Below are 144,179 nucleotides of genomic sequence, written 5' to 3' on the forward strand. Positions count from 1 at the left end.
AAACCAAAAATGCCTACGCAGCAGAGTGGCCTTAGCCTTAGCTCCTGCATTATATCGCAATCAATCGGGTTGGGACAAGGATTCACCAGTACATGTTATTCCTTTGCGTTCTACGGCACAGTCCCAACCGCAATAGTCAATTAAAAGGATGCTAAAGCATCTGTTGGTGACATTCTGACTCAGTTTAATATCAGGGTTTGATTGAACCCTGTGTTTCGTCAATGAATAATCCTCTTTTTCTGATATTGAAATCGGATTGTTCATATCGTATAGTTTTAGACTACAGAAGATTGAACAATCATGTTCGTACCTTTGCGGTGCAGAACACACAAAGCTCTACACTAGTAAATAACATTGGGGCACATGCATCAAAATTGTAAATTGCAAATACCTAATTGCAAATTCCTGAAAATCACAATTAGGTAATTGCAATTTACAATGCATGAAACTCAAAGAGTTTCAGATTGCCATTCCTAGGGGGTCACAAATTACTCTACTTCATTAATATTAATGAGGTAGATCGCAATTTACAACCCCTAGGAATCGCAAACACCATTGAGATGGTGGCCTGCTGAGGTCAGCAGACCACCATGCCCGTGATTGCTTATATAAATAAAGCAATCTTTTTTGTTGTAAAGCAGCTTATTTTAAAGAAAAACAAGATGCTTTACAAAAACTAAAATGAAAAGTTTTCTTTTTAATTTTTAAAACGAGGCTCTTAAAAATGCTTTTACAACCATTCACAAAGGGGAAGGGGTCCCTTGAAGACCCCTTCCCATTTGCAAATGGGTTACCACCTACTTGATGCAGGTGGTAATATGCAAATGTTTTGCAACCACATTCACGGTCATAAAACATTCATGCATACCATCAGGATTCGGTATTTGGAAGGGACGCCCTAAACATACCCCTTCAAAAAACCAAATCGCAAACCCAGTTTGCTATTCGGTAAATGTTTACTGAATCGCAAATTGGTGCTTGCTGCATCTGAAAAGTATTGCTTGTTTTTGCAAATGGGCGATACTGCGAATCGGCCTGATTGTGAAGACAAAAATGCTTGATGCATGTGCCCCATTGTTCACAAGAAATATAAAACTATATTGGATATTTCCAATGGATTTTTCAGTCACACCTTGGCTCCTGAAAGCTGTGACTTGACTGCATAACAATGGCATATAAAAATAGCCCAGGAGTGTTTGTGGCATGCATAGTATCGATCTTACATGATATTGATCCAGATGCCTTCTCGTACGTCGATGACATCTACTTAATGGATGATAAGTTAAATCCGCATCTTATGCAGGTGGATTGCATTATCACATGTTTTGCAATGTTAGGTTACAAATACAATTTTGCAAAGTCACATATTAGCTTTTTGGCGTCCTTTTTCTTGGTTATAAGCTCAATAATTAAGGTAGGTGGTTAGCCCCCCTCTTTTTGGACAAATGTGCTCAGTTGCAACCTCGATCAACCCTAAAAAAATTATAATATCTGCTGAATTTCTTGAATTTCGGCAGGACCTACATTCTTGTTTATGCCCAGCATATCAAACCGCTATACACGTTGATACAGCCCTCTTTTTCTTCTTCCAGTTGTGCTTAGGTCTTTGCAGTCTGATCTGATCGCTACTCAATTTTTGGTAACCAGAGACAACACCACTAATTGTGCCAGGAGAGTTAAAATTCACTTACATGACTTTCAATGAGGGGGACAAAGTTCCCATTCCTTTTAAATTGCATTTGTATACTCCTGCTGAGATGCAATTTTTTCAAACAAAACATTTTGACAGCAGTACAGATACCGATTCTGAAGGAATGCTCTCTGGCGCAGGGGAAATGCATTTTCATGGTTTTGCTGGTGCCAGCCTTAAAGACTGTCACAGAGGTGAGTGTACCCAATTCTAAAGCTCAGTACGTTCAAGAGATGGTCGTGGTAGTTCCTTACTACTATAAGTTAAACACATAGAGACAAACAATTCACCCGACACAATTCTGATTCTATTCAAAATAAAAATAAAATGTAATCTCCATGAGTGACACATTCATTACATGCAATTATGACTCAAAGCATTAATGTTTTTGCATGTATCAGCTTAAATATATTCGTAGTGCATGTAGTATTTACAGTGCTCACAGTGTGATAGGAAGAAAAAAGAAGGGTATTTGGGTAATGGGGTGAATTGGTGTGTGAGGGACAGGGTAAAGGTATAGTGACATAAGCACACTCACTAATATAGGTTTACCGTTCCCATATATACATAACTAATAGGCACATATTTATTGGCTTGTTTTGTTTCTATGGGATTGTTGGTATGTGGTAGATGGCCTATATTTCAACCCCTGTTAGAAGGTGGGATATTTGTTCCCCACTGTGGGGTCTTCATCAGGACAGGGTTGTGTAGAGAGCACTTGTGGTAGGAAAGACGGTCAATGAACGATCCTAGTGGGGCACTCAGTGGCTCCTTAAAACTCAGCTGAGAATCTTGCATCCGGGGTAGTGAATCTCCCGATGCAGGTTGGATTAAATCATGGACAGGGTCTCTCTCTTAGTCAGCAGTTAGTAATGTTTTGAGTCATAATTCCATTTAATGAATGTGTCACTCATGGAGATTACATTTTCTTTTTCTTTTGAATAGAATCAGAATTGTGTGTGGTGAATTGTTTGTCTCTATGTGCTTAACTTATAGTAGTAAGGAACTTCCACGACCATCTCTTGAACGTACTGTACTATTGACCCAGGCTGGGTAGTTTTATGTGTTCACCCTGTTAAAACTTAACACAATTCTAAGGCTCTGCATTCTTGTTGGATACAGTGGGCTAGTTCATTGATATCGGCTGATGTCAAGTTTGTCTCTGACCCTTGGCAAACACAAGAGTTTTTACAATATTAACAAGTTCATCCTCCTCCTTTATCACTACTCCCTTTTGATCAGTACAGATGTGTTATTTAAACTGATGGGTCTGCAGAACCAGCCCTTGGTTCTAAACATGCCTATTCCACAGTCTGCACAATTGCGGCAGACACGATAATGGATGGTTATTTTAAATCCTCTTTGGTTCACACACAGTTCCAATTGCACCATGGGGATTGCATGGTGAAATTGGCTGGTTAGCTTATTCTTGTTTAGCAACCTAAATGCTTTGATTATTTTTAGAAAGTATTTTAATTTTGCTGTTGAATTTACTGATCATTAAGTTCCTACTCTTGTAGTGTGCGATTCCTATACAATCCTTTAATGACAACCTGTTCTTTTGGCAACAAAATGATTTTCATGACTCAAAAGGTAGCGCAATAAAGCATAAAATGCTTTGGGTCAGAGTGGCCACTCTTAAGGAACGCTTGCCACCCACACATGTTATCCAAACATTAGCCATCAGCGTGTGGGAGCACACGCCGTTGGTAATTCATTGTCTGATGAGGCTGACAAATCCGCAGTAGCCACAAGCTCAGTAGCAGCTATTACTAGATCCATGACTAAAATAGATGATGACATTTTGACGGCTACTACCACAGCAAAGGAGGGGACACAGCTTCCCCAGGGATTACATTATTGCTACACCTCATACTTAACACCTGATTAGATTCCATTTGTAACTATTCCATCGGTTGGTGATTGTTTGATTCCTAACACGGACCGAAGACTTTCTTTGAATGTGGCCGCCCATGAAGGCATGGCTTCTGCACATGCCAGGGAGAGAGCACCAATTTTGCTTTTACAACAACTTTTTGGGTTGTGTGGCTTATACCAGCAGTTGCACAAAAATATACTTTCCTATGACATTTGTCAACAGATTAAACCTTCAACTGTCTCATGTCCACCACATACTCAACTTTTCATCTCACATACACCATTTGGTTGTATTTATCTTGATCACTGTGGTCCTTTCATATCAGAAAATATGTTCAAATATATTTGGTGGCAGTGCTGATGCTCTAACTGTTATAAAAGATTTGCTTGTCTTTGTAGGGACATTTGTCTGTGGCACCTTTCATTCTGGCCAAGGTCCAGCTTTTGCCTCTAAGGCTTACCAGTATGCGATGAGTCTAATGGGGTGCAGGTGCAAATCTCTTCTCCATCTCAGCCTGGGGCAATTCCGTTGTGGAGCGGATGAACTATGACTTAAAGCAATCTTTAACAGCAAGGGTATCAGATACAGGTCTGGCTGGTTGACTCATCTTTATGGAGTCCATTGTGCACTAAATAATCTCCCTATAAGATCTCTGGATGGGTGCACCCCTTCAAAATGCTCTTTGGCAATAAATACCTTGATGGTCCAGACGTTGTGTTGGCGGCTGCAACATTTGACATTGATAACCATTGTGCTATGCTACAGGATCTACATTGTGATGCTCTTGCAAAAATTAATTTGTCCTCACCTACGGATGCTGCAGTCCTGATTCTGATTTCTGGCCGGCTTCCTAAAATTGGTGATCTGATCTGAGAGAAGGGGGAATACAAGAAATAATTTGGTCTATTATACTGTGCACCAATCCTTGTTTAAAAGGCACTCGTACTGTGAGCTTACCTCCACTGCCTGGTCGCAAGGAGAATGGATTCATTTCCATTGAGCATGTCAAGATACACCATATGGCCGATACTAAATAGTATGCATACAACTTTTCACCATTGAGATGTTTCACATCAGATGAATTCAGTTTCCATGAATTCTCCTCAGCTAGTGGATTGGAGAAATGGATTCTTCAATTGATTCAATGCCTGCTTTGCCTTCCACATCCACAACTGTGGACAACGAGTATGCTTCCCTACCAGTTGAAGTTATAGTTGATGTTTCTGACAGAACAATTCATTCACCTTCCAATGAAGAGCAGCCCCTGTTGTTTCGGCTCGGTTCCAGTGGTTATTATATGGTCAGGGACAATTTTTCTTCAGATAAATCTTCGTTGTCTTTATCTGTAGCAGTGCTCTCTTATACGGATTTGTGTTTTCATCTCTTGGCTAAAACTGACTTACCTGGTGCTTCCATGGACATACGTCTGGATGGGGTTGTCGATTTTGTTCCTCTTCATGGGGATTGGCTTTGTGACTGTCTTTTACCTTTTCATTGATGGCCACTGTTTACATGAACAGTCTGCTGTAGACTTGGTTGACAGAGTTCTGGTCCCTCATACTTCATCTTGTATAATGAAAAGAGATCAAGTCCTCGTTAAAATGTCAGCTTACCCAATCGGTGCTGGGATCGTTTGTAAGTATGGGCGAAATTTGCGAATTCGAGTTCCGCTAATTCGCGCGAAAGCAAACTCGCAATTCGCAAAATCTGCGAATTCGTGCAAATTTGCGAATTTGTTTGTTTTTGTGTGTTCGCAAGGGTTTTTGCCAGTTCGCGAGGGTTTTTTACAAGTTCGGGAACGCAAACTTACTTGTGTGGTCGCAACGGTCGCAACCATGTTGTTTCTACGTCTCCAGCCTGTTGGCGACCCTGTGGTTCATTGCGGCCACCCTCCGGGTCACCAGTGCCACCCTCTGGTACAGCACTGCCACCCTCTGGTTCATCACTATTACCCTCTGGTTGACCACTTCCACCCTCTGGTTCATCACTGCCACCCTCTGGTTCACCACTGCCACCCTCTGGTTCATCACTGCCACCCTCTGGTTCATCAAAGCTCCCTCTGGTTCACCACTAACACCCTCTGGTTCACCCCTGCCACCCTCAGGTTCAGCACTCACCACTGCCACCCTCTGGTTCATCACAGCACTCTCTGGTTCACCCCTGCTGCCACCCTCTGGTTCAGCACTCACCACTGCCACCCTCTGGTTCATCACAGCACCCTCTGGTTCACCACTGTCACCCTCTGGTTCACCACTAACACCCTCTTGTTCACCACTGCCACCCTCTGGTTCACCACTGACACCCTCTTGTTCACCCCTGCCAACCTCTGGTTCAGCACTCACCACTGCCACCCTCTTGTTCATCACAGCACCCTCTGGTTCACCACTGTCACCCTCTGGTTCATCACTACCACCCTCTTGTTCACCACTGTAGATTATGGGGGGAAAGCACACCTGCCCAGCCTCAAATGAGATGAATTATTTTGGGGCTGGTTAATGTGTCACTGAATTTGAGCTTCAAGTCTGGCACCTGCTTCCTTAGCTGTAAGTGGTTCCTGTTGCAGTTATTATTTTTACAGGAGCATTGTGCCATACTTGTAACTATTCTCTGACCCTGCTTTGAGGGTCAGAGCAGGGTCAGAGAATAGTTGCAAGTAGGCAACTGAACTCTGGAGTTGCCCCTCAGGAAGCACTACAGGGAATGGTTACAAATTAGCTTGAACTTTTGCACCTGCTAAGCGCTTTCTGTTGTGCAAAATTCGTTTTTCTGCAATTTCGCAAGATTCGCGGGGCGCGAAATCGAACTCGCAATCCGCAAATTCGTGTGAATTTGTGGATTGTTTTTTTTTTGCGTTTTCGTGTGGTTTTTTGTGTCTTCGCAGGCTGCTTACAGCGCAACGACCGCGAAGTTACCCATGCGGTCGTACATGGGCGCGGCCATCTTGTGCGTGTTGCGTATTTCCGGTTCCGGGTGCTAGCTGCGTGCTCACGTTGTGTGCGTGGCGCGTTTATGGATTCGCGGGCGTTTTTGCATGCTCGCGTGGGAAATATCGCGCAAACTTACCCACGCGGTCCTCTATGGGCGCGGCCATCTTGTTTTTCATTCATTGCTATGGTTTTGGGCATGCTACCTATCTATCCATCTTACATCTTTGTAATCCTATGTTTTTCTGAACTTTTTTTTGCTTTTTTTTGCTTATTATCTATCTCTACAATTTCCTACATCTATATTTTGTGTTTTTTTTTACTTTTTGTTACTTTATTACCTACTTTATTTCTTTCGCTCTCGCTCATTTTTTTTCACACCTATTCTTCTTTCCTTCTTCTTGTGCCCAGGACCATGGCTAAGGGAGCCGACAAGGGCAAGGGGAAGGGCTCAGCACCCGGTACCCGGCTCCCTTGCGGGCATTTGAGGGGGGAGGAAGTCCAGGCCAGGGAGATATTCTCTGCGGTGGAGGTGCCCGCTTTCATTGGCTTTTGTTCAAGTCCACCTCCCTAAGACCGTGGCAGCAGGTGGGCGGATTGCTTCCGGTTACGGCCTCCGGGAGCGTCGCCAGCTGTGGGAGAAGGTATGCCGGTGCATGTGTAAGGAGTCTGGGGTCCGGCGCACCTACCAGCAAGCGACGCACCGGTGGACTGACATCCTGGACCGGGAGCATGACATGCTCGACCAGCTAGGATTGGAGATCCCTCGCCTTGGTAAGTAGCTATTTAATAACTACTTTTTTTCCTTCTGCTCTGTTATATTGCTAATCTATTTTTTTCCTGAAGAGTACGAATGCTGCTGATTCGATTACATTGCAGGTAAATTAATGTTTAACTAGCTTCTGTCATTGCAGGTGCTCGCCTGGTTATTGGCGTTGCTACTATGCTTACTTGTTTGCAACTTTTTAGTCATTTGAGAGCATTATTGCGTAATACTAGAGACAGTAGACTCAAGTCTAGTCCTTCTTTGTACTCCTGCTGCTGCCACTTTGAAGAGATAGTGGTGGATTGATACGTTGAGTATATTATTTATTACTTGTTATAGGACATTTGTTAGTGGTCTGCAATCATGATGACGGACTGTGTCTGTCACGCGACGTCTCGTGCTGCTGAGTGATGGCAGTCGTAGTAGAACCTTTTTGTTGTTGATGTAGTTAGTGAATTACATACCTTTCCTATTAGACGGTCTGCGAATCCTGCAATACTGTACTACTATTCTCCTAGCTCACTAGATCAGATGCAATTGTTGTTAATTTGTTTCCCCAACATAATTTTAGATTGTGTTCAAAGAAATCAAATATTTCCAAAAAAACAATCATCCGAGTTGTGTTTCTTTATTTCATGATCACCAGCAACTCCCAGGGGCATGGCGCCGGCGGCGACTGAGACTCCGGTGGCAGAAGGTGGACAGGATCAGTCCCTTGCAGGCTCTTCTGCTGGCCCCAGTAAGTTGTTCTATTGTTATATTAATACTTATACTTCCCTAACTTTTACAGCTCCTATTCATTACAAACTGTTTCCAATAATTCTATGTTTTAGAAAATTGTCTTTGATCTTCTTCTAATGTAGACTACTTTCTACATTCTTATCCTGCCTCTACCATCACTCTCTGTGCTACTACTATTTACGATTATGAGTCGGTCTGTGTAGGTAGCTAAGCTTGCCCATTCAGCAAACGGTGTGAAACAAAACTCTGATACAGCAATAGCTGTAGGCACTGAGTGCAGTCCTCTGGGTTGCCCTTGCTGTCTATTCCAGTCGTCTTAATGTAAGTGCTTTGACAATTGCCAACAACAAAATGTCATTGTTTACACCAAGTAAAAGGTAGCAGTTGCCTTTTTGATTTGAGAGGAGCACATCCCATACTGTTAGTGTTTCAGGGACTATTCTGTACACAAAGAAGTATGGACAAGATAAATAGGATATTGTTAGCGTAGTATTCTGAACGAGCAATGGTGATGGATGAAGAACAACATTCCCATGAATGAAATTAGTATGACTCAAACTTAATATTAGTTAACAGACACATGAAATTATTAGAATAACTGTGTGGGAGCCCCCACCTTCTTTAAAGTACTTAAAGTACTGCTGGTGTTGACTTACTAGTAGTTGGTGAATCGTCTGGCAGAAGGCAATGGAATCTTCTTTCTGTAATGAGAAAAATGATGCACCTTAAGCAAGCATTCATCAGTTGTAATAAGAAGAAGTGTAGCATTTAATGGAATAAGCATATAAAAGGTTAACACCCTCCCCAAAACGTTACTTTTTTTCAATACCAGTAATAAAAAATATGTTATGTAACATTTTCTTCCATTACGAGACAAAATAGGGTGTTGTGTTTGGCATCTGAAAATATGACATGTTTTTCCTAGACGTCACAACATCTGATGCGGCACAGATGACCACCAGTGCCGGGACCAGCAGTGCGGAGGGGTCCACTCTGGATGCAGCGGCACCAACAGGAGGAGCTGGGGGGCAAGTCTCAGCGGCTGCGGACGGTGGTAAGTTATTATACTCCTTACTTATTGAAATTTTTTTGAGTAGGCTCGCAAAGGAGTTTATGATGTACTGTATAGTAGTACACAGTACACTAGTATAAGTACACTGTACTATTAAGAACATTTACAAATTTAGAACTACTTTTTGGGCTATCACGGAGAAGACAGTCAACCTTAACTTGTAATAGCATTAGCGGCGGTACTTCTCTGGTAACCAATGGCCCCCTCTATTTCACTTCAACTTAGCTGGCAAATTTTTATTGTGAAGCCAAGTCATATCCGATGTAGTTTAGGGATGTGAAGAACGAAAAGTTAAAGAAGGGTGAAACGAAGGACGAGCGAGTCTTAATATTTATGACTGTAAAGAATGGTTTTGTTGAATGCAATTCAACATAAGAAGACGGCGGTTTCCAAAATATAATGAAAAGGGTGTTAGTTGGTTGTTGACAAAAAGACATTTTGGTACATTTGAGGCATTAAGAAGAATCATAGACGTACTTTGGAAGCCTGGATGTTATCTTCTTTATCCTCCTCATCGATAGCAGAGGTGTATGATGTAGTAGAGCAGACGCTGAATGGATGAAGTATGGCCAGTGGCAGTGCCACCCCTATAGAAAAGTAAGACATTCCTATCCCCACCTGCATGTACTGCTTAAAGTACTGCGAGTCTGCATCATCATGGCCTGTGTCTGTATTTCTTGGGTGAAAGCTGAGTGAGCTGCCATTATGACGGCTACCACAAGTTCACGTACCAGTAATTTCTTTTGCAAAACAAGAGAAAAAAAGTAAAAAAAGGCCTTTTTTTTGTACTCTCTGACTATGTATGTAGTAGTGAGTCCACCCATAGTGCTGCTAGTGGAATTCCTGAAACTCCCAGTAATGTCACAGGCTTACAAGGACGGCGGAAAGATACATGCCAAAATGTTATACTGTGTTTGCTACTTGCTGGTGTTACTGAGTGTCAACTTTTCATTGAATTATTTTGACTTTATGTTAAAGACTATTGGCTACAGTATTTTTCTTTCTTTCTTCATAGATGCTACTCCCAAAAAGCTCACCCGCAAGGAGATGGCTGTCCGGGCCAGGGCCCGTAAGCTGGAGGCTATTTGTGCCAAGTATCGGCGGTTGTGGGCTCGGGAGCGTGAGGAGACATCAACCTCTACATCCTCCTCCACTGCCCCCGGGTCCACCAGCCAGAAGCCTCGAGCCAAACAGAGCCATGGCCCGACAGCCTCCCGCCGCCGCCGCACAGCAGCAACAAAATCAGCGGCCCCCCAGATCCTTGATGGTTCGTGTGCGCCGGCTACGTAGAAGAGTGGACTACCTGGAGCGGTTGGGCGAAAAACATCAGCGCCAGCTCCGGGACCTCCGCAGAGAGCTGCGGGACGTGCAGCAACAGCTTGCCAAAGTACGCCACCGGAGGAAGTGACTGTCCCTTGCTCTTTTTTAAAAACTGTTGGGGGGGGTGGGAATTGGTTGTTTGGGAAAGGGGACTTTTGGACTTTTTGACATTGGTTGGGTTAGGGAGGGGGGGTGAGTTTGGGTAATTTATTTTATTGTTGTGCTGAAAACAACACAAATATATATTTCTTAATAATTATTTTTCTTACAAAAACACAGTATACGCATTCATATATTATTTTGTGTGGGGGTTGCCAGGGGTTACTGGATGTTTGTTTTCTTCAAACTTGCCAGCATGAATGAAACATCTAGTCCTGAAATGAACCAAAATGCAAGTAACCAAGTTAGTAAATTTAGTAGCCCTACTACTGTACTTTACTAGTAGTACTGTCAGTCTCTGCTCTCCTCCCAACTTAGTCCTCCTAGCCCATTATTATACTATCTCTCCAATATGCTTATCTTACCTGTGATTTGTGTTTGAGAATCGGGGTAGCCACAGGGCTGGCTGCATTGCAAATGGTGATTAAGGTTGGTTGTTGACTTGAATCCTCGACGGATGCAATATCATTGTTGTGCTGGTAGCAGTAGTGGTACACACTGGCAGTATCTCCATATGAAAAAAAGAGGAAATTAAACATTGAGTGGCCTGAGCGTAGCATTAGAAACAGTACAATAGACAGTACGGTACAGAACACTGCCCTAAAGTGTAGCCTAAGCAGTGCCAACGTAAGGTAAGCATTTAGCATTTGATTGTTCACGTCATGTAGGAGGAGGATGTTCTTATCAATCCACGATGGCACACATGAACTTCTGGTTGCTTTGACCTTATCCTCCCCAGCAAGTGTGTGGAATTTATTGTTGCTGTCAGTCACACCTCAATGAAATACCACACAGACTGGGGGAAGAGGGTTAGGGTTTGAAAATTGGATAGGAATGGGTGTTTTTGGGAAAGTTTGGTAGAGAGGAAAAAAACCACAGCATGGACAGTCAAACAACAAATTAAGAGAAATTAATCTTTGGATTTGAAGATATTGATAAATCTTTAAAGGGACATAAAGGAAGTGCACTACTGCATGCCAGAAGTTGTTTACTAAATGGATGGTTAGGTTACTAGGTTACTGAAAAGTAGTACTACTACTGACTGCAACTTACTAGTGACTACGAAGAAACAAGTTGACAGTACAGGGCTGCAGTCATTATGCAATTTCACTTGCCTCTTTGCCCTCAGAGAGAATAAACACTTAGAACATTAAATAAGTGTTAAACATAGCAAAGACGTATCAAATAGCTGGAGGGATGAATTTGAAGCAGAGAGTCACACTCGTAGAAGTAAGTTCAAGTTCACAAGAATATCATTTAAAAGATAAGGAGAATTTTGGATACTGTTACTGTTTTTTGTAGTTGTCCCGTTGAATTTGTGAAGTTGATGCATCCAGCCATTCCTCTTATTCGCGGTACTCCTTCATTCCATCGGATGCTCCGTCGATCAATGTTGGTGACCAGACACACTGACTGTCCACTGCCTGCCTGATGCGGATTTGCGGATCGCTAATTGTAAGCCTGAGTAGTACATCGATGGCACAGGGTAAAAGCCTGCCTGTAATTGATGATGGAAAAACACAACAGTAAGTGTTAAAGACACCTCGGAGAAAAAAATATATAAGGCACGCTGTGTAGTGCAAAAATCATACTGTCACTTTCAGAGATGACAATCCCCAAAATCTTAAACCCCCCCACATTTCCCTCCCAAAAACGTGCAGAATACTGCTGCAATCTCGCTGAGGCCTAATTTCAAATCGTGCCAAAACGCACTCAGAAAGTATGCCCAAAACCCCCCTTTCCCACCATGGATTATCTTCAAACCACTTGCAATCAAAATTAGACATTCCAACAAGTGTTCCAAGACTCCACCAAGTCGTAAAAATCTAGAACCCCCGCCCAAACACATGCAATACATACAATACTGCTAACCCTAACGAGCCCTAAGTTAAGAATAGTGGCAAACGCTTTCTTTAACTAGGCCAAATCCCCCCTTCCCACCATGGATTTTCTTCAAACCACTTGCAATCAAAATTAGACAGTCCAACAAGTGTTCCAAGACCCCACCCAGTCGTAAAAATCTAGAACCCCCGCCCAAACACATGCAATACAATACTGCTAACCCTAACGAGCCCTAAGTTAAGAATAGTGGCAAAGGCTTTCTTTAACTAGGCCGAATCCCCCCTTTCCCACCATGGATTTTCTTCAAACCACTTGCAACCAAAATTACACATTCCCACGAGTGCTCTAAGACCCCAGAACGCAGTTGCAAAAATCTAGAACACCCCCAAACACAAGCAATACTGCTGCTAACCCTAACGAGCCCTAAGTTAAAAAAGTGCCAAAACGCTTTTCACCATGGATTTTCTCCAACCACTTTTATCCGGTATTAGACCTTCCCAGCAATGCCCCAAGACCTGCCAACCCACCCGCAAAAAATCAGAACACCGCCAAACAGGCAAAAAGCAAAAATGGAAAATCTCATATGTATATTTTCGTCCAAACGCGCTGTGCAGCTAGGTCATAACTCCACTTTTCCACCATGGCTTTCCTGAAAAAATGCAATCAAAATTAGACTGTGCCCGCAGTGCTCCCAGACCCCAAAACCCACCCCTAAACACCATGAACCCCCCAAACAGCCCCTCAAATACAGGCAAGTGAGCAAAAACGTAAAAGAAATGTCACCATGGATTTTGCCCAAACCACTTGATTCCGATATTAGACCTTCCCAGCAATGCCTCAAGACCCGCCAACACACCCGCAAAAAAGTAGAAGACCCCCAAACAGGCAAAAAGCAAAAATACAAAAACGGGCACTTAGAAATATTTTGGCCTCATTCCAAAATCTCTCCGTGCGCGTTTTGCAGCTAGGCCCTAACACCCCTTTGCCACCATGGATTTTCTTCAAACCACTTACAGTCAAAACTATCCATACCCAGCGTTGCTCCAAGACCCCCCAAACTCACCCAAACACCAGGAACCCTCCCCAAGCAGGCCCCCGAAAACACAAAAGTGAGCAAAAACTCTGAAAAGTTAAAAACTTTTTCACCATGTATTTTATCCAAAACACTTTTATCCGGTATTAGACCTTCCTAGCAATGCCCCCAGACCCGTCAACCCAGACGGAAACAAGTTTAACACCCCCAAACAGCCAAAAAGCAAAACCGCAAAAAGTGAGACAGCATTATTTAGCCCTCAATCCCAAATCACTCCATGCGCGCTCTGCAGCTAGGCCCTAACTCCCCTTTGCCACCATGGATTTTCTTCAAGCCACTTGCAATCAAAACTACCCATACCCAGCATTGCTACAAGACCCCCTCAACCCCCCCAAACACCAGGAACACCCCCAAGCAGCACCCCAAAAACAGGCAAGTGAGCAAAAACAGAAAACCTTTTTCACCATGGATTTAGTCCAAACCACTTTTATCCGGTATTAGACCTTCCCAGCAATGCCCCGAGACCCGTCAACGCAGGCGAAAAAAAGTAGAAGACCCCCAAACAGGCAAAAAGCAAAACCGGAAAAACTCAAATATTTAGGCCTCATTCCAAAATCACTCCAAGCGCGCTCTGCAGCTAGGCCATAACTCCCCTTTTCCACCATGGATTTCCTGATAAACAAATACAATCAAAATTAGACTTTGCCAGCAGTGCTCCCAGACCCCAAACTCCACCCCCAAACACCAGGAACCCCCCCAAACAGCACCCCAAAAACAGGCAAGTGGGCAAAAACGGAAAAACGTTTTCACCATGGATTTAGTCCAACCCACTTTTATCCGGTATTCGACCTTCCCAGCAATGCCCCCAGACCCGTCAACCCAGGCAAAAAAAAGTAGAAGACCCCCAAACAGGCAAAAAGCAGAAATACAAAAACCGGCACTTAGAATTATTTTGGCCTCATTCCAAAATCACTCCATGCAAGCTCTGCAGCTAGGCCCTAACTCCCCTTTGCCACCATGGATTTTCTTCAAACCACTTGCAATCAAAACTACCCATACCCAGCGTTGCTACAAGACCCTCCAACCCCCCAAACACCAGGAACACCCACTAGCAGCACCCCAAAAACAGGCAAGTGAGCAAAAACGGAAAAACTTTTTCACCATGGATTTAGTCCAAACCACTTTTATGCGGTATTAGACCTTGCCAGCAATGCCCCCAGACCTGTCAACCCAGGCGAAAAAAAGTAGAAGACCCCCAAACAGGCAAAAAGGAAAACCGGAAAAACTCACACTTAGAAATATTTAGGCCTCATTCCAAAATCACTCCAAGAGCGCTCTGTAGCTAGGCCATAACTCCCCTTTTCCACCATGGATTTCCTGATAAACAAATGCAATCAAAATTAGACTGTGCCAGCAGTGCTCCCAGACCCCCCGGCCCTGCACCGCAAATCTAGAACACCCTCAAAGAAACCCCCAAAAACCTGCAATACTGGTATATTCAAAACATGGCAAATTGCGCTGTTCACAAAAAACAAACAGCAATTGGTTTCAACAGAGACAGACAGCCATTGCTGTCCACTACATGCCATCTTCTCATTATTCATTACCTGATCTACTTTTTGTTCGCATCTTCTTCGGAAAATGAGGGCCCACAGGGCAGCCTCTCCTGTAAATTTCAGAAGTAAGTCTGTCAACAATCAGCAAGCATGTAGTCAGTCAGTTATTTCAGTCCCACTTGAGGGGGCTCGTCTACGAAGACAAAGTTTATTTTTTCTCCATAATCCATCCATCTGCCTTGAGGGAAATGGATAGGGTGAGTCTGGAGGAGGAGGATAGAGGAGCATGATTGAGTTGTGAACTTGTGAACATCAGGAATGCAGACTGCGGCACCTTCAAATCAATAAGGAAAATACGATGAAGACAGTGATGCTGATGGACTTGTTGTGATTATTTGATTAGAGTTTTGTTGTGGTAAAAGTTGCAAAACAAGCGACCACTGCGCCCTCCACGGCCTGGTCGCCCCCACGCTCCCCGCTTGCTCTGCCTGCCTACCTCTACCTGCTGCCTGCCAGACGCCGATCCGGCGCCCCAGCCGCCGCAGGACCGCCCACCAAGCCCGCCGTTTTTTCCCGCTGTTCCTGCCGTGACCCCGCCCCCCGCTTGCCGATTGGCCCACGCGCTCCCCACCTCCCAGCGGACCCTCCCTCCCGGCTCCCTTCTTAAGGGGACCCAGACCACGATTCAGGAGCGACCACTGCGCCCTCCACGGCCTGGTCGCCCCCACGCTCCCCGCCTGCTCTGCCTGCCTACCTCTACCTGCTGCCTGCCAGACGCCGATCCGGCGCCCCAGCCGCTGCAGGGCCGCCCACCAAGCCCGCCGTTTTTTCCCGCCGTTCCTGCCGCGACCCCGCCCCCCGCTTGCCGATTGGCCCACGCGCTCCCCGCCTCCCAGCGGACCCTCCCTCCCGGCTCCCTTCTTAAGGGGACCCAGACCACGATTCAGGAGCGACCACTGCGCCCTCCACGGCCTGGTCGCCCCCACGCTCCCCGCCTGCTCTGCCTGCCTACCTCTACCTGCTGCCTGCCAGACGCCGATCCAGCGCCCTAGCCGCCGCAGTGCCGCCCACCAAGCCCGCCGTTTTTTCCCGCCGTTCCTGCCGCGACCCCACCCCCCCGCTTGCCGATTGGCCCACGCGCTCCCCGCCTCCCAGCGGACCCTCCCTCCTGGCTCCCTTCTTATGACGCCCCCAGAGCGACCGCGCAGAGGGAGCACCGATTGAGCGCCGAAGGTGCGCCAAAGGTAAGCCCATCTACGCCCGTCCACGCCTGGACCGCGCCCAGTGCCAGGACCCCTGGCCCCCACCGCCGGAAGCCGACCCGACGGACCTACGACGCCACCGAACTCAACGCACTCAACACTGGCCGAACCCCGGGCTGCTACCGAGCCACACCGAGACGCACCCAAGGACCCTTCAGCTGCCACTCCTGCAAGTTCACCTGCAACCGGACCCACGCCACACCAGCACCAACCAAGCCGAACTCCAGCAGCACCCACCTGAAGTGCATCCTGCTCAACACCCGCTCCGTCCACAGACACGCCGTCGAGCTCTGGAACCTGCTCGACACCACAGACCCAGACGTCGCCTTCCTCACGGAAACCTGGATGAACGCCTCCTCAGCGCCCGACATCGCCATCGCCATCCCAGAGGGCTACAAGATCACCCGGAGAGACCGCGCCAACCAGACAGGAGGAGGCATCGCCATCATCCACAGGAACACCATCCGCATCACGACCAACACCAACGACACCCTCGCACCCGCCGAACACCTGCACTTCCAGATCTACGTCAACCCCAAGACCACCCTCAGAGGCACCCTCATCTACAGACCCCCGGGACCACGCACACAATTCAGCTAGGACATCGCCAACTTCATCAGCCCACACGCCCTCCCCTCCGCCGACTACATCCTCCTCGGGGACCTCAACTTCCACCTGGAGAACAACAACGACCGCAACACCACCACCCTGCTGGACAACCTCGCCAACCTCGGACTCAAGCAACTGGTGACCACCCCCACCCACTACGCCGGACACACACTCGACCCGATCTTCTCTTCCAGCAAGGACATCGCCTTCAGCCACGCCACGGGACTCCACTGGACGGACCACAGCTGCGTCCACTTCAGTTTCAGAAGGACCACGCTCCACCATCACCAGCAACAGGCTCCCCGCAGAAGCTGGAACAAGATCACTGCAGACCAGCTCGCTACTTCCCTGAGCAAGAACCCTCCCACCAGCACAACAAACCCCAGCCAAGCAGCCACCAACCTCACGAAATGGATCAGCGACTGCGCAGACGACCTCGCCCCGCTGAAGACCCCGCCGAGCAGACCCGGCAGCAAGAAAGCCCCATGGTTTAACGACGAACTCAAGAGCTCCAAGAAGAACTGCAGAGCACTCGAGAAAACCTGGCGCAGAGACCCAACACCTGACAACATGACTGCCCTCAAGCTCGCCACCCGAAAACACCACCAGCTGATCCACACCACCAAGAAAACCGCATTCAAGGAACGACTGGACAACAACGCACACAAAAGCAAGGAACTCTTCAACATCGTGAAAGAGCTCTCCAACCCCAACGCCGGAAACAACAACATCACCCCTTCGCAAGACCTCTGCAACTCCCTCGCCTCCTACTTCCACAACAAGATCACGGACATACACAACAGCTTCAGCACTCAACCGACGCACGCCACGACCGAACCACCGCCCCCCACCACCACCCTCCGCGCCTGGACCCCGATCAGCACCGAAGACACCATCCACACGATGAACTCCATCCACTCCGGATCTCCGACAGACCCCTGCCCTCACCACGTCTTCATCAAGGCCGACACTGTCATCGCACCCCACCTGCGGGACATCATCAACACCTCCTTCGACATCGCCACCTTCCCGGAGAGCTGGAAGCATGCCGAACTCAGCGCTCTACTCAAGAAACCATCAGCAGACCCAACCGCCCTCAAGAACTACCGCCCCATCTTGCTGCTCCCGTTTCCGGCCAAAGTCATCGAGAAGACCGTCAACAAGCAACTGGCCGCCTTCCTCGAGACGAACGGTTCCTCGACCTCTCGCAGTCTGGCTTCCGGGCCAACAACAGCACCGAGACCGCCCTGATCGCAGCTACCGATGACATCCGAGCCCTGCTCGACAACGGAGAAACAGCGGCCCTCATCCTCCTGGACCTCTCCGCGGCCTTCGACACTGTCTGCCACCGTACACTAGTGCAGCGACTCAGCAACGTCGGAATCCAGGAGAAGACACTGGAGTGGATCACCTCCTTCCTCGCCGGAAGGACACAGTGAGTCCGCCTCCCCCCGTTCAGATCGGAGGCCACCAAAGTCATCTGCGGCGTTCCTCAAGGCTCCTCGCTCAGCCCAACACTCTTCAACGTCTACATGAGCCCCCTCGCAGCCATCGCACGCCAGCACAACCTGAACATCATCTCCTACGCCGACGACACCCAGCTGATCCTCTCCCTCACCAACGACCCCGCCACCGCCAGAGCCAACCTGCACGAAGGGATGACAGACGTAGCCAAATGGATGTCGAACAGCCGCCTGAAACTGAACTCGGACAAGACGGAAGTCCTCATCCTGGGATCCTCACCCTACGCCTGGGACGACTCCTGGTGGCCCCCCGCCCTGGGCAGCGCACCCAAACCAACAGACCACGCACGCAACCTGGGCTTCATCCTGGACTCCTCCCTCTCCATGACCAGACAAGTCAACGCCGTCTCCTCGTCGTGCTTCAACATCCTGCGCATGCTACGTAAGATATTCCGATGGATCCCCACCGAGACCAGGAAGACGGTCACCCAGGCCCTCGTCACCAGCCGTCTGGACTACGGCAACTCCCTCTATGCCGGAACCACCGCCAAACTCCAGAAGAGACTCCAGCGGATCCAGAACACCTCAGCACGACTCATCCTGGACATCCCCCGCCGCAGCCACATCTCCGGACACCTGAGAGACCTGCACTGGCTCCCGGTCAACAAGAGAATCACCTTCCGGCTCCTCACCCACGCACACAAAGCCCTACACAACCAAGGACCAGGATACCTCAACAGCCGCCTCAACTTCTACGCTCCCAAACGCCAGCTTCGATCGACCAGCCACGCCCTCTCCGCCGTCCCCCGCATCCGAAGAGCCACCACAGGAGGAAGGTCCTTCTCCTACCTGGCCGCCAAGACTTGGAACTCCCTTCCGACCCACCTCCGCCTGACCCAGGACCACCTCGCCTTCAGGAAGCAGCTCAAGACCTGGCTGTTCGAGCAGTAGTGGACCCCCTCCCCCCAGCGCCTTGAGACCCTTCAGGTGAGTAGTGCGCTATATAAATGCTCTGATTGATTGATTGAACAAAGAAAGACAAACAGGAATAAAAGTGAATAAGTACGGAAAAAAAGAAAGTAATTTTCAGGCCTCTGTGTCAGGGAAGTAGAGCTCGTCCTCAAAGTCTATGAATTGAGACGGGAGTAGGTCTGGTGACAGAGAAGAACTTCCTTTGGCGTCACCTAAGTCGGTGTCCTCTTCTTCCTGCGTGCATTCACCTATTTTGTAATCGGGTGGTATGAAGTGCTGATTCATCTTGATTATTGTTAACCTCTCCACATTTTTGGGCAAAAGGCGGGTCCTTTTTGAAGTAACAATGGCACCAGCAGCACTGAAAACACGTTCAGAAGACACGCTTGCGAGTGGGCAAGACATACAGAGCTTTTCCTATACCAATATACCAATGGGTTCTCATTATGACAGACCTCTGTTGGGTCATCCAGATAGGCCTGCTCCACCGAATCAAGGTTCTCCAGGGTTGATCCACTTTGTGTACCATCTGCGAGCTTTGCAGCAGTGGACAGAGCAAACCCTTGCTGAGTTAGCCAATCCCCCTCCGACAATATTTGTTTGCGGCCTGGTGCAGGTGAGGATGATGGTACAGTTGCTGGTGTCGTTAACGGCTGTGAGGGAAAGTGACTCCCTTCGGCCACGGATTGAGAAGTGGAACTTGACACCGGATGGCCTGCTGATTCAGTTATACTTGTGCTGCCTCCTTGAAGGTTCTGCCGCTCTTTTTCGAACCGAGTGGCTGACACAGCTAGCCAATGTTTGTACTTTGAAACATCTGCTTCATAAAAAGGAATGAATGCTTTGCTAGCCACTGCCTTTTTGTACCGTGGATCCAGAATAGTGGCACAAATGTAATGTTGTTCTGTATGTATGTTTGTAAGCCTTTCATTGCGAAGTAGGCGCCTTAATAACCTCTCCGCCAAATCATATGCTTCTCGCTTTTCACCGTCATCTCTGAACGTTGAAGACACGTCCTTCAGTTGGTGCTCTAGCATGCGCAACAATGGGATAGCTTTGCTCAAAGAACAGTCCTCCCTGCTGACTTCACGCGTGAAGAGCTCAAAAGGACGAAGCATGTCTGTCAGGCTTGCAATTAGTTTCCATTACTCCAACTCTAGCCTCATCTCTTTGTGAGTATAACCCAGTTTATAGACATACACATTTATTACCTCCCACTGCTCAGACAGACGCTCAAGCATGTAAAAGGTTGAGTTCCAACGTGTTGCCACCTCCTGGATTAGTCCTTTGACTGGCAGTTTACGTTCATGTTGAATGCTCCTCAGCTGCTTCCGGGCCTTAAAAGAATGGCTGAAATGTGTGCAGATTCTTTGGCAGATGGTCAGTAATTTGATGACTGGGTCTTCTTTTTTCAAAAAGCCGTGCACCACGATGTTAATACTGTGCGCCAAACATTCTCTGCACTCTGAAATAGCCACCTTGCTCCATGGCCTTAACTATATTACTGCCATTCTCCGTGGAAATATAACCAACTGTGCGATTTCTTGGATGCAGCCATTCATTGACCTTCCTGTTAAACTCCTCCAAAAGGTTAGGTGCAGTGTGAGTTGCCTCCATGGCAAACATGCCTACTGTTGCATGTTTGCAAGTAGCTTGAAAAACGTCCTCCATGTCAACACGTGCTTGTTTTAACTGTTGTTCAACCCCTGCAAAAGAGACCCAGTGTGCAGTGATGCACATGTAATCAAGGGCTTGGCAACTGGTCCACATGTATGTTGTCATGTGGATAGTGTGAACAGCACTCTTCAGAATAGCTGCGCCAATCACTATCTCCATCTTGATGTAGTGCTGGAACAGCAACCCTGGCAAAATAGGACCGGCTAGCTACCTTCCATTTAGGGCAGACTGTTGCCACCAATTCACAAAAACCTACCACTTCCACGAAAGAGAAAGGGAGAAGGTCCAGCGCTAGCATTTTAGCCAGCTTTGCGTTATACAGACGTACCGTTGGGTGGTTGCGTTCAAATGGCGCATCCGACCAAAACACGCTGCTAATGGTGGGCTGGACCGTTTTACGTGATGATAATGATGATGATGCAGACTTCAAACCAGTTAGGCTCACTGATTTAATTTTTTGCATTGGTGTCTGTCCCAGACTCTTAGTGTGCCTCATACATGTTGCAGGGGTAGAGGGTGCGGGCGCTACCACTGCAGTGCTGCTGCCAGGAATACTGGGTGTGCCAGAAAAAATGTTGGTCGGTTCTTGACTTCCCTCCTGCACAATCAGCCCCTCGTCAGCATCAGATGCAATGTCAATGGATACATTTGGATCAGTTCTACTTTGGACTTCCTCGATCTTACTTAGGTGCGAAAACCACTGGATAGGGTGGTGTTTTTTGAGATGACCTCTCTGGCCTCTGGTACCATAGTTGGTACCAAGCTTACCCTGATTAACTGATACTTTACAAATCGAACAAACGACCATGTTTTCCGCCTTTTTGCTAACAGTAAAGAAGTCCCAAACTGGGGACTGGAGATGTCTGCTGGTGGTGGAGGTGCTACTTTGAATTTCAATGCCAGATGAAGTGGAGGATGGGCGTGGCTGAATTTGTTTCTGTTGTTCACTTACAGCACCACTACTTCAGGTAATGGAGGTCGAGCTGGATGGAGGTCCCTGCTGGCCCTTCTGACGAGAAAATATGGAAGCTGTAGGTCGTTTTGGTGTTGTAGTTAACTGCCTTGGTGGTGGTACCAGTGCCACACCGCCCACATCCCGCTCAGCATCCATTTGGGATAGGGTGAAAATGTTTGTCTGCTGCATGCCCGCTGTGGCTGGTGTGACGTCTGTGATGACTGGGTCATCGTCAGACTGTTCATCAGCAGCAGAATACACCACTTCTTGTTCATCGTCATCAACCATAAGTCGAAGCCTTGCGGGAACCTTCCTTTTAGGCTTAGCTACCTTTGTCGGCTCATGGCGTGCCTCACTGTCAGACTGCATTGCTGGGTTCCAATCACGATGAAGGTCATCAGAATGAAGGGGGCTTGAAGAAGAACTTATAGTAGTAGAAGTAGCACCCCTCCTTGACCTTTTTCTTGCTGGGGATCTGGAAGACAATGGATCATCCTCAGGAGGAGTGGTTTCCTCGGATGATACCTCCACTTGAATATCAATTTCCTGATGTGCCCCTACTTCTGGAGGAACAAGCGTTGTAGGCAGTTGTGCTGCTCCATGAACCTCTAGTTGCACCTCTCCATGCACCTCTACTTGCGCCTCTCCTTGTGCATGTACTTGCGCCTCTCCTTGCCCATGTACTTGCGCCTCTCCTTGCCCATGTACTTGCGGCTCTCCTTGTGCATGAACTTGTGCCTCTCCTTGCCCATGTACTTGCGCCTCTCCTTGCCCATGTACTTGCGCCTCTCCTTGCCCATGTACTTGCGCCTCTCCTTGCCCATGTACTTGCGCTTGTACTAGTTGCACTTGTGGTTGTCGTTGCGGCTGTGGTTGTTGAACACTCGCCAGCTGAGTTACACCCAGCGTTGATTGGATGGTACTTTCTTGTGATGAGCCAACATCACTGGTCGATGGTGATTGAACAACCAAAGTGGCTGCCTTTGCGGCACTCATGGGCTTGGTCCTAACTTGGCGTGGTGGCACTGGGGTTATTTTTAATTGCCTATCTCACTTTTCCATTTTACAGCATGTATGAAACACTAGGTAGGTAGATATGAACCGCTTGGGAGCAGTTATATTCATGAATTGTGGTCATTGTCAGCATGCTAACAAGGACGTTTTCCTAACCGGGGAGAATTGTGATTCTACAGTAGGACAGTTCCTTTTCTGAAAGCAAGTAAATCTTCAAGGGGCTTGCAACATTTTTGCTTGTTTTTTTTGTTTGCTTCAGGCCAAGCTATTATTCTCACACTGACTCTGCTTTCTAACAGCAGTTATCTTATTCTAAATACCCAGAATTGCTGTGGCTTACGGGCAGGTATCCCGTATATAGTAACAGTTTCAAAAGTGTTACATGTTGCTGCAACGTTCCTATTTCACCCCCACATAGGATTGTAGATAGTTTGCTGTGGCCTTCCATTCCTTTTTTGAAAACAGATTTCAATAAGCTAAGCAGACTCTAAGCGCTACTGTTTCAACAAGAATTGGCACTTACATCAGCTCGTGAGACCATCAAATTGCAGGTGGCGAGAACATCAAGTGAGATTCAGTCACTGCTAAACACAAATCTCTCCCAACATTTTGCAGAATTAATTCACCAGATATTTAATGTGTCTGATACAGTGGGCCTGGCCCACCTTTTTAAGGTTGTGGGATCTGGCCTTGTCACCTTTGTTTTTTGGAGTAAACCCAGCTTTTATTCAGTCTATTTTTTCCAGGTTATTCTGAGGGTTTCCCCTCCTGCTCCTCTTGGTTTGTGGCATTCTGTTACTTCTACTGCTGCTCCATAATGGCTGCTCGACATGTGGTACTGCCAAGCTGGAACCAGTTGCTGCTGTACTGTGATTGGACGCAGCTGCTTTTTGGTTTACTTCACCTGCCTACAACCTGTGTTCTACTGCATCTGGTACCATTTTGAATGGGCCCTGGATATCTGCCTGTCCACTAGGTCACATGCTGCCCTGGATTGTGAACTGTTGATGGGTCAATTTATGTCCCATGACCAGGACTGTTCCGTGGGTTGGTATTTTGTGTACAATGCTGCTTTTGGACCATCAGCAGACTCAAGTATCTGTGCTCGTGCACAGCACCTCTTGGATCAAAGTTTCTTCAAAATCAACACAGGTTGCCCTGAAATGCTCCTGACTGCCTCTGGATATGAGGAGCATGTCTCCTCATTCAAAATGCTTAACCTGTTCAATATTGAAGGTGCTGATAGCTTGTTGGAGCGTATGGCATTCCACTTATCCTGCATACATTTTTGGCCCACAAGATATGTTGTGACTGAATATAGTATTGAGTACAAAATTATTTTTTCCCTCTTCATTTAGCTTTATTTTTCAGCCCACTGTGATTCTACTTTGGATTTGAATTGCTATTTGGCCTTTCACCAAGACGTTTTGTCTTTGCTTACCTCTGATTTCTGTTTTAGTCCAGGGCTACTGACCTGACCAAGGGAAGTGTGTCACAAGCCCCATGGAGACATTGTCATAATCTCTAAGTTAGCATGAGCATGCTGCAGACTGTCCACTGATTTGCACACGTTACTACAAATGCCTTGTTTGCCGTTTTCACATGAGAACCTACAGCTGTGTTCACACTCTGCAGGTTCCTGGGATTTAGTCTGAGCATTGTGAGGAAGGGTGATCAAGAAATGTCCTTGTTATTCTGTTTTGGTCAGGCCCTAGAAATACAGCTGTTGATATGTAGTTTGTTCTTATTGGAATACACAAATAGGTAGCGGGCGCCTGGAGCGGGACCTTTCCTGGGAGAAGAGCAAGACAGCTCCTATGATGTAGATCTACCATCTATAGACTGAGTTATGGGGTCTACAGATAACACTCAAAGATCTTCTAAGATATAATCATTCTGCTTATATACAAGGGGAGGGAGATTACGCAACACTGTCTTATTTTAATGAGAGCTTCTTTCACAATTTACAGACTACTTGCTATACTGACTGTATTTCTGTAATGCATGTTCTTGCCTCTTGTGGCATTTATACTGCATATTAGAGCACATTAGTTAAAATAAATATTTTAAACTTGTTCGTGTCTCTTTAAGATCTTATTGTGGACAAGTACAAGGGTGTGAGCAAAAGGGTGTGTCTTGCAATTGCTATTCCTGAGAGAGTCGGAAGTATTGTGTTCAGCGGTGTCTAATTACTTGTTTCTCTGTGAGTGAGTAGGGGAGCAAGTCGGACACTATTGCTGGTCAGTGCTGGGCTCAGGCCCTATACGCTAAGTTCCCATAATCCTACGCCTAGTTCTATGTTTGTGCAGAAGCCCTGCAACATGCCCATCTGGTCTCGCTGATGCCAAGCAGGGCAAGGTTGGATTTTTTTATCACAACTGCCACTCGGGCTTTCATGCCTGTCTGTACATGGTTCTCATGCTACATGCCTTAATGGTTATAGTCTTGGTCAAAAGCAGATGGATCGGCTTTGTAGCTCCAGAGATTTCTGGCTTTCACCACAGGGCTTCATAGCACTACATTTAGAAGATTCCTCTCTCCCCAAGTCTGAATGTATTTTGGTGTTTTGGTTGCCATTTCTGTAGCTAGGATTCTTTTTGAAGGTGGGGGAACTAGAGACATGCATAACCCTCCTCCTTTCACAGCTGGACCTAAGATCAGCCATGGCGAAGTTAAAAAAGATCTGCTGCAAAGACAATTAGCATGTGTACTTGTACGTTCCAAGGAGAAGGTCTATATATTTTCATGTCATCTTGGCAGGAATTGTGCACATTACTGTGGAACGTAAAAAAGAATGCTAATTGACGAAGTCCATTAAGAGAATTGTGGGAAGCAGAGAAGAAACTGCACTTTCCCAGAATCTCAACCAATCAAGGAGGTGCATTCTGTGTCAAACACAAGCACTGCATGTGAATGCAAGAAACACCACACTTCACTAGTCAAGTTATGAATTCACAACATTGTGCATGACTACTCAATAGATCTACGTTTTTTTTTTTTTGCAGAGTTTTACATTGCGTGAACTAGACCCGAACCGAATTAGGTATCAGAGCGCTTTACATATTTTTCCAGTTACGTTACATGAGGACACACTTTCATTTTTTAGGCACGGGGAGATTAAGTGATTTGCCCAGAATCACAGGAGGTTTAGACGTCGTTACCGAGACTTGAACCCGGATCCCCAGGTCCGAGGTCGAGCGCCCTAGCCGTTAGGCCAACTCCTTCCTTGAAAGGAAATCAAACCTTTGAAGAATTTCAGTTGCTACATCAACTCTTCACAGATTTAGACATGTGGAAAATAATAATCATGTCAGAGTGAATAAATGCACCCAGATGTATCACCTTTAAAAAGCCAGGGGTACTTCACAATGTTATTTAAAACAAAATTATCCAACTTTTTTGATACATTGAGTTGAAACCAGATTTTCCAAATATAGTTACAATGTTGCTCTCAAGCACACCATTTGCCTGAAAATCCAAGATGGAGGAAGATGTAATGTCATTGGCACACATGACACTGTTGAGTATAGGACCATTTATCTTGGTTAACAAATGGAGATGATGACAATGAAATATCACCAGTGAAAAGTGTGGTGTATTGCTGGTCACATGAGTTTGAGGAAAGAAAAAGAACTACATGACTCTAAAAACATCACAATGTGTTGTCAGCTAAATATCATTGGAATTTCAGCTGTTTCGGAGGGACAACCATCACTACGATCTATTAGTTACTTGGCGGAAGGGGCACCAGATTAAAGATTTACATTGTCTCTGCCAGGGGAAGCTCTGCTGGTGCAAAACGAGTACTTTCCCTAAAGTTAAAATGAGCTGGAGAAGAGGCAGAGAGATGTTCTACTCTTATGGCATCCACAAATATTACGTGGAGTTCTTCGGACCATAGGAAATTCTAGCCCCAGGCACGTCTCATTGTTTTTGAGTGTTGATGAATACCTAAATGTGATAACAGAGTACATAAGTGTATTCAAACATTTTCGTTTTCTCCACTGGAAAAACTCCACAATTAATTCTGGCAGTATCATTAACATATGTCCAGACCAAATGCACATGTATATCTTCTCTTTGCAGCAGTAACTCTGCCAGTACATTTGGATTGACAGACACCCAGAAAAAAATAGGTGAAAATTCACACACCAAACTATTCTGCTTATTAATCAACTTAATTGAACGTACATCTTTGTAAATCAAGCAAAATGCTAAATACAGTCATGAGAACTCCAAGAAGAGAGCACCAAATGGGCGATGAATGAAACCAAGGAGTACATTAGAACTCCATTGGACTTTAGGCAATTAACAGTATATTAGGATACTGTTAATAGTTTTAAGTAAAATAGAGAGACCCAAATGGGTGATAAATGAAACCCAGTATTACATTACAACTATATCGGACTTAAGGCCATTAACAGTATAATATGATTGTTAAAGGTACGTTTTCTATATATACTTGACTTTGAATATGTGAATGCAAATAGTAAGTTAAAACCAAAAATGGCCATGTTGAGTCAGGAAATACAATCAGATGTCAGATGCCTGTACTCTGAAGTGAAAAACAAAATATTCTTTGTTAAAACACTGACACGATTCATACATTAATATGTCATAAACAGTGCACAATTAACTATCATTCACCTCTGGGGTTTAGGAATAAAGAAAGTGGTATTTCCACATTCCTTTGAAAAGCACACTCTGCTTTAAAAGACCATGTTTTGCAGGAGGGTAACTGAGGATATTTGTTTGTTTTCTAAAGTTTAACATAATCCAAAAATATAAAAATGTCAACTGCTGCTACCAAAATACCTTTGACCTGCTTCACCAGCCTGAAGCCTCAGGTCTATAGCCACAATACCGTCTCTGTTCATCTTGTAAAGCTGCACACATCATTCTCACGATTTTGCTGTTGAAATGAGTGCCAGGGTACGATTTCAGAGAATTCAGAAAGCTTAACTCCTTCAAAAGTAACTTTCCTACTGTGAGACTTTTCATTCTTCCTTTTCGGGTATGCCTAAACCCTATACAAAAAGATACACAAAACAACCAGGACGTACCTCAGCTCATTGCGCACTGCAATCTCAATGAGTTTCAGCCACATCCTTGAAGGAACACTCTAATCTTCCGATGTGACTCAACGTTACTGCAGCTCTTTTCCCTACATTGATTTGCTAACATAAAGTGAATCTGTGACATACACTCTGGAGTGAACCAAGACTGCCTAAACAACCTGACCATAGCATCTCTCCCTACATGAGTAGGACCGTGGTAGTGCCTGGCCAACGCAGGTAAAAAACTAGTAGGGAACATAGGCCTTCCATATCCTGAAACCCAAATCTCATCCTCATCTGTCCTTCACACAAACTGCATCAGCCCAACTCTGCTGCTCAGCCTTTGACACCTATTCCAGCAGATTCTTGACTTCCTCCCAAGTATCAGCAGTTGTTAATAAAAGGTTCCAGTTGATCTCATCTGTCCCTTCATTGGTTCACTGCTAAAAGTGAAAGCATTGTGGGTACATTACTTTGCAACCTCATTGAGGTCTCTGTTCCAATAGCTAAATAGTCATCACCCTTACAATGAGCAGCACACTTGATGACTAAAACTTGAGTGGGCATCTACAAGGCTTCAATAAACTATAGAACCTGCTCTCGTTTCATATTGGTGACCCCAAATACGTCATAACCCCACTCTGGGTCCACAACTGCCCAAAATCATGAATGACACCGAAGCAATACTTAATGTCAGTGAAAATAGTTTACTCTCTGCTGGTCGGAAAGACAGGATGCTCTAGCAAGAGCACATACATTTAGAAAATTGTGCAGAAAAGGCTCCTTGGAGCCATGAATCTTCACCTACTCCTGAAACGGTACAGACTGAACAGGTAGCTCGTAAAATTCCTTCATGGTCTCACAAACATGAGTCATCCACCAATATTGCAAAATCAGATTCAGGCAGTGGCTCATCCAGTATGTGTGGTCTTGGCTTAGTGCACAGTTCAGTGACATCGAGACAGTCATGCTCCACTTCACTCTCATCACTGTGACTTTCAGGAAGGGGTAACAGGAAGGCAGGGTTCCAACCTGCTCATGCTGGGTCAGGTGGCTGTTTGTTAAGTGTTGAGTGAGAGTATGTGTCAAATATATCTCTCCAGAGTGAGGCACATACACTGTTAGATGATGACCAATAGCAATGCCTTCACATCTCTCTATGCTGACACAGGCAGCAGCCACAGATTCTAAAATATTGGGAAACGCTGCAGCTACTGGATCAAGGGTAGCAGAGAAATACTCAACAAGTCTACGAACAGTTTCCATGAGTCGTTGTAAGCACTGAGAAATCACAGCCCTCACTCTTGCTGCAGAAAGGTGAAAACACGTTGTTGTAATCAGGCATCCCTGGTGCCCGAGAATGACACAGACTTTCTCTCAACTCCTGGAAGGTAACCAAACAATTCTTATCCCAGGATACTACGTCTGACAGATCCTTGTGGTGCCAGCCTCTGTAAAGGCTTAGACACTAGAGAAAAGTTGGGTATCCACTGGCAACAGTAGCCAACCATTTCCAAGAATATTCTATCTTCTTTCTGTGGTGTTGGTGGCTTCATTTGCAGAATTGCAAAGATTCTTTCCTGTGAAACATACCTGTCTCCTTTCTCAATGCGATGTACTAGATACAGGACTTCTCTCAAGCATTACCTGAACTTATTGGGGGATACATTATGTTCATTCTCAGCCAAGTGGTTCAACAGGGTAAAAGTATCCACCTTGCATGCTTCCTGGGTATTTGACGCAACCAGGAGGTCGTTAATATTCTTTACCAGGACAGAGTTACAGGACATAAGCAAGGACTCCAGATCCTTTTTAAGGATCTCATTTAAAATGGATGGTCTCTCCGTATACCCGTGTGGGATTTGACACCATGCCAAAACACGATAGCCAAACTGAAACACGAAGAAAACTGACTGTGCTTGTGCAAGGGTATGGAGAAAGGGGCCTGGCAAAGATCAATGACAGTAAACTACTCAACCTCACTTTGATTCTGAAACAAAATCACAGCTGGATTTAGTACCATGGGGCAACAAGGAACCACAATATTGTTTATCTTTTGGAGGTACTGTACCATGCTGTATTTAGCGCTAGGCTTCTGTAAGCCCATAGTGAGCAAGTTACATGGACTCCCCATAATTTCCTTCAGAATGCCTTGTTAGATCATCCTCTTAATTACTGGAGAAATCCCCACAACCGTTTTAGTGGCCAGATTTTTTTGCTGGCACTTGGGTACTCAATATTTGGCTTCATACGTATATGGACAGATTCATACCTTTTAATTAGTCCAATGTCATTCCCTGTAAAATCCCACACATCCGACTTCACAGTATCTCTGAGATCCAGGTGTAGCTTTTCACTTGTCATCAGCAGTTCAATTGCTGGAATTTGATTAAACAATTTAAAGGAAATACTTTCATCAATGGTCTGAACTCCACACCTCATGTGGTGCAGTAAATAGTGCAATTCAGTTTGCACAACAAATTGCATCGCAACAATCTCTCAGGACTCGAATCACATACCACAAATTGGTGATTATCTGCAAAATTCAATATTTTTATAGGCACATCCTTCGTTACAAGACTGGTCATTTGTTTATTTGCAATGCCTACTACGTGGATTCTTTTTTCCGAGAGGGGTAGGTTTGGAACTTCCACTGTTCTGACAAAAGAACGGGTAGCACCAGTATCAAAAACAAGCATTTGCAATTCAAATTGGGCATGCCTTTGGGATCTTATACGCATTTAGCTATGCAGCACATTAGCCTGGGTGCTAAAACCTCTACTGTTCTTTAACATGGAGGGATAGTAAGCACCAAACTGCGTGACACACCAGGTATGGGAAGAGAGAAATATTGCATTTCTGGGGGAACTTGAATTGTCCAAAGCTCTGTTTTTAATAAGTCAGGGCCTTCGGTGGTCATATCACTGAAAATAAAAGATTTGAAAAAAAATCTTATTACCTACGGGTGCTTATGGAAGACAATTTCTATCGACTGGAATCTAGAGAATGCTAATATGATTCTGGTATTTTACTGACTTCTGCTGGTCGTTTTCTATCAAGAAAGTTAAATAGAGGCAGTTGCTAGAAAAATTAAACAAAGAAAGTCCCTCAGCAGAAAGCAATTCTGGTATTTTACTGACCTCTACTGGTTGTTTTCTATCAAGACAGTTAAAGAAGGAATGTGGAAAGATTTAGTTAACCAAAAGCCAGGACATTTAACAAAAATAGAAGTAGGACTATAGTTTAACATCTTCCAAAGGGCGCAGACTGACTTAATAGACAGCACTCACCAACATAGCAAGCACATACACCGAGGCACTAAAGAGAATACATTAATCCCAACTTTTACACAGAGCATCATAAAAGTTAATTAAATTGATTTCTGACTCAGCTGGTAAGTAATACTGCATTGGAACACATACAAGCTTGCCTCTGTTTGGGTTCAGTCGGCACTCTCTAAACCCAGGACATGTGTTAAATTTAGAGAAATCTATATGGACAGATGATCAAAAACTGGAACTACCTTGCCAAAACAGTGGGGCTTGGTCACCCTACATTTGGATTACTTAATTCTTGATAAAACTTCTCCGGTATAAATCCCTGGAATTGTCACTCCCAAAAGGCTGGTGCAATATCCTGAATGAAAATTGGCCAAAAAATGAGTACCTAGCATGGATATGGACTGTTGTATTCCCTATTCCTGTGAAAATGCACCATTTCTCTGTGGACACTTTAAAACATACTTGTAATAACACTGTGTTTCTGCATCCCATAATTATGGCTCTTATTAGAGTCAGAATACTGATGGGGTGTTTCAACATTACTCATAAAGGTAGGTCAATAAACTCAGTCAGAACACCAGAATATCTCTCTCTTGAATCCATGGAGCCTTCCAGGCACCTCTCTTTAGATCAGGACCAGTGGAATTATGGAGCAGGGGTTGACCAAATTATGTGGTAGGGTAAACTGAATAATGAGCAAAGAAAAGGCAAATTGTGCTGTGTAATTTGGCACATAGTGTGATAGTACTACTTCATTTTGTTGTTATTGTCACACTAACATGTCTAGGCATAGGTCTCGCCCCCTTAGTACCAGTTTAACACCAAAAGATACCAACAAACAACTGAAAGATAACGAGTCAACATTTGTGAAGGGCCTTCCACTGTGTGGCAACACATGTTTGCTGCATCTCTAGTACATTTTGATCCCCTTGCACTAGAAACTTTTTAGTTTGCTAAAAGCTGCAAATTATGTAGCAGATGATGGAATACGTGGCAAATGCGGAAAATCCATAACCAGGTGTAAAATGCTGCAACATCGCATAATTCCAGCGGGCCCGCTTTAGATGCACATGTGCTGACATCAAGGCTCTTTTTGGCAAGACTTAAAAAATGCACCTACATTGTGCCTTAGTACCCAGTGAGATGCTCCAGCCTTCTAGTGCACTGAAAGCTGGGAAGGGGCATTGCGGAGCAGAACTTGCTTCTCAAACAAGCCTTTATATTTAGCCCGGTTGACTGGCCACCTATGCTGAGGTGAACGAAGCGGGTGACAGCCTTTCGGTTGCAGAGAGAGAAACCTCACTCCCACTCCTTCCAAATTTAAAGTTTAACAAGTCCTTTGGGAAATGAGTCAAGGCGCATGATTGGGCCCAGTGTATTTTCTTCTCTCCTTGCGTGTACTTGATGCCTGTCTAAATGTTTGCAATTTATTTTCAGGATATTGCCAATTTACAGCTCTCTGGTCTGCGCATACAAGAGGGAAATGATATGTGTCTTGTTTATGTCCAGATATTCTGGATATATTAAGACAGCCACTTGCATCTGACATGAAGCCTCGGGCCGCCGAGCTGATTTTTAATTCTGATTTTGAGCCACAGATTTCAGAGCAGATATGAAAGCCATGAGACTTGTCGGTCACTCTTTGTCGTTAATCTGTGGAGGAAGTGTGTCCTGCCTGAGAATTGCGCCTGCTCTTTCTGCTCTCTGGTGGGATGGGTATGCTCTCCCCTCCGACCTCGTTGGCGGGAGTACACAGCCGGCAGCTTGACTGACTGCCTCTCCTTACGCTCAGGCGTGCATTGTGAGGGGCGTGCTCTGAAGCAGTGTGTGAAAAACACCACCTCCTTCACCGGAGCAGAGCTTGGGGCAGCGCATGTCTGCAGGCAGCGGTGTGCACCAGCCCTGTTCACAAGGCAGACTCCCTGGCCCTGCTCACTGGTAAGAGGTCTAAACATGAGAAACAACAAGTGTGTGTGTGTCTATGTGTGTGCAATTGTGGTGCAAGTTGAATCACTGCTGTCTGTGAATGTATCTTCGGCAAATAATGCTAGATGCAAACAAATAAATGCCTAGGTATGTAAAACAAGCAAAAAAACAACAAGTGGTCAAGATTGTCCCTGCAGCTTTGAAAGTGAAAGCGCGCTGAAAATAAACAAAGCACATTGTCCTGCCTGAAGTAGGACAAACTCAATAGAGAAAATAGTACTTAAAACTCTAAGAATAACCTGTATCGTGTAAGAACCAAAGTAAAGGGGCCAGTAGCCACAGGAGGTTACAAATGACGACATGGCCGTATTAAGGAGGGACTAATAAGCCTTATAATGCATCCAAAGACAGCATTTACAAAGGACAAACACACAAGCCGATGAAAAGTAAGGGTAGGGTAGTGGTCAGTACTTCTCCACGTACTCAACTACCACACTCAACCTAATAAAACGTGGTGGACGTTTTTTCTCATCATCTATAAATGGACCACTCTAAGACCTGGTCTAAGTTTAGACCAAAAGTCTAACTTTACTACTACTAAAGTTAGACTTTTGGTCTAAGTTTAGACCAAAAGTCTCACTTAGACCAAAAGTCTAATTTTACTTGTAGTAAAGTTAGACTTTAGGTCTAAACTTAGACTTTTGTTCTAAGTTTACATTTGTGAATCAGGCCAAACATCTTCTAGGTACTTCCCATAAAGGCAAACTTGTAGCACAGGCTCTCCCTTCTACAGGAGGAAGCAGTTCTCCCATAGATCGCTTGGGACCTTTCTTTTTCTCCCATTGACCTTCTCACTTATCTAGCGCACTCCAGATTCAAATGGTGTAAATCAGTAGTTAAATTAGCATTTTCATTCCTGGTATTCTCATGCACTCTATATCTCGGTCATTAAACCAGAGTTGGTGGCTTTTCTGTAAGGCCTTAGTCCAATCGATATCTACTTCATATTTCTAAGCTGTTGCACGCAATTTATCATAGACTTGCCTTGCTTATCTGGCAGTATCCTCACTCACAAACAGAAGTTCTCCTTTTTGATAAGTATCTAACTGGGCCAAATCTAGACTTCCACTTATCATTTCCTCCTATTTGAGATTTAATTTACCTACATTCACCAAGTTTACCCTCAATGATGATTTAGTCGTTACTTGACTTAATTTTGTGCTTCCACTTTCACTTGAGGTACCATTGAGAACCTGCAACAATTTGTTCATTCCAGGGGCTTTAGGTACTGTCCCTTCTCCGGAGGTCTACTGTGTGCATTTAGGGGTGGCTCTCCATTGAGCATCCCCATTTCTGGCAATGCTGGGAATGATATTAGAGGTCAAAACCCTGTCTGTTTATTGTTGAATCTGCACTTGCAATGCAAAGGGAACTTGTATCAGATTAATTTAGGGATACAGGATGGGAAGTTAAATAAGTATAATTAATAAATTATACATTTTTATTTATTTACTAGCTTACCCGTCACACGTTGCTGCGATCTCCGAAGGATGGAAATTCAAGGAAACTCGTTATGATAACATTCAATTTACATTGTGTCATTTTTATTGAAACTTATTCATTTTAATATGTAAAACATTTCAAAGTGTTGTTTTAATTTTATTTATTTATTCGAGTGCTTGTGGATACACAATTTTTTGTTTTTCCGTCCGGTGCGTACATCAGTATTCGAAAGATTATGAGGGCCCGATAATTAAAAAGAAATTATGCCAGAAACCTTTGCGGGAGTGTACTCAACAACTTCCCAAAGTTTCCTGGCAATCGGATGAATGCTGAATTAAATCTATTTATTTATTCGAGTGCTTGTGGATACACAATTTTTGTTTTTCCGTCTTGTGCCTACATCAGTATTCGAAAGATTATGAGGGCCATGGGGGGCCGATCTTTAAAAACATTTTATTCCAGAAACCTTCGCCGGAGTGTACTCAACAACTTCCCAAAGTTTCATGGAGATCGGATGAATGGTGTAGTAATGCATAAAGGATTGACAGACAGACACACTTTCATTTTTATATATATAGATTTATTTATAAAGTTTTATATAGTGCGAACAAGATCCTGAAGGATATCAGAGCACTTTAGAGTAGGCAGAAAGAAAGAACAAGGGGGTAGTATAAACATCACTTTGGAAACAGCAACAAAAATGGAAGATAATACAGTAAACGGGCGTATGCATGGCATGTGAAAAAAAACAAAAGAAAAAAAAATAGAGGGGATGATCCATTGTAGCTGGAGGTACCATGGTGATGAGAACAAAGTCAGATGAATTAGGTATGCCTCCTTCCCTTACTGTAAGAATTTGCTCATTAGGAATCTTTTGGCTTCCAATTTCAACGCCGTTGTCGAAGGGAGGCTGTATACTACAGTTGGCAGAGAGTTCCATATCGCTGGGGTAGAACTGGAGAAAGCTTGGTGACAAGTTCACTTTTTGTTAAGGATGAGAGGTTTCAAGAGGAATTTTGAGGTGCTTCTTGATGCCGTCTCCCAACAAGATAGTTCAAGTTTTTATGCCAGGTACGCAGGAGTATTGAGGTGAAGGGCTTTGTGTGCCAGGACTGCAATCTTTTGCTGAATTCGGGCTTCAAAGGGTAGCCAGTTGAGAGATTTAAGGACTTGGGATATGTGCTTGTTTCTTTTGGTACCTGTAACCAATCTAGCAGCGGTGTTCAGTGATGCCCTTAGTGGGGCCAAGGAGTATTTGGGTAGGCCACAGAAAGTAGCACTTTTAAAGTCTAACCTTGGCAAGACAAGCGCTTGGACCACCTGCTTAAAATAACTTAGAGGGAGGAAAGGTTTGATATTTCTGAGGGTTCTCAACAAGTGGTTTGCTCCTTTACATACATTGCTGATATGAGTCTTCATATTCAGGTGCTAGTCTAAGGTGACTCCGAGCGATTTGGATGAGTCAATGATGATCAGAGTGCAATTGAAAGCACTGAGGTGAGTCAGCCAGAGATCTAGCTTGGGGATGTGGTTCAGGGGCAGATGAGCATTAACTTTGTTTTGGAGGCTTGAGTAGGAGATGGTTCATTGTTAACCAATTTTGAGTAAACGTGAGTATCTAGTTAAGTAAGATGATGCTTTCCGGGGATGACATATTCAGATAGAGTTGTGTGTCATTGGCATACATGTGGAAGAGAATGTTCGTGGAGTTTAGTGCGTTAGCTAGAGGTTCCAAGAAAAGGTTGAAGAGGGTCGGTGAAAGGGTGGTTCCTTAGGTAGTCTCCATGTGTAGTGGAGAGGGCTCAGAGAGAGAATGATTTGTCTTGACTGTATTCGGTGCCAAAGAAAGGATGAAAACTATTGAAGCACCCGATCTGAGAAACCCATTCTGTTTTGTGGGATGGATAGGAGGATGTCATGATTAACCGTGTTGAAAGCTGGGGAAAGGTCAAGGAGGATCAGTAGGCAGGATTAATTTTTGTCTAGTATTTTCAAAATGTCACCCATAATGAGTGTGAGGGCAGATTCAGTGCTGTTCCCTTCCGAAAACCAGATTGATGCTGGTCAAGAAGTTGGTAAGTCTCTATGTGAGCACAGAGTTGGGATTGCACACATTTTTTAAGGAGTTTCGCTAGGGTGGGGATGTTGGACATAGGACGGAAATTATTGAGATCAGATTTGTCAGCATTGTTTTTTTTTAGAATGGGTGAGACCTGGGCTGCTTTTAGGCAGTCAGGGATTGAGCCTTGAGATAAGGAAGCATTTACAATCCAGGTCCAGCTGGGGATGAGAGCGCTCTTGATTTCCTTGAAGATGGCCGGAGGCAACGGGTCACTGAAGTGGTTAGACGGGTTAATAATCTGGAGAAGTTTTTCGATGTCTCTTTCACTAAATGGGGAAAGGGTGCCCCAAGACACATTGTTCTTGGCTATCATGAAGGTCGAATTGCACTTTTCAGAGATGTCATGGGGTGAGGCGGCAATAGAGGAGGGCAATAGAGCCTTCTAAGAGGCTAGGTCAGTGGAGATGCGTCGTGATGTGAAGAAGACTGCAAACTCCTCACAGGAGGGTGGGTTGCCACTTTGATCAGAAAGGTTAGGATCATTAAATGATTGCTGTTTCCTGGGGTGGTTTGCTGCTTGGTTTAGTTGTAGTCCAAAATAGTCTGACATAGCTCTATTGACTTGTTTACTGTAAAGGCTCCTGACCTCCCTCAGGAGTTTTAGTTGGCCCGAGGAGGGAATGGATCGCCAGGAGCATTTAACTGCTCTAAGGTTGCGACGTTCCGAGTTTAAGCTCTCATTGTACCACGGTTTGGATATTTTTGATGCAGTATTTATAAGCTGGAATGGACCAATGTCATCCATGATGACCGCCATAGTCGAACTGTAGGAGTCTGTGAGAGTTTGCAACTCGACCAAGTCGGCTTGAGAGGAGAGGACAGATATACATTGGGCAGCTAGATTGTCATGGTTAATTGATCTGAGATCCCTTTAGGTATATCTTTGATTTAAGAGGTATAGCCTTCTTCAACATCACCTCCCTGTTTATATGAAAGAGGATGCTGTGATGGTCCTACCAGTCACAAAGGGCTGTGGATTCTACGGTGATGGTCTGTTCTTTGAAGATGATAAGGTCCAGAGTTTCACCTTTAATGTGGGTTTTCGGTCACATTGCTAAATCAAATCTTGATCATTTACAAATGATTTAAGGCAGGGTCATTGGGGTTGGACCAATGCATGTTGAAGTCCCCAAGGAAGATTTGTGACACAGCAGAGTCAACATTGCTAGCGATTATATCTGTTAATTTCTCAATGAAAGGGCGATTGTCCCCCGGTGGGTGGTAAAAGGTGTGTAGTTTACAGATAAGTAGGTTCTTACTTGCAATGCTAAGACAAAGGTATTCACAGGAAGATGGGGAGACGACTCCAAGTGCGAAAACAAGAGAGTATTCCTGTAAATACACGCTAGACCCAACTGCAGAATTCTGTCATGCCTGATTATATCATGAGTGGGAGGTACTAGGAGGTCTAGGATAGGATTGGAGGCTGGATTTAGCCAGGTTTCAGTGAGAATGATAATATCTAAGTCATTGTGTTGGATGAAGTTAAAAATATCTGAGGCCTGTTTTCTGGCTGATCGCCAATTTAATAGTACACATTTGAGACGTGGGGGATTTAATGGGGAAGGGGTCTGGGTGACTTTCACCCTAGTGAGGTTGTCAGAGTTGCTGCATCTCAGATTGCGGGAAGGTACTCTATTTGTGTTGGAGAGGATGGAGTGTATATGCCTCGGAGGGGCCAGGCTAGAGTTGGTCCACAAAGAGCAAGAGTTGGGATGATCTTGGAGATCAGTGTACGCCGAGAGGGATTCATTGCTTCTGAGGCATGGTGTGCAGTTTGGCGAGGGAATATGTTTAAAAAAGGAGGGGGCTAACAAGTGACCTATGTGATCCATGTCCCCAGTGGTGCCTCTGGGCCAATTTAAAGAACTGAAAATCATTTGATAGGGCTTTCAGGTCATCTATCTCAGCTGTAAGACGGAGCAACTGTAGAGATATATCATCTAGTCTTACTGCTAAGTCTTAATTATGGACAAGGGATGTAGGGTGTGCCGGAGAAGCAAGCGGCATCGGAGGGACTTGGTGAAGGTCTGTGAGGACCACATTGGTGGTGAGAAATTCCAGGAAAGGAGACTGATCGCAGAGTACTAGAGGACCTTTTGATGGAGAGGTTGGAGCCATAGCAAAGAGGGGAGGCAATTGTGCAGAGGGTGGGTTGGACAGTGGTACTGAGAAAACCCTGGATAGGACACTGATTGGAGAGTACTAGAGGGCCTTTAAATGGTGAGTTTGGAGCCTTGGCAAGGGGGGGAGGTCAATGAGCTGAGGGTTAGGTAGATCAGAGGTCAAAGGGAACGCTGCACTGGTTCTAGCCTAGCAAAGGGCAACCTTATGAGGAAGGTGGGAAGGTCACTTGAGGGGGAAAGGTTTAGGGAGAGTGAGGAACTCACAGCTGTTAAAGGGGGATGACTAGGTAAACCCATTGAAGAGGTGTTGGATGAGTAGGGAACAGTGGAGTTGGCGTATACCGCTTTCCTGAGGGTGGGGTAAATTGTGCCCATCTTAGCAAGGTTGTCATTGGAGGCTTGTATTAGAATCATCCCATTATTATAGAAGGTGATAGTAGTGGAGGCTTTGAGGGAGGGTGAAGGATACATTGTTAGCTTGAGACCATGAGGGGTTTTCTTAGCACCTGAAATATGCAACTTGGACTAGAGCATGGTACGCCAGCAAGCACGTTTCCTGGTACAAAAGATGAGGTCATTAACCACAGTGCCTTTGTTTGTGCAGTAATAGCGGTCAGAGGATTCGATGTTTGTGTTTTTTTGTTTCATTCTTGGAGACGTTAGATGGGTAATTAGTAATTGATGATGAAGGCATTGAGACCTTTGCATTGAGACCTTTGGGTTCTGGCCTTAACTCCATTTTAAACAGAGCACCTAAAGAGGAAGGGAGCTTAGAAGAGGAGAATAAGGAGGAGAGAGGACACAGCATCAAATCTAGAAGTCACCGTGGAAAAGGTGAGGTGGCGTGAAAATCACACTGTTGTAGGCGCGGAGCACTTGCTGTGCAGGTCCAGTGACAGAAGCCACCTAAATAAATTATTAGAGTAGAATAGTACACCTCAAGAGAAGTATGTATAGCATCAATGAATATGTGTGAAAATAAAGCTGAGAGTATCCAGCAAGGATCCACATTTTTAAAAACCCCTTAACATTTGTAGATTAGTGGGAAACACCTCGTGATATGCAGGCATAGCAACAGTAGATGTACCAGAAAGAGAGAGAAAAAAAATTAAAAAGCTGCTGACGACACCAAGATAGATCAAATTTTAAAGTCCAACAGACGGCTTCCAGACCTTCAGTAATAACATCGGGCTTGATATAGAATCAGACGATTAAAGTAACAAATCCATATACCAAAATACAACTGTTTCATTTAATTTGTGTTATTTAATTGATAATTAATTTTGTAAGCTGTGTAATTAATATGTTTTTAAAGTTATATTTTAGGTGCTGTTTTGGGGGGTTGTAAGGGTATTGGGTGGGATGTTAATTAAGTAATAATTATATATTAATTAATGAATTAAAAATGTATTATTAATTATGTAATTGATTGTTAATTATGTGAATTGTGTAATTATTATTTTTTTTGTTTTCTTTTATGTGCAGGTTGTTCGGTTTGTTGAGGTATGGGTTGAAAGTTAATTACGTACTAATTCTTTAAAAATCATTTTTTTATGTATTATTAATTATTTAATGTATTGATAATTATGTCAGTCGTTTAATAGTCATATGTTGTTTACATTATATATAAAGGGCTGGCTATTGTGTTTGAAAGGCATAGGGTGTAGAGCTATTTAGCCTAATTTAATTATTTAGTAATTTAGTAATAATTATTTAAATGATCATTACATTTGTTAGTTGTGTTATATTTCTTTATTTTAGTTATATTTTAAATGTGGGCTGCTAGGTTTGTGGGAGTCTCACTATCTCTGTGCCGCGATAACTATGAAATCATATGAATGCACCTGCTCAAGAAAAAACACTGGAAACTGAGGAAGCTTTCACGTTGAAGGGTGAAACATTAGAATCCAACTGCCTAAGGCCTTTGATCAAGTTAACATGGCAAACATTCAATATACTTCTAAACGCACGGTTAGGGATACATGTGCAGTTATAATGTAAATGCTGGTCACTATTTTAATGAATACATGATTATATAAGCATTAACAATATTATTCATACCACGCAAATGCAGATATTAATGAGAATTGCAATTTGGTGACACTGAATGGAAATCATTGTAGGTACACTCATATACATGTAGGAAATATACACTAAAGGCACCTCCTGTATCTGTTCAAGTGCTCCACTTTAAATATTCAATCACACAAATTCATGAGGCCACGTGTACTTATATATGGCTGGTGGAAACATAAGGAGTGGAGCCAAAATTGCACTGCTCTACTACTATACTTCATTGTATATGAAAAATGAGTTAAAATTTGTTGACATCTCTAATATATTCATCAGTCTGTTGTTTAACATTCAAAGTTAATTTTGGTAAGTGTTAGCTTCCAAGATACAAGTGGTGCACCTCGACACACGAGAAAAGGTGGATGTAGGTTAAATGATTGCATAAAACGGAAGAGTCCAAGAACTTAGAATTAGTGACGCACCCATGTTAATAAAGTAACTATATCAAAAATGTATGTTTGAAGAACTTATTTAACAGAATACACTTACTGATGTTTAGATAATGAAAAGTGCATTGAACTAATAGTATAAGGTAAACATAAGTCAGAAAACCTTAAAATCATGTAGAGAAATTTGACGTCAGTATTAAAGAGTAGTACAGGTGTGTGCGCCTCCATGCTGTGCCAAATGAATGCCAGAATGTGAAATGTCAATAAATTGTCACATTCATTATGACTTTGTTGGTGTGGTAGCGGGTTGCCATTCCAGTGCACTGCTGCCACACCGCCAAAGCCATAATGTGACCTCCTGCTGGATTCCGACTGGAATGCAGGTTGGGCACATCGGGCAGCCCTGCAGTCTCAGGACTATAGCGGTGCAGTGTGATAAGGCTCATACGTGAGCTTTAGCAAGGCACTGCAATAGAAACACCATTGCAAGTTACTGCAGGGCATGGACTGTCAAGTCCATGACCTGCAGGAACTGGGGGTGCATGCAGACAGGATGGCACACCATGCACCCCCCTGTATGCATTCCTTGGCACAGAGGCATTGTTTCCTCACCGCCACACTTCACCGCCATAAAAACTGTTGCGGTGAGGAAACTCCTAATATGCTTGGAGGTTCTGCAGTGGCACACCAGCATATTAGGGGCCTTGGACTGCTGCAAAATGGCCAGGGATCATGGATCCCTGGCGGCAGCAACGGTCCCTTGAGGCCTGACTGCCCAACTTGTTATAGGGCTGGCGGATCACTGGTTTGGCAGTAGCCACACTGCCACCTGGGGTTTGGCAGTCCATAGGTCTACCTAACGCAAAATAAGTCCCTTGTTCATGCTCTGATGATTGTAGAGTTGTGTGTTTCGCCTTCATGCACTTAGCAAAAAATGTCATTTTGTTGTGTTGACTGGCACATTTCTGTAAGCAGCATATCACAAACTAGGATGTTACTATCCAGTGTAATCAATATGCCTCTTGTGTCTACAGGCCTCATGCTATGACCTTGTTCTACATTTAGGCGAGGCATGATGTTGGAAGGTGGATTTTGAAAGGAGTCAGTATGCATTAACGACTAGCAATAAGGCCACCAATGCAATATAAGGTCCAGACAAGCTCTCAATAAATTATGACCTTGCTCAACACCAGGGAGCTGACAGTGAACAGGCAAGCGTAGCTTAGGAGACAGGTGTGTGAAGCATTTAAAAATACTAATACATTGAATAAGTGAGACACAACAGACATTACAAAATCCACAACTAATTTATAACAATAGGAATTTTTTTTATGATTAAGTAACACCAAAACTACAAAAAATCAATATAGGGAAAATGAGATCTGATTTTTTAAAGAATGAAAACTTTCTAGTGATTAATAACATATAGCCCCAACTTAGGACATCTGGTTGTGCATGACCAGGACAAAGTCAAAGTTTGAGGCTGGCCACGATTGAGTCCTGGTTCGATACACTAACCTGGAGACCCCAGTAAAAATGTGCCACTGCATTCAGAAACTTTTCTGAAGGATTTTCTCTCGTTGGTCAGCGAGGCTACTATCGAGGCCAGCATTCGAGTCCATGATGGTGACTTGACTCAGTGCGAGGCCTCCGTGAAATACTGGAAGTCTGGAGCTCTTGAGCTTTTGCACTTGGACTTTGGGGACCTGCCTCTCAATGACAGGTCAGTCACCTTATGAAGCTTTTCTAAAAGTTGCTCCAAACTTCTGGAACTTCTTCTTGGGGTTTCTCTTTGAGCATTCAAAGTGTCCACAATACAAATCCAAGGGTCTAGAAGCTTTGAAATGGTCATTGGAAGCTTGGGACTACAATTCCCATAAAGAACCTAACCAAATACGTAAAAGTTCCCTCCAGGCTGTAGACTTCATGGACTACATGGGGGAGATGGTGCAGGTGAGCTCTGTTAACCTGCTGTTTTCAGGAAGCCTACTCTAAATCTTTTTTGAATCAAGGCAAAGTCCTCAGGGCTGTAGATCCAAGTGTGCAGAAGAAGTAGTCCTTCAGAGTGCAATCCTTTGGGTGCAGACCGGAGTTCAAGAAGCGTAGTCCATCTTGGTCTTGTAATTTCAGGCAGCAGACCTGAGTAGCTATTTATCCGATGTTCTAGGTTGAAAGGTAATGGGCACCGCTTACCACTGGGGTACAGAGTGTCACTCAGAAGCAAGACAGCTTCCTCCAAAGTGTGGCATACTCTTGTTCCACAAAGCAATGTAATTTAAAATTCAAGATGGGAGCAAGATCTGGCTAAGCAGACCCCCCGGTGTGGCTCATTTCCCTTCGAACTTCCCTCCCATGCATCCTGCAAATTCCATTCCTGACTGAGGGGTACAGGAAGAGAGGGTAGACCTGACTGTCATTCCTTAGAGTCCTGTTCCCTTTGAAAGCCAGTTGTTGTCCTATCCCCCTTCATGGCCTGTTCTCTGCAGCTGTAGTGCTCCCCACCAGAAAACCACTTTCTCGTTGCAGGCCATGTATCACCTCATCAAAGCAGTTTGTCCCAGGCAGTTAAGGGCAGGCAGATCAGGAAAGGCTGGCAGAAGGCTGGATTTTGGCTCAAAGAAAGCAGCGGTCTATAACTTCTCCCCTATATTTGTTATGGTGAATTCAACAGTGACAAGTTGTTGGATATATTATTACCAATCTTTTAAGTCCTTGAAATATTATTTTAGCTCAAATGTATCAATAGTAACACTGCATTACAGTATCCCCATGTTAGCCTTTGAAGCTAAATTGCTACAATGGGTAAAAACGAAATTGGTAGTTTTTCCCTCACCAGGACATATAACACATCTTTTAAAATGTCCCTGCTTATTTAAACATGGCAACCCACCCTGGAGAAACCTAGGATAGACTTTAGGGGCAACTTAAATATAAAATTAGGTAGTTTAAAACTTTGGAAGTACCTTTAAATCTAAGACAGTATGTGCATATAATTTTATTTTAAAATCAGCTTGCAAAGCACATCTGACTTTTATAATGACATCAGGAAAAACAGCAGTGCACTCTTGAGTGCTTCAAAGCTGCTGGGCCTCTAAAGCTTCTAGTACTACCATACACTATTCACTTACAGGTAGGTTGTCAGTGCCACTTGTAAATACAACTAATTACCATATACATTTTTATTCAGAGTACTAGCCCTGGGCCTGGTTAGCAGAACCAAGGGTGCAGTCAGAGTCAGTTATCACCAGTATCAGTCAAAACAAATAAGAGTTATCTTGGAAAATAGAATGACTTTCTCACACATGAAAACAAGGCTATAAAAACAAATATGCATTCCACTGAATGCTGAAAGCCACTTGTCTATCTATAGGCATGATGTTGGTTTACCCTCAGGTTTTGATTGGAAATAAGGCTGTTCATCCCTCAGAACAATGAAGTCACTGACAAACAGGATTATACGTTTTGAAACATGGTAGAGTTTATATAAAACATAACGAAATAAAGTAACATTTCCTTTTTGATGAGTAAATTTTTATCTTCACACCTTGGTGTCAAGAACACTTTGCAGTGGAGAATAGGTTTTTTGAGATGAACATCTTTATACACATTTACAAAGAGCTTGATCCATAGAAGTGATAGCTTACCATAAGTATCACAGTGAATATTTTTCTGTAGTTATGCCACCCGACACAATTGACAGAGTTTCTTCATTTACTTTACTTAGGCGCCATCATGACAAGCCCTCTACAGTGACCATCCAGGTTCAGTGCCCAACCACTTGTGAGTGGAGCTTTTCAAATCTGTAAATAATGACATTCCGCCTTCTTTAGAGCAGTAAACAGTGGACAGAGAAGACAAACTACAACACAAACGTTAGTTAAAATTCCAATTGAATGTATGGTTAGACAGCTATGACAGTAGAAACATTTCAATTTTGACTATCTTGTAGTTCATGGTAATCATAAAACTATCCTGTTGGGTCTTCTCCTCCCTGCCCAAGCATTCCATACAGAATGTTCCCTTCGTGGAACACTTACATGATTCTGATCTCGGCAGTTGCTGCCGGGGAGCTGTTATGGCTGGATGTTAATAAAGCCATTTCCTTACCTTAGTGTGGATCCCACTTCCTTTCAGTGGCGACGATCGTTTCCAGCTTCCAGCCTCCCCAACCTGATGAGGATCCTCTCTGAAGCGATCCAGTTTCGGTTTTCCAGACAATTTGGTATTTTCTTGGTTCAGATGTTTCGTCAGAGGAAAACCTCCTTCGTTTCCTGCTAACTTCCACTGTTTACGACTATGTTCCCAGTGCCTGCCGACTCCTCTACGTGTGCTCCAAGGTACAATTTGTCAATTTCTTCTGCGCAATTGAGCGGCTGCTTCGCTCTCGCGCTACAACGCTATCTTGCCTGACCTGCCTGACGACGTCAGCGCGACATTTCACGTTGCGTGCGGCCATTTTGGGTTGTTTTGGTAACCCAGCAACCCAAAGAACACTCGCACGACGCGCACAGCTGCTCTGCTCCTGTAACTTCGCCACTGATGCGCACAGCTTCCCCTTCAAAGTGTTTTACCTCAATTTTAACGCGGATGCACACAGTTATGTCTAAACTTCAATTTTCATCACTGACATAAATTAACTTACTTTATCTGTGTTTCTACCGATCCCCTGGATGTGCACTGCATCATCATTAACATTTATTATAAGTGATTTGGCATTATGCATTTCTCTGCGCATCAATTCTAATTCTTACATGCAAATTTGAAGCTCATTTGTTTTTAGTATTTAGTGTTGGGGCAACAACTCACCCACGCAATGGATTGTGTTTTGGTGCCTCCCCCTTTCCTACAAACTGCTGGCACTCCCCCTGTACCATGGGAGCAGTGGAAGGACACCTTTGAAGCGTATTTGGAAGCTATTGATGGCGATACCTTCAGTGGCAAAAAGAAAAAAGCTCTACTAATTTATAATCTCGGCACTGAAGGCAGGAACATACTAAAAACCTTGACTCTCGAAGTGGTCAGTATTACAGTTAGTGGTGGTGATGCAGGAGAATCACTTTTGATTGATGATTATGCCACGTTGACCAAAACTCTAGATAAAAGATTCTCTCCCAAAAGGAACGTTGTGCTTGAACGCCATAAGTTTCTTCAACGTGCCCAAACCCCTGGCGAATCAATTGACGACTTTGTGGCAGCCCTTCGCATACTAGCTATCAACTGTAACTACAGGGAATTCAGGGATGAGATCATACGAGATCAAATAATTGAACGTACTTCCAACAAGAAAATTCAAGAGAAACTGCTTGCTTCTGGCGATCCTGATTTGGAGACTGCTCTCACTTTAGCCAAAAGTATTGAACATTCTCAATTTTGTGTCAAAGAAATGAGTTCCCCCTCTTCCTCCACGTCCTCTTCTGCTGTAGAGATCAAACTATTGAATTCCAAACCTCCTTTCAGACCTAAAGCCACTGCTTTACCTAATATTACCCGCTCAGTTCCATCCAATGTTTCTACCAGAAGCAAGTCTGTACAGAGTGAATTGATATGTTTTCCTTGTGGCAGCAGATCCCATCTGGGTTCTGCTAAATTTTGCTTTGCACTCAATCAGACCTGCTATAAATGTGAAAACAAAGGTCATTATTCCCGCATGTGCAAAGCTACTTCTACGAGTAAGCCCGTCCCCTCTATCAAAAACATTTCTGGAGAATCTGATGAGGAGTGTTATGAACTGTTAAGGCTGTCTGCTGCTTCACATGAAGCCGGAGTAGTAGAACTGTTTGCTTTGTCTGGTCTTCGAAAGAGGAAGTCTCCTTCTTGTTCAATAGCTGTGAATGGGGTTGTCTGCAAATTCCTTGCAGACTCAGGTTCTCCTTTTACTTTGTTGAATTTTACTGATTTCAGCAAATTATCTAATGTACTTTTGGAACCTTCCAGTATCAAGATTATTTTTGCATATAATAGCAAAAGGGTTGAGGTTTTGGGAAAATATTCTGCAGAACTGGAGTTCCATGGTGACCACACTACCTGTGTTGTATTCATAGTGAAAGACGGTACCAATCTATTGGGGTGGGACGAACAGGGAGATTTGAACATCACTTTAGATCCCAATCATCCAGACATGGTAATACCCCGCAGCAAATTATGTGAATTTTACTCTTCGGTTTCTGCATCACCTAAGTTACTTGCAGTATCTCAGGTGTCTAACACCAAGTGGGCGTCTATGTTTCCTGAGGTTTTTAGCTGAGAGTTAGGTAAACTCAAAGGCTTTTAACACCGAATAATTTTGAAAGAGAGTGCCATTCCTGTTGCCCATAAAGTACGGAAAGTGCCCTTAAGCCTACGTGCAGAATTAAAAAAGGAATTAGAGCGTTTGTGTGCTACTGGTGTGATTGAGCCAATTGAGGGTTCTGAGTGGCTTGCTCCCATAGTTTTAGCGAGGAAGTCTGACAAGTGTTTAAGGATGTGTGTTGACCTGCGCGATCTCAATGCCAACATTTGGATCGACCGGCAACCACTCCCTAATATCAACGAAATGCTAGCCACTCTCGAGGGTGCTAAATTCTTCACTTCCCTCGATATTTCATCCGCATACCATCAAATTGAGCTGTGTCCCAGTTCTAAACACCTTACCTCTTTTGTAACTCCAGAAGGGGCTTATCGTTACATCTGCATGCCGTTTGGTTTAGCTTCAGCCTCGGCTGTCTTTCAAAGGTTGATGAACAAACTATTCAAGAACATTCCAGGTGTTGTTTTTTTCCAGGACGACATATTGGTCCATGGGAAATCCGAACTAGAACATGATGAACGTGTGAAGCTTGTTCTGAGCATTTTAAGGTCTAGTGGGCTAACCTTGAGGGAAGATAAATGCAAATTCCTCCAAGACGGGGTGGACTATCTTGGTCACCACGTATCCCAGAATGGTGTTGAACCTAAAGTCAAAATCATTGATGCTATTCAGAATGCTCCAGTTCCCACGAACAAGGACCAATTACGTTCATATCTTGGTCTGGTGGAGTATTACTCCAAATTTGTTAAAAACTTCTCTTCTAAAACCGCTGCTATGCGTAGCCTTCTTAAAAAAAATGTCAAGTTTGTTTGGGATGATGATTGCAATAACAACTTCAATGTCATTAAGCAAGAAATAATTGGTGCTCGCCCTCTATTCTTTCCACCAATGCAAGTAATGTGGGGTTAGGGGCTGTCGGTTTGTTGAGGTATGGGTTGAAAGTTAATTACGTACTAATTCTTTAAAAATCATTTTTTTATGTATTATTAATTATTTAATGTATTGATAATTATGTCAGTCGTTTAATAGTCATATGTTGTTTACATTATATATAAAGGGCTGGCTATTGTGTTTGAAAGGCATAGGGTGTAGAGCTATTTAGCCTAATTTAATTATTTAGTAATTTAGTAATAATTATTTAAATGATCATTACATTTGTTAGTTGTGTTATATTTCTTTATTTTAGTTATATTTTAAATGTGGGCTGCTAGGTTTGTGGGAGTCTCACTATCTCTGTGCCGCGCTAACTATGAAATCATATGAATGCACCTGCTCAAGAAAAAACACTGGAAACTGAGGAAGCTTTCACGTTGAAGGGTGAAACATTAGAATCCAACTGCCTAAGGCCTTTGATCAAGTTAACATGGCAAACATTCAATATACTTCTAAACGCACGGTTAGGGATACATGTGCAGTTATAATGTAAATGCTGGTCACTATTTTAATGAATACATGATTATATAAGCATTAACAATATTATTCATACCACGCAAATGCAGATATTAATGAGAATTGCAATTTGGTGACACTGAATGGAAATCATTGTAGGTACACTCATATACATGTAGGAAATATACACTAAAGGCACCTCCTGTATCTGTTCAAGTGCTCCACTTTAAATATTCAATCACACAAATTTATGAGGCCACGTGTACTTATATATGGCTGGTGGAAACATAAGGAGTGGAGCCAAAATTGCACTGCTCTACTACTATACTTCATTGTATATGAAAAATGAGTTAAAATTTGTTGACATCTCTAATATATTCATCAGTCTGTTGTTTAACATTCAAAGTTAATTTTGGTAAGTGTTAGCTTCCAAGATACAAGTGGTGCACCTCGACACACGAGAAAAGGTGGATGTAGGTTAAATGATTGCATAAAACGGAAGAGTCCAAGAACTTAGAATTAGTGACGCACCCATGTTAATAAAGTAACTATATCAAAAATGTATGTTTGAAGAACTTATTTAACAGAATACACTTACTGATGTTTAGATAATGAAAAGTGCATTGAACTAATAGTATAAGGTAAACATAAGTCAGAAAACCTTAAAATCATGTAGAGAAATTTGACGTCAGTATTAAAGAGTAGTACAGGTGTGTGCGCCTCCATGCTGTGCCAAATGAATGCCAGAATGTGAAATGTCAATAAATTGTCACATTCATTATGACTTTGTTGGTGTGGTAGCGGGTTGCCATTCCAGTGCACTGCTGCCACACCGCCAAAGCCATAATGTGACCTCCTGCTGGATTCCGACTGGAATGCAGGTTGGGCACATCGGGCAGCCCTGCAGTCTCAGGACTATAGCGGTGCAGTGTGATAAGGCTCATACGTGAGCTTTAGCAAGGCACTGCAATAGAAACACCATTGCAAGTTACTGCAGGGCATGGACTGTCAAGTCCATGACCTGCAGGAACTGGGGGTGCATGCACACAGGATGGCACACCATGCACCCCCCTGTATGCATTCCTTGGCACAGAGGCATTGTTTCCTCACCGCCACACTTCACCGCCATAAAAACTGTTGCGGTGAGGAAACTCCTAATATGCTTGGAGGTTCTGCAGTGGCACACCAGCATATTAGGGGCCTTGGACTGCTGCAAAATGGCCAGGGATCATGGATCCCTGGCGGCAGCAACGGTCCCTTGAGGCCTGACTGCCCAACTTGTTATAGGGCTGGCGGATCACTGGTTTGGCAGTAGCCACACTGCCACCTGGGGTTTGGCAGTCCATAGGTCTACCTAACGCAAAATAAGTCCCTTGTTCATGCTCTGATGATTGTAGAGTTGTGTGTTTCGCCTTCATGCACTTAGCAAAAAATGTCATTTTGTTGTGTTGACTGGCACATTTCTGTAAGCAGCATATCACAAACTAGGATGTTACTATCCAGTGTAATCAATATGCCTCTTGTGTCTACAGGCCTCATGCTATGACCTTGTTCTACATTTAGGCGAGGCATGATGTTGGAAGGTGGATTTTGAAAGGAGTCAGTATGCATTAACGACTAGCAATAAGGCCACCAATGCAATATAAGGTCCAGACAAGCTCTCAATAAATTATGACCTTGCTCAACACCAGGGAGCTGACAGTGAACAGGCAAGCGTAGCTTAGGAGACAGGTGTGTGAAGCATTTAAAAATACTAATACATTGAATAAGTGAGACACAACAGACATTACAAAATCCACAACTAATTTATAACAATAGGAATTTTTTTTATGATTAAGTAACACCAAAACTACAAAAAATCAATATAGGGAAAATGAGATCTGATTTTTTAAAGAATGAAAACTTTCTAGTGATTAATAACATATAGCCCCAACTTAGGACATCTGGTTGTGCATGACCAGGACAAAGTCAAAGTTTGAGGCTGGCCACGATTGAGTCCTGGTTCGATACACTAACCTGGAGACCCCAGTAAAAATGTGCCACTGCATTCAGAAACTTTTCTGAAGGATTTTCTCTCGTTGGTCAGCGAGGCTACTATCGAGGCCAGCATTCGAGTCCATGATGGTGACTTGACTCAGTGCGAGGCCTCCGTGAAATACTGGAAGTCTGGAGCTCTTGAGCTTTTGCACTTGGACTTTGGGGACCTGCCTCTCAATGACAGGTCAGTCACCTTATGAAGCTTTTCTAAAAGTTGCTCCAAACTTCTGGAACTTCTTCTTGGGGTTTCTCTTTGAGCATTCAAAGTGTCCACAATACAAATCCAAGGGTCTAGAAGCTTTGAAATGGTCATTGGAAGCTTGGGACTACAATTCCCATAAAGAACCTAACCAAATACGTAAAAGTTCCCTCCAGGCTGTAGACTTCATGGACTACATGGGGGAGATGGTGCAGGTGAGCTCTGTTAACCTGCTGTTTTCAGGAAGCCTACTCTAAATCTTTTTTGAATCAAGGCAAAGTCCTCAGGGCTGTAGATCCAAGTGTGCAGAAGAAGTAGTCCTTCAGAGTGCAATCCTTTGGGTGCAGACCGGAGTTCAAGAAGCGTAGTCCATCTTGGTCTTGTAATTTCAGGCAGCAGACCTGAGTAGCTATTTATCCGATGTTCTAGGTTGAAAGGTAATGGGCACCGCTTACCACTGGGGTACAGAGTGTCACTCAGAAGCAAGACAGCTTCCTCCAAAGTGTGGCATACTCTTGTTCCACAAAGCAATGTAATTTAAAATTCAAGATGGGAGCAAGATCTGGCTAAGCAGACCCCCCGGTGTGGCTCATTTCCCTTCGAACTTCCCTCCCATGCATCCTGCAAATTCCATTCCTGACTGAGGGGTACAGGAAGAGAGGGTAGACCTGACTGTCATTCCTTAGAGTCCTGTTCCCTTTGAAAGCCAGTTGTTGTCCTATCCCCCTTCATGGCCTGTTCTCTGCAGCTGTAGTGCTCCCCACCAGAAAACCACTTTCTCGTTGCAGGCCATGTATCACCTCATCAAAGCAGTTTGTCCCAGGCAGTTAAGGGCAGGCAGATCAGGAAAGGCTGGCAGAAGGCTGGATTTTGGCTCAAAGAAAGCAGCGGTCTATAACTTCTCCCCTATATTTGTTATGGTGAATTCAACAGTGACAAGTTGTTGGATATATTATTACCAATCTTTTAAGTCCTTGAAATATTATTTTAGCTCAAATGTATCAATAGTAACACTGCATTACAGTATCCCCATGTTAGCCTTTGAAGCTAAATTGCTACAATGGGTAAAAACGAAATTGGTAGTTTTTCCCTCACCAGGACATATAACACATCTTTTAAAATGTCCCTGCTTATTTAAACATGGCAACCCACCCTGGAGAAACCTAGGATAGACTTTAGGGGCAACTTAAATATAAAATTAGGTAGTTTAAAACTTTGGAAGTACCTTTAAATCTAAGACAGTATGTGCATATAATTTTATTTTAAAATCAGCTTGCAAAGCACATCTGACTTTTATAATGACATCAGGAAAAACAGCAGTGCACTCTTGAGTGCTTCAAAGCTGCTGGGCCTCTAAAGCTTCTAGTACTACCATACACTATTCACTTACAGGTAGGTTGTCAGTGCCACTTGTAAATACAACTAATTACCATATACATTTTTATTCAGAGTACTAGCCCTGGGCCTGGTTAGCAGAACCAAGGGTGCAGTCAGAGTCAGTTATCACCAGTATCAGTCAAAACAAATAAGAGTTATCTTGGAAAATAGAATGACTTTCTCACACATGAAAACAAGGCTATAAAAACAAATATGCATTCCACTGAATGCTGAAAGCCACTTGTCTATCTATAGGCATGATGTTGGTTTACCCTCAGGTTTTGATTGGAAATAAGGCTGTTCATCCCTCAGAACAATGAAGTCACTGACAAACAGGATTATACGTTTTGAAACATGGTAGAGTTTATATAAAACATAACGAAATAAAGTAACATTTCCTTTTTGATGAGTAAATTTTTATCTTCACACCTTGGTGTCAAGAACACTTTGCAGTGGAGAATAGGTTTTTTGAGATGAACATCTTTATACACATTTACAAAGAGCTTGATCCATAGAAGTGATAGCTTACCATAAGTATCACAGTGAATATTTTTCTGTAGTTATGCCACCCGACACAATTGACAGAGTTTCTTCATTTACTTTACTTAGGCGCCATCATGACAAGCCCTCTACAGTGACCATCCAGGTTCAGTGCCCAACCACTTGTGAGTGGAGCTTTTCAAATCTGTAAATAATGACATTCCGCCTTCTTTAGAGCAGTAAACAGTGGACAGAGAAGACAAACTACAACACAAACGTTAGTTAAAATTCCAATTGAATGTATGGTTAGACAGCTATGACAGTAGAAACATTTCAATTTTGACTATCTTGTAGTTCATGGTAATCATAAAACTATCCTGTTGGGTCTTCTCCTCCCTGCCCAAGCATTCCATACAGAATGTTCCCTTCGTGGAACACTTACATGATTCTGATCTCGGCAGTTGCTGCCGGGGAGCTGTTATGGCTGGATGTTAATAAAGCCATTTCCTTACCTTAGTGTGGATCCCACTTCCTTTCAGTGGCGACGATCGTTTCCAGCTTCCAGCCTCCCCAACCTGATGAGGATCCTCTCTGAAGCGATCCAGTTTCGGTTTTCCAGACAATTTGGTATTTTCTTGGTTCAGATGTTTCGTCAGAGGAAAACCTCCTTCGTTTCCTGCTAACTTCCACTGTTTACGACTATGTTCCCAGTGCCTGCCGACTCCTCTACGTGTGCTCCAAGGTACAATTTGTCAATTTCTTCTGCGCAATTGAGCGGCTGCTTCGCTCTCGCGCTACAACGCTATCTTGCCTGACCTGCCTGACGACGTCAGCGCGACATTTCACGTTGCGTGCGGCCATTTTGGGTTGTTTTGGTAACCCAGCAACCCAAAGAACACTCGCACGACGCGCACAGCTGCTCTGCTCCTGTAACTTCGCCACTGATGCGCACAGCTTCCCCTTCAAAGTGTTTTACCTCAATTTTAACGCGGATGCACACAGTTATGTCTAAACTTCAATTTTCATCACTGACATAAATTAACTTACTTTATCTGTGTTTCTACCGATCCCCTGGATGTGCACTGCATCATCATTAACATTTATTATAAGTGATTTGGCATTATGCATTTCTCTGCGCATCAATTCTAATTCTTACATGCAAATTTGAAGCTCATTTGTTTTTAGTATTTAGTGTTGGGGCAACAACTCACCCACGCAATGGATTGTGTTTTGGTGCCTCCCCCTTTCCTACAAACTGCTGGCACTCCCCCTGTACCATGGGAGCAGTGGAAGGACACCTTTGAAGCGTATTTGGAAGCTATTGATGGCGATACCTTCAGTGGCAAAAAGAAAAAAGCTCTACTAATTTATAATCTCGGCACTGAAGGCAGGAACATACTAAAAACCTTGACTCTCGAAGTGGTCAGTATTACAGTTAGTGGTGGTGATGCAGGAGAATCACTTTTGATTGATGATTATGCCACGTTGACCAAAACTCTAGATAAAAGATTCTCTCCCAAAAGGAACGTTGTGCTTGAACGCCATAAGTTTCTTCAACGTGCCCAAACCCCTGGCGAATCAATTGACGACTTTGTGGCAGCCCTTCGCATACCAGCTATCAACTGTAACTACAGGGAATTCAGGGATGAGATCATACGAGATCAAATAATTGAACGTACTTCCAACAAGAAAATTCAAGAGAAACTGCTTGCTTCTGGCGATCCTGATTTGGAGACTGCTCTCACTTTAGCCAAAAGTATTGAACATTCTCAATTTTGTGTCAAAGAAATGAGTTCCCCCTCTTCCTCCACGTCCTCTTCTGCTGTAGAGATCAAACTATTGAATTCCAAACCTCCTTTCAGACCTAAAGCCACTGCTTTACCTAATATTACCCGCTCAGTTCCATCCAATGTTTCTACCAGAAGCAAGTCTGTACAGAGTGAATTGATATGTTTTCCTTGTGGCAGCAGATCCCATCTGGGTTCTGCTAAATTTTGCTTTGCACTCAATCAGACCTGCTATAAATGTGAAAACAAAGGTCATTATTCCCGCATGTGCAAAGCTACTTCTACGAGTAAGCCCGTCCCCTCTATCAAAAACATTTCTGGAGAATCTGATGAGGAGTGTTATGAACTGTTAAGGCTGTCTGCTGCTTCACATGAAGCCGGAGTAGTAGAACTGTTTGCTTTGTCTGGTCTTCGAAAGAGGAAGTCTCCTTCTTGTTCAATAGCTGTGAATGGGGTTGTCTGCAAATTCCTTGCAGACTCAGGTTCTCCTTTTACTTTGTTGAATTTTACTGATTTCAGCAAATTATCTAATGTACTTTTGGAACCTTCCAGTATCAAGATTATTTTTGCATATAATAGCAAAAGGGTTGAGGTTTTGGGAAAATATTCTGCAGAACTGGAGTTCCATGGTGACCACACTACCTGTGTTGTATTCATAGTGAAAGACGGTACCAATCTATTGGGGTGGGACGAACAGGGAGATTTGAACATCACTTTAGATCCCAATCATCCAGACATGGTAATACCCCGCAGCAAATTATGTGAATTTTACTCTTCGGTTTCTGCATCACCTAAGTTACTTGCAGTATCTCAGGTGTCTAACACCAAGTGGGCGTCTATGTTTCCTGAGGTTTTTAGCTGAGAGTTAGGTAAACTCAAAGGCTTTTAACACCGAATAATTTTGAAAGAGAGGCCATTCCTGTTGCCCATAAAGTACGGAAAGTGCCCTTAAGCCTACGTGCAGAATTAAAAAAGGAATTAGAGCGTTTGTGTGCTACTGGTGTGATTGAGCCAATTGAGGGTTCTGAGTGGCTTGCTCCCATAGTTTTAGCGAGGAAGTCTGACAAGTGTTTAAGGATGTGTGTTGACCTGCGCGATCTCAATGCCAACATTTGGATCGACCGGCAACCACTCCCTAATATCAACGAAATGCTAGCCACTCTCGAGGGTGCTAAATTCTTCACTTCCCTCGATATTTCATCCGCATACCATCAAATTGAGCTGTGTCCCAGTTCTAAACACCTTACCTCTTTTGTAACTCCAGAAGGGGCTTATCGTTACATCTGCATGCCGTTTGGTTTAGCTTCAGCCTCGGCTGTCTTTCAAAGGTTGATGAACAAACTATTCAAGAACATTCCAGGTGTTGTTTTTTTCCAGGACGACATATTGGTCCATGGGAAATCCGAACTAGAACATGATGAACGTGTGAAGCTTGTTCTGAGCATTTTAAGGTCTAGTGGGCTAACCTTGAGGGAAGATAAATGCAAATTCCTCCAAGACGGGGTGGACTATCTTGGTCACCACGTATCCCAGAATGGTGTTGAACCTAAAGTCAAAATCATTGATGCTATTCAGAATGCTCCAGTTCCCACGAACAAGGACCAATTACGTTCATATCTTGGTCTGGTGGAGTATTACTCCAAATTTGTTAAAAACTTCTCTTCTAAAACCGCTGCTATGCGTAGCCTTCTTAAAAAAAATGTCAAGTTTGTTTGGGATGATGATTGCAATAACAACTTCAATGTCATTAAGCAAGAAATAATTGGTGCTCGCCCTCTATTCTTTCCACCAATGCAAGTAATGTGGGGTTAGGGGCTGTCCTCATGCAAAGAAGGAGTGATGGGCGTGAGGAAACCATTGCTTTTGCCTCCAGAACCTTGAGGGGTGCTGAGGGAACTTACTCTACTATCGAAAAGGAGGCTCTTGCTATGTTGTGGGGTGTTTTGCATTTCAAGAATTTCTTATGGGGGAATAGGTTTATCTTGAGAACTGACCATAAGCCCTTGATCGACTTATTCACCACCAAAGGTGGTGGCAGGGCAACTCCTAGAATCTCCAAGTGGCAGTTCAATTTGCAAGAATTCCAATATCAGCTTGAATATGTAGCTGGGGCAAAGAATTTGGTTGCTGATTACTTGTCTAGGCTACCCCTTCCCAATAGTGATGACAGCGTCGCGAGTGACGATTTAGATGTGGTTTGTGCAGTTGGTTCTTTGTGTGACTCTGTTGGTTGTGCCCTTTCTGAGTGTGAATGGTTGGAAGGGATTGCTTCGGATAGTGACATGCAGGTGGTTATTGATCTCCTTCGCAAACCTTGGCCGTGTGAAAAAACTTGTCCTGCTGCCATCATCCCTTACATGAGAGTCAAGGACGAGTTATCCCTTGTAAATGAGATTTTGAGAAGAGGTGGTTTATTGGTTGTTCCCGTTTCGATTCATGGTAAAATTCTTGATCTTGCTCACGAAGGACATCCAGGTATTTGTTCTATGAAGCGCAGAGTGAGGCAAGATTTTTGGTGGCCGTCTGTAGACAAAGATGTCGAACATTTTGTTTGTGAATGCTGTGAATTTATAGTTAGTGATAAGTCGCAAGTCACCCAATCTTTGCCTGTCGAACCTGTTGTCGTCAAGAACGTTCCTTGGTCTAAGTTAGCTTTAGACATTGCAGGACCTTATGGTCTTGTTGGTTCGACTCCCAAATGTATCCTAGTGTTGATTGACTATATGACCAAGTGGCCTGAAGTTAGGTTTGTTGATTCCATCAGTTCTTCTGTGGTGATTTCGTTTTTACGCGATGTTTTCTCTAGGGAGGGTTTTCCTGAAGAGATAGTTTTGGATAATGGTACGCAGTTAGTTTCTGCTGAGATGTCTTTGTTTTTCAAGGAGGTTGGAATCAAACATATTTGTACATCCCTCTATCATCCGCGCAGCAACGGCTTAGTCAAGCGTTTCAACCGTGTTGTCAAAGAGCATCTTCAACTGGCTTTGGTGAATGGGTTGCAGTGGCGTCAAGCTGTTAGCGACATGTTATGGGCTGTAAGAACCACTCCGCATATTTCGACTGGTGTTGCTCCTTTTACATTGTTGCGTGGTAGGGTAGGTGGTACCAAGTTGAACAAAGAATGGATGTCTAGAAAGGTTGTGGATGCTGTTTGTTTAGCCGTTGTAGCTGATGTCAGGTTTTCAGTCCAAAGCAAGTATGATACCAGATCGGACGTGTTGCCTTCTTCCAGAGTGAAAGTTGGTGATTGGGTGAGGATAAAGAAACCTGTGTTTCTCCGTACAGGGGAGTCGCGGTTTTATTCTCCCAAGAAAGTGTCTGCAGTGAAGGATTTTGTGGTAGTGTTGGAAGATGGAAGAGTTTGGAGCAAAAGTTTAGTTTCTATTGTGCCTGGCCCCATGATTGAGAGTGTCGGGAGGCGTTTAGGGGTTAGCGTTTCCCCTACTACTCCTAAGGTGGGTGGTGATGTGCGCTCAGAGCGGAACTTTCCGCGGAGGGAAACTTCCTCCAGGGTCAGATCCGTTCCTACTAAATTTCAAGATTATATGGTGGGGTAATTTCCAGACCACATAGTGGGTGCAAAGTAATATTTGTGTCACTGCAAAGAATTGTTGCTTTATATTGTGTAATGATGTAATTTGTTATATTGTGTAATGATGCAATTTGTTTTGCATGTTTGCTTTACATTGTATAATGATGTGTTTTGTTTTGCTTTGTTTTCTCCTTCCTTTCCTTCTGTCCTCTATCCTTCTATTTCTATTTTTCTCCTTTCCCTTTCCTGTTCTTTTGTTTTCTCTTTGAAGAAAGGGAGGTGTGTTGGGTCTTCTCCTCCCTGCCCTAGCATTCCATACAGAATGTTCCCTGCGTGGAACACTTACATGATTCTGATCTCAGCAGTTGCTGCCGGGGAGCTGTTATGGCTGGATGTTTATAAAGCCATTTCCTTACCTTAGTGTGGATCCCACTTCCTTTCATATCCTAAACACTTTTTTTATTCAAACAACTCCTAGTATTAGTCGGCTTTCAGAAAAAAAGTAACCTGAAGCTGATTTCTAAATTGATTGGGAACATAAGTGTGAAATGGTTTGGGACTCAGTTATAATTTGAAGCTTGCCATCATCCAGGTTGGCAGAGGCCATTACCATTGCCATCCTAGTGGGCTATCACCTGGAATGTTAAGAAATCACTTCCAGCTTAGCAGAGATCTTGTGCCATCAGAGAATAGACTACCAGGGTGTCTCATCTGAAGGCATGAAATGTTTGCTGAGTGGCCACCTTCTTTCATGCGTCTGCTTAGCAAACTAATAAACAAACTCTTTACATTTGTCTGCCATACCACCTAAACAGACAGACAAAGTGAATAATAGCCACCATACACTTGAAGAAAAAATGTTTGCAAAAACAGCACTTTAAACATGGTGCCCACTCAGCAAATGTTACTGCTCCAAAGAGAACTGTGAGAGTGGCAACTCCCTTCACAGCAGAGACTTCCCCACCTGGCCGGTGAGGTTCTCCAGACATGGCTGACAGTCGTCTGGCAAGGAAAAGAAGGCAACTCACCACTGATCTGGTCGAAAAGTGGGCTGGTTGACAGGGACTTTGCAAAGACATGAGTAGTAGGTCCAAAGGAGTACATAGCTGGTTTCTAACCAGGGTTTTTTTTAGGAATCAGAACTGAAATGTACAGATATCTAGTACAATGCCTGCTCAGTAAAGAATAGAGTTTCTTTCAAGCAATGCAGCATTGCAACGTGCTGCGCTGCATTGTGTGAAGACAGAAAGAACAAGAAAAGTTCCTTATTTACCAAGATATGATGCCTAACGGCTCTTTCCTAGCCCTGGTGCACCATGTGTTGCCTAGCTGCAATGCAGGGGCCCATGCACCACAGTGCAAGGGCACCTGTATTATGGGCAAGATTGCTTGTGCAAAAACAATGTTTAGAGGCATACTTCTCTTTCTTTGTATGCTGCAGCAAATGTAACAAGAAGTAGAGGTATTTGCCCTTGCTACACCTCTTCCAGGTGGAAGCACCATTTTGGTGCAAACTCAGGATTGGAAGTCATTGTAAATCTAGTTTTGCTTCAAAATAAATGGGTGGGTGCATGGCAACACCCAAACTCAAGCCAGGTAATGCCTACTTGATGCAAAGTTACATAATGAAGCGTAATGCTGCATTTACTAAACCATGGAAACAAGTGAATTGACTTTCTGTAGCATAGTAAATGTCAAAAAGGGTTTTTGAGGCTAGGCTGAACAACGAAACATAGCCAATTCCAATGCAAAAACCTAGTAAATCTGAGCCACGACTTTCGATCCCACAGAGAAGATCCTCCTTCTTTAAAGTCATCGAACAAGAACCTAATTTAAATCTTATTCAGTCAGTCAAAAATAACTTTATTTGGTTTTTACAAACCATAAAGCATATAAAACACATTTCATTTAAAAAACTTTTTCAGTTCTTAAAATTCCACTTAATTCCTTTGTGGCACCAAACCTTCAATCTTAGTCCCCATTTATAAGTAAGCTTTCTACTACTATCATAAATGTTATCCCCCTGCATATTAAGATGTTTGATGTGGCACCCAGCCAACTTGTCGCCGCCTGTCTGCAGGTACGGATATTTAAATCATTAAAAACTGTTCTCAGCAAATTCCTTCTTTCTAATTTCACAGTTTCACAGACACACAGCAAGTGGCTCAGAGTTTCAGTGTGATAGCCACATAAACGACATGCCTTTGTTTGATGCTTGTTTTTCCAAGTTGGCGCCAAGTCTAATGAACTAAGATCTCCGAATCTGTATGCCATGAATCTCCTTTTTAAAGACAATCGGAAATGAGCTGCTAGATAGGGTTGTGGGCTTAGCCGTGTGTAAGAATTTATTATGACCCATGCGTGGCGGCGTCTAAGCAATCCCCTTTTGTCCTCCACGAAGGATAATGCTTTTGCTTTGTTATTGCATGCTTTTTTAAATGTGGACTTTTCCATCTTGCTGTTCCAAAGCCCATTTATCTCTAATTCATCCAGTGCTAGCCGCAGTTGGGCCCCCCACGTATTTTGGGGTTCTTTGCTCCATTTGTTGTTTTATTTCCAACCAGCATAAGTTGTTTAAAGTACCCAACTCTGCTGCTCTGAGTTTCCAGCAGAGATTTACCATGGTTGCCTTCCTTTGGAATTCCTGGTTCTGTAATCCGAATTCCAAACGGATTTGTGCAGGCGATGAACCTTTAAAGAGGTTAAATACCGTTTTATAAACCTTGGTTTGTTTATTTGTTTAAGATGTTACATTCTTGGCCAAGCCAGGTTTCCAGATCTTATTGATCATTGAATACTTAATTGTTTCCAACTTTAAAAGTTCAAGGACAATTGTTTAGCTAAAGACTTTGAGGGCAGTAAGAACAACTTCTGTTTAACTGAAACATGTATTTAGAATAAGAAATGCACTAGAAACTGGTAAAACAATTCATGTGAAATTGCTGGTTCAGTCTCATTACCGATAGTGCTGTTACTTGGACACCAAACAGCGATATCATAATGAACTTCATAGTTCTGTTGAGATATTTAGAATAGTTTGTACAACAAACATCATAAATCTGGCACTCTCATGCTACGAATGTAATGGTGCCACCTGTTGTTTTGCAAACCGAAACTCATTTCATTACAAGAGTATTAATTACCCAAATTAATTTGACAACCAGTTGAGATTTTTCCCTGAGGTTTAAGGGAATTCACAGAAGAATGACAAGAACGAAATTCGTGCATTAGTTTTCCATTTCAAAGCGTGCGCAGTTTGCATGTTCCATATTTTTTTCCCCCTCGTCTTCTGAAGAAATACTTTAAAGAAATGCCATCCCAAGTGCTTTAGTGATGAGAACAATGCAAGAGAAGATGACAGCTTAACAAAGACGCTTAGAAACGGAAACAGGAGCCGATCGCAGTTCTTTTCACTAACTAATATGGAAAATTAGCTGTGACTAAACTGATCGGAGATCCTTTTCGTTGTCTTGACAAATGAGCACAGTTGGAAGTTTCTACATCCCGCAGAAAACTAGTTGCTTTTGCATGTAGTGGAAGTAGGCCTGCTTTGAGATTTAACATTTCGGTTTTGTGGCAAGTTTTAATTTAGTCGGTACTATTCAAAGTTGAAAAATGTTATAATAGTAAAGATAACTCGACCTCAGATTAATCAGGGATTATCTTTTTTATTACATTTTCTGATTTATACAGCCGTCAGCAAGGTACAAGCAATCTTTCAATATGCACAGTAAAGATACATTATCATCATAGACAGTTTAGAAAAATGCAATCATCGAATGGCAAACTGTGTCGTTTAGAGTAGATGGATGTCAATGAGCAACAAAATACATTGCAAGTATACAACAGTACCGTGATTGGCGATGGCAGAGCATTCTGTATAGCTTATCGTAAACAACACAACAGAAGGGAACTTCCACAGCGGACTTCACAACCACGGGGGGGAAGGGCACCTCCCAATAACGTTCAAAACAGGCAGACTTCATGAGTCAGCAACGACAGGGTGTTCAAGCAAGTACGTCTGCAGTGGGACCCATATGTCGCAGGGTCATGAGGAATGGGGAAGTAATTCAGCGAATTTACAAATTTGATCTTGCCAAAGGATCATATTGCCGAGCCACTTCTTAAATTTAGGTGCACGGCCGCCGCCCCACCTACAGGCCATGCGGCGCTTAGCCAAAACTAAACAAAAGGTCACAAACTTTCTGTACGTAACAGGAATGTGTTCAGTGTAGCCGGGAAGTGTAATAAGTGGTGCTCTGGGGATAGATGCGGAGGTCATGGAGTCTAGGGCCGCAAGGACCTGGTGCCAGTAGTCAAACACCCCATGGCAAGCTCACAATAGGTGCAGGAAGTCTGCATGCTCCACCCAACATCTAGCACATCTATCTGAATCGAGTAGCCCATACCTGTGGAGCATAACTGGGGCATAGTAGAGGCGGTGAAGAAATTTGTAATGGATGACACGCAGCCTGCTATTCGAGGAGACCTGCTCAGTCTGCTTGCCGCAGTAAGCCCATTGGTCATCGGTTAATTACTGTTCCAACTCTGCCCCCCATTTACCTCAGGAGGTGCAGGGTGGGTAATCTCTATCTGCATACAAGGTGTTGTAAAGTGTAGATACTAAGGGCCAGATTTAGGTCGCCCAATACCGGTCGGTAACGGCTGAAATTACCGAATTTTGCCCGTTACCGACTGGTATTGGGAATTTGTGATGTAGGAGGCCAAAAAATACCGATTCGGTGAATACGAATCCGTAAATACCGAATCGGATGTTACCGATTCGATATTTACCAAATCGTTAGATGATATGTAGCAAGCACAATTAAGAGTGCTTATGTGCATTAAGGATTCTGTATTTACCACCAACTAATAGTTGGTGGTAAATTTCGAAAACCTTAAAAAAAGGAATTTTGTGCTTTTTTCAACTGTGCCATGTGGCAGACATGCATGCCCTTAGGGTATGTATGTGTGCCACAAGTTCACAAATGCACTATACAGGGGTGCAACAGGGCATCAATGTGACACCCTGCCACCCTTGTAGGTCTACCCCCTATTACCGATTCGGTATTTACCAAATCGGTAATTCTCATTCATTCTTATGGGCCTCCAGGCCCATAGTAATGAATGGGGAATACCGAATTGGTAAATACCGAATCGGTATTTACCGAATTTCACAGATTCGGTAAAATGTACGGAATCATTAGCTACATATCATTTACAGATTCTAAAATACAGATTCGGTAAAATTCAGGATTTTACAATCGGTAAATTATATTTACCTACATCTGGCCCTAAGTGTGAAGCGGAATCCGCCCGCAAAATGTTATGTAAATGGGTCAAGGTTGCTGGTTCAGAGGAGAACATGGAGTGACATGCCTGTACACCATGACGTAGACGAGCATACAGAAAAGTGTCCATGGTAGACGGCAGGGGGTCACGACATAGCTGTTGGAGTGTACGGAACTTGCCCCCAATATACAGGTTTCCCCAGTTTCGAATATTCCGAGTAAGTGCCATGTTCCTAAAAATGCCTTCTTGCAGAAGTGCCATATCAGGGTGGTAGGTGAGCGGGAGAAGAGGGGAATATAGGCTGGGTGCTGCCATGTGTTCCAAGATGTGAGCCCAAGCATTTTTTGTGCAGTCTACAGAGGTCGGACTATGCCCCCGGGACTCAACTCTGGAGAGTATAAAGCCATCCAATGGGATCAGGTCCGAAAGCCAATGTTCAGTTGCGACATGAGGGGTGTAACAGGGTGAATGAAGCCAGTAGTGAGCGAAGTGCACATGCGCACTTATATAGTATAACTCAAAATTTGGAATGTCCAAACTTCCTTGTGCATAAGTTTGTGTCAAAGTGTCACATTGGATGCGAGGCTGCTTGCCACCCCAGACCAGTCTAATCAGTTCTGACCAAAGATCATTAACAAAAGTATAACCATTTTTATAAGATATATACGCCCAGCAACAGTCAAAGGCAGTGCTATCCAATGGGTAATACAACCAGTGATATGGTTAATTGCACAACCATAATTAAGTTTGAGTTTGTTGAAGATTAAAGATAACACAAAAAGAAAACAGGAATGAAAAAACAGACAATATGATAAATCATCAAATTATACAAGAATGAGAAAACTTAATGGAATTATACATTATAAATGCAAATAAGCAAGAAGTGAATGAAGCCAAAAGTATACATGTGGAGCGACAGAGCAAGCATAACAATTAACAAAAACGAAATATAGTAACCAGTATGTAAGAAATAACAATAAAGAACAATAGCAATTAATATTGAGAAAAAGGCAATGGGAGAATTGAGGTGGTTTGCATACTTCAACAGAATTAACATCATGGGTAATGACTGATGGGGCAGATGAGGAGACATAAGTTACTAAAGGGAGCCATAGGAGGTCTCTTTTAATTGCTAGGGAAACGGGGGAAACATAATAAGTGTCTACTCGGTGATGGAAACATACCGCGTTCCACCATGAACGGAAAGAAACATTAGTGGCTTGTTTCCAATTAGAGGTAATAAGATGGAAGGCAATAGCTAACAAAAGATCAATGAGTAGGTAATGTTGGTGAGAGTGGGGGAGTTCAGGGGATAAAGAACCTAAAAAGATGTGAGCTAAGGAAAAGGGAATCTGAAATGTAAAGATTTTTGGGAGTTGAAACCAAACTAATTTCCAAAATTGGAGGAAAGGAGGGCATTCAAACAGCATGTGTTTCAAGTCTGCAGAAGGACATGGGCATGACCAGCAAGTGGAGGGGGTATCTGAGGAAAAGGGCGATAAAGCAAGAGGAGTGAAAAGAGTTCGGTTATAAATGGAATATAAAGTTTGGGTAGTATTGGCAGCTCTAGAGGTTTTATGGATTTTAGACCAAATTTTTTCCCATAAGATAATTGACCACTCTAGGGAAAAGTCACGTTCCCAGGCTAACTCAATTTTAGTTGTGTATCTGTCTGCAGAGAAGTGAAAAGAATTGTAAAGAAAGGATGCAGAGGGAGAGGATTCTATTGCCTGAGAAATGGAGCGACAATCGATGGGAATGGCATTAGAGGTCGGTAAGGATTGAAGATATGACATGAGACTAGGAACTAGTGTATTATATTGTGAGCAAGAGCTAGGGGGTAAAGATAATTGGGATTAAAGATCTGAGAAAGAAAGAGGACGATTATGAGAGAGAAGTTGAGAGATCCATCATAGACCATGGGAGTGCCAAGTTTTCCAAAAGAAAGTACGGTTATGGATCTTGAGCTGTTTATTATGCCAGATGGGTTGGTCATGTGTCGAAGAGATAGAAGCATAGGAAGAAGATAAATAAGGAAGAAGGAGTTTGCGAGAGTAAGAAATAATAGGATTGCGAAAACGGGTCCGGGTAGACGTGAAAGATAAAATTTCACTCACAACCATACTTAAGGCGCATACGTTTTTCACGATCTGCAGTAATTCGGATACCCAAGTACTTAACCTCGTTGTCGCACCATGCAATAGGGTAATCCATCTCAAAGGGAGTGGCAGTACTGGTCAGCGGGAAAATTTGAGATTTAGTCCAATTTATATTAATGCCAGAGTAGCCGCCGAATTTAGCAAACTTGCGCATGAGTGGATTTAAATTTTGGCTATGGTTTTTTGTACAGAGGGTGACATTGTCTGCAAAAAGGGATACGAGGACAGAACGTAGAAAGCAACGAAGACCTACATGATTGAAATGTTGCCTAATCCTTGCCGCCAGTGGTTCCATTGCCAGGGCAAAAAGAAGTGAGGAGAGGGGACATCCCTGGAGAGTGCCGCGGGAAAGGGAGAAGAATGGTGAGATGTGACCATTGATTAGGACTCTCTCTGTCGGTGAAGTGTACAACAGTCAGACCCAGGAAAGGAAACCTATAGGAAGCCCCATGTATTGTAAAACAGTAAACATATAATCCCATTCCACCGAGTCAAAAGCCTTGGAGGCATCTAAAAATTTTGGATCAACTGTTTGTAAGATGGAAATCAAGGTTCTAAGATTGTGGGACGTTGCTCCACCTTGTCTAAACCCCGCCTGATCAGGAAGGACCAATTTATCTAGGAAAAGGCACAAGGGGATAGCCAACAATTTAGCAAGGTGTCAGTGTTCAACAGGGATAGGGGTCTATATGATTCACAGTGGTCAGCAGGTTTAGCTTGTTTTAAAAATACGTAATAAGGGCCTCCCTCATTGTGGGTGGAAGAATTTGCGACTCATGTGCCTCTAAAAAAAACTTCTTTTAATATTGGAAGTAGCTGATCAATGTATGATTTATAAAAATCAGTGGGTAGGCCGTCGGAGCCCAGTGCATTGTCCGACCTCATCTGCATAATGGCTTCCAGTAGCTTGTCGGCGCAGCGAGTAATGCGCGTTGCGTGTCACCCAACCAGCCTAGGGTAATGTCACCAAAATAGGGAGAAAAGTCCGGAGGAGAAGTACGTTGTGTTTTATACAAATTCATGTAGAAAGTAATAAATGTTTTAACCCCTTCCACGCTGATGACGAGCTGGGCTCGTCATGGCGTAGCCTCCTCGCACGCTGATGACGAGCCCAGCTCGTCACGTAACATGCGCTTTGAAAAATCTCAGCGTACGAGCGGAATTCCGCCCGCACGCATGCGGTTAAGTATATTTTGGTTATCTCTATGGCGCGCGCCCACATCATCACCCCCTCCAAAACATAGATAGAAAACCGAAGATGCTTAATATCATTAGCTAAGGTACGGCCAGGTCGCTCACCCTCCCCATAGCGGGGAGCAGTGAAGTATTTGCCTCGGAATTTCAGCTCACGATCCGCAGTGGTCAAGTTTGTCTCAGAGCAAAGCCCGACAAGTGCCAGAGTTATCATCCCACATGTTAGTCTCCAAACGCCTTCTATCAATCTCCAGTCACTGGAAATTCCGTCTGATGTCACGGAGTACCCCAAAACTCTTGGACATGCCTATACCCCGAACAGTGACCTTAAAGGCCTCCCATAATGTGTCCATCTGGTTAATAGTGCCTCTGTTTCTGACGGAAAAATCCTTGATCTCTTCCCCAGGCTGAGCCTGAAAGACAGTGTCTAAAAGAGTCTCTGGTATTAGTCTCCAGCAACGTGGGGTAGCAACGGAGTTAGGAGGAACTATCTCAAGGCAAACAGAAGCATGATCAGAATATGTGCGGGCAAAATGAGTAGCCGATGAATCCAAGGAGCTTGTGCCTCGCGAACAGAGCCAGTAGTCAAGGTGGGACCATGTGGCATGGCCAGATGTAAAAAAACATACCCCTCCCAGCTGGATGCTTGTATCTCCAGGCATCGAAAAGCCCATATTCCTCCAGTATCCCTGTGAGAGCTTTCCGTGTATTAGTGTAATGGGGATGAGGGGATCGAACAGTCTACCGCTGGGTGTAAGGTTATGTTGAAACCCCCCACAGCACATGTGTGGAGCCTATTTCCAGTATGCTTCCCCATAGAGTAGTAAAATAATTGGGATCATCCTGATTAGGGCCATAGCTACACACCAAGGTGACCGACTGTGTGCCCAGATTAACCCACATGATGCAGTTACGGCCTGAGGTATCATTGTATGTGCCTCCCATATGACTGGTGTGTTCTTTTTAACCAAAATGAATGTACCACAAGAGTACGTCGAATTGGAGGAAAATGTTTGGGCAGAGGTTCATCTATTGCCATAGCTTGATGGCTTGCGAGGGTCCATATGTTTCTCTTGGAGCATTGCAATCTGCGCCTGGTGACAATCTAAATAGGCCAAGATCTACCTCCTTTTTCGAAGGTCACGAAGTCCCCGGACATTCCATGTAAGTAGTTTGATGCTAAGGGGCTTAGGTTGTGCTGTCATAATAAGCGGGGGGAATGAGACTGTCGTGGATGAGTTTGTTCAGCAGTATTGCCATTATCTCTACCAAAATTAATATGCAGCAAGCCATGTACATTGCACTTGACGGAACAGCAAAATCCCTCGCCATCCCTTCCCACACCCAACAAGAAAATGTCACAGTATAGGTGAAGTTAAAACAAACATCAAAGCTCCGATCCCCCCTCCCACAACAGCACCCCAATCGTGCCGGTATACAACCACCCACACAATGAGTTCCAGAAAGTGAGTAAATGTTAACAAACTCAGTGAGACTGGGAAAATACCAAGGAGTGCAGGTAAACATCAACCCAGAAAACTAACATGCAAGAGGGGGGCTCCCATAAGGGGGGCGTCAAGTGGGCACAAAACACTTCCCATGACCTTATATCGCTGTAGTGGAACCCTAAAGGGAGGAAAGACCCCCGATGAGGAAACCAGCAATATGGGGGGGAGGCATGCCTGGTGAAATATCAAAGTTATCTACCACTTATACAAGCTATGCACAGCCAAAGATGATCATAACGTTCTAAGCCCACAGGGCACTTATCTGACCAGGTCCAGACAACAACAAAAAATGACAAAAAAAACAGATGGCCTTCCAACAGTGTACGAGTGGTGAGCTTGTGGAAGATAGTACTCGAGTCAAAAATGAAGTACACATGTCCACATGTCTCGTCGAAGTCCCTCAGGAAATCAGAGCGCCACCATCATGTTGTTGGCCAGCTGCCCGGGGAGAAGGCAATCTAGAGTCGCAGTCACTTCACAGCAAGGTTTTTGCCATCCTCTTCAGAAAGTCATCCACCTGTTGTGAGTTTGCACAAATGAGATGCTTGCCATCATGGAAGATCCAGGGTTTAGCAGGGTATAAAAGGGCATATTCTATGTTGGCCCTGCGTAGCTTTAGCTTTGCAGAAGAAATTTCTGACGAGCCTCCTGACCCGCATGGGTGAAATCGGGGTAGATAGAGAAAGAATTGCCCTCCAATTGTTGCGGTTTTGTTTCACAGGCTTTTTGCAGCACGAGGTCACAGTCCCTGAAAGGAAGAAGTCTGGCGATAGTGGGTCTCCGAGGGGCGCCTGGTGGAGGATGTGACCCAAGGGAGTGGTGGGCACACTCCACTATGAGATGAGGTGAAAAGGAGTCTGCCCCAAATGATCCTTTCAGAAGACGCTCCACATAATCCTCCATACGTCCAGTGTTGGTTGACTCCGGTATGCCCACTAAACGGATGTTGTTTCGGCAGCTATGAGCTTCAATGTCCTCATTTTTTGCAGCAATGACTTTTAGCAATGTATCCATGCTCACAACTTGGTCTTGAAGTTGAGATGTGGTATCTTCACATTGAGTTGTCCATCATGCTTGTCAACTTTGTGAACCAGGAAGTCAAGGAGATTATTCATTGTGTCCATCTTTCTGGACAGGTCTGTCAGACTGTGTTGGGTGGCTAGGAGAAGTGTATTGACGTCATCTCCAGGTGATTGAAAGGAGGATTGGCTAGGATTCGTGTCGGGCAAGTCGGAGTTCACCGAGGTGGAGAGTGTTGCGGCTTTCTTGGCTTCAAATGTCAATCTGGGATGACGGGTGTTGGCTTTCCCCATGACAGTGTTGTCGACAAAAGGGTACTGGGACGCAAGCGCTGCAGTCCAGGATCACCAAACGGTCCCCCTCACGAGCGTCGTCACACTGTATAGAAAATGGCCTAAAAGGGCTCCTCCGCACTCCTGGCCGCAACAATGAGTTCACCTGGATTGATAATATAGGAAGGCTATGGCTAACCTCAGCTAAGATGTGCGGAGGAGGCCCAATGCATTAGGCAAGTGTTGGGTGATGTGACTGGAGTGGCAACACGTAGATAGGGCCTACCTCCGAGCCTGAGCAAAGCTACCTCAGCAGGGTTGTGAACAAGGATAAGGAAGCGACCATCAACATCTCAGGAGTAGTGTACTCACATCAGATGTCAGCCAGCTTTGCACGGTCAGTAGGCACTCGATAGTCCAGAGGCACATCCGCCTGCAAATTTGGAGTCACAGTCGCAAACCAGTCCCACGACACACATGTGAGGTGCCAAACTGCTGACACAGGTTATTAGGGGCTGAGAGGTAGAGCAGAAACAAATGTAAAGGCTCCAGTCATGTATACACCAGATGCGGTGAGACCGTTCAGTATGGAGTGAATATCTTAGTATTTTGAGAAACGCCTTGCAGAGAGTCTTCTGAATAAGAACTGCCTGCATAGAATGGGGCGCGCCACAATAGCCCTTTGAGTGCAGCGGTAAGCGCCGGTGATGATTGCTCCACAGGAGGTAAGGTGTACAACAATTTAGCACGGTGGGGGAAGATTACAAGCTGGCTTTTAATCGCAGCAGGATGCAGTGCGAGGGGCAGTAAGCATGGGCCTCTCCCGCCGCAGGATATGGAGCGCACAGCTATGTCGGTGAAGCAGAGGCGTAGTGTGGTCGTAGGGGCAGGTCTGGAGCGGCCACAGGCAACTCACGCCAGTCGCAATGGTCCGAAAGCCGTTAGTAATGCGCGGCTCACCTCAGGATGCAGAAGGGAGAACCAAGCAGCTCAGCAGATGGGAGGGCATGGGAACCTCCTGAGGAAAGAGTACACAGCTCGTAATCGGAGCAACAGTGGCCCAGGGCCATGTGGGAAGCGGGGACGCTCGCGTAGGGTCGGTAGCCAGCAGGGTTCCAGCGCAGGAGTTCGTTTTTCAGGCCCACCAGGAAAGCAGCGCCGTTTAAGCCCAGATCTCAGACCAGGAGCACTGATTCTCTGCCCAGTACGTCTGAGGGGTCTCAGCTACAGGTAGATGGCAGCCTCAGACGATTAAGATAGCTAGGTGACAGGATATTTTGCAGATGTTTTCACCAGGCCTCCGGAGCCTTACAAGTGTGCGGCCATCTTGGATGTGCGCCACCTAGCGCCTGCTAATCAGGGATTGTCTCCTTTGAAACCATACTGCACTGTCAACATTGCCTTTCTAGGCATTGCCCATGGGCGCATTTAACTGACTGTTCCTACAAACGGAAATGCAAATTAATTTAAAAAACGGACTTGAGTCATAAAGTGATTTGAACGTTCAAATGTCAGACAGTTTTGTGACTCTAGCAAACATCCATGAATACCGGCTGTACATTGCAGTTTTCTTATATGCGTGCCTTCATTGTGTCATAAGCCTCTCTTAAAAAAATACTTTTTATTTACACAATGGTTTGGCACAGAGTGTTCCAAAATGCAGAATAGGAAAAGCAGCCATTTTGATCTTTTGAAATTATCGATTTTTTTTAGGAGAGCAGGTCTGCTTGAATATCGTGTTAGTTCCCCTATTACATATTTCACTTTCCAGCTCGGCTTCAGTATGTGGTGCAGGAAATGCAGCAATTACATTTGAAGTTACATATCGCTTGTGGATCGCCACGCCTATTGTGCCCTCCATTAGGCAGACAAAGAAAACATGGCTTCAGGCCTAAATATGTATAACCTGAATGTTGCAGCATTTAAACCTCCAGGTAAACCTAGCAAAATAAACTTTTCGAGCAGGAGGGGAACCTACTTATAAATATTAAATAAGTCATCATCAAGGTGGAGAACATAGTATTTAAAAGAGAAACACTTAAATAACTCTGTAGCTGTTTCCATTTGAAGAACTAAAGTGCACTTATGAGGATATTTTTAATAACTCTGGTTTAAAATTAATTGTAGAATTCATTCAACCACTATTTTTAATATTGATTTCAACAAAATGTAATGGGAAGTTGGATATGTAAAACTCTCTCCCTGCATAGGCTATTTAATATTAGGCTGACTGCAGCTGCTCTTACTGCCAGAGCTTTCGCATTTAAGAGGTGTGAAAATTACTCTCGGAGCAGAATGTCTGGGACTTTTTGGCAGGAAGACTTGTGTGTGAGGTTTGTGATTAATCTTGTCTCATAAAAGGCAGTTGAGGAGGGTTCAGAACCTTCATTAATGTCTGAACGTTTTCAACTTATCAATCAAATATCCCACTGTAGATAGGTCAGATGAAAATTGCCTAGATCAAAAGGAAAAATAAACCACCCAGCCATCAAAAAAACTATTTCAACCCCATTGGATCTCCAGAATACCTTAATGTTCAGGGGCGGATGTCAGGCAGATCACAAGACAGCAAGTGGGTTGCTTGATGAGGGCAGCATTCTTGGTCCTACATTTCTCAAATTCCAGGATTTGTTCCTGGAGGACTGTGGCCAGGTCAACATCAGGATCCATGCTGGAAACAGTTGGAAGTTATTGGAGTCTAAAGCTGTTCAGGAATGGATACCTAATTGTAACCCAGATCTGGGTCTTCTGTATCTAACACCAAGACTTGCCCCTGCTATTGTTCAAGTGGCCAGAGTGGCATCAATCTTAGTGATTCCTAATTTCTGTTAGCACACCTTTTGGGTGTTGCCAGAGCTCTGACCAAGGGAAGACAGTTGCTGCCATGTAGAATTTTAGCAGCGCAGGGAACTGCAGTGTTGTTTGGGGCCAAAGCCCCAGGAAATGATACTTGCAATAAGAATAGGAATAAGAAAGATAAGAAGTGCCCCAGTAAATGATGTCAAAGTGGGTAGGGTTGTCCCTAGTAGGTTTTCCACATTAGTTAGGAAGTCATCTCTACCAATATGCTACTGCCAGTAATAAAAGTAGCACCCCTGGATACTTTTTTTGAACATTCCAGGACCAGAGGAAGACAGAAGTAATACTGCATCTGCTGTACACTGACTTCAGAAACATGACTGCACCTACTACAACCCATGTAGAGATACCCCAAGGGTTCGACCTGCACCTACTTGAACTCAGTATAGAAACCTGGACTCAAAATGCGAGTTGGCTAGCCTCCTGTTAAACTACAGGATCACAAAAAGCTGCATAAAGCCCATCTATCTGAAGAGTTCAGCTAACCAGTTGGAATTGGACTTGCCCTGGATCCTATCGCGAGTGAGGAGCGGAGCATTTCCAAAGGTTGGCCAGCACACTTCAGATAATGAGGTGAGAGCGCGAGGGGTGGCCAGAGCATTCACACAGCACCCCCACTCTCCCAAAGCCTAGGGAAGTCTGGGGACAGAGGCAAAGCTGAGAGAGCACCTTGTGAGGAAAGGAGGCAGAAGTCACTAAGGCGGCCATTCTAAAGTCAGGCACTTTCCATTGAATAAGCCTGGTTCCCTGCAAGGCGGCCATCTTGAATTCAAGCACCACCAGGAAAGCACTCCAGAGTCCACCGAAAAGCACGACTAAGCCCCCCAGATGCCAGTGATGTTCATTAAAGCATGGAGTGAGGCAATTCTGAAGTCAGGTGCCACCCAGAAAAGCAACTCAGAGCCAGCCAAGAGTGCAACTGAGGTCCCTAGACACCAGTGGAGCCCACTGAAGCATGGAGTGAAGCCCCAGATGCCCCATCATGTCTACAGGACCTGACTTGTCGCAACCGGCAGCGACTGGCTCTTTTCCATCTGCCCCGCCGCCTGGAACAATGTTCCTGGGTGTATCATTCTTGCGTCCTCCTTAACCCTAAATACTGACATCTGGAAATAGTATGGACCCTAAATGGAAGAGCTGGCTTGAAGATTGCGAGGATTTCATGAGTGCTCACTATTCCAACAACCCGACCAGCAACTTATCGCTCTACAAAATTTAGTGGGCAAAGATGTTGGACAAATCATCAAAGAACTGCCCCCAGCTAATGCGGCGTCTTACGATTATGTGAGTGAGGCCCTGAACAGAAAGTTCCTTCCCAAGCAGAACCTCGAATATGAGAGCTACACATTTAATCTTGCATCACAAGAGCGAGATGAGCCCATGAGTGGTTTCATCTCCCATCTCAAACGTCTGGCTCGCTATTGCAAATTTGACAATTTCAGCACAGAAGATACACTTCACCTACGCATCATTGATGGGTGTCAGTCGGAATCGCTTCTCCGTCGACTTTAAAAAAAGCACTACTCTTTTGAAGATAAAGAAGAACTCACCCGAATAAACGACCAAGTGGAAGAACATGCCAAGAAGATGGAGGTCAGTAAAATGTAAAAGACAGAGAAGAGAGACCAGGCTCTCCTCGTACAGTCTCACACTGAACCAACACGTCGCCCAGATCATCTGCAGTCTGGAAGATTCAAGAAATCATTTCATGCAAGGTCACCTCGCAGTGGAAACAAAAACAGCCACTCCCAAAGACAACCATCACAGTGTTATTGGTGTGGGCATGGGCCCATGTCCAGCCTTCGGCCAACAATGTCATTGATGCGGGAAAGACAACAATTTTGAAGCTGCCTGCCAAAACCATTGCAAGGAAACAGGACTGGCTAAGCGAAGCACAGGGTCATGTTAACATGTAAGAGCTGTGCCAGGGAGAAGAGACCCATCAACAAGATCATCAAGGTCCAGCACTCAGTCACACAGCTCATACCGATCTCACAGCTCGACGTCCAGAGAATCATCTGGACTTACCCCGAAATCGCAAGACAGTGACGAATATGTATACATGGTGGCAGATACAGACAGTTTGAAGAAATACCCACGGTTGAACATTCTGATAGGAAGACACTCTGACAAGTTCGTTCTAGACACAGGCGCATCGCTTAACTATATTTGTGCCGCTGAGTATCAGAAAATGAAATCAAAATCAAAACTGGAGCCAGCTGCATAACAAGTCTACACCTGGATGTCCAGAGAACCACTGCCGTGTCCGGGGCAGTTTCCCACAACACTGATATACAAAGTCAGAATGATTCAGGCACACATCCACGTTATTGAAGGCCCAAAAACAGACAACTGTCTTCTCAGTCTACCAATGGCTGAACGTTTGAAGCTGGTTGAGATTTTGTACAGAGTGGATGACTTGCCAGAGATTGTCAGCAAGTTCCTGAAGCTATTATTTGGTCTAGGGAAACTAGCCCATTTCAAGGTCAAACTGCACATTAATGAGCAAGTTAAACCAGCGGCACAGCATCACAGGAAAGTGCCTTTTCACTTGCAGCAAGCAGTGGATGACGAACTTCAAGACCTACAATGAGCAGACATCATAGAACGCTCAACTGGGCCCACCCCATGGGTGGCGCCAGTAGTAGTTCTGCCCAAGAGAGGACAAGACAACAAAGTACGCTTATGTGATGATATGTGAGCCCCGAACACCGCCATCGAAAGGGAGCGGCATCCCGGACCCCACATCAGCCACATGATCACCTGCCTGAATGGAGCGACTGTTTTCACAAAACTGGACCTCAACAAGGGGTATGACCAACTTGAGCGCACAACAAATCAAGATACATCACCACTTTCACTACACACCAAGGGCTCTTCCGATATAAGCGCCTTAACTTTGGGATCTCGTCCGCAGCCGAGATTTTTCAGGAAGCCATTTAGCAAGTAATACATCACATCCTGAATGCATTCAACTACAGTGACGATATCCTGGTGTTTGGAGAGACTCAGAAAGGGACACAGCAAGGCATCGGACGGGTGCTATGCCCTCCTGGGCACCAACCTCACCCTTAACAAAGATAAGTGTGAGTTTCACAAATCCATCCTAAATTTCTATGGACACATTTTCTCCCATAGAAACCAGACCCTGAGAAAGTATCAGCATTATCTTGCACCTCACAACCACAAGATGTCAGCTACGTCTGTTTGCTCTTGGGCATGGCTAGCTACTGCGCCCGGTACATCAAAGACTATGCAACCATCAGTTACCCACTATGAGAACTGACATGACAAGTGCAGAGTTTTCACTGGTCAGATATATCTGAACCAGCGTTCAACAAAATCAAGACAGCTGTGAGTTCAGCCATCAACTTGGCATATTTTAACCCAAAACGGAAGACGGAAATCACGATGGACGCCAGCCCCGCTGGGCTCGGTGCCATTCTGGCCCAATACGATGACAAAAAGGATCAACCCCACATCGTTGCATATGCCAGTCGCAGTCTCACCGACACGGAAAAAGCAAACTCCCAACCGGAAAAAGAGATCCTGGCAGTTGTATGGGCATGTGAACATTTCCACCTTTTTGCCTAGGGCAAGCATTTAACCCTTATCACCGATCACCAGGCTTTGACAACCATCTTCGGCAACCCCCGGGCAAAGATACCTCTGAGGTTTGAACGGTGGGGGATCCGCCTTGCAGGACTACACATATACCATCATTCACAAACCCAGGAAGGCAGAAAACCAGCGGACTACATATCACGACATTCCCAAGCCGGGAGGCGAGTGCGGCTCTCGGTAGCAGAAGAATATCTCCATTACATCATCAACCAAGCATGCCCGCCTGCCGTCCCACTCAAGGCCTTCATGGAAGCATCGACAAAAGATGCCACATTACAGAACATCATGCACTGTGTCCGCACAAATTTATGGAGACACTTGAAGAACTAAATACAAATGACACCATCAACACACAAGAACTCATTGCATTCAAACATGTCAAATATGACCTTTCCATCAGCACCAATGGTCTGTTACTAAGAGACAGGAGAATCGTAATTCCCCACCAGTTGAGGCAAGGCACCATCAACATGGCCCATGAAGGAAATAAAAGACTGGTAGCCACGAAGAAGGCACTGCATGAACGTGTCTGGTTTCCCTCGCTTGACCAGATGGTAGAAATCACATTGCAAGACTGCCCACACTGCCAACTGGTGGGGTGAGAAGAACCACAAGCCACTCTACAGACCTCCCAGATAGCATATGGCAACACGTGGCGGTTGATTTCTTTGGCCCGTTGAAATCAGGGAAGTACATCATCGTCATCATGGATGAATATTCTTGATTCCCCATTGCGCACCAAATCTCGTCCACCAAAGCAGCTGCTGTCATACCAGTCATTGATGAAGCATTTGCTGCATGGGGAATCCCTACAGTCGTCAAGGCAGGATTTTGCAGAATTTGCGAGACACCTAAACTTCAAACACCAAAAGATCACTCCCCTGGGGCCTCAGCCCAACCGAATGGTGGAGCGATTCATGGCCACCATAAAAAAGACAATTCAACAAGCTGAATTAGCTTATCGGGACATTCAGCCAGCCCTAAACGAAGTGTTAAGGGCATTCAGGATCACGCTACATAGTACTACTAACCAATGTCCTGCCACCCTAATGCTGGGGCGCATCCCATGCACTCAGATACCAGCCGCAGATGCCATCACACAGTACAGATTTACGAATTCGGACCATGAGATACTGGTAGAACTTGATGGAACCAAGAAGGCGACAATGAAGGAATATACGGATCAACGTAGACATGCCAAGACGTCTGACATCCGAGAAGGTGACTGGGTGCTAGTGAAGCAGGAAAGGAAAACCAAGGCTGACAGCCGCTACTGTGCTCAGCCACTACAAGTAATCAAGAAGAAAGGGACCCTGATCACGGCGGAATCCGGAATCAAGAGAACAACTAAAAATGTGTAACACTTCAAGAGGTGTAATCCTACGGTATACACTCGGACTCGAGATTTAAACTGGGACACTGACGAGTCAAGTCAAGAAGAAGACAAATATGAAGAACACCAACCAACATTAGGAACCAGTGACAGTAGAGAAAGGCATCTCTCAACCTGACCACGAAGCAGTAGACCAAAGAGAATTGTTCGAAAGACCAGCAGACTCATTGAAGAACTCTGAAAATAAAACTTTGAACACTCAAAATACAAAAGGGGAGATGTTGTATCGCAAATCCTGTCCTGTCTGTAACCCTTGACCAGGCATAGCAGGAAGAGGAAGGGGTGGAGCTGGGGAAAGGCAGAGACAGTGTACGCTAAGACGCGAATGAATAAAGAAGTGTCCGACCTCCCGGTGGTGTCGCCTATGTTTATTCTACGGGACCTGTGGGGTCAGAAAACTAAGTTTCTATGTCTGTTTAAAAAACCTTTCACTAGGAGAAGATGCTAACAGTATTGGATCAGCAAGGGACCTTCCCTGAGTGCCAAGTCAAAAGGTTACACTTTCCACCAGATCAATCCTGGTTCCTTTGTCCAACCATGCTCCATTTTGGTTATCTAAACTATTCACTTTGACCATGTCTACCGTGACCAGCTACCCATTACTGGTGAACTAGAAACAACTAAAACTTTCAAAAATCATATATATGGTTCCCTACACCTGATTTTGGTTGTTTAGGTGTCTATTTGCATATAAAATATTCTCTATGTCCATGACGTTGAGTGGGATTTTTATGTTATTGTGTTTTTACCTCTAAACTCTTTTGCTACTGATAAATACTTTAAATACATTCCTCCTAAGTTAAGCTTGTGTGCTCTGTAATATGGCTACCAAAGATTGAGCTCAGGTTTAACGTATTGAGGCCTAACAGTTGTTAGCCAGGAAAGGTGCCATTATTACTTTAAGAAGACTACTATGCAATCAAATAATAATCCACTTTCTTATACCAAGCAACACCAGAACAGGCATCACTTGGGCTCTAATTACCAGCAAGTAGACTACGGGAACATCCAAAATGCACAACAGAAAACCTCTACCTTTGGCGATTTATACTGTGCTTAGCGTCATATATATTTATTGATCACTCTCACTAGACCATCGTAAATATTAACCGCATTCAAATAAATGTAATCATTACTTAATTTATTACTTTTTTGACTTTTTGATACAAATACATAAATGAACTCTCACTCATCTGCATACAGTTACGTTCATACCTGAACATACTCACACAAGACCACAAATACATCCCTCACAGATATATCAAAACCACACAATACACAACAAGTCTCCTCACAATAAATACCAGTGTACAATAGACAATTATTCTCAAAATAGAAAGTGCAATTATTCAAAAGCAATATAAATGTAACTGTTAATTGGATGTCATGACAGAAAATATTTTTTTAGGCTGAATATTGTCAGACAAAATTATTTTGAAATCAGTAGACAATTTTTCAACAAGATTGATCTACGGGAACACCCTCTGTTCCCAGATCACCAAGCAACTCACTAAAAGAAGACTTCAAAACATCAAGAACTACGTAATCAGACTCATCATCAATCTTCCACAATGACTCACTTCACATCAAACCTCAGGGACCTTCACTAGGTCCTGACACAAAAACATGCTCATTTCAAGCTCCTTTCACACACATTTAAGGCACAACTAAGCTTACTTCCCACCTACATGAAAACGCACATCTCGTTCCACCAACCACCCAGACACCTCCACTTGATAAGACTCCTTCTCACACACATCCCATGCATACACAGAATCAGATCAATAGGGTGGGTTTTATCCTACATTACTCCTACATCAGAGCCTATTCCTCTCTTTGAATACCGCAAGAAGCTGCATTTTTAATTAACCAGGATACCCTTTCTGGTAATAGTGCACTTTACAAATCCAAATAACATCAAATAACATAGACAGTGGGTACCACAACTTAGAGGTACTGAAATAGTAGGGGCCATGCACGCACCTGCACAGACATGCTACATCTATCAATCCATAGAAAACAAATACTAGAACGGGCAGTGTTCTCCCTTTGTACTCCACAGAATTAGCACTGAATTTAGAATGTCTTTGACCATGGGTATCTTATCAAAATGTACAAAATTGTCAGTTATACAAAAGTGTGTTTGGTAATAGAGGTGTGAACAATTCAAGTTATTTGCTTAAGTATAACTATGCAAAATGTGGGGAAAATTATAACAAAATAAACGTAATTATGCAACATACAAATCCTTCATTTATCACCATATTTTAAAGAAAAATGCATCCCTCTATCAATTTTTTATGTGAGGTTATATTTTGCAATAAAAATATAGTGTCAGAGACATTAGTACTGTGAGCAACAGCTACTTGCATTCTGACCATTTCCGTTCTTCCCATGCACATTTTGCCAGTGCCAGTTCTTTTTAAATTTCACCCAGCCATATTTGCAACACCATAAAGGACTTACACTCTGAATTTGAGGACAGCCAAAAAGCAGTACACTAAGTCAACTTACTCAAAACTGTAAATTACTTAAAAGTCTAAGATACCTTTGTTAATCAGGCTTGGAATGTGTTTACCAAACCATACCAGAATAGCAGTAGGCACATAATCAATTGTGTCTTATTCCATTGAAGGTCTTGCAGCATGCCTAAAATAGTCTAACCAGACTATAATTTCAATGCCCTATCCAGTAGCTGTCTGATTTCTGAAGGTCGGTTAGATTGTCCTAGAGGGTTTGGGATTATTACATTTTGGTACAACCAATCACGATCCTGGCCAGTTATGAAGAAGCAAGAATGATACAAACACCACTGTCATTTAGAAAAACAATGAGACTGTTATCAATGGACACAGTCAAACCATGTCATATTATACATCTTATACAGTAGACCAGTGCAACTTCTGAACCCCCACTGACTGTCACACTAACACATATCATGTCCCAGTAAGTCATAGAATTGAAGAGCAACCTGTCAAAAGCATAGATAATTCCATTTTAGAAATGATGCAAATAGGCTGTGTTCTGCCTTCATATAAAGGACTTGTCCCCCCTCAATGTTCATGCTGCCCGCTTGGAGCCAGGGAGGGGGAAGACAGAAACATCAAGCACTTCTTAGGGAATTCCCTAGAAACATCTCCTACTTCAAAGAAGGCACAGGGTATGAACATAGGACCCTCAATTCTGGACCTGTGGAAGGATTTGCAGAGGACTCTCAGAGGATTCCCTGCTGTCTACTTAACCTGACTGCTTTGCTACTGCTGGAAGGACTGCCTTGCTGCCTGCAACCTGCCTTTAAGCCTCAGATGCCTGCCTTGCTGCTCAAGCCCTGTTCCACTGGTTGAACCCAGGGCTACCAGGGTGACTCAAACGGTGCGTTGGCTAACCTCCCGATCAGAGACTTGGCACAGAAAAGGCTCCAACCATCTTGAGTTCTCCAGTCCTGGACCCAGATATTTGGCTGGAAATTTCTCTAGGAACTGAGAAGAGATTGGGACCATCCTGCTCGTCTATCCACCCATCGCTGGACAGCCTGGACAACGGGTCAGCTCTCGCTACGTTCTTCTCAGCAGCACCAAATACTGTTCAGCAGTCCTTCACCACAGGGGTATTGGCCTTGTGAAACTCTCACCAGCTGCAGGGTCCCGTTATTTTCATTGTAGATGTTTAATTTCCAAAAATGAGACTAAGGCCCAATTTTAAATATTGGCAGACAGAGTGGTCACCATTGGCCTGGCAGAGGACTTTACATCTGCTGGGTCGAGTGTACTTCACCCGCCAAATTTATAAATGACAGCCTAGAAGGTGGTAATTTTAAAAGGCATTGCCAAGAACCACCATCACAGTGATTCCTTTGAATGTATTTTACTGACTGTTACAGGGCTGCAAAACACACAAGACGATGGACGGAATGTTGCACAATGGCATCCATCCCCAGTCACAGCCCTGGGTTTAATCCATCGTTATTTTGCTCACCAAGCTACCCCAGTTCAGACATGGCCATATGCAAATCAGTCTTGACCCTGTGCCTCATGGGAACAGTCCAGCCCAAACTGCCAAGCCATGTCTTTCCTGGACCAGAATCAAGCATCCTAGGACCGGTTTCTGGTTATCAGCCGTCTTCAGCCAGGATAGCTTGCCTCCAGTGGCTTAGTGAGCACGGGCTGCATCAGGAGGACATCGGAAGGACAAAAAACCTGTAACAGACAGTAATCTTTTGTTCTTTTCGAAAAAATGCATTGTGAAACACAATGTTTTCGGTAAAAGAAAAAAAAAGTAAGGCTTCCTTCACCATATGAGACTTCTCCCATGGTGGAGGGCGCACTAAAATGCTTTTTCTGTTACCGTATGTTTTACCAGGCAGTGAAAAACAGTACAAAATGACTACATGTTCGCCCATCCAAATTGTATAAGTGGACATAAAGTCATTTCTCCAACGGCCCTTGCTCCCCAGGACCATTGGTGGGGGTTAATGGTAGCAGAGACTGAGTAGTGTCTGTCGTAATTAACCCATATGTCTGCCTGCATCTAAATGCGGTGATGGGCTGTATTCTTGGCGGTGAGGATTGCCTGTTGCAGTTGAAAAGGAGTAGCCTTACAGTTAAGAATTGAATTGGGCCCTGAGTCCAAACAAAGAAACCTCAGTGCAACTTTGCCCTGTGGCTCCCCGACGACGACACCTCCTTCTCCGCCTGTAGCCTTGCTCCACTGAGCTTCTACCTTCTCAGACACTTTTTATCAAATTTCGTCCTAGTCCAAAGGTAGCACTGACTGGGTCCAATTTCCTTTTTGTACTTGATAATATATTTTTACTTTATTTATGAAATCTTAACTGGCACGAACATGACCCAGTCTCAAGCGGATAGTTGGTGCTTTGATCTTTTAAGTGCTATTTTTTACCTTATACCTAAAAAAAATATCTCCATCGATCACATCCTGCCGATAGACTGGCCCGATCACCACTTAGTTATTTTTCACAACTTTCATGCGGGCCTTACTCAACACCTCAAGCAAGACCCCCTCAAATGGGTCATGAACACAGCCCAGATCCCTCGAGCTGACCTAGAAGAAGGAATCAGCTCGCTACTTCCTAACATCTCTGATCATCTCTCAACCACCGATCTCCTCTCTCTTTATAATTCAAATTTGAGCTCACCCTGGACCACCTTGCCCCTTTGAAACCAAAAAAATCCAGGACCTTTCCCTCCAGATCATGGTTTACCACGGACATCAATGAAGAAAGAAGACACCTAAGAGCCACAGAAAGAATTTGGAGGAACAATCCCTCCGCCTTCCACCGAGATCAACTTCAAGCAGCCCGCAAGTCTTACAAGAAGCACATTAAGGACAAAAAGACTGCTTTCTTCTGCGCTGCCCTAGACACTGCAAACAATGTGACAACTTCGCCAGCTTTTTCAATGACAAAATCGCGAAGATAGATCTCTCACTTGGCTCTAATCTCACCTCTGCTCTCGAGAGCAATCCACCTGAAATGCAGAATAACACATCTTCGATCCCACCTAAACACTGGTCCTCCTTCATTCCCATCCAGGAGGCAGAGATAATCAAATTAATCTCCATTGCCAAACCCGCATCACACGCCCTAGATCCGCTTCCCCCGCACCTGGCCAATGACCTGAAGCTTGTCCTGGCCCCGCTATGGTGCAAGATCATCAACAGCTCACTGAGCTCTGGAATGGTACCGGACAGCCTCAAAGTAGGCCAAGTCACGCCTCTGCTAAAAAAGCCAGGGCTAGACACCGAGGATCTAAACAACTTCAGACCTGTATCAAACCTACCTTTTCTATCCAAAATCCTGGAAAGATGTGTACTCCCTCAGCTGACCCAACACCTGAATAACATCAATCTCTTAGATCCCCATCAATCAGGTTTCAGAAAAGGCTGCAGTACTGAATCCGCAATCCTCATTGTCATTGATGACCTACTCAAGTCACTGGACTCGGATCAATGCTGCCTCCTCATCCTCCTAGATTTATCGGCTGCTTTCGATACAGTTGACCACAAACTGCTCATCAAGGTGCTACAAGAAAGGGCTGGTCTTCAAGAGACTGTCCTACACTGGGTATCCTCCTTTTTCCACATTCTCTCACAAAAATATTAAATTAAAAACTTTGAGTCTGACCTCCACCCTGTCATCAGGGGTGTTCCACAAGGATCAGTGCTCTCCCCTCAGCTTTTCAACATCTATATGGAACCCCTTACCTCTCTTCTCAGGAAATCCAACATCCCCTTTCACTTATATGCTGACGACACGCAGCTTTATCTAGAAACCACCTCCATTGATGACATCCAGAGACTTAACGCCACGCTCTAGGAAGTTCAACACTGGCTCGCAAGTAATCACCTGAAACTCAACCAAGAGAAAACGGAAATTCTCCTCATCTTCAACAAAGCCGAAAACCCCCAAATTGAAGAATGGCTCAAAGCCATTGACGCCCTCAACTGTAACCTCATCCTGGCAGTTTCGGTAAAATCCCTGGGGTTCACCCTAGACCCGAAATTGGATATGAAAAAACATATCTCCATATCCACTAAAAGCGCCTAAATAAAACCCTTTCTCCCACCCAAAGACCTTTAACAAGCCCCCCAGGCACTAGTGCTCTCCAGACTTGACTATGGGATTGCAGCACTGACTGGAACAGCAAAATCACACCTCGCCCCCCTGAAGACAACCCTCAATGCAACTGATAGGATGGTCACAGGTACCAGGAAATTTGACCACATCTCTCCCGCACTCAGAGAGCTTAAATGGCTCCCAATTGAGTTGCGAGCCAGCTTTAGAACAGCCTGCCTCACCCACAAAGGCCTGCACACAGGCAAACCTGAATACCTGGCCAACAAACTCAAAAGGGCCGGCCAGGCCAGTAACCTCAGGAGCTCCAACACTCTGCTACTCATCCCGCTGAAAACTCATAAGCAAAAAACAGCAGCCAAATCATTTTCTGGAAATGCCCCCAAAATCTGGAACACCATACCCCCTCACATAAGAATGACCCCCTTGTTTCCAAAATTCAAGAAGCTTCTCAAAGCCCTCTTCCTCGACCGCTCAAGACTAATCCGATAAGAGACAAGGAAGTTCCTCAGCCGGTGCTCCCCCTACAGCTAACAGGGACTCTGATGACATTAACTCAGAACATGTTTGGCCATCCCCTAGCCATATTCCCTTTTGTTTACCCCCCTTGATTATTTGTTCATCTCCTAGCCAGAATCCCCTTATTTTTCCAACTACCTGAATCGCCTATCTGCACATCATTGTATATGTTGTGAAACTGGTTCTACCAACTACCTGTATTGCCTACCTACACATTATTGCATATGTTGTGAAGCGCTCTGATATCCCCGGGTCCAGCCAGCGCTATATAAAACTCCAAAAATAAATAAATAAATAAATGATAGTGTGTGCTGCTAATGGTATAATATATAGACAGGCTACATTAAAAGGAATACAAAAGATGTTTCTCAATCTTATGTCTGCATCTGGTATCTTCACTATTCAAGGCAGTTACAGATTTATTAGCAACTGACAGTCTGGCAATGTGTGGAATACATTGACTAAATGCATGTGAATGGCCATGGTCAACCCATGGAATATCTACCAGCCTGAAATGTCATGTAAGTACGCAAAGGGATGCTTCCTTGCATGAATGTTATGTATAATTACGCTCAAACCATGCTCCTGCTCAAATAAGAAACGTATACATACAGACACCTCAACATCAACACATCAAAATAGTGATGGGGACATGTGTATAGATGACTGCTAGTTAATCAAGCACCAAATCTTATTAAAAAGGAAAGTACTACATTGCTTGAAAAATGTTCAGTGTAAATCCTCCTTCAAATATATAGCATATTTAAATATAGTACTGCAGGATGAACTAAGTTATTTTACGGAATATACAGCATGGATAATAATGGTCCGTGTTATACAAAGCAAATTGAGTCCATTCAGATATATCTGCCTAACCTCCTATACAGAAATCTGTATCTCCCTGCATGTTATTCAAATCAACGGATCTGTGACTTAGATTGCTTCTGTCAAGATAGATGGTCTATGAATCTGGTCCACACTCTATGATTAATGCAGAATGTATAAAGCAATAACAAGGGATAACCTGTGATGTGTGTTTGTAGTGTAGTTCCTATATTCCCAATAGGCTCAGCGCATTGGAATAATATATCCTACAGATGTGACGTAGGACCTATGTCTACTAGGCCTCTATAGAATATATTAGACTTAATTGTGAGTGCCAGCTTGCTCAGAGGTCAGTAGAAACTTTTTCGAGTTTACAAGAAGGGATTTAGTTTCTGAAAACCGCATAAACATTACAACTTTGTTTCCCAAGATAAAACTGATCTTCAGAGTCGAGGAAACAATAGAAAGATATTTTACTCAGTCATTCCTGCATGCGTCGTTTCAACAGAGTTGCAGAGAAGTAGAGAGATAGGCGTTTTCAATAATAGGTATTTATTGAACAGTCTTCTTTCTCAAGCATAAGAAGTGAACTGCTACAGAGACAGGCGTTTTCAATAAAAGGTATTTATTTAACAGTCTTCTTTCTCATGCATAAGAAGTGAACTGCTACAATCGTAATACTGGTTGCAAAATATAATGCATACAGTAAAAAGAGTAGAATAAAATAATACTGTAAGAGCATTGTATGGTTCCTAGCCCATAGATACCTAAATAACAGAGTCTAAAAAGTATTCGACAGGTGCGTCTAAAATATGCCTACCCCGATGTACCTAAACTAAGCTTAGTACGAGGGAAGGAGTAAGTGAGGTGTAGCATAAATGTAGTATTTTTTGCCAAGAATCTAGCCAAGATTTCTCTAAGGGTCTAATCAGCTCCGTACCTTGGTGTAGAATGAAGACGGTCAGTCTCAGGACTCGATTTCCCAAAAACCCGCAAGGGTAGCTTGGAAACACTGGAGCTGGATTTCTCGGCAGGAAAAAAGACAGCGTCTCTCTCCATGGGTCTGCTGGAGGGTCGGCTTCCTTCGGCACTTACTGTAGCAGGATGCGTCGGGCAAGTAGATAGTCGAACTGCTCCAAACCACTGTGTGTTTGCTATGGCAAGTGTGGGCATATTTATACCTTGAAGGTACCGAGATTGACGTAAAGGTGGACATAACAACGTCATCTAAGTGTCTCAGTTCTTTGAAAACTCATTGAGTTCTTGGACAAGTCAGTATTCGAGCAAGGAGAAGTCCCTAGCGGCTGAAGCAGAGTTTTCCAAGAAATCGTTGTGGATTTTCGGAACTAGTGGAAGTAGACCTGCTGTATTTGGACTGCTTGAGTTGTGTCTAAATATGGTTATGATTTCTATCCCTATATAAGGATATGGTGATTTATACCTAAATAAGGGCATGAATCGGGAAAATTACAATAGGGTCCTAAAATGTTATACAACATCCACTCTACGTTATCATGTTCAACTAAGTTCAAGCACTGAAACATATAATCTAAAACATGTGTTTACAATCCCACCCCAAAATACATAAAAAATGCATTTCAAATGGTTGCACACGAAAAAATAAGCATTTGGACTGAACGTATTTAAAAGAAATGATTTCATCATAAGCACATAATATCATATTGGGAATGCTAACCGAATGAATCACGAAATTACATTTATGAAATGGCTCTTAGTTACAGAAGAAAAATTTAGACCATCCCATAGCAGAATATACAAGTTGTTTTTGTCTGCCAATTTATCTCCATATTGTTTCTAGGAAGTGTTCAAAGAATTCTTGTTCTCTAAGAATAGTTCTACTTTGAGCAGATTGCTTTGTGCCAAAGTTCATTGTGTTTTTGGAAAAAGTCAAATAAAAAAATAGAGTTTTTCGTTTAAAAAAAGTGAAGGTCGAATTTCAGAGTCGAAAGAACGCTGTGTGCTAACTTCAAAAGTTATTCTCGGTGTCAGGAGAAAACATACATTTGTCTAGGCTGGCAAAGAAATCGTCTACCACAGTAGATGAAAGTTGAACCACTTCATTAAGTAGGTTAATCGTACACAGATGAGAAGCATCGCCGTCAGCATCTGTTGCTTTAGCAATGTTTGAAATTGATGGTACCTGTGTGCCTGTTGGTCCATGTATCACACCTACAGCTGGAATTGCTGGTGAGATCTCAATGAATGTCGTCATCAGGATTGGTAGCCTTTGGGGGGAACACAATACATGAGCTGTTACTGGGCCCAGTAATGCGTCGTCATCCGCTGGCATTGCCAATGGAAGTGTTAGACAGATATCTAACACGCATTCCTCTCCACAAAGCAGGCATCGTAGAACAGGTAAGATGCAATCTTGCCAGATTGGTCTGAATGACATGAACCATGTGGTATTCAGATCTCTCAAACAAGCCAAGCCAAGGATCTATGTTATGCGTTCACGACACTGCATTGCCAGAAGAGCATTCTCCATGGTAATTTGGGTTTCACTGGTGACTGGACTTGCCATAACGAAGCAGATGGAATAAAAATAGTATCCCTGCTATGAGTCCCAAGATGAGAGGCAGGCTGCCGAACACAGAGTGCATAAAGTTAGGAAAAATGCCCAGGACCGCTTCAAAGGGTGCTAACAGTCCTGAAAAAATTGTCTTAAATACATGTTCAATACCACTGGTATCAGACTTGTTTAAGATACGACCTAACATTTCTTCGAAATGTATGGGGCAGTTTGTTGATAATAATGCATATATCTTCGCAGAGGACCTTGCAACTTGCAGATCATACGTCTCTCTGGACAAGGCCAGTGGCACAGTTTTTTGGAAAAGAATAGCTTTAATTCTGCTTAAAGTATCAATTGGTATAGAAGAGATGTTCAGTGAAGGCCATAGTAGCGATTTCCCGTCTGTCTTAGTTTTTGGAAACAATACTTGCATATAACAAGTGACCCTGGCTGACACAGTAACGAGATAGCCTGTCCCTGGCATCATTCCACAACAGCTGTGATCATTCAGCATTACGTAGCTTCCATTGGAAAGCTGGCTAAAAATTGGATCTATCACTGCTGCCGGGGAACCCCTGCAGGTGGCATGATAAGTTGTTTGAAGAACCCTCACAGGCTCCTTGTAAATTAATGCCTTGATATAGAAGTGTACCGCTTAACGTGGTTTTGCAATTTTTACCACTAAGAAATACCTCCTTTTCCCCACTCCAACATTTGTGTGTGTATGGTAAATCCCATGTCGACTTTATGTACTCCTTACCCAACCTTTCATACAGGCCTGCTGGTATGTGTTTTAAGCAATACTGAAACTGGAAAATCGTCACTGGTATTGTGATGGTGCCATGTATTATCCATTCGACGGATGGTTTCTCAAAAACAGTCAATGGTAATCTCCCCAGTTTTTCTATGCTCAGCACCGTATAGTCTGCTCCCCTCTGTGCCAAAGAGATTTGTTTATCTGTAAGGTTAAATACAGTAAACAATGACGTGGTGTTGATTAGACGCCAAAGCACATAGCCAGAACGAAGGTTTTGTAACGTCCAGGCCAGCAGCATTATAGAACGTAATCGAGACTGGCCATGTTGTAACATTAGCAAGTCTTGTTCCATTATGTCAATGGCAGAAGATACAATGTTGTCCAAAGAATAGATTCTGGATGACAGAGTTGTTAACCCATTGTCAACTACAGAGAGTGCTTTTTCTAAATGAATACGATCATTTACTCATATTCGCTCTGCAGTTTCCATTTGCGTGACTTTTCATGCTTCATTGTAAGCAGCGTAAATACTGGCGTATATGAAACGTATATGATGTGGTCTGTGAGGTCCAAGTAAGAATTCTCGTAAATCAATGTCATTTTTCAGTAAAGTTAAGAGTTGCTTTATTTCTGGGAGAGTGGATTTTTGTAGCCCCTCAAGGCACAAATTCCCTACACTATGAGTTGTTATTATCTCTGGATGTTGTCTCTGGATATATCTTGGATCTGGCTTAGTTACTGTAAATCCTTGTGTCTTGTTCAGAAATCTATCTTGACAGTTATTTGTGTCTGTGGGCCAGATTAACCATTGTTTCCATTCAGGATTAGTTCTGTTTTGTTGTAAAATATAATTTACGTCTCCCTCCTCATCTGTAGTTCTATTACTATCAGGTGAAGGCTTAGGTATTGACAGTTTGTTTAAATCGGTTATCTTAGCCAGGCCAATACAAGATGTCTGTTGAACAGTTTCATTTAAGAACAGTATTTGTTCTGGGATGATGCAGGCTCTGTCCAATGCTTCTAAACCTTGTGCCCCAAACAGTTTTTGTCTCAATGTTGTCTTTCCAAAAGTCAAAGCCTAATGTGGATAATTGAGCATAAAAGGTAGCAGAATAAATCTGTTTAGTATTTGTTAACATACTTTTCATGCCTGTCTTATTAACATTTTTAAAGTAAAAGCTTTCTGGATTTGTGACATTAAAACCTGTAAAGTATGGACATTTTCTATAGAATGTTCTAGAGCTACCTTTTGGTGGCATTGGACAATGTTCCCATTGATTATAAGTTAAAACATTTCTAGGGTTTGCAGATTTGTGCAAATAATGATGACCAAAATGATTAAAACAATACATTTCTTCATCATTTGATGAACCTTCTAAGTATTCATGTTTTGCAAATTTTGCTGACATTTCTAAGTCTGTCATCATGTTATTAACAGTTTCAAAGTCCCAATCATCAGAAAATGTACTTGGTGGAACAAAATCACTCAAGGATACCTTAAATTGGTGTGGCATCTTCAACAGCTCAAACGGGCCATGAATGTCATATTCAGTTCTATCCCATGCTATTTCACCAGGTAGGGGAACGACTGTGTTGTTCCCTGATGACAGGTCTCGTTGTTCACGATGAGATGATTTGTGTGGCTTCAGGAGCAAGTTGATGTTCTTACTTGCTGTGTCCATTTTACTATATTTTCCATCTATCAGCTTTCCCAAACTTAAAACAAGAATGAGCCATAATAGGAGAAAAAGTATACCTAACCCAATCCATAATTCAACCCATGGTGAAACTAGATATGTATTTGTAAACTGATTACCAAGTTCTGTTAATTGTTCCTTGAAAGTTCTCAGAAAAGGTATCAAAGTTGATGAAATAGCCAGATGCAGTTCTGTCAATTGTTGGTATAGCACCAGGATTATTTGAAATCTTTGGAGCTGCTTGTTCCCTTGACATGTTAGTATAGTCAGATGCTACATTTTTGTAGATGGGAGTTTCTGGATGAACTGTTATATGGGTTTAAAGAGGCAAAAGTTCCATGACTTTGTTGCATAGTCCTTCTTTTCTTACTGCAGATTCTTCAAAGGTGACAAGTCTTTCGGTTTGAACCTCTTGCATAGTAGCAAGATTTGGTCTTCTGCTACATCTTTGGAATCCACTGGGCCAACTACTTATTATCGGCCACATGATGTGGTTTTACCAGGTCGATTGACACAAACCTGCTCTCCTTTCTTCCAGCAAGGGGCGGCAGTAACACTGTTCTTGATCCGTGAATTGCTAGTACAGGTACAGCTTTTCTATAAGAGGGCCCAAATTCCTTCTTATCGGCTATTTTCTCTCTGACCAGATCCCCAATTTTTTGAATCCAGACTGGTCTTGCTGGGACAGCTGGTTTTTCTTCAGTGGTCGTTGGCTTTTGTATGGTGTTGCTAAGACTTCTTCTTGTTTCGTTTAAGTCCTGTAAAACAGCCAAAAGATCTTTGATATCAAAGGGTTTTTGTTCCATCACTGAAGTATGACGATCAAGGTCTTCAACCATCAATCAATCAATCAATCAATCAATCAATCAATCAATCAGGCAATTTGTAGAGCGGACTACATACCTGCAAGGGTCTCAAGGCGCTGAGGGGGGGGATGCTGCTACTGTTCGAAAAGCCAGGTCCTGAGGAGTCTTCTGAAGTTGTGCAGGTCTTGTGTCTGCCTCAGGAGGATTGGGAGGGTGTTCCAGGTCTTGGCGGCGAGGAAGGAAAATGATCTTACGCTGGCTGTTGTTCGCTGAATGCGGGGGACCGTGGCGACGGCGAGGCAGGCGAGTCGGTCGTTGAGGTATGCTGGTCCTGTGTTGTATAGGGCTTTGTGTTCGTGGGTGAGAAGCTTGAAGGTGACTCTCTTTCCGACAGGGTGCCAGTGGAGGTCTCTCAGGTGAGGGGTGATGTGCCTATGGCCTGGGATGTTGAGGATCAGTCGGGAGGAGGCATTTTGAGTGCGTTGCAGATGTCGCAGGTGTTTGGCCGAGATCCCTGCATAGAGTGCGTTGCCGTAGTCCAGTCTGCTGCTGACGAGGGCTTGGATGACCGTTCTTCTTGTTTCGGTCGGTATCCACTTGTAGATCCTGCGAAGCATGCGGAGGGTGTTGAAGCAGGAGGAGGAGACGGCGTTGACCAGCTTTGACATGGAGAGGGAGGAGTCGAGGATGATACCCAGGTTGCATGCGTGGTCGGTGGATGTCGGTGCTGTTCCCACAGTGGTCGGCCACCAGGAGTCATCCCAGGCTGAGGGGGTGGAGCCGAGGATGAGGACCTCCATTTGATCCAAGTTCAGCTTCAGTCGGCTGATCCTAATCCATTCCGCGACAGCCTTCATTCCTTTGTGGAAGTTGGTTGGTGCTTGCGGGCGACGTGGGCGAGGGGGCCATGTAGACGTTGAATAGCGTCGGGCTGAGAGATGAGCCCTGGGGTACGCCGCAGATGATGTCGGTGGCTTCAGATCTGAAGGGTGGGAGGCGGACGCTCTGTGTTCTCCAAGAGAGGAAGGATGTGGTCCAGTCTAGGGCTTTCTCTTGTATCCCGGCCTCTTGGAGACGTGTCTTAAGTGTGCGGTGGCAGACCGTGTCGAAGGGGGTAGACAAGTCCAGGAGGATGAGGGCAGATGTCTCACCGTTGTCTAGTTGCAACCTGATGTCGTCTGTGGCGGCGATGGGGGCTGTCTCGGTGCTGTGGTTTCTTCAGAAACCGGACTGGGAGGGGTCAAGGATGCTGTTGTCTTTGAGGTATCGGGTCAGTTGCGTGTTGACCACTTTCTCGATGACCTTCGCAGGGAACGGGAGTAGGGAGATGGGCCGGAAGTTCTTGAGTTCCTTGGGGTCCGCTTTGGGCTTCTTGAGGAGGGCGTTGATCTCGGCGTGCTTCCAGGTTTCCGGTAATGTGGCTGTCTCGAGGGAGCAGTTTATTACTTTCCGGCGATGGGGTGCGATGATTGCGTCTGATTTGTTGAATATGTGATGTGGGCAGGGGTCTGATGGTGATCCTGAGTGGATGGTGTTCATGGTCTTGCCTGTTTCATCGTGGTTGACGCTGGTCCAGGCGGTCTGGTGGGTGGCGCCGGTGGTGGTCGCCAGAGGGGTGGTGTCTGACGTTGTAGGTGCTGTCGTGGTGTTGAAGCTGTCATGGATGTCGGCGATCCTGCAGTGGAAGAAGGTGGCCAGGGAGTCGCACAGTTCTTGTGAGGGCGGTATGTCATTGGTGATGGCGCTGGGGTTGGAGAGGTCCATGACGATGCTAAAGAGTTCTTTGCTGTCGTGTGCGTTGTTGTCCAGGCCAGGTTTGAAGGACGATCTCCTGGGTGATCTGATGAGGTGGTCGGCGGGTGGCGTTCTTGTGGGCTGCGTGGCTGTCCTGTGTTCATTCATGGAGCCATTTCTTCTCCAGTTTACGGCATGTTCGTTTGGATGTCTTGAGTTCTTCGGTAGACCAGGCGGCTTTCTTGCTGGAGCGGCTGTTGGATGGTTTCTTGAGCGGGGCGAGGGTGTTGTCGCAGTCGTCAATCCAGTGCCTGAAGTTGCAGGCGGCGGTGTCTGGGTCGGTGGGGTCGGTGGGTGGGTTCTGAGTGAGGGTGTAATATGTGTGCATATGTGTTTCACACTTCATGAAAATGGCACAATCATTGCGGTTAGAGTCATCGCCAAAATGCCCTGAGTAACATCAGAAATGGAAAATAGGTTTTAAAGATGATTTTTAAAGAAACTTAGTATAAAAACATGACTTTAAATGTTTTTTAAAGCGGCATGGATATATATTAATATAAGTAGTGCAATGTTTAGAATTAATTGTTTATTATTTTTGCATATGCTGGTAGCTATTGAATTGCTGCTTTTGTTTTGCTATTTCACAACTTATTCATGACCATTGTGACGTCTTTGCGAAGATTCCCCAAATCTAGAACCTTATAAAAACATTGCAATACTTTTTGGGTATGAGGGTGGCTCTGACAAGAGCCTTTGTGTTGATTGTGTGTATTTGACAGCTACACCTGAGACCAGATGCAGAGTTTCAGGTTATTTAGAAACATCCTGTTGACTTTGTCTATAAAGTGCACTCCATCATTTCTACATGTGACTCTGGGAGAGAAACCGTGAAAATTCTCGTGCTGCAGAGGCTGCTGCCATCATCTCCCTGACTTCGCCGCCGCTGCTGACCCGTGTCTCCTCCCGCCGCCGCTACTCTGTACCACCTGAGTGCGGCCGCAGTGGGGGGCAGACCAGGTCTGGGGACTACAACATCCAGGATCCTTAGCGGCCGGAAGCCGCAGTCACCCGCGCTAGGAGGCGCTACAAATTACGGCCATCCCCCGCTTCGCGTGAGCGCGCGTGAGCGCCCGGGGCTGAGCCTGGGCAAAGGGCGGGCCGTTTTTTGGCCGTAGGAGGCCGGGCTGGGCCCAATCTCTTACTCCTAATCAAGCAATTGCCCTGATACGTTTATCTGTGGAAATTAATTCCCAAAGACTATCTCACACTGTTGTCATTTTCCCTGTCCGCCCCCCCTGCTGCTTTCCTGAGTAAACTCCACAAGCCGAGTGTCGTCGCTGAGGAAAGATCCTGTGGGGTCTTGATTTGCCACCACTGCATGGGGGCTTGTGCTGGAGGAATGTAACTTAGAAGAAGTATAAAAACATCTTTAGCCCCGCTCTAAAATTAAGTTGGGAATAACATCTGGTTGATCATCCACCATGGCTACTACTTTTGAAATAACTACACCCGCTAATGTAGGGGGAAATAGTAAAGGCACACTTGATAAATATTTTATAAAGTTTGCCTCTGATACGGAAAGGGAGTGCGCATTGGCCGAGCGCAGGGCGGAGCGACGCCGCTCTATTGAATGTATTAAAAGTAGACCTCCTTTGGCCCTACCATCTCAGATTAGTCCATCTGGTGCAGGCCTGGCCATAGAAAACGAGGATCCTTTATATACACAGGGTATTCCCATACTTTTGCGAGATACGCCCCCCACACCGGATGCCCTCAATAATATGGACACAAACAATGTATCTATCGTTAGTAACCCTATTATGGGGATAGATGTTATACCCGAGCCCTCTCGAGTAGTAATTGAGACGACCAAAAAGAAGGCCGGGAAATTAGTTGTGCCCAAAGGTTATGGTCCGCCACCAAATAAAAGAAGGAGGAGGGGTGGTGTCCCACAAAGAGGTAAGATCAGCCATTCGGACTTTGGCAAAGCTACAAAGCTCAGTGTAACATCCGTATCTACACCAAAGGCTAGGTTAATACCTGATTCTACCCAAATGGTTCCCCAAGAAATAGCATTAACCCCAAAAAACCCTACACTGACTGCACTCATGTCTGGCTCAGCAAATGCTTTGCATTGCACGTCCAATGAACCATTGTCTGCTGTCTCCCTCGAAAGTATTGAATACCTACTTAGGTCATTCACACTACCTATATTAGAGAGGTTGAATAGGGTAGAGCAACGGCTGGGGGACTTGGAATTGGCTATTAGCAACAAAGCCAGGTTATCTAAAGATAATGTGAAACCAGCCCTACCCCCTGCAGCCACAGAGATATTTATTACCCCTGTTGTCCAAAAGGGTCTAAATCCAACTAGAAAACCCATGAATCGAAATCAACAGAGGGCAAATCCTCCTAAAACAGTCCATCATCCAGTGCGGCTTATTATTAGCGAAACCCCGAAGGGGGGAAAAATGTCATCATTGGGAATAAGCGGGAGGTAAGGGGGAGGGCAAGCCCAGCCAGAGCAGAGAACCACAGGGGCCGTCAAGTTGAATTACCCCCAGAAGTGGTCCCATTTGTAGTTGTGCTCACAGGTGTTCCCACATTAGAGGAGGGCAGGAGGGAAGGGTTCACCCAGTTAAAAAACAAAACCATGCATTGGCTCAGCCAGAATAGACCGCTCCCTTTTAACATCGATGGTGAGATTATGCATGTTCGTCGAGTGTCCTGGCTGGGGAACCGAAAGAAAGATATCAAGGGCGATTTAATAGTTATAAACTTTAGAGATCCTGGAGTGGTCAGATACATCCTAAATTGGATTCCAGGGAACGTTGGTAATTCCATCGTTCCCTGTGAACTGACCTATTTCTATCCAAGATCCCTGGTGGCACCTATAATGTCCAATCCTATGATTGCTAAAAATGTATTTGGGTGGGACACTGTACCTTACAGGGGACATAGTAATGGTATTAGGAACATGGACCATCTGCAAGAAAACAGGAGAATGGATCACTTATTGCCATTCACTCCGCTGGAAGTCGCTAACAGATTCAAATCCATTTCAGGTCTTGATGACGGCGAATGACGGACAGGGTTCTCTATCAACATGTCTCCGACTGGCGGAAATAAAGACAAAAAAGCTAATTTAAACTCCCAAGTACAATATTTGGTACCTGCACAAATTATACGTACACAGGAATCTTACAAGGAGATAGTCCCTCAGTTTCAAACACAAGCATTAGGGGAAGAAATACCATCATCCCCCCATTTGGTTAACACCCCGGTGATAACTCCCAGTGTTCCATAGGAGTTGGCTTCTCTAACATCTACTAATTTAACATGGTTAACTAACACTGAAACTCCCGGTAGTATAATCTCATGGAATACAGCGGGCCTCGCCTCAAAAATCAATGACGCGGCCTGGCAATCAATAACTATGACCCACTCTGTCATAGCCCTTCAGGAAACATGGGCTATCGAGCAATCCCATTTGTTAGGAGATAAAACCTTTTTTACTTCGGCAGTCCATAGCAAAAGGGGTAGACATAAGGGAGGGCTGTCTATATATTTGTCGATTCACACCGGCCCCACTGTCCTTAAGAGCTTTTTGGATAGTGTTTATTATCAAATACTAGTGGTAACATGGGGCTTTTTAAATTTTTTTGCTATTGTTAATTTCTATAATAATATCCCCATGGCACACCTGGAAACCGTCATTAAGGAATTGTCAGGCACCCTTAAGAACATCGATGAGAGTTGCCTGGGGGACATGGCTCTTTTGTGGGTAGGGGATTTCAATTGCCCATTATGTCCAATAAGCTTACATGGAGTGTGTGGTTGGGAAGATGAAAATCAGGAGGCGTCTAGCCATTTTGCCCACACAAAACTAGGGGATATGCTTAATAATCTACTAGCAGATCATTCCCTCGCATTTAATAATGAGGCCTGCTCCCTACCTAAATTATTCACCCCCACTTTCAACACAAGAGGGGTAAAAACAATCATTGATTTTACTTTACTTTCGTCCCGTTATGTTCCACTGGTCACTAATTGGGAGACACTCACCAGTGGTATAAGTGATCATTACCCTATCTTAGTTACCTTTAAATTAAACCTGGAAGTGCAATCCCATAATACTCACTGTAACTATGACCTTAATCCCATTCTTGGTCAGCAAAATGGATTCTGCATTAAATGGGAGAAGGTAATTCCAGCTACTTTTCTTAAAAACGTAGTAATTAGCTCCCTAAAGGAAATTTATACGTGCCTGACCCTAGAAGAGGATGAAGAGCTTGTCTTGGATTCCTTTAAAAAAATCTGCTCTTCAGTTAAACAGCTTTTGACCAGAAACCCGTGCAATGTAGTTAAGAGAACCCCTGGGTGGTTTGACCCAAATTGCACTAGGACACCGAGGGAACTTAAACAAGCTCTGCACATTACACCAATAGATAGATCACAGGTACAAATGGCAAGGCGAAACTATTGTGTCGCCCTGGCTAGAAGGAAGAAAGATATAAAATCTGAACCTTGGGCAGCGCTTCACGCAGCCTCCGTACAAAAGGACACTGTAGCCTTTTGGAAGGCTGTGAATGCTCCCTTCTATCAAGATGACCAGGGCCCACGCACAGACAATGCTATTACGGCCCAGGAGTGGGTGCTCCACTTCCAAGCCTTTTATGGCATGTCAGCTTCACCAGCGCCCCCCCCCCTCCCAAATCATCAACAGTCGCTGAGGGAGCAGACCCTCCGTTCCCCTTAGATATTCAGTTTGAACTGGAAGAGGTCTATAAGGCTCTAAGGGAAAGCTCAGCTTCTAAGGCACCAGGACCCGATTGTGTCCCTATTGATGTGTTTAAAATGCTCCCAGACCTGTGGGCCCCTTTACTCACTAGAGTCTTAAACTGTTTAAACAAAAGAGGTTTTATTTCGACATGGCAGGAGGCAATCTTGGTCCCGATCTATAAAAAGGGGGACAGAAATGATCCTGCCTGCTATCGGCCCATCTCATTGTTAGATGGTTTTATGAAGATGGCAGGTAGGGTCATTCTCGCTCGTATTCAGGATTGGCTGGAAGATCAGGAAGTGTTATCGCCCTTCCAGTATGGCTTTAGGGGAGGACGGGGGACAATTGAGCAAGGGTTAAGTATTTCCCTAATTGTTTCCAAATACATACATGCAAAAAAAAAAACCTATACGTGAGATTTGTGGACCTCAGCTCTGCATTTGATTGCGTCCTGCATGACAATCTCTGGCAAACTCTAAGGGACATTGGATTGGATAGCCAAATAATTGTCTACATTAGAGAACTCTACGCTGGGGCAGGTGCACGCGTAAGATACAGCAGGAGGGGGGAATGCACAGAGCCTTTTAAGATCAGTAGAGGGGTAAGGCAGGGGTGCATACTAGCCCCTTTGCTGTTTATCCTCTATATCAACGGGGTGGGTTCTTGCTTAGCACAACAGTATCATGATTATCCTGTAATTAAAGGCAAACCCATCCCCATCCTCCTGTATGCCGACGATGCGGCTATCCTCTCGCAGACAAAGATGGGCCTCCAAAAAGCAGTACAGTGCTTCTCAAATTTTATGAAGCTCAGGGGCCTACGTTTAAATGTCTCTAAGACATTGAGGAAAATGAAATCTTGCCTGACCAAGATGCCCCCTACGTATACCCTATGTTACATGTATGTGCATGTCACCCATGCATATTTCTCTTAGTGGCCTGAATCACAAGGCCTCTGCACTCACGTTCTGCTTTAAGATGCCAGTAATTAAGTCTCCCATGTAACAAAGTTAAGTTAGCAGTAAGGCCCATGTATTTGCATTGTGCACTTTTAAATAAATATCGTAATGAACACTTTCTGAATTAAGGGTTTTTCATGGCTCAGACACTCTGAAAGCTACAGTTACGTATCCCTGACCTCGCATACTTCTAGCTCAGCCGAAAAGGGCCCAGCAAGGGTTGCCAAGACAGTGTTTTGCAAAATAGTTATCTGCTTGTTGTACAGAATCACATTCCTGCCCGGTTAACAAGAATAAACAGAACCCGTCCGTAGAGATAGAGACCTAGCCTTCCTGTCTCCGTTTAAATGTAATTACAGTACTTGCATCTGAAGAAAGCTCACAGCCCCCATGCAATGCACAAAGAAATATATGCCCTTTCTGTCTTTTAGTGATGAGCAACTTTTGCCTCAGATAATACATCCTCGACTCAAGATATCAGATAGTACCAGATGTGCTGGTCGCCCTGACACTGAAGGTTCTCTACTAGACTTAAAGTCAGCTCCCCCAGTTACACGTCAATTGCACGTCATGATCCAGTTGCGTGCACAAGTAGGGCAAAGTTCCAGCCTGCCATGTAACTCCTCCTCTATGTAGCCACCCACCTATGACCCACCTATCACATACCTATGACTCATCAAATGTACACCCTCATGCACGCCCACATGCTCTTATCTCTTTCTTTCTTGCTCTGCCTCGAGCGTTCCTCCCTATGTACAAGGAGAAATGTATATATATGATTTTCAGAGATTAATTGTTAGAAGACCCTTCCTGATCCTCAGTGGTGATGGAACAGATTCTCCCTTAACTCGAGTTATTGGAATAAAGCCCTTTTAACTTGGACACCACGGACTCTCTGCCTCTCATTTGATACATGCTAATTGTTAATGCCTAGAAATTATGCCAGGGTAATATTTTATTTACCACATTAATCTGGCGCCCGAATACAGGGACTATCCCTGTCCCCACGCGCCGGTGACGTAGGTACAGCTCTTGCCCCCTTCTACAGCCGTGACGGACTTCAAAGTGCGCACCAGCAGGACTTCCTGCTTCCTCCCTCAGGCCCACGGAGGAGACGGACTGCGACCAGGCGTCCACACGAGGCGGTGAGGATTGTGGATCATCCCAACCAGAGCCCACCCGTGAGAGAGCAAGGTCCGAGGTTTCCAGAGGTCCACCTGTTCCAAGGCGCATGCGTAGTATCAAGTGTCCGAGGCCTTCAAGTTTCAAGTCCTGTTTCCCGGTGAGTACCACTATGGGGAATGCATAAAGTTCAAGACGGGTCCACGGTAAGACGTGGGCACGGTAAAGACGGGTCCACGGTAAGACGTGGGCACGGTAAAGACGGGTTCATTTTACATGAAAACGGTCAAGACGGGTTCACGTTAATACGTGATCACGGTAAAGACGTGCCTCATTTCCATGAGCACGGTCAAGACGTGTTCATTCACATGTTCACGGTCAAGACGGGTCCACGGTAAAACGTGGGCACGGTAAAGACGTGTCTCATTTCTGAGACCGGTATGGCTGTACTGTATTTCAGTGCATAAAGTTTTTCAAGTACATGTTTAGCTCTCTGTATCAGTTTAGGTTGTAACTGTTTTAGTGTTTAAATATTTGTTTGTGTGTAAATGATTGTTGATTGTTTCAGTCTCTTTTTGTGAATATTGGTTTCAAACATGCCATTGTTTTCAAAGTTGCGTCAGATAGGGACCAGAAAAGGTATACTAGAAGAGTCAGTTAACATCCCGCCTAGAGACACACCTGGTCATTATATGTATAATAAGCATGGGTTAGACGCCATTTTGTTTTTGGATTTCTGGGTAGACTATACAAAGGACTTAGAGGAAAAGTATAGATGGCCTATCTCGGGAACATGGGATTCTGAATGCATTATGAGAGTAGAGGAAGCGCTATGGAAAAAGATGTCAAGACCCTCTCAGAAGGATGCCATTGAATTGTGGCGCAAAGAGTCACATAGGAGGATAGAGAAAGAATTGAATAAAGCAGATAGAACTAGACAAGCAGGGGAAAAAGCCAAAGAAAAAGAACTACGGGAGGAGGGGGAACGGGTCAAAACAGAACAGACTGACAGAGAAAGGAATGCCGTCATTACTGGTATTTATCCCGTCCTGTCGGAAGAACTAGCTAGAGTGACCACCTCAGTAAGTCCCAGTAGGTCACGAACGCCACCACCTGTACCATTTAGAGTATGTAGAATAAAGCCGACAGCATCAGAGGCTTTTATTTCCTCCTATCTAGAAGAGCCCGCACCGGACTACGTAAACGCAGATTTCCCTCTGCCCCCATCGGCCAGATAAGTTTACTGTGGAGTTCCTTGTAAATAGCTCCTTGTAAATACGGTTTATGAAGAGCATGTCATTATTATGACTTGTTGAGTTTCTTGTGAATATAGCTTGTGAATAGCGCCATGTGGTTATGGTTTGTGCAGAGCATGTTATCATTACGTTAGGCAGGAGAGAGCTGGATCTCTTTCAAGTGCTTGGAGAAAAACGTTTTGAAGATGTGCGTACGTGTTATGTGATAACGTGGAGAAATGAGTTCATGACTTTCCCATGTACTGCAGTCATTGGGGAATGATTGTGCTTCAGCTGCCAAAGGGTTAATATCTTGTATTGAGAAGGCAGTATTTGGTTTAACATGCTGTTTAACATGCATGGTTATGTGAGCTGACACTAAAAGTCAGTGAGTGGTGAGATGAATGATGGTTTGATTTAACTTTTTCATTGGTTGCTGGGTCTGCCTATGTGCTTTGTCAGCTTGCAGACTGAATGGTAACATTTTGCATGGAGAGTATAGAAGTGTTCATTTAACATTCTATCCACGTATTCGTGTGGGTTTGCCTTGGAACACTTGATTTAATGTGTTTGACTCAGAGGTCGGTAAAGTTGTAAATAATTCAGTCGGATTGAGATAAGGGTTTGCACAGAGGGTGCTTTAATGTTTTCACGGCTGAGGGTTCCTTTCAAAGGCACGGTTGAGAAGAAAATATAAAACAGACCCATCATAGAATGTGCTTTTAATTAGTGTAATGCAACCGTGTGTTTTTTTTTAAAATAGAAATGTGTTCTACAAAATATACATTATTTTTCCCAATGCAAGCTGCCCTTTAGAATAGCGTGTGACAGTTAATTCACTCAATTAGAAAACATGGCTTTATGAAAAAAAAAAATGAATCTGGCCCTTTTAATAGGTAGAATAGAAGAGCTTGCACACTTAATTATGAAAATGTTGGTTATGCAATGCAAAATTATGGTGTTTCACATGTTATTTTCAAAAAGTAAAATGTGGTGTGTTTCCATGCCATATTGTTCTGTTTCTTTTTTCCTTTGCAGCTAGTATCAATATTTTATGATATAATTATTTTAAAATGCTAGCATGTGTCTAAACTACGAAATAAAAATAATAAGTCCTTATTAATTACTGATTTTAGGATGCTTTTTATCACGTTTTAAATTTGCTTCAGTTAAGTTAGAGAATGTTGGTTAGCCCTGTGGCCTGGGTACAGATATGTTTTGAATTACACAGAATGTGTTTTTCGACCTTGAAGTGGCTCAGGCTGAACCATAGTTCAGCCAGGCCCCGTAGTGGCCTGGCTCCCAGGGAAAGATATTTTGTGAAGGGAGGGCTTTTCCCTCTTGGAGCCAGCAGTGCCTGTCTTGTTGTTATTGGCCATACACCAATTCCTTTCCGTGGAAGAAATGTTTATATAAGGTGGGGGTCAAGTTGCTCTTCCTTACAGTCAGCACTGGAAGCTTCATTGACTTCATGAAAGTGCATGCTTGCAAATGAATAGTTTTTCCCTCGTAGTGTAAACAGAATAATTGGCAGGAGTTTCGCTCTTGCAATGAGCCCTAGTATTTACAGTCAGGCATTGAAGAGACAGCTGGACAGTATTGACATGCCTTCCAACACAGCACTCATACAGTATGTAGACGACATCCTAATTACAACATGATCTGAACCAGACTGCGAAAATGCATCACTGACAGTTTTACACTTTCTGACAGACAAGGGGCACAAAGTGTCCCCTTCAAAGCTGCAATTCTGTGAAAAGCAAGTGGTGTACCTTGGACACTTGCTTTCCAAGGAGGGTAGACAGCTAACACAAGAACGTGTGTTGGCTCACAGCCAAAGACACAAAAGGAAGTACGTGCCTTTATTGGCCTCACTTCATACTGCAGGCAATGGATTCCCCAGTATGCCTTTCTAGCCAAACCACTCATACAATTGACAACTCAGGAAGCAGCGTCTTTGTCTGTACTCCCTTGGACACAAGAACATACCTTGGCATTTGAGGAATTAAAAAGAGCATTATGTCAAGCGCCAGTTTTAGCGACTCCATGTTACAGTAAACCTTTTATGCTTTTCGTAACTGAACGAGATGGAACAGCGTTATCTGTCCTCACACAAGATCAAGCAGGAAAACACAAGCCGTGTGCTTATTTTTCTAGTATACTAGATCCAGTGGGCCCAGGCTCTGCCTGCGTGCCTGAAATCAGTTGCAGCAACAGCCCTAGCCATAAGACAAAGTGACTCAATAGTGTTGGGACACCCTCTGATAGTACAAGTACCACATGCAGTAGAGGTTCTCTTAAACAGGACACAGACACAACACTTGACTGTAGCGAGACTGACAGGATTTGAACTGACATTATTTCAACCACACATAGAGATCAGACGTTGTAATATTCTGAACCCTGCAACACTTTTGCCCTCAAGTACAGTACATGCACCACCACACGACTGTGTGGAAGTAATGAATATAGTGACGAAACCAAGACAAGACCTGACAGATATTGCACTTCCAGACCCAGACTTAATGCTCTATGTAGATGGATCATGCATGAGAACGAGTGCAGGAGAGTTAGTAGCAGCGTATGCCGTGACCACAGTTACTGAGGTCATAGAGACACAAAGAATAGACACACTATCAGCACAAGCAGCAGAGCTCATCGCTCTGACACAAGCCTGCATAAGAGCTAGGGACTTGAAAGTAAACATTTATACAGATTCACAATATGCTTTTGGCGTTGTTCATGATTTCGGGGTACTTTGGAGGGCGAGAGGTTTCTTGACCTCCCATGGGACCAAGATCCAGCACGGCCAGCTCATTCAAGCCCTGTTGGAAGCAATACATTTATCTACAGCCATTTCTATCCTGAAATGCAGAGCTCATACCAAAGTTACAGACATCATTTCCCAGGGTAATGACCTGGCAGACTGAACAGCTAAACTCACAGCCCAGACACCAACAGACACGACAAGGACAGAGGTACCATTACTGACAAAATGCATGACAGTCAGGGATCCTTCTCAAGATGTACTAGACATACAGACACATGCCACTACAGATGAGATAAAGAAATGGACTGAACAAGGAGGGGTCCAGACTGACCAAGGTTGGATGACTAAGGGAAAAGGTACATGGTTTCTTCCAGATTCCATGGTACAAGTAATCATAAACACAGCACATAGTCCAGCACACTTGGGAGAGAAGGCAATGTTAGATAGCTTACAGAACATCTGGTGTAACAAGCACATGCGTGCAGCAGCGAAACAGAAAGTACGAACATGTATGATCTGTTGCCAGTTCAATCCAGGTAAAGGCATTCCGGTGGAACAAGGCGGATTTCATCCTCCTGACCACCCTTTTGAGGTTCTCCAGATGGATTATATCCAAATGGACAGATGTAGAGGTTACAAGTATGTCTTGGTAGTTGTGTGTGCACTGTCTAGATGGACAGAAGCATATCCAGTTCCAGATTATACTGCTGTGACAACAGCCAGGCAATTGGTGCGCGAGTTCTTCCCCAGATATTGCCCCGTGTCATCTATTCAGATAACGGGCAGCCATTTTCCTCTGAATTAATGAAACAAGTGTCTCTTCTGTTAGGATACAGTTGGAAGTTCCATTGTGTAAGACACCCCGAAGCAGCAGGCCCTGTAGAAAGACATAATCAGACAATCAAAACAAAACTCGCAAAGATTTGTGCAGATAAAGGCGTGGATTGGATGGTAGCCTTGCCGGTTGCCCTCTTTTACATGCGTATGGTAGCCCATTCCAGAACAGGCCTATCTCCGTACGAAGTGGTTTTCGGTAGACCGCCAAATATGTGGGGTACGCCTATGCCAAAGAAAATTACTGATGTTGACAGTAACATGCTGACAGATTACCTGGCTTCCTTGATGTCTGCACTACTTTCTTGTCGTTCACAGGTTGCTGCCGCCTTCCCTGACAACACCCAGGTCAAGGAGCACGCCATATCACCAGGCGATTTTATTCTTGTCCGGAATTTTGATTGATCAAGCCCCCTTGAGCCACGTTGGAAGACGCCGAAGTTGGTGCTACTAACCACGGGGTCCGCCGTCAAAGTGGAAGGACGTAAAGGCTGGATTAACCTCCATCATTGTAAAAAGTACTTTGGACAATCTGGAACTTGTGAAAAAATTAAAGACAATACAGACTTTGCGCCGCTTGCGCCGCCTGCGCCGCCTTTGCTAGAAAAGACTCCACAGCAGGAGTATAAATCTAAGTTGCGATCTAGTAAGTCAGACGTAGTTTAATTGTCTAAGTCCACTCGGTGGTGAATCGGTTAGACTAGATTTCTGACATGTATAAGATCACAGACGAGAATAGTGAGAAAACCCAAATGAAAGCAAAATACTGCAAGCTATTACGCAGTAGATGTATAGTTACTTTGATCATTCTTTTTATTCTGTGCATTGTTATAATCTGTGTCAGTTTATTACTACATGTTTTCTTTCCTATCTCCTCACATGTACACTCTTCCAGTAACAGCACCATAGAGCATACATTTAGTGAATTGCCACCTCATGAATTGTCATATCGACTTGCACTACGTAACAATACATTTATTCGTATGTTACACCATTCTCACCAGACCAGCAATGCAACTGACTGCTGGGTATGTGGCCAACTGCCCCCTTATCAGAAAACGAAGGGAGTTCTGCCATTCTATCCTTTACCGTTCTCACACAATGGTTCATGTGGAGCATGGTTTGCTTTAATGACCTCAATAGATAGAGAGTACATAGCTTAACCAGGTGGCTGGATATATGGAAACCTGAATAAAGTAATGAATGAAGCATGTTTCCCAGACAAAGACGGATTTCCCCAAAGGAAAGGCACTGATCTAGAAAATGAAGAGTATGAGCAAGGAAATGCATCCGTTAACTTTATAATGTTAAATGTTCAGCCCAAGCAAAATACAGATCCACCGTTTATTTCAGTTCTACCAGCAAAAGGTGATTTATGTGTCAGAAAGAAGGGCTCAGTACTCATGGGACACAGCGAGTGTAACGCTGTGGTAGAGTTTAATGATAAAGGACATTCTTCTTTCAAAACATCACGCCATACCTATTTCATTTGCGGTCAGACAGCCTATGTACATCTGCCCTTAGACTGGGGTGGGACTTGTTATATAGCATTCTTATTGCCACCCGTTTTTCTAGCCCCATCCAATTATCATAGAGATTCACGACTAGAACATGTTAGAAAAAAGAGGGAGACAGATTCCGCAGGGATTGATCAGACTGAAACAGCTTGGGAGCAATATACAGATTTCAACAAAGATTTCTTCTTTTTCATAGGTCCCGTCCAAAACAGTAAACTGATACGCAAGTTAACAAGGACTCTTGAAGCAGTAGTGAATGTGACTGCATCTGCCCTGGCGAACTTGACCCAGGAACAGTCTGCTATTAGACTTGTCGTTCTTCAAAATCGCCTCGTTCTAGACGTCATCTTGGCGGATAGGGGCGGAGCTTGTAGAGTAATCCGATCTAGTTGTTGCATTTTCATCCCAAATAACGCGCCATCTGTGTATGCAGCGATAACAAGGCTCCACAAGATTGCTCATGACATACATCAAGACCCAGGCACATGGACTTGGTCCAGTTGGCTCTGGGGTGTGATATCTGCTTGGGGATGGAAAGTGGTGTCGTTCCTAGGACTTATACTACTTATAATATTTGGTTGCTGTCTCTGTCTGCAGTGTGGCCCGGCCATTTGCGGCCTGTGTGCAACTGCCTGTATTCCACATCCACGTATACAAAGGATTAAAGACGAACAAATGATGCTGTATGATCAAATATACGGTCTCATGAATATAGATGTATCCTGAAGGGTAATGTAGGGGACAAGGAGGGAATGAGGAAAATGAAATTTTGCCTGACCAAGATGCCCCCTATGTATACCCTATGTTACATGTATGTGCATGTCACCCATGCATATTTCTCTTAGTGGCCTGAATCACAAGGCCTCTGCACTCACGTTCTGCTTCAAGATGCCAGTAATTAAGTCTCCCATGTAACAAAGTTAAGTTAGCAGTAAGGCCCATGTATTTGCATTGTGCACTTTTAAATAAATATCGTGATGAACACTTTCTGAATTAAGGGTTTTTCATGGCTCAGACACTCTGAAAGCTACAGTTACGAATCCCTGACCTCGCATACTTCTAGCTCAGCCGAAAAGGGCCCAGCAAGGGTTGCCAAGACAGTGTTTTGCAAAATAGTTATCTGCTTGTTGTACAGAATCACATTCCTGCCCGGTTAACAAGAATAAACAGAACCCGTCCGTAGAGATAGAGACCTAGCCTTCCTGTCTCCGTTTAAATATAATTACAGTACTTGCATCTGAAGAAAGCTCACAGCCCCCATGCAATGCACAAAGAAATATATGCCCTTTCTGTCTTTTAGTGATGAGCAACTTTTGCCTCAGATAATACATCCCCGACTCAAGATATCAGATAGTACCAGATGTTCTGGTCGCCCTGACACTGAAGGTTCTCTACTAGACTTAAAGTCAGCTCCCCCCAGTTACACGTCAATTGCACGTCATGATCCAGTTGCGTGCACAAGTAGGGCAAAGTTCCAGCCTGCCATGTAACTCCTCCTCTATGTAGCCACCCACCTATGACCCACCTATCACACACCTATGACTCATCAAATGTACACCCTCATGCACGCCCACATGCTCTTATCTCTTTCTTTCTTGCTCTGCCTCGAGCGTTCCTCCCTATGTACAAGGAGAAATGTATATATATGATTTTCAGAGATTAATTGTTAGAAGACCCTTCCTGATCCTCAGTGGTGATGGAACAGATTCTCCCTTAACTCGAGTTATTGGAATAAAGCCCTTTTAACTTGGACACCACGGACTCTCTGCCTCTCATTTGATACATGCTAATTGTTAATGCCTAGAAATTATGCCAGGGTAATATTTTATTTACCACACATTTACCATGTCATGTGGTCCAAACAAACAAAGAACACCATGTCCAATTATCTTAGACGATAGGCGGGTGGAGCTAGCCGGTATTTTTTGCTATCTAGGCGTGCACTTTGATAGGCGGGGCACGTGGTAGTCCGCTGTGAATGCAAGGGCCATAGCATTCAATAGAGCAACTGGTGCTCTTGTGAATTTTGCAAAAAAAATAGGGACTAGGCCAGTCAGGGAGTTCCTCCAAATATTCAAATCTAAATGTGTGGCCACTGGTACTTATGGGGCGGGTATTTGGGGTTGGCAGCAAGTAGATGCAATACAGCGAATCGAGAACAGGTTTCTGCGATTTCTAACAGCCACACCAAAGAGTACCGCCATATATGTGCTACACGCTGAAGTTGCCCTCCTTCATATCACAGACATTATAAAATTAGCCCCTGTTTTACTTTGGCATAATGTCTGGTCTAACCCAGCTATAGAACTGAATTGATCCATCATAGAGGACTGTTTAGCCTGTGATGGGGCAAAAAACATTAAATGATTTAGGTACATCAAGAATTTTGTCAGTGAGATTGGTCATCCTGAATATTTCTCCAATCCGGCCTCACTGGAACAGCTCTCGCGATCCACGCTGAAAAAGACCCTTTTAGAACATTTGGAATTACAAAGATGGAAGGGTGAAAGGACTAAAATAACTGTCATGAGCCACGATGAGGTGACCTCCCAAAGGGGCATTCAGCTGTATCTTGTATTAGACCAACCCCTGCATCATCGTAGGCTCCTGACGTACTTCCGCCTGGAAACTTTTTACAGACTTGTAACATTCCCGATATGTAACGATTGGGCGAGAGAAAAAAGACGCTGTCCTTGTGATGATAAATCATACCAATCAAATATTCATTGCATTCTTTTTTGTACTTTATACAGCCACCCCAGGCGATACATTTTTAAACCTCTCCTATTAGCCTGGGGTTTAAGAAAAGCCAGAGATGCCTACAATAGATTAAGGACTTTAGATGATTGCCTTACTATTAGCACAGTGAGCTCCTATTTGAACACAATCTTAAGAGTGAGAAGGACCATAACTATGGAATAGCAATAGCCAATTTAATATAAATAATTAATATGTATGTGACCCGATTGTATTGTTTTATATTTCTCTTTTAACATTTTTATAGTGTTGTTTAAAGCTTGAGTGGAAAAGATGGAATTTTAATTGTGATTTTATCTGTATACTTTTTTGAATTGTAAATTCAATTCGAATAAAGCTTTGAACTGAACTGAATATAAGTAGTGCAATGTTTAGAATGAATTATTTATTATTTTTGCATATGCTGGTGGCCATTGAATTGCTGCTTTTGTTTTGCTATTTCACAACTTATTCATGACCATTGTGACGTCATTGCGAAGATTCCCCAAAGCTAGAACTTTATAAAAAGATTACAATACTTTTTGGGTGTGAGGGTGGCTCTGACAAGAGCCTTTGTGTTGAATGTGTGTATTTCACAGCTACACCTGAGACCAGATGCAGAGTTTCAGGTTATTTAGAAACATCCTGTTGACTTCGTCTATAAAGTGCACTCCATCATTTCTATAAGTTCCATGCATGTCAAACCGCAGATTGTTGTTATAGATACATCCCATGCAATGGTCTCCGAGGAATACAGACACTGTTTTATTAACATGTTTCCTGGCTTTGTCAATCTGTCAACAGAATTGAATGATAACTTCCATTTCAGTCTTTGGCAGATAATAGAGTACACCAAGACAGTGTGAGGAAAAAGTGACATCAGTTCTGCAAAGTCATCCTTCAGTAGTATTTCCAGCCCTACCGAAGTTTGTGTATTCCACCACAGAGCACAACCATGTAGTTAGGAGCTTGTCAATCCACAATGGTTTTAACCAAAGCCAGAAACTGATGAAACTTTAACCTTCTCTGGCCAATCCAAGTACTTCCCAAATTTGGCAAACCCAAGTCCCTGTCAATACCTCTCTTTTTTGCAGCCTTTTTAAGCGCAGTAGGCAGAACTGTGGCCAACAATCCACACTCAGCATTTTGAAGTGAAGGAACAATAGCAGTCAGGAGAAGGCTGTAGCTGAATGACATAGTCATCCAATTGAAAAGAGATTAAAATGGAGGTGTTTTCTTTTTGTTAAAATATATATATTTCATTGGATGCTGTCAGCATGTAAGTGAAAAAAATTAGGTAGAGTGTTGAATGCATTAGGAAGAAGTCAAATTATTGGCTGTTGTTTAAACAAGGAAATGAAATACAGACATGGATATGCTTTTGAATCTGTGGAGTAAACCACACCTGCTGTATCTCAATTGGAAGCAGCATGGTCCTTCTAGATTGTGCTGGGACCTTTGTGACATACTGGTTCCACTGGGCTGCAAGGCACACTGAGCTAAGAGTGTATTCTGGGAAGGGTGTCAAAGAGCCAGAATAGTTTGAGGAGTTATGACACAATGTATGTAACAATACATTTTGTTTTCCAGCTTAAGACTGTGTAATAAACTGTTGTGCAGTATTTTATTTTTTAAATGGAAGCTAAATATAGCTTTGGACTTCCTTTTTTTCACGATTACTCTGCAAAAACATTGGCAACAGGCATAGACAGGAATTTCTGCTTCAAAGTCAGGGAAAGTGTTAACAGATACTAACCATTCACAAGTGCTGACCGAGTAGTTTAAAACGAAAGACATGATTTCATTTCCTGCCTTTATCATGATCACAGCATTTTATGAGAGTGGTGTTCCATTTTGTGCTTAGTTTTTATAAATCCAAACAGTGTCAAAACTATCCAAAAAGATCTAAACAACAGTATAATCTACAAAATCAATTCACTGGTATGTACATATTTTTTTTAATTATTTAAAACATTTACATTATAAATAAAGATGTACATGATCATTTGATAAAAAAAAAGAATCACAGTGATATGACAAAAATATATAAGATGAACTGTATCGGGCAGAGGGTATGTGTTTAAGATGTTAGTGCCACATGTTTAGGGAAGTAAGAGTAAAATAAATTAGTGACCTTTATTCCACTTTGTACTTTATAGAAAAACAATAGTATAGCATTGTTGAAAGTTACAATGAGGAATATATTTCAAACTAAGAATATTGTAAATGTCTAAGCATTATGTTCATAATAGAGGCCTCTAAGTTATTTGCATTATGGAAATTGTAGTACTTTTAGTTACATTATTATTCAGGAGTAGTGTAGTCAAAAATAAAAGCTAAGAAAATGTCTGTATATGAATTATGAATTAGTAATACTTGTTATGTATATATTAGGAAGTGATTTTCAATGTGGTTTTTAACTTATATGACCAGATTGCATAAGTTTAGATGGTGAGATATGGTTTTTCTGGTCGCAGGTAGTTACATACACAATGAGACTCCTGAGTTCACTTAAAGATGTAGAGAACTATACATTTTTGGAAAGATTGCATGAAGGTGTATGTCTATTACGAAATCACATATATGTTTGCATGGTGATATTTGGTCTTTAAGGCTGTTGAAAATGTTATGTATAAGGTGAGGCTGATGTTTTACTTTAAACATGCTGTGTTTGAAATTGAGGAGGGTTAGTGCGGAATGTCTCTTGAGAGTTCTTCTGCTAGCTTCAGTTGGCGTGTAACTTTTCTTTGCAAAACTCACAAGAAACATTCAAGAAATAATGTAGGTATGCTGTTAAGTAAAGGTTTTGTTCTTTGAAAAAAGTGAGTATTGTTGTTTTCAGTTTAAAAAACGTACTAATGCATGTGCACACTGAGTAACAGAGCAATGTATGCCCCTAGAGAGCCATGTATCCAATTATTTTGACTTTACTCACACATAGCTTAGTAGAAGAGGATACATACACTACACCAGATAGATTGATACTAAGAGAAGGACTAATAAGGCACTCACCCAATCACCCAGCCAAAACTCAGGCAGACATCAAATCATGCACGCACTAGCCACATACTTATTCAATCACTCAGGGACTACACATGCAAACTTCCAATCATGCAGGTACTAATTATATAGTCATTGAACTATGCAGGCACTACCCTTGCATGCATCCAATCACCCAGACACTAACCATTTAAACACCCACTTACAACCCATGCACTCATCCACATACTGAGGCACAACTCATGCACTCATCCAATTACTCAGGCAGATCCATTGCAGCGAGCCTCTCACCCATTCCGTACCTACACACTCATTCAATTACTGAGGCAATACTCTTGCACTAATACAATCAGCCCAGCAGTAAACTTGCTTTCATCCAATCACTCAAGCTTTAACAATGGATTCATGCAATCATTCAGACACTAGTCATGCACTCATTCAATTATCCAGGCACTACCCATGTACTTAACTAATCACCCTGGCACTACCTGTTCACTAAACCAAAAACACATGGGCAGTCCTGTACTCATCCAATCACTGAAGTACTACTCATGCACTCCACTCATCCAAATTGCTGGTGCTGTGCATGCACTTAAACAATCATGTATGCATTATCCATGCATCTATATTGAAGTAAGTGCTTGTAGTTATATAGCTAGATTCACCTGTAGATTTAAAACTGCAATATAACATAAAAACTGCTTTGTATTATGTGTAAGTCAGTAGTAAAGCATTTGCTTGCAGATGCATCAACGTAGCCTTTTGCTATTCCTAAATAGCGATTTTTAAGGAATCGCTATTTAGGAATAGCAAAAACCTATGCATGTAGGAATCACTATTAAAATAGCGATTCCTAAACATTCCTTAATTGCTACTCGCTAATTGCTAGTCGCATGATGTACCATTCATTCCTATGGGCCTACAGGCCCATAGGAATGAATTGGAGATTGCATGAGCAATTTGAAAGTACCAGTAGGTATTCGCAAATTGCTCATGCAATTTCAAGGGTGCAATGGTGTCAAAATGACACCCTGTTGCACCCCTGAAATTGATCTCTGCACATATGTTGCACACACACATGCCCTAAGGGCATGTGTGTGCGCAACATGGAACTTCAGTGCTTTTATCAAAGTTTTAGCAAATTACCATGAAGTTCAACTTCATGCTAATTTGCTACTCCTATTAGCGAATTCGCTATTTTTTTGACTTTCATGCATTGCATTTAAGGAATCTCAATTTGGGATTTCTTAAATGCAATCGCAATTTAAGGAATCTCAATTTAGAGATTCCTTAAATTGCGATTTTTGCATTTGGGATGATGCATACCAAATGCAAAAATATCGGTCGCAAAGGGTCAGATTCTGAGAATCTGCTCATTTGCGACCGGTATTTACTTTGATGCATATGTCTGTAGGTACTTTGGCTAGAGTACAAATTAAAATATACTTTTTTTAAAGAACAACATTTACATAAATACAGACAGTTAATGCCTACAAAAGCTCAGAGGAAAAAGCAACAGAAGCAACTTTAGTTTCTATGCAGAACTGAGAAACAGAAGGGGAAAAATGCAGACAAAGAAATGTATTTAACAAAGATAGACACACCTTAACCAGGAGACAGAAGCTTTTTAAGAAAATCATAGCCAGGCGGTTCCGAATTAGAGTGGATGTAAATATGAACAAGTATAGAAGTAGGAGAGAGGCAAAGAAACAGAAAGCATGAGTTGAGGAAGTAGTTGAGAAGGCTTTTTCATTGTGATTGCAAATTGAATTAAGACAAAATGAGGTTGTACATGAGTAGACAAAACCAGAAGAAAAGATTGGTGAATAGAGGTAGCCTTTGTACAAATTATAGTGAAGAGTGTGTGGTGATGTGTAACATCTTACAAAGGCTATCTTCCCTGTGTCTAACATACAACATTTCAGAGTGTATACATACTTCTACTACAGAGCCTTTCTTCAACAAAGAAAGACATCTGTAACACATTAGTTCATGCTATTGATGAAAGAGGACCATGTTATGACATGAAGAATGGCACTCCTTTAGCGAATGTGGTGATGGTGTTTGGAAATGTAGAACAAGAAGAGGTAAAGTGTAGGCATAGTCAGGCTCTGTATCCAAATGGAATTGTAGTTGTTTTTGTGGTATTCAACAGCAATCCATTGATATATTAACAAAATGTATACATATCTTTACAAGGGAAAGTTGAAAACACAAAATCATTACTTTAAAAGGATTGGATCTTACTCATTTAATTGAAGATGGGCATTTATACACTGCAATGAAGATATTGCTGCTTGTTTAATGTATATGTTGTCTGTTGTTATTGTATGTTTTATTTGTAGTGTTGTTTCTGTATCCCTATATCTTTGCTCATTCTAATATAAACTTGATTAATCTTTTTAACACATTCAGTCTTCAAACATGCTTTGCGAAATTTCCTTTTGTGGCATTAGATGTCACTGTTTCTGCAAGATAAAATGATTTAAAAGTATATCTTTCAAATGAATTCCTTGTAGGCACCTTTACCCTTTTTATATATTTTATGGCATTACATTTTTTTTGTTCAGCTAAATGGTTTACTTTATTAAAACCTTAGTTTACCTGTAAAATAAAAAAAGTTATACAACACGATGTCCATTTCTCAGTAAAAAATAAGCTACTGACTTTGAAGAGCACAAGCTATTTTCAAGGGGCCTCGATTGTAAAAGGAGTGTCCCAATTTGGAGGGAAGTACAATGAAAATAAAGTCTGGCACAGTACAGAGGTGAAACTACCAATCCAACTTAACAGACGTTCTGCCACTTGCAGCTAGAGAAGAAATTAAGTAATCCAGGTACTGTGCAAGTTACAGTTGATGTGAGCACCTTTACTGACAAAGCAGAGCTCAATTTATGTTTACTTTGAGCAAACATGGCTGTACTGCTGGATATTTCACTGTAAAGAATTGGGTTAATTGTAGGAGGAATGAGAAACACAGCCCGAAGATCAAATGGGAACAGGATTGTATAATTAGAACCAATAATAATAATAAGAACCAAACAGATTCTGACAACGCATCCAAAGCGGGAGATCACAGTATTAAATATGGAGACATCCATGTATCCATCATCGTCATCTGGAAACGGAAAGAATAATCCACTGTCAGTCAGGTAAGAACTATAACTTTTTGGAATTTCAGAAATCAGAATGTGCCAAACACACAAGACAACAAGAAAAAAAGATACAGCATGAACGAATTACAGTTAGGATTCTTTCAGTCCTCTTTCTATTCGGAGTCCATCTTCTTTCTATTCATGGTTAATAAACCATACCAAAGACAATATTTAAATTGGTGAGGCATTTATAAATATTTTCTGTACTAATGTGGCAAAACTTCATCACTTCTCTGGTCATGGCCTGCGGACTTTTAGTACAGTTACTAAGTTAATGCAAGATCTCAACTGGTGACTACACAGATAGGAATTACAAGAACTATTACTGTACATGAAACCCAGCTGTAGCACGGCTTTATTCCTTTTTTTCCTCACCCTCTAGAGCAGGCTTGGTAGGCGGCTCTTCCACAGTTGCATCCCATGTGACACAGAAAATAATGAATTTGATTGGTTTAACACCTTTCTGTGAAAATTATAAGGAAGGCCCCCCTTTGCTAGATGTATTGGGTGTGGGGTTAATTTTCACAATTTAGTATAGGGAGAGAGGATTTGGCTTGGTGTATTTTTGGGGGAGTTGTAAATGTTAGAACATGGCATCTGCGGAAGAGAATATGGAAGAGGGGAGCAAAGTCTTTTGCAAGAAGAAGATGACCAATGGAAAAAAAGACCAGAAATTATTGTCCATCAGTTTTTTGTTATACCGGAGAAAGAGAAGAAAGTTAATACACAGAAGGTCTCACACACTTTATGCAAGAAAGTCCTGTCAGGAAGTTCAGAGAGAAAATATTCTTGTGGTACATCCAGAATGTAAAGGCACCTGAAAAACATCCACGGACCCCGTCTGGCATGTGCAGGGATGGAGAGACTGATAAGAAAGCAAGGAATTTCTGCTGATGATTATAGAACATCTGTTTCTATTTAATTTTTCAGACGTTACTACAACAATTCTAGAGTTTGGAAACATTGGAATTTATTCCCCATTGCAATACTTCTCTAAGTGTTGGTGAGCAGTGTGTAGCTACACCTATTAAAATTATTAATGGACATAGCTGCAATTTTATTTTGAATTGGGGCATAGTTATTGTTTGTGGGTCCTTGTTTTTTTTTTTCTTTTTAGTTTTTTTTTTTCCTCATTTGCAATTACCCCCGTGTGAGGCAACCACCGACCACCACTGTGTGTCTATGTGTCCATGACCAACAATCAACAGGTTGGCACTCAGACCGAGGCACAGATGTCTTTCTGGCGGAAGTGGGAAAACCAGCACAAGATGGGCGTCCTACTATACTCCATCTGGGTATATTGCAACCAATTGGACCAGTGTTTTGCCAGGGAGAACCAATGTTTTAGGTCCTTGGAGCAGAAAGTAGGCATAATCATAGGACCCGGGGTAAAAAATAAACCCCGGTAATCCTAATTCCATTTTACCAAAAGGTCCCAAAAGGCACGCTTTTTCTTGCTGTCAGATCTAACCTGGTCAATCTTTGAGACTTCGTATGAGGACGTCAACCACCCTGAATATGTAGGGGATATAGTGTCCACCCAGAACCTGCATATCTGTCTTCTTACCAGGAGTATTGCAAAAAAGAGGAAAGATCTGCCCTGCTCGGAGATTTTTTCGGCAATCCCAAAGATGATTAAAGGGAGTGTAATACACAGTGCAGTCTTAAGTATGGAGCTCAGGGCATCCTTCACTTCCTCCCAAAACTGGCTGATAGTGGGACAGTCCTTAAACATATGCACGACCGATGCCCCTAACAGGTCTCATTTGTTGCATTTTTTTCCAGGAAGAAACTTTGCAAGTTTCTGGGGGGAGAGATATGCACGATGTAGAGTGAAAAGGTGGTTTCGCCTCAGCCATGCTGGCTTCACTATCTGATATAATAGGTTAAAGGAGTCCAACCACATCTGTTCACAATTAGCACCAACCTCGTCTCCCCATAACTTCTCGGCAAGCTTAAAATCTCCGTTTATCTCTTCCCAAATCGCCCAATACCAGCAGGAAACCTCCTTGCCTCCCCCTGGTCTTGTCATCAGTTGATTTTCCAGATTACTAGAGATTCCCAAGGGGGAACCCTTCCTTCTCAATGCCTGAGCCCAGCTGGTCAGCTGCATATGTTTAAATCTCGAAAGGCCCGGCCCAACTCTCTCCCGCAGTTCTTCCCATGACACCATTGAACCACTAGCCAGTAGATCCCCCCAATGCGAGATTTCAGCCTCCTTTATCGAAATAGCCAGTCTGTCCTTAAGACACGGTGGAGTACCTGGCGAATCCCACATAGGTGCTAAATTTGAGAAATAGCTGAGCCCTATGCACTTTCCCATTTTAGTCCAGCTTCTAGCCAGTGATTGAAGTATTTTTAATTTTATTTTTTTTAAGAATTTCTGGTCCCCGAACTTAAAAACGAAGCCGTCTGGTGGAGGATTGGCCCCATCTAGCATAGCTCGAAACATCTCTCCTCTGGAAGAAACTGATGCTGTTTTTAAGAGCATTCTAGAAAAAGATAGCTGGAACGCTCATGCGTAGTACTGCAGGTCTGGTAGAGTTAGCCCCCTTTTTCCCTTCTCCTCAACTTCTTCCAAGCCAGTCTAGTGGCACCATATTTCCAAACAAAGGAATTTAACTCACGTTGACATTTGTTTATTTGAGTGGGGTCAAAAGCAGGGGGATGGAATTAAACAGAAAAGTGTATTTAGGCAGGATAGACATCTTAATTAGGTTTGTCCTCCCCAAGATGGAAAGAGGGAGGTGAGCCCATGCCTTTATTTTTTTTTTGCACTCTTTGTGTACTTGATCAAGATTCTCAGCAGCAATTCTATTAATATCTTGGAAAATTCTAATGCCCAAATATCGCATGGAAGGAGCAATGTCCAGATGAGTATTGTTGATGTTCCAGACCATAATCTCCGTTTTATTAGCATTTATCTCATAACCGGAGATTTTTCCAAACTCCTCCGCCCTCCTAATCACCTTTGGGAAAGCAAGGTCCAAATCAGAGGTCATTACAAGAATGTTGTCGGCATATAACGCTACCCGCTTTTCCCACCCTCTAAATCTGAAAGATAAGATATCAACATCGTCTCTAAGAGTCTGAGCAAATGGCTCAATATAGAGATTAAAGAGAAGTGGGGAGAGCGGTCAGCCCTGCCTTGTTCCCCTTGTAATTTGAAAAGGCTCTGTCAGGGAATTATATACAAATAACCTAGCAGTTGGAGCTTTATACAAAAGAGCTACCGTTTGGCAAAAGCTTTCAGGCAAGTTAACCTTTCTCATGACTGCTGACAGATAAGCCCAATTGACCCTATCAAAGGCCTTGGTTGCGTCCAGGGTGAGAGCGGCCAGAGGAAGGGAAAAGGTTGAGGCGATATCAATGGCCCCAACTAGATCGTGTGTAAGGTCTGCTAGATGTCTGCCTTTTATGAACCCCTTTTGGTCCTCATGAATTTACCACCGCCCCCAACCTATTAGCCATGATACCGGTGAAGATTTTATAGTCGCTGTTAAGAAGCGATATTGGGCGATAAGACCCGCATTCCTTTAGATTTTTTCCAGGTTTAGGTATAAAAACTATTGTGGCATCATTCCAAGATGTTGGAGGGTCCGCTCCCACCAAAAGAATGCTGTTAAACAGGGTAGCCAGAACCGGGGTAACCTCCTCAATGAGCGCCTGATATAATTCCCCCCGTAAACTGTCGGGACCCACTGCCTTCCTACGTTTCCCTAGCCCTATTACTTTCTTGATCTCTTCTACTGTGATCTCTGTCGCCAAAGCCGTACTTTGCTCACTTGAGAGCCTTGGCATAGCTATATTATCAAGCCAAGCATCTCTCGCCGCCAGATCTACGCATGTATCCTCTTTCTAAATGGCCTGGAAAAAGTCCTGAAACGCACTACTTATATCTGATTTTGAAAGCCGAGAAGCTGCTTCCCCTTCTACCCTGATCTCCCTAATATAATTCCGAGCTTGGTCTGCTTTGGTTTTCCAGGCAAGGATCTTTTCTGCCGCCTCACCAAGCTCGAAGTGAGAGTTCTTACTCGCTTCCCACCTTTTGGCGACTCTAGCCTTTAAAAGGCTTTCCAGTTCAGATTTTAATACTGCTAGTCAATTTAGCTCCTCCCCTGAGCCGATAACAGCACCTAAGTTGTTCTCGATGCATTTCATTTCTGCCTCCAGAATCTCAATGCTTTCTCTATATTTTTTCCTTCTATAAGAGGATCGACTAGTGATACAGCCCCTCCATACCGCTTTTAAAGCGTCCCACACGGTTGGCACGTCGGCTGAAACTAGGTTTGCTTCCAAGAAGTACTTGGTCTCTAATCAGAGAAAGATGATTTCTTCTTCTTCAAGTAAAATAGTGCGGTCAAAGGACCAAGAGGCATGAGTATGGTACTAGCCTGATTTTAAAGTAAATAGTATGGCCGAGTGATCGGAAAGGTGCGACGGAAGATAACTGATATCTATTACTAGGTCTTTAAGGCTATAGCTGAGTAACACATAATCAATCCTAGACAGAGATTTGTACTTAAAACTGCGGAAGGAGACCCCCAACTTGTCCCCGGCCCTTTCCCTCCAAACATCTGCCAGGCCTTTTGTGACAATATTGTTGAGAGTACCTGCCTAGATTTAGAAAAAACACTAGCTCTGGAGCTTGCAGTCTTATCCAATTTTGGATTTAAGAAGATGTTAAAATCGCCAGCCCAAATTATGGGGTCGTGAAAGGCAAGCAGGTGGTCACATATAGTGTTCATGTAAGATGGGTCATCCTGGTTTGGACCGTAATACCCAACCAGGGTATATGGAGAGCCATCCAGCACAACCCTTACCAGGAGCCACCTGCCACTCTTATCCTCTCTATACTCTACTATTTGAGCTCCTCCCCCCCACTGCCAAGCTGTGTCGCAAAAAATGCAAGAGTGTATTCTCTCTCACTATATATATATATATATATATATTTTTTTTTTTATTAATAAAAACACCATCAGTGCCCTTAAACCCTATCCACTTTCAATTCTGCCTACTCTACTTCTGAACTCACTCTCTTCCTATTTTTTTTGTATTTGTTTATTTATTTATTTAATTGTTTTGTGTAGACTTGTTTGTATCTTATAACTCCTTAATTTATTTATTTTTAACATCAGAGGAGAGTGTATAATATTTTATTAATAATAATAATATTAATAATATTAATACTACGTTTTTCAGAAGAGAGTTTTATTTTTTAATTTATTTTTTTTTTTTCAAATTTATATGTTCCTCATTATATATATAATTAATGACAACTACCTGCACCACAGGTCCCAGAATGCTGTTGGTCATCACAGGAAGTGAATTCCGAATAAAAAACCACCAGAGGAATGAGAACTTTGAAAATACTGGACCTGGGAGCATTAAAGTTTGTCGAGGTGTGAAAAAGTTCCATGGTGAACGAAACGCGTCGGACCCTGCCACAAGCTGTTCAAATCCCTCAATAAATTGGCAAATTGCAAGTTTCGTGTGCGACTCTATGCTTCCCGGTGGGGGAGAGAAGTGATTTTATAATTTCGGTGTGGTTCTACCGAGGAGAAACGTACCACCAAAAGAGCGCCAAACATTCCCCGAATAAGGAGAATGTGGTGCCGCCGAGGACCATCCTCGGTATTGGACCCGAGACAGCTCCGAAAGTGTACTGACTCGGGGGAACTTTTTGCCTGGGATCATGTTTTAAAATCTTAAACAGCTTGCAAATTACACCGCCCACTGGAGGGAAATTATTAATGACAACTACCTGCACCACAGATCCCAGAATGCTGTTGGTCATCACAGGAAGTGAATTCTGAATAAAAAACCACCAGAGGAATGAGAACTTTGAAAATACTGGACCTGGGAGCATTAAAGTTTGTCGAGGTGTAAGGCGTACCTGTGAAAAAAGTTCAAAGGCGAACGAAACGCGTCGGACCCTGCCACAAGCTGTTCAAATCCCTCAATAAATCGGCAAATTGCAAGTTTCGTGTGTGACTCCATGCTTCCCGGTGGGGGAGAGAAGTGATTTTATATACATATATATATATATTCACTGAAAAAACCATAGGTTATAGACCATATATAGTTAGGAATTAGCATTTACAAAACCTTGAAAATACACTGAAAAAACCATAGGTTATAGACCATATATAGTTAGGAATTAGCATTTAAAAAACCTTATTTTACTCACACAAAACCATTGAAATTCCATATATAGTTAGTTGCACTAACTATATATCGCGCACCCGCAATCCACTGCTGATCATGTCACATATTACATCATTCATGACATGGTCAGTGACATCACTGATGACATCACTGATGACATCTCAAATGACATCACTGATGACATCTCATTTGACATCATTCTTGTGCTAATACGATAAACCTCTTCAGACTCTAATATAACCTTAGATACACTCAGTGTAAACAGACACTCACACACTGCCACTTATCCATGGAGTTACTCACACACCCAGTCAGTCATGCAAAGAAACAATCTCACCTCCATTTCTTCAACTATACAGTTAAACACACCTTACTTATTGAAACATATACTAACACATATTTACTCTCTTATACAATCCCTGATACAAGTTCACAATGATCGATACAACCACTCACTCATTCAGTGGCTCTCATGCACAGTTATTTATATATGCCAACTCTCACATGTACTGTGTTTTACATATGTACTTACTATGACATGTAGCATTGAGATATCCATTCACTCATCAATACACTCATGCACACAGTCAACTGCCCATGTAGCTGTTTCCACATGCACTCTTGAACTCATACACCTAGTGAATAAACTGCTCACACATCTATGCATAGAGTCACACACCTTCCAGCCACCCCCACACAAACTCAATCTCCCATAGAAATACTTGGGCAACCAATTAATAACACATATAGCCTCTCGTATAGCTAATGATCAACACATGCAGCAGTTTACAGAACAACAGACATAATGATGCACAAATTAAGACAGTTTAGTCACTAACCCATGCATTCAGTGAGACACATTTAATCACTCACTCATACAGTCAGTCATGCACCTACTAAATCCTTCATCCAGACACTTATACATCCACTCAAGACATATTTTAACTTTACAGAAAAGTACAGTCACTGGATGTTGTCATCAGTGATGTCATCAGTGATGTCATTTGAGATGTCATCAGTGATGTCATCAGTGATGTCACTGACCATGTCATGAATGATGTAATATGTGACATGATCAGCAGTGGATTGCGGGTGCGCGATATATAGTTAGTGCAACTAACTATATATGGAATTTCAATGGTTTTGTGTGAGTAAAATAAGGTTTTTTAAATGCTAATTCCTAACTATATATGGTCTATAACCTATGGTTTTTTCAGTGAATTTTCAAGGTTTTGTAAATGCTAATTCCTAACTATATATGGTCTATAACCTATGGTTTTTTCAGTGAATTTCAATGGTTTTTTAATAGCAAATATCATAAGCTGTCGAATGTCAAGTACGTGGTAAGTAAAAACATTTTTGTGTTTATGCACACTGATCTGCTTTGAATGCTGCCCCCCACCCCTCATTTCTATTAGGAGTACTCTCTCTTTGCAGATAGTGAAGGGTAGTTAACGCAGCCCTTTGCCCCCTTTGTAATACGTCGTGCCTGCTTCTCTCTCCATTTGATTGATTGTTCTCTTTGGTTCATTCTCTATTTACAAACAAGCACAGAGTCGCAATACTCTGTTTAGTCTTTGCAGATAGCGAAAAATCGTGTAAAAAAACAAAAGGAATCGAGCAAAATCAGTAGGCCACTAATGGGATCTCTTTTTGACCTCGCTAAAATAGAAACATTAGGAACAACCTGTTGAAAATAGCAATGCGTATGTACATAAGCGGCGTTCATTTGTGTTCACAGTACCCCTTGTTGATTTTTTCAATCGAGCATTGAATTGTTCGAAGTTAATTCTCTTAAGGATCTTCTCTACCTGCAAACGAGGAAGAATAGGAATATTCTCTCTCCCTTTGCAGATAGTGAAGGGTAGGTAACGCAAGCCTTTAACACGTCGTACCTATTTCATTCCTCATTGATTGATTGATTGTCCGAACATTGACTGTTTGGGAATTAGTTCTTTTTGGAGGTATTCCCTGTTTGCAAATAAACGTAGGAAAATCTTTGCAAGTAGTGAAAGGGTACGTAATGCGGACCTTTCTCCCCCGTTGTAATCTGTCATGCCTATCTACTCCCCACTGATTGATGCACCTTTTTCACCCGGACCATTTACTAGAGATACGTCATCTGGCCCGACCAGAGAGCACCCCTAGTGAAAAGGACATATGCAATAATAACGAAGTGATCACTGTATCCTGTTAACAGAAACTTTACCATGAAACAACCTGGAAAGAAAAAAATAGGAAAACGAAAATCAGTAGGCCACTGATGAACATGAACTTTTATTAAACAACAAACAAAGAAACGATAACATAACGTAATGATAAAACCTATTAATGTCCTAGAAACAAGAAAACGTTAAAGTATGCCAGTGGTGAGAGACCAGAAAAACAGTCCGAGAAACCAAATCCGAGAAACCAAATCACCCCTCGCTGTCCCAACTCATGCACTCTGAAAGTTCAAAGTTTTGAGGAGTGCTTGTAACATTGTCTGAAGCCTATTTGCAATTGCTTCATCTTCACTATTCTTAAAGTAAGTGGGGGCTGTTGTGATGCGGTGCCACCCTGAACCGCTTGACGGAGGCCCCCGAGGGACGGTGTCATGTCGCGGACTCGGAGGGGGCGCTTGGCTCCGGCCCCCTCCCCAAGTCGTGTTGCCCTGGTGTGGCCTGAGATCGCCCCCGACATAGGTGGCCGGCTCCCGGGGTCAAGCGGAACTTTTTTCCTTTTGGTGACTCTTCCATTCTTCACCTTGTCCCACAATCCGTTTCACCTAAAGACACGCTGTAGTGGGGCACCCCTTTTCCGTTTCATTTGCCATTCAGCCCGCTTTTGCTACACTGTGCCTCTTCCGCTATTCAGCTGTTTACCGCCCGCTCTTTCGACTACAGCGTCTCGCTCACCATGTACTTGAGTTGCTCCCGCTCTTGCGGTGCAGCGATAGGCGGCTGCCACAGGACTCTCAAAATGGCGGCCATCTCTTCAGATTTGGGCGTGGTCCACTAAATGGGCCTGCAACACCTTGGAACTCGGACGCTTGTCTGCTAGAGCTTGGGCTCCATTCTCGAAAGCGTCCCCTCATCCTTGAAGATTCTACAAAAGTCTTGGGGGCCCCCGACTCCCGCAGGCTTCTGGTGGGGAGCGCCTAGCATGATTGCTCGTGGAATGGCCACGACGGAGCTACGAAATGGTGGTGCTCTCATGCTAACGCCAGCTTCAGTCTGAAACATCCAGAAACACTGTAGACTACCAATTCGATCAGTTCCGGTAGCGCTCCAACGTGACCCGGTAGAGAAGAACTTGCCCTCCCCTCTTTGACTGATGGTTCTTGTTGCCTGTCCCTTCTGTTGTCATTTAACAGAACTATTTAGCCTGCTGAAAGGGGTTGTGTGCCGTCCGCTGGTTGGTGGAGAAATTTTGACTATATTCTGGACCTGCGTTGTCGCGTAATGCGTCATATGACGCGCCGCGTTAGAAAGTTTAATAAATTATGAAACACAATAAACAATCCTTAAAAAATAAAAAAAAATAAAAAATAATCAACAAAAGCAACAGCTAGGTAATACACATATAATTTTATCTCCGTGAAGCGGAGCGCTGTTACAGATATATATCTTGTTTCTGAACGTTAATTTCTCAAAATGCACCGAAGCACATATATTGAGACCTAGCAAAGGCACATCGGGCTACCAGTCCCTACAATTTTTCCAAGTTTCGTGCAAATCCATTCAGCTGTTCGATCCTACCGAGAGACAAGATGGCGGCCGCTACGGACTGTTTGGAATGTTTACAGACACCGGAGAGCCAATCAGCTTCGCTTCGCAAAGCTCCGTAACGCGAAAAGTACGCGAAGCGGTGCGCTGTTACAGATATATACCTTTTTTTGAACGTTAATTTCTCAAAATCCACTGGAGCACATATATTGAGATCTAGCAAAGGCACATCGGGCTACCAGTCCCTACAATTTTGCCAAGTTTCGTGCAAATCCATTCAGCTGTTCGATTATTATTATTTTTATTTTTTTTTGCCCCGCGGGGCCCTTTTAAAACCTCCACATCAAACCTAGGGGGTGAGCGACAATGTACTATGCCCCCTTATGGTCATTTGCCCCTTCGCTTTGGCCTCCTCTTGTCTCTCGATCCTACCGAGAGACAAGATGGCGGCCGCTACGGACTGTTTGGAATGTTGACAGACGCCGGAGAACCAATCAGCTTCGCTTCACAAAGCTCCGTTGCGCGAAAAGTCCGCGAACCAGAGCGCTAACCGGTCCGCTGTTACAGATATATATCTTTTTTTAAACGTTAATTTCTCAAAATCCACTGGAGCACATATATTGAGACCTACAAAAGGCACATCGGGCTACCAGTCCCTACAATTTTGCCAAGTTTCGTGCAAATCCATTCAGCCGTTCGGGCTAAAAGTGAGGCCAACCGCCCTATGGAAATTAACATGGGAAAAACGCGTTTTGGGACCCCCCTTTTTTCTCGGCCCCCCCTTGACGAACCCCCCCAAAATTTTCAGGGGCTGCTCAGAAACAAAATGTGCCATTTTCCTGAAAATTTCAGCCAATTCCGTCCACAAACGCCAAAGTTATTAGACATAGAATTTTCAAAAAACCCATAGAGAAAAAATCCTAACTATATATACCTACTGGCGACCGCCAGTAGGTAATATACATTTATTTTTTTTCCTCTTTCTTTCCTCTCTTTTATTTCTCTTTTTTCCCTTTTTTACGTTCTAACCACTAAATTCCCTGCTAATGGAGAAAAATGCCACGATTCAGCTTACAACCCCGTTGAGTTTCCTGCCCCTCGTGTGAGATCCCTCAGTGATTTCAGCAACTCATCTGCCTCAAGAGGTGATCTAAGATTGTACATCTTGTTGTTATACATGACTCTAAGGAAAGCAGGAAACCTCATCTGTACCGTAGCATCCAGGGCTCTGAATTTTTCCATCCTTTGCCGCAGTTCCCACTGCCAATCCAACGTGGTCTTCGATAGATCTGAGCGCATATCAAACGGGAAGTCCGGTCCTTTTAGCGATTTGGCCTTTAGAGCAAGATTAAGGATTTTTTCGTTAAGTGCATACGTAGGGAAATTTATCAGAATTTTTCTCGACTTGACCCTGCCAGGCTTTAGGCGGAATGGATCCCTATGTATCCTTTGAATGTCCTTTTCCAGAATGTCAGCTGTCTCCTCCAAGTTTAGTGCGTCTTTTAAAAGACCCACCACATAGGTTTTAATGTCACTCCCCTCTTTCCCTTCTGGAACCTTCAAGAGCCGGACGTTGTTTCTCCTTGAATAGTTCTCCAAGGACTCAACCCTCTCACGGGTCTCATCTCCCTCTTTTCGAAGAGATTGTATTTTTAATTCAGCAGTTCCCAAATTTGCCTTGAGCTCCTCAAAGGATCCTTCCAATGACTCTGTCCTTGCATTTAACCGGTCAACTTTTTTTTCCAAGACATCAGAGGCAGCCCTGATCACATTTTGGTTTTCGGCCGAGACCAAAAATCCCTCCTTTATATCTGCTTTCAAGGAGACTAGCAGCTTCTCAATTGAGGAGCAAGCTAAACCAGTGTCGCCCTTACCCCCAAGGCCACCATCTTCTAATTCTGGTACAGATTTAGGTAATGTATGAGCTATGGGTGCATTGGTTATCTCGCCTGTCAGATCAGGATCAAGAGCATGTATAGAAGCCTCAACTGGAGCTGGGGGTATTACAACTTCAAGCACACAATTCTCATGTACCTGCTGAGAGGTTATTTCAGCTGCCTCTGCCATTTGGGTAGAGATACCAAATATATCTACAGGAGAACCTGCTTGAAACAAAGGTGACACCAACGTACTGGAGCACCTCTTGGTAAATGCCTGGTGGGTCGAATCTAGTAGCTCAGAGGGAGCTGTGTCAGAAGAAGGATCCTGATAGTTTGGGTGGATGTTTAGGACCCGAGGCAGTACTTTAAAGAACAAGCGCAAGGAAGAGGTGATGCGCGGTAGTCTGGTTCCTCCGTGAGATTTTTTAAAGCTTCCACCCTGCTTTAAACTATCTTCTTCAGTTGCCTCCACTAGATTAGACCTTCTTTCTGTACTTCTTGCCAGCCCCTCCTTGTGGGTCTCGCTATCCCCCTCTAATAATAAAGCTTTGGAGGAGTAGCTGGTCTTGCCCCCTCTACCTCTGCCTCGTTTGGGTTTGGCTTTTGCTTGTTTCTTCCCACCAAGCACTTTTGGAGTTTTTCCTCCTTCTGAAACCCCCCCCCCCCTCCTGCCAGAGCCTCTGAGCCAAGCCGGCATTTGTCTCCCTTATGACTACTCACAAGCGCTGCAGTGCCTTTATCGCTTTCCTCTTCTCTGGCTCCTGCACAGGCAGTTACACTCCCCCTGTCCGCCTGGCGCTCCGCCGTGAAAATGTCCGAAGAGATGGGGATAGCCGTAGGGATGAAGAAAGCCCCCATACACGGCACGCCAGCAGCCGCCTTACCTGAATTCGAGCCGCTCTCGCTTGTGCTGACTCTGGCGGCACTTCCCCGCAGGGGACCGCGGGCTGCCGCTCTGCGGCCCCGCCTTAGCTCCACGGCTGCGGACTCCCAACGCTACGGCCGGGAGAGACCGGGTGTGAGAGCAGGATCCTTGTAGCACATCCAGGGACCATCAAATGAAATCCTTACAGCACCAGAAGGTAATGCTCGCCACGTTCCGGCACTGATTCCCCGCTAAATTAGTCAAAAGGCCGCATTGCAGGGGGAGAAAGACGGAGACTGCTGGAGAGGGTGCGCGCTACCGCTAAACACGCGGGCGCCATGTTTTCCCCATTTGTGGGTCCTTGTTGTTTGAAAGTACATTTCGTTATGGTTGTAAACAAATATAAAACACTCCAAACTGTTCAAAAGTGTTAGAAAAGCCAAAACAAATGTAAACTTTTTTGAAAAAATGTTTCTTGTTAGAACTACCTAATCCAGTTCAAGAAATATGCTTTATAAGTTAAATGTTTGTTTGTAAGTTTATGTCTAATAGTATGTTATTGGCTGCTGAAATTAGCATATGGTTGAATAACTGAATCAATATGTGTACAACCATTTGAATGAGAGGGTGTATACCTGTGTACTTCCGATTTGGTAAAATCCAGTGTGACAGCAAAAGAAACATTGTACATATATACCAACCCAATTTGAGATTCAGTCACATATAACCTAGTCACAGGTTTAGAAATCATTGCAGAATTGTAATTTGGAAGTGGCATGTTATGGTCATTTCTTCCAAATTGTGATTGAGTAACCTATTTATCAATTGGTTTACAATCATAATTTGGATTACAAAACATTGATCAGTTACTGACTCTCAGTTTGGAGTGGTAACGGATTTGCAAGTGAACGGCATCATCTTTGGGACTGTATGCACCTGGAAATTAGGGTGGCAGCATTAGGATGAATAGGCTGTTTTCCAGGGAATCAATGCCTGCTTTCAACAAAGAATTCCTTTGAGGAACTTTGGCTTCTTAAATAAATCCTTTTTGCAATACAATCATAAGGATGTTGGTCTGCTGTACCTTGCACCTGTGGTTGAAGCCATTCACAGGAGATACGAAATTGTGACCTCCCTAATGAATATTAACTAGGCAGATAATTTGTTAGTCTTACCCAAAGAACTGATTGATATTGAACTACACATAACATATACTGCTGGCTCTTAGCATACATATGTAAATTCTATGGTTTCAAGCACCCTGCCTACGCAGATGGATTGGACATGCTTAAATGGATTGCAGCATTCATGTCTAAGGAGGGCTCCAGCATATAGCGTCTGTTTTGCAACATTACCCTGGCATGTGAAGTACTTTTACATGTGGTTACTGAGGTACAGTCACAGATTTTGCAGGGATATTGCTTGGCTGGCATGCCATTGACCCTCTGAAAGATCCAGTAGCTAGCCACACAACTTCACAATTTTCACATTTCTTGAAGGATTCATTTGCAAAGATTTTGTCACAGTTCGCGCATGAGCAATTTGACAAATTAGCAGGTGATAGACCGGGCATCCTTGGTGTGGTCTCCCCTAACTTTTTGCCTTCAGAACTCCTGTTTTTGCTGACTTTGTTTTTTCTGGTGTTAAGATTCTGTACACTTTTCCACTGCAGACTAGTGCTAAAGTGCTTCTGCTCTCTCCCTGAAAAGTGTCAGCATTGCCTTATCCACAATTGGCATATTTAAGTTACCTATAGGTCCCTAGTAATGTGCACTACCTGTGTCCTGTGCTTGTAAATTAAATGCTAATAGTGAGCCTGTACACTGATCGTGCCACCCACTTAAGTCACTCTTAAACATGTCTCAAGCCTGCCATTGCAAAGCCTGATTGTGTGCAGTTTAAACTGCCATATCGAACTGGCAAGTTAAATTACTTGTCAGGCCCAAACCGTCCTTTTTAATACATGTAAGTCACACCTAGGGAAGGCGCTGGGAAGCCCAGAGGTCAGGTTTCAATGTATTTAAAAAGCAGGATATGTACTCCTAAGTTGTACAGGTCCTGGTTGTGAAAAACTCATAAATTAGTTTTTTCCTACTACAACTTTCAGGAAGTTTACTGTTAGTCACATGTGTCATACCGCTTATTCTTGCATCAATCTACAAAGTAGCTATTGAATCCCATTTGTGTTGCCCAATATAACACGCAGCTGCCTACAGACACACGCCTAGATAAGTGTACACATGGGGTGGTTCCGACTGCACCAAGCCTTGACGGTGGGGAAAAATAAGGAGCTTATAACGCAACCAGAATGACAATGGCTAACACACACGGAAACATGAGACTTGAGGTAACATTAACCATCCTCTCCTGGAATGTTAATATGTTGGGAGATAGGATCAAGAGGGGGTAGTACTACAATACATTAAAAAACAAGCAGTAAACATGATCCTGTTGCAAGAGTCTCATCTTATTGGTAACACCTGGAAGGCACTCATTAGATGGGGATACAAACTGGTCTCACAAGGCTTCACTACTGGATCCAGAGAGGTGGGGATACTCATGAAGAGAAACCTCCCATTTGTGATATCTCAGACACATACAGATAACTATGGATGCTTTGCTGGGGTATCAGGGTCCTGAGAGGGCAGGACCATGAATGTCCTTTCTGTATATTAACCCCCTGCTCTACATAAATTGGCTTTGCCGGCCCTGAGCAATATGATTCTCACATTACCAGAAGGTGAAATTATAGTGGGTGGTGATTTTAATATGATGCTTTCCGATCAAGCTGACAGATAATCCCTGAGAGACACCACATGCATACAAAACACATTGGCGGAATTTGGGGCAGCGGTGGGCTTGACGGATATATGGCGGACAGCACACCCACCGTTACGCCAATATACAAATTACTCGGCTGCTCACAAAAGCCACTCCCGTATTGTTTATAATTTAACTTTAGCTGACACCACATGCCGGTTGTGTGATTGATCAACTACTGTCTAAACCAAGAAATCCTTAACCACGAAGGCTAAACAACGAGCAATGCCAAACAACGACATATAAAAACGAGTTCCTAAACCACTAAAATGATTTGTTCATACAAACTAGATTCAAGTGACATACAGTTCTATGTGGTTTAGTTCTGTGCACTTTTTATGAACCCATTTGTGGATATCTATTCACATGCATGCTTGAATATTGTCCTGCATTTCAATACTCCCAACATCACTGTTGTTAAAAAGGTTATATTCCACGCTATCATACTGAATTATTTAAGTTTTGAATTGTAACTCACATGCACCATCTAGTGGCTTGTTGACTGTTCTTGTGCTACATTTCATCTTACAGAAAAAAAAGATTTATCAACATTTTACTGAAAGTTATGATTGTAGATGAAGAACCGAGAACCTTGTTATTTTTTATTATATAGAAACATTGTGTGTCTGACAAATTAAAAAATTGAGGAACAAGCACGTACGAGTAATGGGTTAAAAAAGACTGTGACTGACTAAAATATCTATTACTTTCTCATGAAGCAAATCTACCAAATTGAACAAAGTTGCTTTGGGTTATTAACCGCTTTAACCAGCATGACATGTAATCACTTTTCTACCCAAAATAATTATGTGATTTTCGCAATAATGTAGAACAAAAGTTATTTTTCATAACAATAACATTTTTCTGTGCGATGGCTACTTAATTTTCTCCTTCCTCGTCGATCTGCTTCATACTTTGCCGTGTAGTATGGCTTGTTTTAGCCTGCATTAAATTTTGCAGGGGTGTTTTTCCCCCGTTTTCACTTTAAGTGGTGCTGGTTGGTGAAAGCAGATTCCAAGGGTCGATGAGGGATGGGGGGCGGAGAGGAGTGACGTTCCACACATTGTGCAGTCCTCGGTGTTTGGGCTTCGTTGTTCAAGAAAAGTCATCGTTTAGGAAAGTCGTTGTTCTGGCTTCGTTGTTCAGGTAATTCGTAATTAAAACTTCATTGTTAAGGATGTTTCCCCACATGCCACATCTCTGAGGTTCAACACCTGGCTAGAGGTATCTCCAACCATGGTCCCATAAAGGATTGATATACACTAAATACCACCCCTACCCGTAGGGCACTTACCATCAATCCACAATGCCTTTTTATCCCCCACATCAAAGATGCCGTGATTGGAAACACGGAATACTACTTTGGCGAGAATTTCAGGTCAGTTCATTTGGTTCAAATATTATGGGAGGCCCATTAGGCAGTAATCAATGGTTGGGCGCTGTCACTCTCAGTTGGTCCTAGGAAAGAGAGGGATAGACTAATGATCAAATCGAAGCAAGACATACTGACATGGGAGTGTGCGTTGGGGGCAGCAGGGATGTAACTGATAATCACATCTTGGAACTCAAAAGAAAGGATTATAGAGACCTGGCCACTGATACAGCTAAGGATAGTCAGTGTGCCATGATCTTTAAAGTGTACGAGCAGGGAGACAGGGCTAATAGACTCCTAGCATGGTTGGATAGAAAGGAAAGGGTAGACCGATGGATAAGGGTATTACATGATCGGAACAGGATCCCTATGCATGACTCACAACACATAGCTGAGGGTTTTGTAGATTATTACACTCAACATTACTCATCGGCAACAGCAGACACTATTGATGACATACAGGAGAAAAATCACCTATATTTAAATCCCGGTATTGACCCCAGAAGACCAGCAATCGCTGGGAGGGGAAATTATGATCATGGAAATAACAACAGTCATACTCAATAAACAATCTGGTAAAGCAGGGGGCTCTATTGGCATTCTTATTGAACTCCTTAAAGCAGCAGCGATAAAGGTGGATCCACATCTTCTTGAAATGTACCTTGAGAGCAAGTCCATTGGCACACTCCCTAATGACCAGAGATTGGCGTCTACAGTCGTCATACGTAAGCCAGGGAAATTGGCAGAAGATTTGGCTTTGAAACAACCAATATCTCTATTAAACGTAGAAGACAAAGTTCTCCCAAAAATACTGGCTAATAGGCTACTCTCGTTATTACAAAATTGGTCCACCTGGACTGATCTGGGTTCATGCCTGGCCGCAACACGGCAATGAATTTGCGCCGCCTAAATCGAATACTCGCCAGGGAACACACCAGGAGGGGACAGCAATACTTTCTCTGCATGCACGTATGGCGTTTGATACTGTGGAGTGGCCATATATGTCTGCCATGCTCAAGCGGATAGGCCTTGGGCAAGGAATATCTTGACTGGTTGAAACTTCTGGATTTTGAACATCTCGCTCAGGTGGTAGTAGATGGACATGTGTCCTCCACGTTCACTCTGCACCGTGGAACAAGACAGGGTTGCCCCCTGTCTCCTCTGTTATTTTCTCTCATCCTAGAACCCCTCACGTGTTGGATATGTCAAGACCCCTTGGTCCGTGGGCTGAAGTGGGCAGACGAGTGAGAGGACAGAATCTCACCCTATGCAGACAATATCCTTTTTTTACGTCGCCTCCCCAGGTGCCTCAATTTGCAGATTCCTTCAAATCTGCACTAACTATAGCAAATACTCTGGTTACATATAAGTTGGTCTAAGTAGATACTATATATGCTACATGGGCCATCACTAGCCCTTCCAGAAAACTGTGAAGTCACAATTGTAGAGGAGGGATTCAAATATCTAGGGATATTTGTAACAGCGGATCCATCGCTCTTTTACAAATGGAACCTCCTAGGCCTGTTGACTCACTTACAAAGTGATGTGTGAGGCAATAGAGGGTTCTACCAGAATCAAGCACAGTGGTGGCCACCAAACCCATGGGGTTTTCAACCACCTTTTTCCCATCCAATGCCTACTTGTCCGCCACATCCCCAATTCTATCAAGACCAGTCTTTTTTAGGACAGGGACGAGGCCGCAATTACGGGAGAAGGAGAGGACAACAGCAGGTCCATTGGGAGACCCTTCCCTAGGGGAACTGTGTGCATCTTTTTGTTGTATCCATTGGGAGACAGACCAATCCTTCCCCCAAACCAGGAGTCGCAGAGCTGCCCAGGCAGCCCAAGCAACACCCACAATGACAGGAACTTAATAGTCAACCTAAGTTCCCGAGAACTCTCAACAGATGAAGTATCTGTATTGGGAAAGGGTTTAGGTTTTGGCCCCACCAATAAGGGAGACGCCTTTGAGACGCGCTGTGAACTGGAAAGATTTTTCAGAAAAGTGCGTCTACACTTCTTTTTCAATAAGGTTAAATTTGAGTTCATCGAGAGACATGACCAACTTACTAATACAGGTTTACGTCCTAAATCTGTCTTCACACCATCGGGACATCAGGTACCTTCTAAGGTGTCTACATTTGAACAAGCTGTGACCCATGATGTCATGGCTCTATTTGACAGTGAGCATCATCATTTCCAAAACTTGACTAACAATGAAAAAATTGCCATGGCCCGCCTTTCAACCGATCAGACCATCATCGTTAAGCCGGCGGATAAAGGCGGAGCCATCGTCATTCTAGACATGACTTCCTACCGACAAGAGTGCTTAAGGCAACTCAATAACAGTGATTCATACCAACGTGTTGCCACGGATCCTACCCCTCGCCTACTCACTGAAATTAAAACCTTAGTGGAGGAAGCGAGTTCGGAAGGGTGGATTACACCTCAGGAAGCTAAATTTTTGATAACAGAAAAACCCGTGATGCCTGGCTTTTATTGTTTGCAGAAGATTCATAAACCTACACGGCCCCCACCTGGTCGCCCTATCATCTCCGGCATTGGCTCTCTTCTAGAGCCATTGTCCACCTTTGTGGACTTTTTCTTACGACCCCTTGTCAAGGAGATGCCCACTTACCTGCAAGATACGGCCGACGTACTGAGACTATTGCCACAAGTGGGGTTTGACAGCGATACTGACCTACTGGTCAGTTTCGATGTCGAGTCCCTTTATACATGTATTCCACAGGCAGAGACCCTGGAAGCCATCAGATCCCTTCTTGCCATACGTGATTTACAAAGCATCACTCCAGTGAGTTTCATCATGGAGTGTGCCAGGATGGCTATGATGCAAAACCATTTTAAATTTGAGGACCAGATCTACCTCCAGACCTCTGGTACCTCCATGGGTAGTATTTTTGCCCCGAGCCTCGCCAACCTTTATGTTCATCTGTTTGAGCAAAACTTCGTGCTCAACCACAGCAACCCACATTTCCATCAGGTGTTGCTGTGGAAGCGTTATATAGATGACATCCTCGTGGTTTGGCGAGGAACAATTTCTGAAGTTGAATCCTTTCACGATTGGTTGAACCATCAGAATCAATACCTAAAGTTCACCATTGAGTGCAGCAAACAGCAACTACCCTTCCTAGATATTCTGATTTTTCCACAAGATGGCAAATTGGCATGCGAACTCTATAAAAAACCAATGGCAAGGAATTCGCTTTTGTCTTACACCAGCCACCATCCGCGAGCCTTAAGGGACAACCTCCCTGTAGGACAGTTTCTTAGAGTCCGCAGAAATTGCTAATCAAGAACTCTGTTCGACAAACATGCTCAGATTCTATCTAGACACTTAGAGGATCGGCAGTACCCACGACATCTTGTACGGAGGGCGTGGAAGCGTGCCTCTAATAATAACAGAGATGCTCTATTAGAAACAAGATCAATCAAAGAGCCCCTCGATAGACTAACATTTGTTAGCACGTTCAGTGTCTTGTCTAACAAAATTCAGAAAACCGTGCAGAAACACTGGGGCATTCTTAACACAGCCAAAACTACTATAACTCCACCACTATTCTCTTTCAAAAGGGCTCGGAGTATAAGAGATAGTTTGGTACATACAAGGCCAAGATTGAAAATACCTGAACCCCATAATACACTTTGGAACACTCAGCCAGTACGTGGCCATTTCCCATGTGGCTCTTGCAGTGCCTGTCCACAGACCTATAAAACAGACCAAGTCGATATAGGCACTGGGAAACCTTGGTTACTCCTCAAACACACCAATTGCAACACGGAAGGGGTGATATATTTGATTACCTGTCCATGTTCTCTTCAGTACATTGGACCCACAACAAGAAAAATGAAAGTCCGCATTAGCGAACATAAGAGCACAATCCGGTGCCAAAAGCAATCTACCTGTCTTACTAATCACTTTCTGGAGAAGAAACATCGAGTGGAAGACCTAAAGTGGGTAATCTTAGAACACCCTTATATCCCACCACATATCAGTGACAAATCGAAGTTCCTGTTTGTCGAAGAGCAGAAATGGGTGTTCAGGCTCCGTAGTGATAGTAGAGGGTTAAACGACTCCATTCCCTGGATTTCAATCTAACCTACACATGGTTTTGGCTCGACTGTATATACACACAAGTGATTTATTGATAAGTATCCAATCAATAATCATTGATTTTAATCACAACCTTTCATCCCATCGGAGGTTGGTTAATAGGTACAGTTGGGGCTGAAGGTGTGCGGTTTACCCTGTCTCTAATACACATGATCAGTCTGTGGCAGATAAACATTCAGCATCTAAATCATGACTAATTTTAGCGTGTTTTTCTAACTATATACATGCAATTTAACGTCAACAGCGTCTTATAATTTTTATTTCTTGAGATTAAGTCGACCGTTCTCAATATAATTCAAACTTACGATAGGGCTGTCAATTTATAAACAAGGATTCGAGCACAGTGCTCGTCACACGGCTGCGCTAGCGATTAGTGTCTTGGCGGCTCTGACGTGGTACGCGTTGGAACGCAATGCGCATGCGCGCCCGAGAAGTGATCACCCGAATGCGCCTGCGCGCCCGAGTAGTGATCTTCCCGAGTTGCAAGTAACAGCGCATGACACCTCTGCAGACAACGCAGCAGGTTTGTTGTGCACACGTGCACTTGGAGTATGAACGCGGTGCCGACGGGCAATTTACCAATTTATAACCGTAATGAGCAGCTAAACACTAATTGGTTGGGCTATTTAAAGGAGGGGCCCTGATCCGGTCGGTACCTCCACTTCCTCTCGGACGCCTGAGAGAGGTACCGACGGACAGGTAAGGCCACCTCTGTGTGATACGATTACACTGGCAGCTTAGATTTTGAAGCTCTAAACTTACTGCAGGAAGTCACTGTATTTCCTATTCTACTTTGTTTGGGGCATATCATTATCAGAATGCCCAGCTCCTGGTAGGTTGTTTCATGGTCTCTGTAATTTAAGTCTACAGCCAATGGGTTTGATAAAAGTTGTTGTAACTAGTAGCAGAAGGCATCTAATTCTCACAAATATTTGCTTTCTTATGTACCTTAGAGCGGGGCCTCATATTCCCGAGCGGTTGCCGGGTGAGGTGAGGTCTATCTCCTCGCAATGCGTGGTGAGTATTCACAGGTATTGAGAATGTTCTGTGAATGAGTAAATTGACTCAATTGACAAACAGGTTATTATTGACCTTGTTTGTTGTGTGGTTTGCACAGTTTCTTGTGAGCACGTGGTATATACTGTAATGCACATTGTCTTGTTTACTTTTTCAGGATTGTAAAAGAATGTTCATCCTACACATGGACATTGGGGCTCCAAGTTCATGGTAGATATTTGCATTTCTAATTATATTATTCACTTTTCACTTTATGCACTTTAGTGGCAGTTGCTTACCATCTAGGTCCTGACGAAAGCCTGACAAGATGTCTTAGAGGCTGAAACATGTTGACCACCTGCACAGCGCCAAAGTGTAGTCATTAGTTTCCACTACCTGGCGTGTTTTTAACATTAACACTCAGACTTTCCCAAATAATTTTTTTTTGTCTGAGTCGCTAATTTTAATCTTTTCACCACAGCACTGCACACACACTTCCATCACTACCCTATGAGCAGCAGTTTGGCAAGAGTGTATCATTTTCATCCACTCCCGCACCATCAGCTGATGGTCTGGGCGGTAGAGTCGGGTGTTTCTACAAATATCCCATATGATGAGATTCCGCCAACAAAGGGTGGTTTGATGGGAATATCTCAGCCTACTGCTACTCTAATATTTACCCGTCCTCACAGCTATTTGTGCCACCACACACTATAGACCTTTCATTCTCTTTGTTATTTAAGTGGTTGTTGTAGGAGATGGGATGACAGGTCTTTAAACATATCTCCTCTGACCCTTTTCATATTCTTGTTTTGCAATACTATATATGCTACATGGGCCGTCACTAGCCCTTCCAGAAAACTGTGAAGTCACAATTGTAGAGGAGGGATTCAAATATCTAGGGATATTTGTAACAGCGGATCCATCGCTCTTTTACGAATGGAACCTCCTAGGCCTGTTGACTCACTTACAAAGTGATGTGTGACATTGGCGCACTCTGCCAGTGTCGCTACTGGGACGTGCCACTCTCAACAAGATTATGGCCCTCCCCCCTGTCTCTTATATGCATTACAAAATACCCCTTATGGCGTTCCTGATGCATATTTTAAATCAATTGAAGGAGAAGTTAGAAAGCTGCTATGGAACGGGAAACCTCTGCGTATTGCTGGACTCAAACTGGTCTGCTGGTGGTATGATGGGGGTATTGCCATTCCAGACATCCAATGTTATTACTGGGCCGCCCACCTGTCAATCAAAAATAAATGGGTATATGGACCACAACAGGACCAAGCATGTCGGATGGATAAATGGCTGATGGGACATGGAGGGTGCAGAGAAACACTGTACACAAAATCAAATGAGAAACGGCTCACAGGGTCCGCTTCCCTTACTGTCGCCATATGACACACCACCACTGCTAAATCGGGCTGGAAAAATAAATTGACACAAATTACACATCAATGGCGTGCTGATATACTGGGCAATTTGAGTAGATGTAGTGGGGTTGATAAATAGGATACCATTGGAATATCACAAGTTAGTGACTTAATTAAGAAGGGTAAAATACTGATCTTCCCTGAACTACAAATAGAGTATCAGATATCTGTGACCGAAACCTTCCAATATTTACAAATAATTCATGCACTACTAGAAGCAACAAAAAATTTGAATGGGATCCCGGAGGCCACTCTTACGGAGGACAAATTACTGGCAGATCCCATGCTGTATAAGGCAATCTCCCTCACGTGACGTAAGATAATTAATAACTTACCAGACCCGCTGACTCACCTATTTACGCATTGGCAAACAAGTGTTGGAGATTTGGAGGACGAGGACTGGCATGATGTGTTATCCTCCCCGTGTGAAGTGGCTATACCGGCAAGACTGTAATTGGACCAGTTAAATATTTTACATCGTACGTATATTACATGTATGACACTTGTCAAAATGGGCTGCAGTCACTCGACAGACTGCAGATGGCAGTTTGAGTATGTGGGTACATTTTACCACATACACCGGGAATGTCATTTGATACAGAGTTACTGGGAGGCAGTTAACCACATTGTGAATGAGGTGAGTGGCAATGCTCTACCATTATCCCCTAAGACATGTATCCTAAACATTTGGGATGCTAGTGACTTCAACGGTATGGATCAAATGTGGGTGGCCAATGGTTTCACAATTGTAAAGCGTAACATCACTCTCAAATTGGGAGCTCCAGATATGCCATTGATTGCAGACTGGAAACGAGATGTAGATTGGTGTATGTTGGCAGAACGTGCAGTCTACACGAATAGAGGCTGTCCCAAAAAAGGGGATAAGATAAAGGGGAAATGGAATGTATATAGAGGTGACATTTGTTCCTCCCCCTCTGAGCTGAGGCAGGAGTCAGAGTGGGTCAATGTGTGAACATCCTGGAATGAACGGGGGACAGACCATGAGTGGGATATTCAGTATTGGATTGTAATCTTTTGTAATTTATTGGTATGTGATGCACAATCTATATTGTATCGACATGTTTTTACAATAATAAAAAGTGTTTGAAAAAAAAATGCAGCTTTTAGAAAGTTTACATTTTTGCCTGATCCCATTACTGGATTACTTCATTTTAGATTCAACGTCTTAAGTTTACATCTCTTTCTTGTGGTTCCCTTTGCCTTACTTTTCTAATTTTATGCTAAGGCATGAATGTGCTGTATGTGTACTTACAACAGGCACTATTGCCCTCTATCTGTACAGTTAGTTCAGAATCATACAAGAAGAACGCAATGCCACTGTTTTCTTTCTTTCTGTGCCCATTAGGAGAAAAGTCATTTTAGCTAGACAACACAAAATAAGCTGATGTGTTCTTCTGCAACAGTTGATAAGAACAGCATTGCATTCTAAAAATCAGCTTCCGGGATGAAACTCTTTGAGAAGATCATTTCCATGGTGGTAATTATCAATGTAACTGCTGCAGACTTTGACTGAGATGCAGCCCTGATGACTCAGACCTCCACCCTGCAAAGAAAGATAACCTGTGCACAGTGGTCAGCTTCCTAACACTGAAGACCAAGGTTTAGGGGGTTAGACTATCCCAATTTATCGGGCAGAATAATGCTATCTCTATGCCCTCTTTAGTATAGTGCAGGTACAGATAGGAGGAGGCAAACAGTAGCAACAATTAACAAGACAAGACGATGTCAGCCAGTAGGCTTGAGGTAAAGCCGGTGGCCCCAATCAGCTTCCATAATAAGTTTATGTCTGATTATTGCATGTTTTAGCCGCAATTCTTTGTGAACTATTTAGCTTTTTTGAGCTACTGAGTCTTGGATGGACCTTAACATTGTTATTTTCCCCAAGAAAGGCAAATATCCTCATCTTTGTGGATCAATCAATAAATCAATCAACACATTTGTAAAGCGCACAACTCACCCGTGAGGGTCTCAAGGCGCTGGGAGGGAGAGAAGGTGCTGCTCCTTCTCGAACAGCCAGGTCTTCAGTAGCCTCCTAAAGGTCAGTAGGTCCTGGGTCTGCCGTAGAAAGATGGGGAGGGTGATCCAGGTCTTGGTGGTGAGGTAGGAGAACGATCTTCTGCCTGTGGTCGTTCCTCGGATGTGGGGGACAATTGCGAGGGCGAGGTCAGTGGAGCGGAGCTGGCGGTTTGGTGAGTTGTCTGTTGTGGTATGCACGTCTGGTGTTGTGGAGTGCTTTGTGTGCGTGGGTGAGGAGCTTGAAGGTGATCCTCTTGCTGACGGGGAGCCAATGCAGGTCTCTCAGGTGGGGTGAGATGTGGCTGTGGCGAGGGATGTCCAGGATGACGCATGCAGAAGAGTTCTGTATGCGTTGCAGTCGTTTCAGGAGTTTGGCCGAGGCTCCCGCGTAGAGCACATTTCCGTAGTCCAGCCTGCTGCTGACGATGGCCTGGGTGACCATTCTTCTTGTTTCGGTGGGAATCCGCCTGTATATCTTGCAGAGCATGCGTAGGTTGTTGAAGCAGGAGGGCAAGACAGCGTTGACCTGCTTGGTCATGGAGAGTGTCGAATAGAGGATGTCCCCAGGTTGCGTGCGTGGCTTCCTTGTCGGTGTGTCTGTTGGAGGGTTTCTTGATCAGGGCTAGAGTGTTGGTGCAGTTGTTGATCCATCGCTTGAGGTCGCTGGAGGTGATGTCGGTAGGGTCGGCTGGTGGGCTCCGGGCGAGGGTGGTGTTAAGCTGGACATCGGTGACTTTGTTCCAGCTGCGGCGGGGGCTCTGTTGAGTCGGGTGGTGCGTGGTGGGTATACGGAAGGTGAAGTGGATGCAACAATTGTAGGTCCAGTGGAGTTTGGTGGTGTGACTGAATGAGACGTGGGAGCTTGCGGAGAAGATGGGGTCAAGCTTGTGGCCAGAGGAGTGGGTGGGCGTTGTGACGAGCTGTCTGAGTCCGAGGTTGACAAGGTTGTTGTTGGTGTTCTTGAGGTGGAAGTTCAGGTCTCTGAGGAGGATGTAGTCTATGGAGGCCTTGGCATGCGTGCTGATGAAGTCAGCGATGAAGTCAATGAATTGAGGCCGGTTCCTGGGGGTCTGAAGGCGAGCATTCCTCTGAGGGCGGTGTTTGTGTCTGTGTGGATCTTTCTTGTGTTTATCTTGGGTGTGTAAGAGTGACAAACTAAAGGGTTAGATCTTCCTTGGGGATCAGAGTGTTATGTTTGAGGTTGCCAACAACCTTTGCTATTCTGTTTGGTTTAACGGTTAGATGTGATTCTGTGTGCTAGCCAACACTCATATGGACTGAGTTCTTATATTTTTGAAGTTCATGTTTAATACACAGTCTTGCTATATCTGTTGGACCATATAATAGAAGGTGCGGCGTATCTCTGACTTGGGTCACTAGCTAGACAATGACGCCCGCCTCCACATCACAGCTCCCTAAAACTGACGCATTGCCAACTGTGACCACATGCTCAATGCCCGGACTTTGCATCGCAAGACCCATCAATGGGTTCATCAGCAACAACGCAAAAGGGCCTTGCACCGCAGCCTCAAGGCATCTCGGTACCGACGCATCATTTCGACTGTGTGAAACTTCTGCACTAGGATCCATGCAATGCTCCACAACCAGGGCGCCTATCCTGGTCCCTATATTCAGCCCATGCTCCATTGCTGTCCTGGTCCGATGCAGCCAGATATCCCTTTTAAGTGCTTTGTGTATTTTGGCACTATATTGCTTTAAAACTTCAATATCTATGGTTCTAATAATGTGTTTTTTGTTGTGCCTTACCCTGATCAGGATTCTGGTTGTTGCTTAGCGAGGGCTCACACTCCAGTCAACTAACAACCCAATTTCTAACAGCAGGCATTAGAAAATGCTCAGGAAGCAATACTCCAACAGCACCCCAAATACATGCAATTTGTTTGAACGCCTTTGTTTTCGTCTACAGGTGATCACGAACATTATGTCAAAGAAAACATATGATGGGCAATATATACGATATCATCATGATGTTGTGGATTGGAATTCAGTGAGAAATCCATGATGTAGTGAAATTAGTAGAGTTTTTATAGGTTGCGTAACATAATAGATATTCAGGACTAACTTAAGGATTGCGTGTGTTGTATTTTTAAATTGTGTATTTCATCCATAAGGCATGTCTTAAATGTTCACATTTGCATTCTTTTTTTCTTTCTAGCTGACATATGTGCCTACATGTATGCTGTCGTATATGCCTGTAATGATACTTCTCTGTGTGTGCCCAATCAGAAAGACATACCTATTGACTTAGCAAGTGTTTACTGTGCCTGCCATGAACGATGTGCCGAAGGAAAAGGAATCAAAATGATTTCCATCTCTGAATCCATTGTTTGTGAAAACTTTGATGTACTTTATCTCTTGTGCAATGCACTGCAAGCCTAAAATAGAAGCTGTTCTTCCATACTTAGAAAAATGATTGCTGAAATAGTTATTGTTCTGTCTCCACAGTTTTCAATATGACCTTCTTGAACAAACGTATATAAAACAAAGACCCTCCTACCTCTGCTGTGCCATTATCTCACTATTCTACGTCCTCACAAGTTCACTCATGCTTACCTGCATATCCGACACGTTGCATATGATTGTTTGGATTCTGATCTTCACTTTATGGGCTATATTCTCAAGAACGTGTGATAACCATCACAAAGTAACTTGAAGCAACCTTCAAAATTGCAGTCTATTATGGGAAAATTACGCTGTGTTAACCAAGTATTCACAACACGGCGGTACCATGCAATAGTCTCCAGATAACGCATCAAATGACCGTGTTAAAATCAACGCCATGCCGCAAAAATGCGAAACACGGACGCAAAACAAGCTGCAATGAGGCCAATTGTGATTAAAAAAATCAGCAAAACCAGTGGCAGGCCTGCAAATCCCACATGTCCTGGTGGGAAAATGCACTGAAAAAGCTACAAAAATAACACACCAGAAACAATCCAAAGTGCGTAGCAACATAGATGCATCCTGACGAGAGCAAAGGCCAACGCGAACCCCACAAACCCCACAGACCACCAGCAAGGAACAATGGGGTCTGGGAAGGCCAAGGAGAAGAGGGAGAGGAAGACAGGGTGCAGTCCACACGAAAACCAGATCAGCGTCACGGAGGTGACAGAACACTACCATCAACTGACCCTCAATTAGACTACTGTGAATGCAGTCGGTGTGTCGAGGAGGCCAATGAAGGAGGCCAAGAGGCGCTGGCATAATCTAAAGCAGGCACCAAGCTGCTGCCACCAGGAAGGCAGCAACGGCGACAGGAGTTGGGAGTCCTGCTCCACAGGAGGAGCTGGAGGAAACGGAGGCCACTGTCGTCAGTGTGGAGACAGTGCAAGTAGTCGGGAGTCTGA

The sequence above is a fragment of the Lissotriton helveticus genome, chromosome 4_1 (genome assembly GCF_964261635.1).
Source record: "Lissotriton helveticus chromosome 4_1, aLisHel1.1, whole genome shotgun sequence".
NCBI classification, from domain to species: domain Eukaryota; kingdom Metazoa; phylum Chordata; class Amphibia; order Caudata; family Salamandridae; genus Lissotriton; species Lissotriton helveticus.